A 126,130-nucleotide genomic window follows, 5' to 3' on the forward strand; every position below is an offset into this window, starting at 1 on the left:
AAAGTTATACAGGCCAAGCCTGCTAGAATGACCGGATGCATAAATTTATGTTGATGTCTTCCATAGTATCATAAACCATAATCAACATATTCCCTTTTATATTTCTTGATGCATTGTTTTCGATGTCACATAACAATTATTAAGAAAATGCTTTACGGTAGTGGATACGAATAGATGGTTTAGGATATTATTTAATCCATTCCATCTAATTTTTAGAAACAAATTTTAAGTTATCAAAGGTTTAATAAAAAAATAAATGCCTAAATTATACCTCAAAAAACGTTTTAGTGTCTAAAATTTTTTTCGATAAAATTGATACCTAACGTTTTTTTATTATACTTTTAGGTGTCTATCGTTTATTTTATTAATTTTCTATAATAAAAAATTATTTTCAATTAAAAAAAGAAAAAAATTTAATTTATTTATTAAAAAGGCTTAATACAAACTGAGTGCCTAAAGAATGCATCGAAAAATGTTTTAGTTCATAAAGAATTTTTCGTTAAGAATAGATGCTTACAGTTTTCTCCATTACATTTTAGGTGTCTATCGTTTAAAAAAACCGTTAAGTGACACGTGTCATGTTTATCAAAAATAAAATATTATTTAAAAATATTTTTTAAATATGCACGTAACACTTAACGGTTTTTTTAACAGTAGACACCTAAAAGTGTAACGAAGAAAACTTTAGACACCTATTTTTAGCGAAAAATTCTTTAGACACCAAAAATTAATTTTGACTATAGTTTAGGCACTTATTTTTATATTAAGCCATTAAAAATGTAATACCCCAAATTTTGGTTACTGATTAAAATGAAAGGTTTAAAAGTTTGGTGGTTAAAATATAAATATTGTAAAAGTTCAAGGAACAAAAAATGTAATTTTGAAATTTTATATATTTTAGTATGAAAATTAACAGTTTGGCCTAAAACAAGAATTTTCGTGGTAATCAAATTTTTGGTACGGGATTTGTGTTAAAAAATAAAAAACGATAAAGTTCGGTATAGAAATCGGATAGTCGGATCGAACCAAAATTTCATGAAAATTTGAAGGATGCTAGATAAAGTTTGGAAATATTATTCTCATAATTTATAACATTGAAATTTAACACGGATCAGTGGAATTAAGGTCGATTTTCCATGTTAATCCAAAATTGTGAATTTTAGTGACTAAATTGTAATTTTCAAAAAAATTGCAAGGGAAAAGGTGGAAATTGGATTTTTATTTGTTCATCTTTGACTTTGAAATATTAAAATGGAAGAAATTCCAATGACAAGTTGAAATTATCATGTTTCATTAAGGGCAAAATGATAATTTTACATCAATTGAATTTTAAATTCATTTATATTAGATAAAGCCAAGTGTAATATGATATTAATTGAAGAAAAAACAGAAATTTGTAGCATCTTCCAGCCCCAAACGTGAACCACCATAGCTAGGTAAGAAAAAAAATTGAATTCATTTTTAAGCTTATTCGATTTATTTTTTGATTAAGCTATTAAATAGAGAATTGATCTAGTTGAAATTCTCTATCATTTGGTATAAATAGTTCATGGAAAACATGTTTGGATGATGATGTTCATGATTAGGGTTCAAGAAGAACATGTTTGTTTTTGAAGAATTAAAGGATGATTTTTATGTTATTAGGGTTGTAGATTAATTTACAAGCCTTTGTGATAATTAAAATCAAGTAGAAATGCTTATAATCAATTTGATCAAGTTAGGGTTTATGGAAATTGGTTGAAATTGGATTTAATTTGATGTTATGATGATTGAAATTGCATGAATTTGATCATAGGAGATTGAATTAATGTTTGAAATTGAATGAAAATCAAGTCCTAGTATACTAATTATATTCTACCATAGAAGAATAAATTAGGGGAAAATGTTAACAAATTTTCAATGGTCTAGAATTGATATTAGAAGTGTTTTATATGATTCGAAGATAAATTTGGAAGCTTGGATAAGAAAAAGGGCTAGTTTACAAGTTTTGAGAATTGTGGAATATTATTGTATAAATGTGAGATTTGAAGTATTCAATGATGAATTTTAATAGGTAATGCTGGAATTTTAAGTTAAATAAGTAATTTGGGATCAAAGTGCAAATTTGGATAGATTTGGTGATGGAATTCAAATAGTCTCAAAAGTTGAGACTCAATTGTGAATTTTCAAATGTGATGGTATTATTTCAGTATGAAATTTCAATGCTGGAAATTTATATCAGCATGCTGATTTTTAAGTTTAAATATTGGATTTGGGATCGAATTGCAAGATTATTAAAGTGGGAGGTTGAATTAAAAAAGTATAAGGAAATAGAGGATGAAATTGTAAGTTTTTGAAGGTTAAAGTATTGAATTAAGCATATATTTAAGGTGCTGGAAATTTTAATAATTAATGTGCAATGATCATAATGGTGAAGGATTATTATGAATTTAATGGAAAAGTTAAGGTGGATTCTAGAAAGAGTTCATAATTAGTGGCTTGATTGTGCAATTGGCAAAAGTTGAAGAGTTAATGAAGGAAATAAATTTGTATGAAATCGAATGAGCATTTTTTAGAAGTTTGAAATTTTGATGGAAAATATGATTTAATTTTATATCGATTTAAGTATCGATTTTATTTCTATCGAATTTTATATTTAAGCTTAGATTATGTTAGTTCGATACTAACATATAGATTGAATATTTTATGTTATTTTACGGCGTCATCAGACCACGATAAATCTAGTGATTTAAGTAATTCGAAAGGGAAGGAAAGGTGCGGCATTGAGAATATTATCGTAGAGAAGAATCGACAGCGAGGCAAAGGTGAATGCATATTTAATTTATATTTATGTTATCGAACAAACATTGGCTTGCGATAAGCAAGTGATGGAGTTACTATGGTAAGAAGTGACTCCTAAATAATATGTGATTTGTGCATATATGTTCATTTTGTAAGCTAATAGAATTGTGGAATAAACTAAGGATGCTAATTAAGGAAAGTTGCATAGAAATTATGATTCGAACAATAAGTTTAGAAAATCATCATAAACTATACATAAGTGATTAAGGATGATCTCTATACCTTTGGATTCATATATCAGTTGAGTTTCGTTTAAAACAAACTGAAACTGATTTCGAGGAGTATACAAAAATATATGAATTTTTAATTGAGAATAGATCAGAAAACAGGGCATTTGAAAATTCACTTAAATTGTACAAGTTGAACTAGAAGGATTGCTTTATAAGGTTAGATTTGTATTCGAGTCTTGTTTCCATTGGTACAAGAAGAATAATTTAGTGAGGTAATACAATTTATTTGAAGGTAATACAAACTGCTAGAGTATGGAATTTCGATAAATTGTGTAGTTAAAACAATTGAAAGCAAATGAATAAATATAAAGTTTAGTGAGGTTTATATTTTGACTTATAAATAAAGTGTCAAATTTAGTGCAGTTTATTTATTTAGTTATTCTGATCGAGGACGACTTGTGATAAGTCAAACTCGTACTATTTAAAATATGTTTCTATTTTAAATACATATTATTTTCATAATGTTTATATAAAGTTTTATGAATGATTTAGGGTATGAACTTCCAAAGTTTATGTTTTATGATGATGAATTAAAAGTGATTTTGATTTTTATATGTTGATTATTAAATGATTACGATATAATTTAAAAGCTCATTGTATGTTGCATTGAGAGTCGTAAGTACATTTGACATGTCATTAATCTGAGTTCAGTCAAGTTAAATTATGGTATATTCGTGTACATTATGATCCGCACCGTTGGTGCATATGTTATGATTTGCACTTAGAGTGCATCTTATGATGATTATTACGATTGACACCATCAAGTGTCCAGTGCGCACCATATATTCAACTCACGTACCTTGTATTCTCTTACATATACATTGGGCGATAAAAGTAAATATGAAAGTTATGACAAGTATAGAAATAAAATAATATGAAAATGAAATGAAAGTTCTGAAGAATGTTTGAATAAAAAATGATTTGTTTATGATATTTGATGTTGATTTACATAATTTTTTTTTATAAAATCATGAGATAATGATTTTCAAGTTTTCAAGAGGAAAACGGTTTGAATATTTCGGTTTGAAAGTTTTAATGTTTTATTTAAATTACAGTTTTATGCTATAATACTTTATGAAATTTATGTTTTATATCACTTTAGCTATGCTACTACCTCACTAAGTTTTTCTTAGCGCATGATGATTTTCATGCGTAGGTACAGATAGAAAAAGGAACGTGAAGTGAGGAGCCTCTTTTTAAAAAATCATTCCTAATATTAGTATCAGTAAGACATCTTATCTTTGACTTATTTGTGGCACATATATTATATACGTGCGTTGCTTTATCGATTTTTTTTCAATGGTATGTAATAGTAAATTAGGGTCATTTTATTTTAGTTATTCTAATTATTTATGTATTTATGAATGAATAGTTTATATATAATTATGTGAGAACCGGTTTTCCTAATTAAGCAAGTTTTTAGAAAAGTTCATATAATTTATGAAACAACGTTAAACTGCCTAATTGTTGCTTAAAATTTTATTCGTTTTAAACGTTAAAATATTGTTATTTTATGATTATAGACAATTAATGAAATGGTTTTAAAGTTGATAACGAAATGTTTTAAAATGAAACAAATTTTAAGCGTTTATGATCAATGAATGTTTTTAATGTTGATGTAACATCTTTAACTCGTATTTCCAGAGTATCTGGGTTATGGATGTTACATTTATTGGTATCAAAGCTACATGTTTAGCAGATTCTCGGCTTAAACCGAGCCAATGTCATGTTAGAAATATGTGCATACCACTAGGATGTCAAAATTGTTGATCTGGTATGGTTTGATGATTTTATTTATGATGTTGCTCCTTACTAACGTAATTTTTAAGATGTCGAAAACTAAGGAAGGGTAATAAAGTTGAAAATGCTAAAAAGTTTTATGTCAAAGTATGAATTATAGTTATCGAAAGTTGTTTTCTTTGACTCTATGATTTTGGCAGAAGGAGTCAAAGTTGATTCCAAGAAAGTAAAAGCTATATGGAATGGAAAACTCCGAAATTTTTTTTGAAGTTCGTAGTTTATTGGAGTTAGCTGACTATTATTGGAAATTCCTGAAGAATTTCTCGATGATTGATTTTCCACTTATCAAGTTACTTAGAAAGGATGTGTCATTGTTATGGACCAAAAAGTGTTAAGAAAGCTAAGTTCTTAGTGATCCAGATGATAATTATGTTATCATTTGAAAATATTTAAAATGAGTTTGAATGAAAGTAGTAGTTGATCTGATTTTTTTTTTTTGAAAGGTTTCAAGATTATAGTAATTAGGACTATTTTATTTTGATTAGATTAGCTATATTCGTATTTATGAAGGAACCACTATTTATGTTATTATATTTTAAATGTTTTTAAAATTCAATGGTGATCAGAATTTATGAGACATCACTAAACTGCCTAATTATTATCTGAAAATTGATTTGTTTTCGATGTTTAAATATTAGTTTATGACTTTATTGATTAATAAAATAATTTATAAATTTAAATAGGAACGTTTTAAAATGAAACAAATTTTTAAGTAATTATATTCAATGAATGACTGTTAAGTTGATGTTACATCTTTAATTATTATTTCGAGACATACACGGGCTATTAGTGTTAAAAAACACAATTTTTTTACTGAAATTATAAAAACCTAAAAAAACTAAAATCTCTCATTTCAACCCTCATTACCAATAGTTACCGACCATCTCCAGCCACCATCGTCATCGTCGAACGGTTACCCACCTATCGCCACCCACCCATTGATCAATCGTTGTCCTTACCATCACCTAGAATCCCTAAATATAAAATCCCCAATATTAAAATTCATAATTCTTAATTTCAATTTCTTAACCCAAATGGTCGCCGGCTATATCCAACCATCGATCCAACCATCTTCGTCATCGTCGAACAATTGGATTTTAATTGGAATAGCATAGTGATTAGACTAGTGGCGACGTTGTGACTTATATACGTTGGAATCGGTCTAAATCGATGAAGAACGACAACAATGGCTTAAAATCCGACAAGCTTTTGAACGCTTCTCCACAGCAAACGGTAGTATATTACAACGAAAGGTCAACAAGGTTGATGACGTTTGACACATTATGCACCCATTTTTAGGGAAAAATTCTCTAGGCACTAAAATATTTTTTGAGACATAGTTCATACACTTATTTTTATATTAAGTCGTTATCAAATTAATAATTTTCAGTTAACTACAGTCAAATGTCATTTTAGTAATTACACATCAATATTACTACTATTTTAACATGTAAGAAAAGGATATGGGAGAGAAAAAGAAGAACTTGAATAAGGAATACTATTTTTTATCAAGGAATATAATATACATACATATATATTTGATGTCATATCATATTATAGTCTTAAATAAGTGAAAAGAAAAGATATAGTGTCTCAAAAACAAAATAAGATAATTATGATATTTGCCATCTTAATTTAACAGCTTTGTGATTTAATTAATTGGTGCTTAAACGATTTTCTTAGACACATAATTTAACCTGATATTTTTCATGAAATCTGTTGACTAGATTTGTAAATAAGATGAGACAAATCATGAGTTATTCGAGATTATTTTGATCAAAGCTTGATAAATACTCAATTCAAGCTCAAGCCCGACTCGAGTTCTTAACAAGTCAAAACGAGCTACTTGATATTTGACTTGAAAAGCTCGTGAGCAACTCAAAATATAATATATTAAGATTTTATTTTTTAAAATAAATTATCAATAATATTAGCATTTATGTGTTGATTTTTTTTAAAAAAAACACAATATAAGATTTTCATGTAATTAAAGTTCAGGTTCGAGTTTGAGAGTTTAATCGAGTTAAATTTAAGATTTTTTTCTCATTTCGAGCTTTTTCAAGTTTTTTCGAACTCTAATTCATGATTTCGTGTTCTATTCAAGCTTAAAAATTTTAAACTTGCAAGTTTTCAAGTCGAGTTGAGCTCAATAATACTCGAGCTTGACTTGAGTGGTTTACAACCGTACTGCTGACCCTGGACACACATCCCCAGTTCACCTCTACATCGTTCCTCTTCCAAAATCACCAGCCGCACACAATCTCAACAAGATCCATCATGTAGAAAGAGACGGCATGTATTTCGTGAAGCCGAATCGAGATCATCCAATTCCTGGCCTATCGTATGGGCTTTGATTTTCAGTGTAACGGGCTTGGGTATCAAAATCATACAGAAGAATCTTTTATGGAATTTGAATATAAATACAAACAACAACAACAAAACTCTATTCTCATATACAATGGGATAAGAGGAGGTAGATTAGTAGGCTGCCTCCAACACCAGGTTGAGAGTAGCTTCCGTGGAAGACCTCCAGCAGTCAGAAAATTAAAAATAAATATAAAATAAAATGCATGTATAAATAAATAAAGAAATACATAGTTGAGCAGTCTTCATATGCAGTCATTCATATGTGCGTCTGTAATGGGAAGTAATCACTGCCTAAAAATCTCTGCATATAGACATAAACGTAAGTCCCGACTAAATTTAAAAAGAGGAAACATGAAGAGAATGATACATATAAGTCAGCGATAGCAAGCTACGAGAAGGAATAAAGCCAAAACGGATTAAAACCTAAACTAAGACAACACTACTCCGCTACCCTAGGTCTAAGCCTTCATAAATTCCAATGACAGAAACGTATGAAAAGTAGAGGTCATGGAAATTACAACAAAGGCAATTAAAAAGAAGATAGAGATACTATACCCTATGGTTGTTGACCCACACTACTCGGCTACCCTGGTCTTAAGTCTCCATACTTTCCTATCAGAGGTCATGTCCTCGGAAAGTGATAAATCCTTCAAATTATATCTCAAACAGTCTACCCACTTCCTCCTTGGTCGTCCTCTCACTCTACCCTCCTGACCGCATTCGACAATTGTCGCCTAAGGACATGTCCAAACCACTGTATTATTCTCTCCCTCAATTTTTCGGATACAGACACCACCCTCAAGGACATCCTAATAGCAGAGTTTGATGTCATGTCCCATATAGTCCTACTACATGCCCATCGAAGCATTCTCATTTCTGCGGCCTCTATCCTCCTTAAGTGATCCTTCTTGATTGTCCAACATTTTGATCCATATAGCAGCGCTGGTCTTATTGTCATTCTATAAAATTTTCCCTTGAGTTTTAGAGGCACCTTCTTGTCACACAAAACTCCAGTAGCAGCCCTCCATTTTAGTCATTTCGCCTTTATGATAAAAATAAGAAAAAAGGGAAGAGAGAGAGACATTTATAAAGGACAAACGTTTGCAGTCAAGTTTAAATGGCTTTAAGGGCTTGTTTGGTTCAAGTCATCTAACATTGCCGAGATAATGAAATGTCATTTTTTCATTTGGTTAGCAAACATTCTCAACCTCTGATAATCTTTTATTCCCAACAGTAGTATTTTGGGGGTATATTATCGGGAATGTGATTATCCTTTTCCTTTGATATTGTTAGATTACCGGAGTTTTGGACTAAAATGCCCTTAATTTTTTTTCTCAAAAATATCCTTCTTCTGTCGTTAAATAAAAAAAATCTACGAAAGTTAAATTTCAAATTTATCCTTAAAGTATTTTAGATTACAAAAAATCCATAATTAAACTTTTATATAAAGTTCAGGGGTTAAAATAAAATTTTAGTCTCTTATTAAATTTATTTATCTTTTCATTTTTTTTAAAAAAAATATAAATTTTATGAATTTAAATTTTTTTAAAGAAAATATATAAATTAATTATAGTAAAATTATAATAGAATACAATTTATTAAAAAATACAAATATATAATAAGGATAATTTGATAAAATATATATTTCAATAATATTTTATTTCTTTAACCAAATACTGTAATCTTACATTATTGCTAAACGAACCAAACACAAAATACAACATTCCCAGTAATCTTATTCTCATCGATAATCTTATTCTCATTGATAATCTTATATTCCGTAAACCAAATGCAACTAAATGACCAAACTAAGTCATCTCTGCATTCGACAGAGAGCTTGCTAGTCAAGACAGAGAGATTTTAAGATCTCAAGAACACCCCTCAAAAAACCTCTTTTTTTGAACTCTTTCGGAAACGCTATGTCTGGTGGCATCGCACGTAGTCGTCTAATGGAGGAACGAAAAACCTGGCGCAAAAATCATCCTCATGTATCAACGTTCTTCTCCCCTTATAGTGTTGATGTTATTTATTTTATTTTATTTACTTTTCGTTTCTGATTTAAAGGGTTTTGTGGTTAACCCTGAGATAAAGCCAGACTGGTCTGTTAATTTGAAAGTTTGGCATTGCATTATCCCCGGTAAAATAGGGATCAGTCTTTACTTCTTGACACCGCCAAAGTATCTTTTTTTTTAATCAAAGCACCTTTGAAGTTTTTCTTTTGTTGGGTTTTGACGTTTTGTTCTATATTTGTAAGTCAGGGATTTATTTGTACATGTGTTTTAAAAAGCGCGCCTGAGGCGCTTTGAAGTGCTAGGAGAGGCGTTTAGAAGAAAGTCTCCGACCACCAAGGCGGCGGCGAGTATATGAGGCAGTGATTCAGTCGTCGGAGGCAGCGAGAGGCGACGAGGCGATGCTTTTAGCGATTTACGTACAATGACCCATTTCAGATGAATCGATCTAACGGTAGTACTATTAACTGCACAGCATGAGAAATTTGATAGAAAAAAAAATAAAAAAAGCAAGAAAACTTGTATGTTTCTCTTCCTTGTTTCTTTGCTGTTGCGATTGAGCTCTCTTTTTTTTTTGTCCGAAACTGAAAATAGCAACTTACTCGTCTTTTCTTAGTTTTTTTTCTCATTTTTTAATACAAGAGAGAAAGTTTTGGAGAGTGACACGTGCACTCCATTTGGATCTAACTGCTGCCACGCCTTGTTAACAGCGTGGATGACTTAATATCAGCCATTGGATTTCTCATCTGTGAACCACCCTCGATAAGATCATCCATTTAATCTTGGCAGATGGATAAAATTGTATTTATATTTAAATAAATTAAACCAATTCATATAAGATAAATAAAAAACTAAACTAAATCATAAAATTTTAGATTGCAATTTAACTCATAAATTTATGAAATTATTTTGTATATAGAGAGCTCCAGGTAAAAAAACACACACAGACGCATATATGCATATTATATATATCATACCTCACAAAATTATATCTTGATTTATTTTATATGTTAATAGCGGATTGGTGGTTTGCATATGGAGCCTCAGCACCAGAGTTACAGAAATTTGTAATCCGAGTTCTTAGCCTAACTTGTAGTGCTACGGGTTGCGAGAGGAACTGGAGCGTTTTTCAACAACTTTATTCAAAAAGGAGAAATAGATTGGCACAAAGTCGTTTAAATGATATGTTGTATGTCAAATTTAATCGTGCTTTGCGACGGAGATATCAAAGAAATGACACCACAGATCCTATTCTTTTGAAGGAAATAGATGAAAGCAACGAGTGATTGATGGGCCATATGGACGATAAAGATGGTGAGGAGGACGACTTTGTCTTTGACGGAGATGATTTAACATGGTCTGTTGTTGATAAAGCTTCCGGGGCATCTCAAGCTACTTATTCCACTAGAAGAACATCTACATCAAGTTCATCAAGAGATAGAGGAAAGGGTGTTGCCCAAACCTCCACTCGTAGAAGGCCCTCTACTAGACTAAATTTATTTGATGAAGACGATGAAGAGATATAATAGGATATTGGACTTTCCGAAGATGATGGGGAGGAGGAGGTGCTTGGGATTGATGTTGATGACGATGAGTTTTAGGCATTTTGATTATTGATGATGTTTTTTATTTATCTTTTTGAGATACAATATGACATATGTTACTTGGTGTTTTTGCTTATTAAGTTAATTATTAAGTTGTTTTGTGTTTGAGGTATGGTTATAAAATATTTACAAATGTTTTGTAAAATTAAGCGCCTCGCGTACGTGAATCCCTCGCCTCAAAGCGCCTCAAAAATTGAGGCTCTCGGGTAGCTAATCGCCTTGGAGCGCCTTGCGCCTTTTAAAACACAGATTTGTACTGGAATCTCTATGGTTGTTTATTAGTTAATCACTATGTTGAGATATTTAATTTGAGTCGAAGCTGTAAAGTCGAGTATAAATAGTTTCTGCCTTGTTTCATCTTAATTACAAACAAATTTGGCCTCTGTTTTTTGTTCTAATACTAATTACTTTGTTCATTTGATGTGCATTTAACATTGGAAGGCTAGAGTCTAGACAATGCCATTAGTTTCAGATACTGACGGCTCCATCTTAACTAAGAAAATATTTACTCAATGAGACTTTACGTGGTCACCCAAACAAAAGTATTAAAATGTTTGCACTTATATACTATGTCGTTGTGTGCTATAGTTTCTTTAACATGGTTATTATACGAGAAGATTGCATAAGTTTATTTTTATTTTTCCACCTGTGATGTTCTTTTTCCCATTTTCAGACTGACTGGGAAGGTGGCTACTATCCTCTTACTCTTATCTTCTGCGAGGACTACCCTAGCAGGTAGCAGCCCACCTACATGCAAGTTTCCAAATGGTTTCTTCCACCCCAATGTTTATTCTTCAGGAAATGTGTCTGTCTATCCTCAACATTGTAAGTACTTTTAGACCAGCCTTTGATTTAAATTCATATCATTTTGCCAAAGTAAACCCTGTTTCTCTCCAAGGGGTGGAGACCATCCATTACGGTAAAGCAAATCCTAATGGGCATTCAAGATTTTCTTCATCAACCCAATCCAAGCTCCCCTGCAAATCATGATGTATGTCGGCTTTATGTACAGGTAAATAGCATTACCCTTTAATAATTTGTATTGATATTAATAGTCTGTTATATGGTTTTATTTTCCTTGTACTTATATGCTATCTTGGCTAATACAGAACTCAAATGAATACTGGAAAATAGTTCAACAGCAAGCCAGGCAATATCGGCAGACTCTCTAGTCATATTCTTGGTCAACAGAAATGGTGTACCTATTAGATATGTCATTTAGATAATTGACCACATTTTGTTTAAAGCTCATACAAGGACATGTGAAATTCTAGTTGAGTAACTGAGGTCGGTTGTCAAAGATGCTTTTGTTACCTATGATTTTCTCTACTTGCTATGCCTTGATGGAACCAAAATACTAAATTTTCTCTCTTTTTTCTCCCATGTTTAAAATGTATGCATTGCATGATTGAACTGGAATCAGGGCTTGAAATTTAATAACACAGTGAGGAGGATAAGGGTTTAAATGAAACTGATAAACAGAAGAAATTCTGTCTTTGTATTTTATGTTGATAATATTCACCCTAAAATTTTATAAGATCATCATAAAATCCTACGTCAATGTCTGTAACAAACCATTGCACCGAAATTGAAGTTCGGACAAGTGATTGACATGTCTGCATTATATGACTAGAGGGATTGATTAGTTGGTTTTGGTTTCGGATGATAAGTCCTTTGTGGATATGACGAGGAGTGGAAGGGAGGCGGATTTGGGGACTGTTGTTGTAGGGATTTGGTGAGAAAGATTTGTGGGTGCCTTGGGTTGCGATGCCTAGTAGGAGCGAGGATGGTGGGTTGTTTTCGGTCTCGGTATTTGCAACTTTGCTGCTTGTTTGAATAAGAGAATTGTGGAATTTGCTCAATGTGGTTGCAAAGTGGGAATAGCCTCGCATTTTCTCCGAATAATTTGATCTGGGTATAGTTTAAATATTTTGCACCCCTATCATGAAATCCTGCCTTCCTCCCTGCACACAGTCATGGAAATCACTGTCTGTTTCATAAACAACTTGGTACGTGTATCCTGAACTTTGATCTGTGGATAGTTGCTGAGTAATTTTTTTTTATTTTAATTGAATTGTTTTGTTTATAAAAAGCTTTTGATTATCTAATGGCTTGTACAAGCAAAGCACATATTTGTTGTCACTTCATTGGTGCTTCTCGAGGTTATTTAGATTAAATTTCTGTTGCCTTGCTATGTTGAAATGCTATAACCGTTGTCTTTCACCTGAACGAAGTAGTTTAATTACTTTCATATGTGCAAATCTTTGTTTGGCTGATGGAAATGTTGGTGCAGTAACCTGAAGTTAAACTATAAATATCAAGAATCCTTAGCCTCAAGTTTGGTTAGATAGGAGAAGATGAACAAGGAATACAACTATTTGAAGGTGATTGAATTATCTCGTGCTTGTATCTATCTATTTTCATGCGCGAAAAGAGCCTGTGGACTACATTTGACGTGAAATTCATCTTACAAGAAGCAGCAAATGAGGAAAGGACAAGAGAATTAATGGGATGAAAAGTTTGAACTGTTCCAATAGGACTGGAAAAAGTATATTGCTCTTGTTAATTCCATTTGATGCACCAATTCCAGGAGTTGATGGACCCTCGCCGGCAGAGGTCCTTTTCATGCTCTGTACATCATATCATTTCAACCGTCCAAATGATGATGTTAAGGCCAGGTTCGATGGCTCACTCAACTTCCTCCAATCATAGGTTATGCAGGAGAACTTGATAGTTATTTTGTCGGACCAAGAAAATTAGGTCTATAGGGTGATAAGAATTAGGGTTAGGGTTGAAAATTGATAGTTAATTTGGGGAGTGTTCTATTTGAAGTTTGGTTGATGGATACCATGTCCTCAAGTTTCCGATATCCAGTATTTGATTTGACAGCCGTGTTATTGGCATAAACATGATTGACTGTTCCATGATGAATCTGCTTTGAAAGAGTAGCATGCTTGATAATATCATAGCAGTGACACATTGTCAACACCATCATGGAGTCTTCCCGCCCCTTTTTACCTGAGACGAGAGGGTTAGACCTCAGATTTCCACTAATGAAAACAGTCGACATCGTTTCTCTAGAAGCTATGTATTACAAAATTAATTTTACAAACAATTAGGCGGATAATATGGCAATCAAAAGGTAATAGTAACAAGTTTTAAGAAACTTATAATATACTGGGACATACCTAAACATACTGTTAGCTTGTCATTTCGAGTACACGATACTCATTATCTTCTTGTTTACTCCCATTAATATCAGGAATTAATTTTACAAACAATTAGGCGGATAATGGCAATCAAAAGGTAATAGTAACAAGTTTTAAGAAACTTATAATATACTGGGACATACCTAAACATACTGTTAGCTTGTCATTTCGAGTACACGATACTCATTATCTTCTTGTTTACTCCCATTAATATTCAGGTCATTGTGACTTATTTTCTCTTTAACAAGGTGGACCAACCCTCTGCCACAAATCAAAAAGAAATCGACAAGATAAGATAAGAGAAAAAGGAAGCATATCACATGTTTCTGTTGAACTGCAACAGAAAAAATTAGGTATTTAAATAGTTTGATGAGTAAACATATAGTAGAAGCATTCTGTTTCAGGGTGAAAGCACAAACAAAAACGAATGATGGTAACTTTTTGTTAAAACCATACAACTTTTTTCCACTTATAATTAAAGATTCTACAATCCAGGCTTCGGTAAAATCTACTTAAAAAGCATGCGGAAATGAGTCCTTCGAAGCTAACGATGCCTGCCTTGGCTACCTTTTTTTTTAATTTGGTATTTGGAGCCAAAATAGCTGATGCTTCCACTCTTTGTTTGTTTATATAAATATTTAACCTTTGTCTCGTAATATTTCAAATCGCTCCCGAACTGGCGTTAAATAGTTAAGAGATTTTTTTCTTATTAAAATAACCAGGGTTGGCTTGATAGTATGGTTTTCAGAATCGGACCGGTTAGCCAACCGGTTATGCTATCGGTTCACTGGTTCAATCGGTCGAACCGGTCCGACCGGTCGGAAGAACCGGTCGAAGTCATAATTATTTAAAAAATTAAATAAAAATACCAAAAATATTTAATAAAAAATAATTTTTTATATCACAAGTCATATTCAAAGCAAGTCATAACATATATAAGTTAAAAACCATAAAATCAAGTGAAACAAAATGATTCAAATTAACTACAACATAATATTTAAGGTAAAACATATTAAATAATAAATATAATTATATAACTATAATTAAAAAATAAATTTAAGGTTAAAAAAAGCATAACAAAATTATATGACTATAATTATATAACTATTCTTTCACTTCAATCAAGCTCGAATTTTAGGCTTCAATCGAGCTTCTAATTTTTTTTGAGTTCAAGCCTTTTTGAGTTCAAGTTTCAATATTATATTTCGAGTTTGAGTTGAACTTGATAATTTTTAGCTCGTGAGTTTGAGTTGAGTTGAGCTTACTTTTAAAGTTTTCAAGTTCAGGTCGAGTTCAGCAATACTCGAGTTCGACTTGGCTCGTTTAACAAACAATGTTGTTTGGTTTAATTTTTTTAAAAAAAAAACAAAAATCCCGGTTTTTTCCGGTTTTCTCGGTTTTTTCCGGTTTTCAGCCGGTCCGGTTCGAACAGTTCAGCGGTTCTGACCGGTTCACAAATAACGGTTCAACCGGTTTAGATTGAACCAGACTAAGCAACGATTTCCGATTAAACCGGTTGAACCGGCCGGTCCGGTCCGATTTTCAATACAGAGCTTGATAATCGACAATTAAAGTGCCTGTTTGTAATGTGAAAAGGTGATATTTTATATGGATTAGTTATTAGTTATAGTTACAAACTGTATTTTAAGTTAAATTTATATGTTCAAAAAAAATTCTTTAAAAATTGAAGTTTAGTATTTTATTCGCTACACTTTTAGTTGATCAATTTTTTTTGTTATACTTTTAGGTGTCTACGTAATAATGATTGTTAAAAAGAACCAACACGTGTTGTGTTTATATATATATATATATATATATATATATATTATGAAATTTTATTTTTTAAAATTAACTTAAATTATTATTATTATTTAAAAAATCAAATATTTCAAAAATATCAATTCAAAGATTTCTAAACCCAAATCATTCAATTCCTTTGTCAGTAATCATTGGCATTGTCGTCGTCGCCGACCATCATCGTCGTCCCTTCTCAATGAAATGGTGAGCTCTTTGTGTAACTCCTAAACTCGACCTAGAAGAATTTAGGTTGAATCTCTAGATAATCATGTTGAAACTTACCCCTCACAAAAACATAATTGATTATAAGTTTAAAATAATATATAATAAAGTGATATTTCTCAAGTTCAATAATTCATAATAATTTAAAATAAAATATCCGAAGAAAAATTCAATATAAATAATAGTTATTCCAAATCATGCAAAAACGGTTTGAAATATTGTAATGCCTAATGTCTCAAAATTTACAAATAAAATAATGAGCAAAAAAGTCTGACTAAATGTCATACTATAAAAATATTGAATATGAAATAATATTGAGAATCTAAAAAGGAAGAAACTAAGGGGGGTAAGGTATAAAACTTAGTGTGCAACTAAAGTATAAACTAACATAAGTCATAACATAAGTATTAATAATTTCTAACATATACTTATTAAAGTATCGATACCTTCAACATCTCCGGTAGCGCTTTACCGATTTTGTTATAATGAAACAAGTTTTGTCATATTTTTATCTGTTATATTGTTATGTATCGATACATGTTTATACAATATCGATACTTTATAGGCGCTATTATTGCTTTCTTTTAAATTCCAAAAGTATTGATACTTACTTGAATGATATCTATACCTTTCAACATATTTGGTAGCTCTTTACCGGTTTTGTCATATTTTTACATGTTATATTTGTTATGTATCGATACATATTTATAAATATCAATATTTTATAGGCGTTATTATTGATTTTCTTTTAAATTCCAAAAGTATCGATACTTATTTGAATGGTATCGATACCTTCAACATATTTGGTAGCGCTTTACTGGTTTTATCATATTGAACCCCTTTTTGTCATACTTTTACATGATATATTGTTATGTGTCGATACATGTTTATAAAATATTGATACTTTATAGCACTATTATTGCTTTTCTTTTAAATTCCAAAAGTATCGATGCTTATTTTAATGGTATCGATACCTTCAACATATCCAGTAGCGTTTTATCGGTTTTTTCATATTGAACCCGATTTTTTCATATTTTTAGTTAATATATTGTTATGTATCGACACGTATTTGAATGGTATCGATACCTACCGATAAGTTAAGTTTGTCGGTTGCCAATTTTTTTAATATTTATTTATGATGTCCACCTACAACATTATTATTATTCAACATTTCATGTAGCGCTAAACCGACTTTGTTAAGTATCTTATTATATTTACGATAACGTCGTATATTAGCCGCATATTAGTCCGTCTTTCCTGAGACAACTTCGGAAAATCAAATTTCTACCCCTTGGGTAATAAGTAACCAACTCAACCACTGACTATTTACTGATATAATTCTTACTTCAACTAATATTTATCTTATAATATAATGAAGGCTAAAACAATTAAAATAGAAGCAACACTAAAACGGCCCAAGTCAGGACAAACAATATATTTTAAAATATATTACTTTGAACATAAATATAATAAATATATTACTTTGAACATTTAAAATATAATAAAAATAGAAGCAACACTAAAACTACTTTATTCAAATAAATTTATATTTTAAAATATATTATTTATATTCAACTCGCCTCACTCAGAAAATATATTGTTTATATTCAACCTGCCTCGTCTTGATTCGAATAAATTAATATTTTAAAATACTTAAAATAACATTAGACTCGGATCAAGTTAAAATATTTTAAATAGTTGAAATAGTATTCAACCCAGATCGAGTTAAACTATTTTTAGATAGTTAAAATATTTTAAATAGTTGAAATAATATTATTGGCCTCTAAACTTTAGATCTTCCCCCAATTGTACAACTTAGATATTATCAATTCAAGCATTTATATATTCAAAATCACAAACCCCAACAATTTGTAAACTTTCATATAATTTTATTTGTAAACATCCATATATCTAAACCTTCATATATTCAAAATTATTTTTAGTCATTTTATTTGTTAATGCTTTTAGATATTTTTAATGGTTTTAAAAAGTGCAGTCAACGATTTTACTATCTTTTCGTTTTATTTTACCTATAAATAATAAGTTTCACAATATAGTTTTATATATTAAATTTCACATATTTTTATCTTTTTATTCAAATGTATAAATCTAAACACGAATCAAGTGATTCGGTGGTTAAGGGATTTCCTATTATTCCTTGATATCTATGGTTTAAGCATCACATATGTGAGGGCAAAACTCTTGAGATAATGTTCTCGAATTTTTTATTTCACAAGATAATGTACTCCCAAGATTAATTGTTAAAATAGGGCGAATTACACAGTGTTGGCCGTAGGTTGCCATGCCTTTCGGGCGACCTACGACGTGGTAGCTTCCCGACGAACTCACAAGAGAACGAACGTGTGCATGGGATATGCACAACCCAACCCATAGGTCGCCATGCCCTCCGGGCGACCTTGTAGGTCGCCATGCACTCCGGCGACCTTGTCTCCTTGTATGGCCATGTGATATTTCTGCACATCCCGCTCCCCGCTGGATGTCGTCCCCTCCTGCTCCCCACTGCATGCCGCTGCAGCTATCATAGCTGCAATTGCAGCGTGAAATCAGCTGCTTCATGCAGTAATTATTGATGCATGCATGTGAACCATTTCAGCCCGTGAATTGCACAATTATTGGTGAAATAATTGAGGCAGTCGATGTTATATATGTGAGGTGATTAACGTGAGAGAACAGAAAAAAGGAAGAAGATAGAAGGAGAAAGATTGTAGCGAAGAAAGAAGAAAGATAGGGCGAAACGAAGGAAGAAGAAGAAAGGGAGATAAGGCTCTTGTGAGGTAAATTTTTATTATTTAAATTAGTTATATTATAAATTTTTAGTTGTTAGTTTAGGGTTTAGGGTAAAATAAAAATCAGTTAATTAGTTTGTTAGTTTAGGGTATAATTGTTGGTTTAAGTTAAAGTTAAAAATAATTAATTAGTTTGTTTTGTCAGTCGTTAGTTATATAAAAAAATTATTAATTAGTTTGTGTTAGTTAAATAGTTAAGTTATTTGTTTGTTGAATTTATATTATATAAAAAATTAGTTAGTAAGTTTATTAGTAATATATTATAATGAAAAAATAGTTTATTAGTTTTAGTTATATAAAAGAATATTTTATTAGTTATTTAAAGGTTTAGCGTTTACGTTTAACTTATATTTTAAAAAGTTTAGTTTGTTAGTTTATTATATTAAATTTTTGTTGTTTTGTAAATTAGTTAGTTAGTTTATATTAGATTATATTAAATGATTTTTTAAATATTGTTGTTTAATTTTTTTTACAGATTCATTCCGATGTCTGACCAAATTCCACTACTGAGACTTGACAATGAACATATTTCAAGTCATTTGGGAATAATGGTGAATAAAATATTTGTTTAATGAATTATAATTAATAAATATTTGAATATTATTTTATGATTGTGATAAATTTTTTGAAATATTTAATTGCATGAGGACAAGCAGCAAGTCCTTCGTCTTCGGCTACATAAAGTGCCCAAGCCACACCTATTGATAGATGAAAACTTGCAAGAGGCTGGATTTTGGTATGTAACATTTGTACGAGATTACAAGTTGGTCCCAGGTTTGATCAGTGCGTTGATTGAACGTTGGAGACCAGAAACGCACACGTTTCATGTGCCGTGTGGCGAATGTACGATAACTCTGGAGGATGTGGCAATGCAACTCGGGGTCCAAACAAATGGGATGCCGGTGGTAATGTCACATGAGTTTAATAATGTGGCACAATTTTGTAGTTTGTTTCTTGGAAAAGCGCATGTACCACCAGAGTGTAGAGGGTGGCGTGTGAGGTTGTCATGGTTGAAGAATAAATTTCAGCTTCAACCAAATAGTATGGAGCACGAAATTATATATGCAACACGAGCATATATATTACAGTTGATTGGGGGAATTTTGATGCCTGATAAATCCGGTAGTTTTGTTCACACTCAATATATTCTTTTTTTAAGAAAATTTGAGAATAGTAGGCAATATAGCTGGGAATCGACGATATTGACGTTCTTGTATCGTGAGATATGCAAGACGTCATTAGTCGTGAATAATAATAATACAGCAAAAATCGGTGGATGTCTTTTAATGCTGCAATCATGGGCTTGGCCAGCAAAAATCGGTGGATGTCTTTTAATGCTGCAATCATGGGCTTGGCATAAACTTCCGTTTTTTACACCGATTAGTCGGACTGCGGTTGACTTTCCACTTGCCGGAAGGTAATATGAATCTTCTATTTTAATATAAAATATTAATTACAAAATATTTATTTTGATTAAAATTATTGAACAAAATGGTCATATTTTTGTTTTGATTGATATACAGATGGAGCATAAAATTGAAGGTACGGGGTTGGTGCACAACAACATTAAAGAGTTCAGGCTGAAAATCGATATTAAGGCCAAAAATGAGGTATGTATAATCTGTTATTTTTAATTATTATTTAAATTAACTATATTATTTGATTAAAATCAATTTTATTGTTTTTGTAATTTTACAGTTTAATTGGAGACCATAAATAAATGAAGACAGTTTTGCGTTGGTGTCGCACAATATTTTATATGTGTTTCAATATTGGTGTGTTGTTACACCATTGATAAATTTTGCTTTTGTTGAGATCCAATTTGGGGATAGAGTGCTGAGGCAATTCCACTTCCACCAACCTATTCCGCGGAGTCCATGGGATCATGACCTCCTTCAAAACTTAGATGGTCGTCGTCAGGTGAATTGGGTTGAGACGCATGACAACCTGCACAGATTTGATGGTCGCCGTAAAGAAAATGTTAATTGGGTTGAGAAGCATGCAACCTACATTAATGCTTGGAACAATAGGGCTTCATTCATGTCAACTCTTGACAACATTCAAGACGACGACTTTAATTTTGAGACTTCGGCTTACCTTGCTTATTTTTGGGATAATGGAAAGTCGTTCCTGACAACAATGGTAGAGAGACGACAATTTTTGAGGTTTAAGAAAAGATTTGGTAAAGCTGAATACTCACTACCAAGTGCGAGTTCATCTAAACAACCTGAAGCGAAAATGATTGATGTGGATAATAGCGCACCACAACCGTCCGACGATGCGGGATCGTTGCATCACACATTTGATGATTCTACTGTCCCGACATACATACCAGAGTTTGTGCAGCCTGAGGCACCCATCTACTCTCCTATGTTTTCGTCGACATATGACTTTGAACACATGGTAGTTCAAATGCCCCCAATGAAAGAGGAGGATGGGTACCATACTCCTGAGCAACCGCAACGGCCACAACGCATCAGACGTCCCCCCGACATTATCATTCAACAACACCCCGGAATCGACAACAATTATAAATTCATTTGCTATTTGTTATAAATTATATATTGAAATTAGAGTAGTTTTTTTAACCTTAACAAATCCGACATATTTATAATGATTTTTAGTATCAAATCATTATTATAATTTTATTACTAGTAATAATTAGTAAATCATTAATATGAAATAATTAAATATTAATAATAAATTATGAATAATAATAATTACTAAATCATTAGTATCAAATCATTAAATATTTAAAAATCATTAATAAATTCGACTATGTATAAATTTAAATTCGAGTAGTCCACACTTGTACACTATTTGTTATTATTCCATAATTATTAGTAATAATTATTAAATCATTAGTATTAAATCATTATTATAAAATCATTACTAAATCATTACTATTAAATCATTATTATAATGATTATTATTAAATCATTATTATCTTTATTATTAAATCATTATTATAATGATTATTACTAAATCATTATTATAAGATTATTATCAAATCATTACTAAATCATCAAATCATTAAATATTAAAATTATTATTAAATCATTATTATAATGATTATTACTAAATCATTATTATAATGATTATTATCAAATCATTACTAAATCATTAAATCATTAAATATTAAAATCATTATTAAATAATAATATTAAAATTATTACTAAATCATCAAATCATTAAATATTAAAATCATTAGTAAATCATCAAATAATTAAATATTAAAATCATTACTAAATCATCAAATCATTAAATATTAAAATAATGATTAAATCATCAAATCATTAAATATTAAAATTATTATTAAATCATTTTTATGGTTAATTGAAGCACAAGTCCATTCAAATCTGTTCAAGTCCTCGAATTATAAATGTCATATCAATTAGGTCCCTTTATTTAAAAACTCCACTCGAATAATTTATCGACAAAAATTACATAAATTCAACTTCAATGTGAAGATATAATAATTTATCACCCTATTAGTATCAAATTATTATTATAATTTCATTATTACTAATAATTACTAAATCATTATTATCAAATCATTAAATATTAATAATAATTTCTTTATTACTAATCATTACTATCAAATCATTAAATATTAATAATAATTTCATTATTACTAATCATTACTACCAAATCATTAAATATTAATAATAATTTCATTATTACTATTCATTACTATCAAATCATTAAATATTAATAATAATTTCATTATTACTAATCATTACTAAATAATTATTATAATTTTAAATATAAATTCATTATTAAATCATGATTATCAAATCATTACTAAATCAAATCATATCATTATTACAAATCAAACAAATGTTCCATGGATGAGTATTAGTTATGTAACGAAAATGACGTTAATTGAACCACACGTCCATTCAAATCTATTCAAGTCCTCGAATTATAAATCATTACAAAATTAAATTCGGATAAATACATAGAAATACATATATGATTACTAATGATGAGGCATATATCTTGGTAAATTAAGACAATTGTTTTTTTAATGGCCTTCACCCTACATAATTCGCATCTCTTTGCTTGACCTCTCTCTCTAGCATGGAAATCCATATTGGTATGAATAAGAGTGGACTCAGGTCGACCCTTTGGACTTCTGCGAAGCATTGGATTTGGCAGCCATTCATCATGATCCTTTTTGGGCCAATACGATTCATTCGGGATCTGTCTGAACGCATAGTTGTAGACATTTAATATCCTACGTAGGTGAAAGCATTCATCAATATAAGTGTATGCGCTTACACCAGCATACATACATGCAGCGACTGCATGAGCACATGGATATTTCCATGCCTGAAAACGACCACAATCACACCATTTGTGTCGTAAATCAACTCTAAATATTTGGTCTTCTCCTCTGACGTTACGACGTATGCACGACACGAAAAAAGTATGATCAACTTGGTCGAAATTATGAACAACCATTAATGTTTCCAACCGCTCATTTGCTTCAATTGATTCCACCACTGTAGGAGCCCAAGTTTTACCTCTATTTATGAGACTCTCAATTTCCTTGTCTTTATCCGACCAAACTTTAGCCAATCTAAAGTACGTTTCTTTCACCACACTCGCTATTGGGAGATGGCGTGTACCTTTTAGTATCGAATTAATGGCCTCAGCAAGGTTTGTGGTCATATGTCTATATCTCCGACCTTCATCGTATGCTTGCGACCATTTTTCCCGCGGTATTTTTGAAGCCTACTTCCAAACACGCTGATCATCGTAAAATACCTTCAAATTCTCCAATCTCTTGTCAAAATTTGGTCGACGTAGTTCGTATCCTGTTTCATAATATATTGTGTTAAACCGCAATTAAAAAAACCACGTAAAAATGCACAAATATTAAAAATAAAACTTACACATGCTTACTATCTCGCACGCTACGAATGTATGCGTTATGAAACTGATCGATACTATTCTTGCCAATATGACGGATACAAAATGTCGGATATGCATACAGAGGTATCCAACGACTTCTTGGTCGTTCAATTGCCGCCAAAATATATGTTGCTCTATCGGATATCAAGCAAACTCCATCTTCACGAATGACATATTGACGTAGATTGGTTAGAAAGAAATCCCAAGCCTCTGTTGTCTCTCCCTCAACAATGTCGAATGCAATTGGAAAGATATTTCGCTCACCATATTGAGCAACTGCCATCAAAAGTACATGCCTATATTGACCATACAGACACATACCATCTACTTAGATCATACGTTTGCAAAATGGAAATCCTTCAATACATGCCTTAAATGCCCAAAATAGTCTATGAAATATTTTCTTCCCTGGCAGATGTTGACCTTCTACATCATATGTGGGCATGGTTTAAGACTTTACTATGGTTCCTGGGATAAATCGCTTCATTGCTTGTAGCAAATGTGGTAGCTCATTGTACGATGTATCCCAATCTTCACACGTCAGCTTCATTGCATTCATCTTCGCATTCCACACCTTGCCATATTTTACTTGATATCCAAATTGGCTTCGAATAGATGCAACTAACACTGAACAAGATATCATTGGATCCTTTTCAACCATCGCCTTCACGTATTCGCATATTATATCGGAGTCCAATAGTCGGTGGTCTTGTTCGATGGAGTTTCGCAAACATGTGTGCGGACCATTGTACCTCGTGATAACCCAAACATCGTGCCTTTTATTTTTCGACACTCTGATCTTCCGCTTGCACTCTGGGCCATATTTTACATACTTCGCGTATAGGGTTTTCTGGTTGGACTCTGCAACATGGACATCATCATGGCATTTGATGTCGTACTCTTTAATCGCCAGCGTAACTTCATTTTTTCCTCTGAATTGCACCCCAACTGAAAATTCACCAGAATTATCGAATGAATCAGTCATTTGGTACAGAGGTAAATGTGGCATGTCTGGGAATTCAGGTGCCCTCATCGCATCATAGTCTATCTCGTACATGTGAGGAGTAGCTTCATACGGTGCCATAACTTAATCAATTGCACCTCCACCGAAAATATTTTCATCGTCGCCTAAAACGGGTTCTTTATCTTTGCTTGAATCATCATGAATTTCTCCTCATCGATTTTCAGCATCAATATCAACAGCCAATTCCGGTATGTTTCTCGTCTCATACTCTGCTGTTGCAGATGTCCCTCCGACTTCATTTACACTTTCCAATAGTTCTATAAAATTGTTCGGGAACCTGTATGTCGGCTCCTCAAACTGACTATATAAAGCCATTTTAGATGGATTTTGAGCCACATCTCTTGATGACCCAGGAACATCACATATGTTACGTACATCAACAAATAACTCAATAACTGCTATATTGGTTGACTCATGTAATCCAACCATGGTTCCAATATCATCATCTTCTTCAAGTGGAACTGCAACATATCTGACTGGGTTGGGGCATATCATAAACCTATACCTCAAACCATCAACTGCAACTTGAATTTTTCTTTCTATCTTATGCTTCATTTCTATAAATGTGATGTCTTTTTTTAACATCATATTTATTGGTTTTTCAGACTGAAAAACTACTTCGACCTCATTTTCCATAATATGTCCATTATAATGGACAGTCGTGAAAAAGTTGTTGCTCATTTTCTCTACAAATAAAAAAATAAATAAATTTAGATTAAAAAATTAGATAAGATGATTTCATAAATCATTAAATAATTAAATATAATATAATATACTATTATATTATATTAACGATCAAATAAAATTTGTTATTTAACTTAATTGATTGATTACTAATATTACTAATAATGATTTAATAATTATTATTAATATAATGATTTGATATTTAATGATTTAGTCATGATTACTAATAATTATTTATTATAAATATTTAATGATTTAGATTTGATACGAATTATTTAATAATGATTACTAATAATAATGATTAGTTTGATAATATTTTTTATTTTTTAAAATATCAAATAAATTTGTTAGGAAAAACTGTCGAGATAATGTTCTTGAAATAATTATTTCATGAGATAATGCGTTGGCCGGATTATTTCATTCAATTAATTTTTACTCATTACTAATTTACACATATAATATAAATTAAACAAAATATTTTTTTAAAACAACACTAAATATTTTTAAACACAATATTTTTTTATCTCGCGCAAATTAGTTTATATAATCTAATATAAACCTACTAACTAACTAATTTACACATACACAACAACAACAAAATGGACAACAAAAAATAATAAATTACCCGCGTATTTATGTCTTCTTCCTTTCCTTTCTTGTTTCTTTCTTCGAATCAATCTGTACGTGGACAAATGTTGTGGAATAATGCCCTGTATGTGTAAACAAAATATTTCTTTAAACAACAATAAATTAAACAAATTAATTTTATATAATCTAATATATTATAATATAACTTAAACTAATAAACTATTTCTTTATTATAATATAACTTAGTTAAAATAACAAACTAATTAAGCACTAATTAATTTTTTTATAATATATCTTCAACTTCAACAAACAACCTAATATACGTTTAAAGACACTAACAAATTAATTAATTATTTTTTATATTTAATAACTTAAACTAAGAAACTAATTAACTAATTTTTTATATAATATAATATATAACTTAAACTAACAAACTAATATAATATAACTTAAACTAACAAACTAATTAACTAAATTTTAGTTTTACCTTAAACCCTAAACTAACAAACTAATAATTTCATGTAATAAACTAAATTAAACAATAAAAAATTACCTCACGAACGATGTTTGAGCCGTTATCTTCTTTTCTTTCTCTCGGCAAAGTTTCTATATGTGCTTTTGTTTCTACCCTAAACCCCCATATCCTTTATATAAAGCAAATGAGCGTTGAATCGTGTAACTATTGAGCGTTGAAAAGTTGTAATTCAACGGCAATATTTGATGCATTTAACAGCTAAATTAACGCTATAATAATGCACCTATGGATGCATGAATCTCCCAATTATGGATGCAACGCATGCATGAGGGAGCAGAGGGTTAAAGCTTGGTCGCCGGGCAAGAATCTCCCAGCTATGACATGCAGGGCATCAGAGGGTTCAAGCTTGGTCGTCGGGCGTGCATATATAACTTAAACTAACAAACTAATATAATATAACTTAAACTAACAAACTAATAATTTATACTAACAAACTAATTAACTAAATTTTAGTTTTACCTTAAACCCTAAACTAACAAACTAATAATTTCATGTAATAAACTAAATTAAACAATAAACAATTACCTCACGAACGATGTTTGAGCCGTTATCTTCTTTTCTTCTTCTTCCTTTTCTTTCTCTCGGCAAAGTTTCTATATGTGCTTCTGTTTCTACCCTAAACCCCCATATCCTTTATATAAAGCAAATGAGCGTTGAATCGTGTAACTATTGAGCGTTGAAAAGTTGTAATTCAACAGCAATATTTGCTGCATTTAACAGCTAAATTAACGCTATAATAATGCACTTATGGATGCAGGAATCTCCCAACTATGGATGCAACGCATGCATGAGGGAGCAGAGGCTTAAAGCTTGGTCGCCGGGCATGAATCTCCCAGCTATGACATGCAGGGCATCAGAGGGTTCAAGCTTGGTCGTCAGGCGTGCATGGCGACCTACCATGTCGCCGGGACTGCTTGGCGACCTACACCAAGGAAATTCCACATGCATGTCCCATGCACAGCTCCCACATGCCCATGCACAGCTCCCACATGCGTCCCTTGGTCGCCCGGAGTGCATGACGACCTACAGCTTTACTGTAGGATTCATCCTATCTCAGCAAATAATATGTCCAAAGCATTATCTCGTGAAATAAAAAGTTTGAGAACATTATCTCATGGATTTTGCCCATATGTGAGGGGTATCTACAATCATTGTTAAATTATTATTGTTATACTTAAATAAATAATATCTTATATTTATCATAAATTTATAAAATATATATATAAATCTAAAATTATTTATATTAATTTTAAATAGCGGTATTTATCTTTTAATTACAATAATTAAAAGGAAAAGTATAATATAGTAATTCCTCATAATACAAAAGGATTTTATCTTTTATTTGTTATTTATTTCAAGGGTAAATTACATACTTACTCACTGAACTTTATTCACTCTCCTAATTCACTAACCGCACTTTCAATTTTTTTTAATTTTTTAATTTGCTTGTTGAAATTTTGACATTGATTTTTTTTGTCACCTTGCCATTAAACAATTAAAGGCATCAATGACGTGGTAAACTGCTAAAATATTAACCTTGCGAGAGTGGTGTGGCTAACTCTTTCTTATTATTCTTCAAGGATGGTTAACTATCTCTTTATTCTCTTTCTTGAAGGATGGTTCATACAACAAACCATGAATAAAAATGGAACAAAGAAACATATCAATTCACATAAGTCTGGTTTGGATTCCTGCGGTACCAAATTCATCATCACATCCAAAGTCATTGTCCCAACGCCATCAACTGTCCTGAGGTGACATCCACTGCATCGAACAACTCTTGATCCCCGATTCGTACAACAAGATTACAACAATCGTAGAACAGTGGAAGCCTCCGCCTAATGGATGTTAACTCTCCTTATTTCGAATGGTGGAAAATATACGAGACCAATCCTTTTCATCCCGTTGATAGACCAGATGGTGTTATTCAGATGGGGATAGCTGAGGGGCTATTGAAATTTCCATGGATTTTACAGCACAAGTTATTTTCTTTTCTTTGTAAGTATTCTATAATGGAAATATGTGTTGTTCTTGCTCTTTGAACTTCTATTTTTACTTTGAATTCATTGAAAAGTGTCTCATGAGACACTCGAAAGCTTCCCTATGTACTGCTGAAGGTGTAAACAAAATCAAGGAGGCAACACTTTTCCAAGATTATCATGGCTTGCCGAGTTCAGAAAAGTAGGCCATATTACACACACACACACACACATATGATCTTTTAATACCCCCAACTTCAGTTCTGTCCTCACTTATTCCCCAATATAATGCTTCAGACCTGCTAAAATCCCCCAAAGCAAAGTAAAAAGGTAAAAGAATTTCATTATAGTGAAAACACTTCCCCTCAAACACGTTTACACAGTACATGTTTCATCATATTTCTAGCATTCAAATGACTTGAAGAACAAACAAAGGGAATAAAAGAAAACCCAGAAAGTTGATCGAAAAGAGATCGAGCTCATCAGTTGTAAGATCCCTTTAAATGAAGTAATAAGCAAAGATTAAGTAAATGGAAGAGTCAAATATAAAAAGCTTTACCTTCATCAGCTGTTGCTTGAGAAACGACTAGAAGAAGAACAAAAACAGGAAGCCAAGCCATAGGTAAAAAGATTTAAAAAAACCCCTCGAATTTTTCTCACGAAACAAACAGAAGCCAGAGAGAAGAAAGTGAGCTGAGGAAACCAAAAACAGCTGGAAACGAGTAGAAAGGGAATTTGGGGCTAGGTTGAAAAGAAAATAAAAGAAAGGAGAGAGAAAGAAAAAATGACTGAGGGAGTGAACGTGGAAAAGAATGAAATAAATATATTAATATTTAAATCCTATATGTCAGATTATAACATTAAAATAAGCGACTTAATCACATTGTCAATGAGATAACAATTGAGTAATTAAAAAAAGTTTAATGTCTAAAATTTAATGTATAAATTGAAACAAAAATTAAAATATAATAAATGAAATAAGAGAAAGTAAATTTCAATGAGTAAGTCTGTAATTTTCTCTTATTTCAATTATCATTGTTAAAGTTCAGTTTTCATCTCTATATTAGATAGACTGCCGCACCATAAAACTTTCCTATTTCTTAAGGTATGTAGGGTTCGTAATATTGAAACTTAAAGAACTAATGAAGAGGTTACACGTGATGGATTAAACACTCTGAAAGTCAAAAAATAATTACAGTGATATCAACTTTTTAAAATAAATGACAAATTGAAAAATGGCATAATAAGATGATTAAGATTAAGGTGTTGCTTATTTACTTCAGAATGATTAAGCGCTGAATGATTTAGAGGTTCTGTATGAATTAGCTCTGAATGTGATATGTTGTTTGATAATGACTCTGAATTATTCTGAATTTACTTCTGTGCTTAATCAGTCAGCACTGTTTTGCTGAATCAATCAGCACTAAATCATTCAGAGGTGAGAAACAAACAGTCTGAATGTTGAACGGTTCAACATTCAGCGCTGAATGATTCCATTCAGAGCTGAATGGTTTCATTCATAGTCGAACAAACAACCCCTAAGATTTGACACAAAAAAGGACATGGTTTGAAGCGTAGTAATTAAACCAAGTTCGGTAACTCCACTATAAAATGATGCCCAAACGGAAACGATCGATGATCTTTATTGCGCGGACGGAAAATCACACCCCCCATTCCCTTCTCTTTCTCAACTTGGATCCCACTTGGCTTGCCGAACTAACCCATTATCAACAAAACAAACCAAAATATCCAGTTTTTATGTTACAACAATAAAAGAGCAAAATATCACCGAAAACTGTTGGTACTTATTTTTTTTGAGGTAAAAAATGAGAAAAATAAATAATTAAGAATTTCATTGAAAATTGTTGATATAACACTTGAATTAGAAGATTAAACGCGATTCATATAACGTTGTTGAGAGTCATTAATGATAATTTAGTTAGATTTTAGAACTCCAAGAGGGTTGGAACATAGTGGTGACTTATGTATAAAGGCCCGACTTTCTCTATGAGTAGAAAATGCTTTATGAATACCTTGTGAAATTAACCTAAAATTAACCATTAAGTACGTTTTTTCGGTTGAAGAATTTGCAAGTAGTTCAAATTAATTTATATGAGATGTCGACTTGTTATGAATGGTTGTTAAATAAAGAATTAACAGAATGGTTGAAGTTGAATGAAAAAAGGACAACTAAATAAAAGGCTAAACATAGAAATAAGCAAGGAGGTTAGCGTGCTACGAGTACAACCACGTCGGCTGGTCACACGCCTACGATTTCAAGCCGATAACCGCGAGAAATCATACATAAATTTTATAGGCTTTTTAGAAAGAGAAAAGGAGTATTGGAGGTGATGGATTATGTCGGCCCAATTTGGGTTTATCTAAAGGTGATGGATTTTGGCGGCCGTGCCCAGTCGACAGACTAGCGGCCGAGTGGAAAACTTTTCTCTCTCTCTCTCCTCCCATCCTTTGCTCATATGTCATGTATATTTATTACACATCCTTTTCTACTTATATATATTCAATACAGAATAGCTTTTGAAGTAAAGGGTGTTCTTTGATTAAACGTAGCTAGAATCTGTTACCTTTTTCTTCTTCTTGTTATGGCTTACAAGTTTTAGTCTCCAGAACAAGTGGGGAAAAATAATTCCATTTAGTTTTAGGAATCTTTTGTGATGGAGTTGAGTGATTGTTGTTTAACTTCGAGTTCAACAAAGGGAGAGAAGCGAAAGTTGCGTAGGCAACAGCAGCAGGAGAAACCATTCAGAGGGATAAGGATGAGGAAGTGGGGGAAGTGGGTTGCAGAAATCAGGGAACCCAACAAGAGGTCTAGGATTTGGCTCGGTTCTTATACCACCCCCATAGCCGCTGCTCGTGCTTACGACACCGCCGTTTTCTACTTGCGTGGTCCTTCCGCTAGGCTACTTCCCTGACCTCGTTTTACAAGAAGACCACCTCAGGGATATCTCCGCCGCTTCCATACGCAAGAAAGCAACCGAGGTGGGGGCTAAAGTCGACGCTTTGGAAACTTCGCTTCATCATGCTTCTGCTTCATCTTCGGAATCATCCATCCCTTCTCTAGTTTTCCGGAAACCTGATTTGAACAAGTATCCCGAAACTTCTGATGAGGATTGAAACTAATAACCACTAAGCCTTCAACTGTTTATAGTCGCCACGTTTTTTTATTCACTTGTGTCTTTTGATTCTCTCATGAAATAGAAAGTGCCCGAGGAATAGAATCAATAAGGAAAATGGATTGATTCTCTGTTTGTAAGGTTATGAATGTTTTGCTTCGGGAATCCAAGTTTAGTTTATGACATGTTGAGTTCTTGATCAGCTGTGCTTTTTGTTTAGGTTATATATTACAGTCTAGTATTTACGTCAATATATTTGCAGGGAAAATCACAAAGAGATGGTGGATCCATGGTACACGAGATTGTTAGAGGATAGGTACGGAAAAGAAAAACAAGGGCGATGGCCTGCCAGATTGTGTGTCCATATATTTTGTTTAGCTGATAAAACCAAACAAAGTAGATAAGAAGATAAGGGCGAGACGTGAGAAAGAGTCATACAGAGACATGAGAGAACCTAGTTCTTATGACCTTGCTTATGGTCACCAGAAAAAAAACACAGCCAGATAGACGAGCAGAGGAGGGAGGGTCATGTCAACGTCATCGATGGTGGTGGCTTTTACGAAAGGGATTGTTAGTTGGAAGTTGATAGGTGATGAAAGAGAGGCGGTGAGTGGGGTTTTCTTTTTTATATACTACTTGATTAACTTTAGTTGATGCTGGCTTATTTAGGGCTTGATTAGTTTTCTTTTAATCTTATTTTGTTTGTTTGTTAAGTGCGTATTAAATGAAGGCATTAATGGGACCTGGATTTTGATTTGTATTAATGAGGACCAAACATGTAACTTGCTAGGCTGTTGGCTTGGACCACATCCTTCCATTTTTCTTTTCTTTAGATGGACGGTTGATTTTCTATATTTTTTGTAGCTATGAAAACCTGCCCCTGCCACTCCCGTTTGTTCTACCTTCCATCCAATCATGATTTTGACTTTGCAATGAGATAAGAAAGGATACCGAACCCGACCCGAATAGGCCAGTCAAAGGAGGTCCTTGCTGGACTGAAATTTCAGTTTTTTATATTTAATGATGCGTAGTTTTGATTGAGAGACGGTTGAATGCAAGTTATACAAGGAGCCCCGAAATGAACCAATAAGAACACAAAATAAAACAAAATCGTATTTGTTATTAAACTATTCCATGCCAGATTGTCTGACCGACCTCGCCTGCATATATTAATCTGTGGCTTGTTGCTAGCGAATGGGAAGATGTCCTTAAACTGAAAGGCAGACAGTGCAAGAAGTAAACACGTGAGAGTACCATAATCAGATTGTCATCCTCGTACGAAGAGACTGAAGATCCCATTTTTCTCAAAATTATTCACCAAAACGCAGTTAGTGCATCCCCCACCAATCAAAATTATTTCACACCTGTATCGTATAATGCGGTACTTTCTCGTGCATATGGTGGTGTTCGCTTCAAAATTCAACCATATCTTTTGGCCTTGGAAGCAGAATTCAGAAAATAGTTTATTCAGAAAGTAAAATGCTATCCACGGAGAGAGATTAACATGTCGAACCAATGACATTGCACATATTAACTGGTATGATATCAGAACGGTAACACCCCAATACGGGTTAATAGTTTCGGGTTTACTCGAGAAGTAAGTGGACTTTGTGAAATTTATAAATTAAGTTGTTGGGCTTAATTGGGTTGGATTTGGGGTCCAAATAGTCACAAAAATGATAATTTTAATTAAGGGACAAAATATGAAGGACCTAAAGTATAATTAAAGGGGTTTCAGCGTGGGTTTCCTTCCCACTTCTCATCTCTTCATTCTTCTTCCTTCATCTCCTTCAAGTGACTATAGCTTCAATGTAAGATCTTGTACCTTTTTCTTGCTTGATCTCATCCTAATAAACCCCTAGCAACCTTTTTTTTTTAAAAGAAGATTCAAGCTTTGGGTTTTGTTTGTATGAAAAAGAGGGGTTTTCTCCATCCAAGCCTTGAAGAGGTTGATTTCTAGCTAAAGGAGGTTCATTTCGGGATTCAAACATCAAGGTTGCGCATTTCTAATCATTTGGAGTATTAAGGTTTCATAAATCCATGGTTTTTACTAAGATTTGATGATTTGAGCATTTTAGGGTTCATATTTGATTTTCTCAACCAAATCACATTTTAGATGTTAATAACATGTTTTAATGATGCCTAATGACCCTAAATAACTTAATAAAACTTTAGAATAAGTTTAGAAACCAACCTATGTCGTTTAGGATGATTTTTGAGTGATTCTCGAGCTTAAGCAAGTCATTCCCAGAAAAAGGATTTATCCCAAACCTTCTGTCTAGCTAAGGATCGATCCTTCAGGAGAAAGGATCGATCCCTTTTCAAAAGGATCGGTCCCTTGGAGAAAAGGATCGATCCCTTCTTTGTTTTGCTCGATGAAAAATGATAGATTTACATTCATTAAAGGTCCTAAGTGTTGTTGAATGTTCCTTTGACCGTTTAAAGTTCGTAAGATCTAAGGACAATCTGTAATAGTAAGACCTAGTCCGTGAGGGACATAAATGACCCAACATACCTAAAAACACTCGTAGTAGTAGGTTACACCGAGTGTAACCATATTAAGCATAATACACTAGAGTATCTTCAATCGAGGACGAATACGAATGGTTGGGATTGAGAATCAATGCATGAGATACCCGATACGTGATACGATAAATATGTTAGATTCATTATCGACGAAAAGAATGTTAGGAGTGTTGTTCCAAAAATGGATAAGTCATTCCACTACTTCAAGGGGTATTGAGAGAAGTACGATAAGAATGTTAGGAGTGTTGTTACCTAGTAACGAGCCCGAGTCATATATCTGGCTAACCAGTGGATCAGTGAGTTTACTGTAAACACTATAATCATCGAGAAATTGTGAAACACTTAAAGACCTCTCCAGAGGTAGAAATGAGTAAAATACCCTATACGTATTAATAACCCTCCCATCACGGCCTAGGCGAGAGGACGAGCAGGATAGTCTCAGATGAAAGGGATATGACCTCACCTGACTTCAATAAGTTCAGTAACGAGTGATCGAGCTACTTCACCTACTGTATTGTGGCATCAATTAACGTGTGTTAAGGCGTAGCTCTAGATGAGAGCCTTATAATAAAAATGAGATAATAACATTAATTGTGTGATAATCATAAAAGCCTTATGAGGTAAGATTTCATAAGACTTATGCCCTTTTATGTCGCTCGGGAAACAATGATGAGACCCAAGTAACTTTAGCAGTAGGACGATTGTCTTGAGTGCATAGGATATTCGGATATATCCAAGTCAGTGCAAGATGCACTTTAGTCGCTAGTTGAACGCGGTACTGATGGTATGTGACCTGGACACGTTTCAGAGTACTCAAGAGGAGTAGACTAGCCAGGCAAGGTGTCGATGTTGTGTGACCGGGACCTAGCCTAAGGTATTGGGAGGTGTCGATGCTATGTGACTCGGACCTCGCCTAAGATACTTGGCAGGTGCCGATGCTATGTGACCCAAACCTCACCTGAGATACTTGGGAGATGTTGATGTTGTGTAAACCATGTCTACCCAATGTACCTCTATTAAGCAAGAAGAGGTATGAGTTTCGTGATGCTATGTGACCCCAAGCTACACTACGATGCTTACTTATTGTTGAGTGATAGTACCAGCATCTCTACGATATCGGATACCGTCATTGTGTTTGGCATGGTGATGCATTATAGGATGATAATGAGGTTAGAGACTTAGTACTTGTATACTCATGGCGGGACCCTTAGCGAAGACTAAGGGAATCATGAAGCATAGATTCGAGAGATAGAACTTAAGGACCTTACGTATGTAGCACTGATTGGAATAATGCTTGTACCTATTGCTTAGTATCATGTCTTCAACATGCTTGTGTTTATGAAATTCTTATGTTTCTCTAGATTAACGATTTTACTGCTGGACTTTGTAAGTTCAGCCTCCATATATTTTCCGTTCATAGGTCCGTAGCTTGAGCAGTTCGTAGAGCATCGTCGCACATGACTTCCAGCATCTCTGACATAGTATTGTACTATAGCTTTAGTGGACATGTGTATCATAGAACCTTACTTATGCATTTGAGTTATAAAGTTCAAGATATATTATTTTTGATTTAAATCATGCGTCACGGAGCTCCGATTTTTTTTTAAATGTTTTTATAACAGTTGTTTATGTTTTTTATGATACCATTCAGTATATTTGAAAAGAAAATAAATAGGCTTTGAGGATCAGTGGTTGCCTTGGCAGTCCAATGTGGCAGTTTAGGCCCAATCGGTTTTAGGGCGTTACAGGAACAATTATCGGCAAACACATAAACACGATAAAAAAAATAACACCAAAATTTACGTAGAAAATCCAAAAGGAAAATATCACGAGAAGATAAGAATTTCTAAGGAAGAAAATACAAGAAGATCTTCAAGAAAGAAAAACCTGATATCAAATCTTTTACTCGTAGCATCTATTTATAGCGATATATACTTGATTATAAAGGAAAACTAAATAAAGTAAAAATTTATTTGAATAAAGTTATCTACTTTTAATCAAACTAGGATTCTTACTTTTCTAATTAAATATTATTTAATTTGTGTCACTTTGAATTCGAGTCAAACTCTAACAAACCTCCACCTTGATGCGAATTCTGAAAGCGCGAAGGTTTCGAGACAAAACACCCAAATTCGACGAGGCACCCAAACTCAACAAAAAACAATTCTTCACTTCAACGAATAAGTTTTTCACCTCTTCCACAACACACCTCCAAGGGGTAATCTTCAGTAATGAACATTGTCTAAATCCAAGCTTTTTTTAAACTTAGATTTAGTCTTCACATTGACATAGTTATCATAAGTGCTTTGCTCAAAATGTATCACCACGAGCAATATCATGCACAACACAATCCCGAACATCAATGATAATTCTATCTTCAAATTCGTTATGCCCACGAAATTGAAATCTTTTATGCTTTACATAACCGTTCTGCTCACGGTTATGTTTTCACAAAAAAAAAAAACTTCTTTTGCTTAATTTAATCAAGACGTTTTTATCAGTAACAACATTATTTGACACATGGAAGAAAATATCAGTTGCATTATCTAAAATTGTTGAACCTTATATAACATAAAATTTGACAGTCTTTCTTTGTCCTTTAATCACAACAAGGGAGCCCTTGCAAATTTTCATAGTTACACATTCACTGAAGATTTGTATCCTTTTGAATCTAGGGTACCTAACAAAATTAGATTTCTGCTTAAATCTGGAATATGTCTCACATTACCAAGTATCCGAACAATCCCATCAAACATCTTAATATTGATTGTGCTAATACTTGTGAATTTTCAAGAGATATCATTTTCCAAAAATACATTACTTGTAGATACATCTTTATACGTTGCAAACCAGTCACGATTGAGACCCAAATAAATATTGCTACCACAGTCAAGTATCCACGCATCACTTGTTAAAAAGTTACTGTCAATTGTAGCTAGGAGTTCTCCATCATCGCACTCCTCTACTACACCGGTCTCACCAAATTTTCTAGAGTTATGCCCTTCAACTTCTCCTTTGATTTTATTATGTAACTTGTAACAACCCGATTTAACGTGATCTTTCTTTTTACAAAAGTGGCAAGTTTTACCTTGATTGGATAATTTTGATTTGCTCATTCCTTTACTACCAGAAGAACGCTCATTTTTTCTTTCATGGTATAAGCTTGTCGATCCATGCACCACGAGACCCATTGCCTAAGGCTTGGAATTAGATACAAGATAATCCATCTTGTCAAATAAGTGCAGGCCATTGTACATTTCTTCGAGAGTAAGTGTTTTGCGACTATACAATATTATGTCTCTGAAAGATGAGTAGGAGCGAACATCAGAGGATCAATCCTAAGTCTTCTTGGTCATGTTTCACTTCTAAAGTCTCTAGATCAGAGACGGTTTCCTTGAATACGGTCAGGTGCTCTTCATCAAATGAAGCTTCCGCTAACTTGAGCAAATAAAGACGTTGCTTTAAGTGCAACTTGTTGGTCAACGATTTTCATATGCATAGTTGTTATAATTTTGTCGACAAAGAAGCGACTGCTTTTTCTTTCAACACATCCTTCAAAATTTGATTTGATAAGTGTAAATGAATTTGAGAAAAGGGTTTACAATCCTTATGGTTTTCTTTGCTTGTCCAATCTAATGGTGTCTTCTTATCAAACTCTTACAATGTATCATCTAAGTTTAATTGTGCATGGACGTCTTGAATCTTCATCTGCCATAGCGAGAACATGGTGTTTCGATCCAATTGCAAAATATCATACTTCATTGTTGCCATAATCTTGAACCCGAAGTTCTAATACCAATTTGTTATAATATCGGAACGATTATCAATAAACAAATAAACACGATCAAAAAACAAAGAACACCAAGATTTACGTGGGAAATCCAAAAGGGAAAAATCACAGGCAGCATAGAAGAATTTCACTAATATGAAAGAAGAAAATATAAGAAGATTTTGGAGAAAGAAAAACTTTACATCTAATTCTTTTACTCTCAATATTTATTTATAGAGATATATACTTTGATTACAAATGAAAACTAAATAAAGTAGAAATAAACTTTAATAAAGTTTTCTATTTTTAATCTAACTAGGATTATGATTTTCTCAATTAAATATTAACTAATTTGTGTCACTTCGCATTCAAGTCAAACTCTAACATTAACTAAGTATTGAATTCAATAGTTTTACATGGAAAAAGAAAGAAACCAAGAATTTAATGTCTGTTCATTTTCAACATGGAAAAAGAAGCCGACATCTTCCAACTCTTTCCCCCTTTTCCATAAACACAATGACATAGCTAAGGGTAGAGAGATGTGTAACATTTTCCATCTTGGTTAACTCAGAAATCTAATAAAAAGAACGACCTGCAATGCATGTGATTATTTGTTTTGCTGTTAAAAAATGGAAAATCATGCCCGACAAAAAGGCAAAATAGAATCATTAACAAACTATACAAGTGGGTTGGCGTTCTATAAACATCATCACTCTAATGTGAATCCACGGTCTTTCATCTCAAATAATGGTATAAAAGCAAACACCAATCTCAGACTTTGAAAAGCTCTTAGGTACCAAAATGATAATCTGAAAGAGGAAAAGGACAGGATATAACAAGGTTCCACTTGTGTTTGAAAAGTATAATCCACTGTCAAAATATGTGAGGTGAAGAATACAAGTATAGATAAACCATCAAGAGTAGTTATCTTAACCAAATCTCATCATATCTTTCAAATAGGGGAGGTGAATTTAAGGGACACCTTATCAAGCTGAAACCATGTGTAAGATAAGCCGACAGATTGGGAAAAGCATTTCTCCGTACTAGCTTTCCTACATTGTCATGATCAGAGAAAGACTGTTTATAAAGTCCATAAGTAGGTCCCAATCAAGATCTACCATGGCCATATCAAGACCACATGCTGGACACATACATTCTAAACATATAATTGTTTTCCTCAATTCCTCATCCATCCAACCGAGGTGTATGCTTATGGTCCACTGACCACACTATCATACTACACTATAAAATAAACATACTATCACAAAACATACTAATTAGTAATGATAATTATAAAATAATAAAAGTAAAAAAGTAAAAGTTAAATATAAGCATGTTGTGGTAGATCATCGCTTTAAAAATAAATTCACCCTCATCACTATAATCAGAAACATACATCATCCCTCAAGATTAATACAATATTTTCTACTTCATATACTCGAAAACTAAAATTGGAACTCAATTTCAAAATCGTATGAATGACCCCAACTATAACCTTAATATCTAGTGTGAGTATGCACCCAAAGCTGTGTCTAAACCATCATACTAAAGTACTAAAGTATAGCATTTAGCAGTCGTCATTATTTGTCCAATCATCTTCACCACCTTCACCTAAAACTTCAACAAATCATCTACACTAAGTATTACTTAATAATCAGACAAAGAAAACGAGTCCACATACAAATGTTAGATAGACACCTAGACGAGTCCATTAGCAAACAACATATTTATTTAACGTTTCCGACATATCGTTTTGAGCATTTTGTTATTAGAATTATGGGTTTTCAGTGCTTGATTGTGGCGTCACCTTTTATTCTAATAAAGTTTCAATTATAAAAGAAAATTAAACATAATTTCACCCCCACACCTGCAACCAAACAAATTTATTTTCTTTCTGAGAAACGTAAATTAAAAGTTTTAAATTTTAAGAGGATGTCAACATAAGAAGGAAAACAGCAAAGCATAAAATCTACAACAATTGAAAAGACCCATTATCGTCCTTTATATACAAGCAATGATCGAATACGAAATTACTTAAATAAATCCACCAAATGCAGTCATTAAAAAAGAATTAAAATTGTGTTCATTTAAATTATGTAATATATTTTTAGGGTAATTTACACAATCTTTATTTTTTTTCAAAACCGAGTCTATTTAGATTAGGTTTCAGTTTGATATCACATTGTTAAAAAATTAATATAATTGATTATATGACATTTTTTTAGTTGTTCCAATGATGACATGACATTAGCTTATGGTGAGACATTAACATCACCGTTAATTTTTTAACTGCGTTTAATACACCAAAATTTTGGTTAGGGACTAAAATGAATAGATTGAAAGTTTAGTGACCAAAATATAAATTTAGAAAAATTTTACGGACCAAAATGGTAATTTTCCCAAATAGGTATTATTATCCCGTAAATGAATAGTTCCTAAAGAGTTTTGTTTTAGTGCTAGAATTTTTGGTATGATATTCGTGTTAAAGGCTATAAAGTCGTAAATTTCGAGAAAATTTCGGATAATTGGATTGAATCGAAAATCTGATATATTTTTTTAGATGATAGAGAAGGGGGAAGTGTCATTTTCATGCTTTAAATGATAAGATTTAATATGAATCATTCAATTTAAGTTGAATTTTCATGTTAAATCTTAATCATTGGATGAAAAATGACAAGATTGCAATCATGAAGTTTTACAAGGAAAAGTTGATAACTACTAACTCCATGGATTAATATTAACCCTTAGATGAAGATTTTGACATGTGCATAATGGTGGGCATTGGATTTTAAGGGTAAATGGTCATTTTATAATAAATTGAATTTTAAATTTATTTTATTTAAAAGATGTCAATTGGCTTTATTAATTATTTTGGAAATTTCAAAACTTTCTTCATCTTTTCTCTTCATTGTCACGAGTTGTTAAGGTAAGTGGCAAAACACTTTCAATTTATTTTCAAGCATTTTGGTTAAGATTTAAGGTGAAGCCATGAAATACAATTTTGTTATTCTTTGAATTCTGTTTAATTTGGTACCATTAATTCATTAGGGGGAAATTATTCAAGCTTGTTTTAATGTTTATCATGGAGGATTAGTTGCTTATATAGCTTTTATTTTCATGGATAAGTGTGAACACACCATGATATATTTGGATATTAAGGTTTTCAATTAGGGTTTTAGGGTTTTGATGAAATTGAACTGTTCATGTTGTTTACCATCATCTAAGTTTCATTTTGATGGTAAAGTTATTGAATTAGGAAATGGAATGTGAAAACCCCTAATTTGGTCATTGAAACTCTAAGATAGAAAAAAAATGAGGTTTTAGTTAAATTTTGGTATTTAACATTAATTTGAAGTGTATGAAGTGTAATTAGTTTTGATTAAGCATTGAAAGAATTTTTATAAAATTATTTATATTTTCACGCATGATTAGAATGGATTCTAACATATGTCTTTGATTTTAGTTGCTTTGTAATTGTTGTATGAACCATCCAAGTTCAATTGAGGTGAATTCATTAATAAAGAAAGAACGAGAGCACTTATAAAGCTTTTGAGAAGATTACGTTATGATTGATGTTTAAAGTACAGAGGCGAGAGTGCATTTGTGGTGTACTTATGTTAAATGTAAATATTGGCTTGCAATGAGTCAATGACTGAGTTATTATGGTAAGAAGTGACTCTTGAATATTATGTAACTTTGTGATTCATGCATTTAGGTTAAATTTTTATTTAGAAGATTAATAAAATTAGTTAATAAGCTAAAGATGAAAAATAATGAAATCTGCCTAGATTTTATGATCTTGACAATATATCTGGAAAATAATCATTGATTTTATAAAAATGATTAGAAGGTGATTCTGTAACATCCTCAATACCGGGTTAGTGATTAAAATGTAAGATTTTAAAATTCAATGACCATATTAAATAAATTGAAAAGTGAAGGAATTAATTAAAAGATGTCGGTGTAGGATGAATTAATAAGTGAATGAGAAGTAAAAGGGTAAAAGGGTCATTGAACAAATAAAATAATAAAATAATGATTAGTGGGTATTATAATACCCATGTTAATCATAATTGAGGAGATAAGTTTCCAGCTTATCTTCTTCAATTTCTTCTCTTCTTTCAACCGTGAAGCCTCATAGCCAAGGTGAGTTTGATTTCTTTTGGTTAATTCTTAAAATTTAATTATGGTTTTGGTTAAGGGAGACTTAGGAAACATGATGGAGATGAAAAATGCCATAGAAACTCAAAGATTTGTAAGTTATGAAGAATTAAAGATAAGAAGAGGATAAGTGAAATTTTGAATAAAGGTGTATAAATAAATTTAGAAGTTAAATTTGACTTGTCATAGGTGTGAGTAATAAACTATAAGTGTTATAAATAAGCTTGGATTACATGGGAAATTTAGTATGATTCTTGAATTCCATGTAGAGGATGGTAATTTGAGGTTAGATAAGTGTTGAAGGAGTATTAATTGTTTTAAGTAGGTGTATGTAAGTTAAGGATATGAAAGGGGTTGAAATATGAAACAATTGAGCTAAAAGGAAGTGATTTTCATGCTCAAAATATAATTCTAGGCTAGAGTGTATCGGTACACATTCAATATGTACCGATACATCAAAGGGAAATTTCCAGAAATTATTCAGTGTGTATCAATGCACATGAAGTGTATCGTTGCACCCCTTAAAATGAAAACATCAAATGTTAATATGGAAATGAAACATGTGTCTCTATGAGTATGGGGAAGTAAGTGATGTGCTTACATGATTACAAGATAGGAAATAGGACATGAGATATATGAAGAAAAAGTATATGTGATGTATATGTGAATATTTGTGAACAATATATGACATAGTAGTTACATGAATATCTGTGAAATAATAAAAACTATAAGAGCTATAGGTATAGTTGACATGCCAAGAGTCGATGATTACCTATGTCTTTCGGGACATATGGACATGATTACCTATGTCTTGCGGGACATATGGACATGATTACCTATGTCTTTCGGGACATATGGACAAAATTACCTATGTCTTTCGGGACATATGGACAGTTACCTATGTTCTTAGGAACATATGGATAGGTCCTTCGGGACACAGATTTCATATGTCACTTAGTGGATTTTATATAAGATGTGGTGACAACATAAGTGTACATAACCTCATAGTACTCATGCACCTTGAGTTCTCAATAGTGTGCATGGGATTATAAAAGATGTAAGGAGTGTGTACAGGTTTGCATGATAAAATATTATTATTGTTTATATTGATTCCTATATGACAGTATGGATTTATAATGTAATATGTATAATTTTTATTAGATACTTGATTAAATGTTTATAATTATAGAAATTCTTTATTATATGTTTATGCCTCACTAAGTCTATGACTTAACGTGTAAGTGTTTTACACGTAGGTACCGAAAAGCAGAGAGATTCGTTATAAGCTCAGTAGAACAACATATCTCCACTTGAAGTTCATATCAGAAGTAGATTAAAGAGTATGTATTACTATGTGTTAAATAAGTTGGCATGTAAAAAGTCTTTAAATTAAGTATTTATGCTCTGATAAAGTTTTGTAATGTTTTAAATGTATTTATGTAAATGTATGGTAATGAACGGTTAATTTTTACGAGTTTTATGTACATTCGTCACTGTAGCAGTGCATCGATGCACAATTTGCATTCGAAATTTTTATGCATCGGTGCACTATAGCAGTGTTCACGGTATTGTTCATATCGTATTTTACTGTTCATAAATACATTTTTGCCTTAAATTTTTATAATGAAGTATAATTCAATAATATATCATCGTATTTTCTTAAAATGAGTTCAAATATTTGGTTATTTTGGAAGAACATCGTTTTAAAAAGTCAATGTGACATCTCGGACTCATATTCGGGTCGGGTACATGTTGGGGTGTTACATATTCTTATATCGTTAGATTCATATGTCAATCTAGTTTCATATAAAACAAATAGAGACTGATTTTGAAGTGTAAACTAGAAGATATGAATTTTTGATCAATAATAGGTCAGAAAACAGGATAGCAAACTTTGCTCGAAACTGATTCCGTAAGCTGGATTAAAAAAATTCACCATAAATTGTACAAGTCGAACTAGAAAGAGTTCTTTATATGGTTAGATTCCTATTTGAATCTAGTTTTTAATAGAACAAATTTATTAGAATTATAATATGTAGATTAATACAAAATAATAAATCTTTAGGGTAGCACAAGTTACCATAATAGAAAGATGAGTGGTGAATCATGCATTTTATGTTACTTTTATGTTATATATCATTGTAGAGGCTTAACAGGGACCAACTCTATTATATTGGTATGGTACTTATGATATTTATCATATCATTGACATGTCAAAAAGGTAAGTTATCAATGATATTTTTATGATATATTCATGTTATGTGGAAATGAGATATTTAGGATATGAACTGCCTATTGAGCTATTATATGAAATGTTTGATATATTGTTATCTTTGATAATTGATTAACAAGTGATAATTAATGGAAATGCCCATAGTATGTACATTGAAAGTCCTTCGTATAGTTGGCATGCCATAAAGGTAGAGTATTAACAACTGCATTATGTACAGAGTAATGTGATTTAGGTACTATTGTACGAGCTACATTGAGTACATGGTAATGTGATTTTGGTACTATTTTGCTCTTGGGAATACAATACATAGTAAAGTGATATTAGTATTTTGATATTCTTGATTATTGGTACATTGATACATTATTTATGGTATATTTCCATCTATCTGGCACTATAAGTGCATACTTATGCCCGTCTGACTCACATACCTTGCATTCTCATTTATATACCTTGGGCTATGACATAAAGAAAATTTGAAAAGTATGAATTATGACAGATAAATGAGAAAGTTAAACTTTCCATTTATTATAAGTTATTTAACATAAAATGTTTTACATATGACTTGATGATTTCAAGTATCTTTGAATTGAAAATAACTTGTTGTAAGTTTGTTTTATATGTTCATATATTATCATATGATATGTTTTGTATTATTATTAATATGTTTCTATTTTGTGTTATTGATTATGCCTCACTAAGTGTGTACTTAGCGTGTGATGATCTTCACACGTAGAGAAAGAGCAAAGATCGGAGTAGTGAGTGACGAGCATCTTATCTATCAAGAAGCACACCTACAGTTTCAATAATGACATCCATCTTATTTATTTGATTTTACTAATTGGCATATATATGTTATTAGTATTTGGTATAAACTTTGCTCAAGCATATGTTATAATAAGTTATAAGCTAGCTTACATTGGTAATAATAGTATTAGAGAAATCAATATTTATTGGTTTTCTATAAGGAAAGTTTTGTAAGTTTCATGTGACATCTCTGACTCGTGTTCGGTGAAGGAAGCGGGAAGGGGTGTTACACTGCGAGTACTAAAATAAAACAAAAAAATAGTTTAAATATTAAGCATGTTATTTATTTTATTTTTAATAGATAAATTACAGAATAATATGTTGATAAACTATCCAAAATCATTAGAAAACTATACATGTCATTGTCTTATTTGTAAAACTAAAGAATATAGGAATAGCAATAAGATAATCAAACATGGTACAAGTGATAGGGAATGCCTAACTAGGGTGCTTATCAAGCGAGTTGATTGTGAGTTGGGCAATGCCCAACTCATGCTTGTCAAAAAAAATATTGCTCAACTCGATTCATTACTCGTTAAGCTTGTTAAAATTTTGCTTGACTCGAGCTTATTAAAAAAATTGTTACTCGACTCGATTTGCTCCTCATTAAGCTCACTGCAATTTTTGCCTTGTTTTTTTAACTATATGTAAAATCTAACAATACTATATTGATTAGTAATTTATCATTTTTATTTTATTATTAATAAATTAGTATTTTTAAATGAAATAATTTTTTAATATAACTAGTTAACTACTAAAAATTGTTAAAAAAATTAACGAGCTAATCGTGAACTTATCGCTTCGAGTTGGACTTTGATCGACTCAACTCGTTAAGGTCTTGAGTTGGGTTGAGTCAATCCGAGTCGAGCTTTAATTGAATTTTGATCGAGTTGAGTTCAAGTTGCTCAGGAACTGCTCAACTCATTAATCACCCCTATACCTAACCACTAAGGGCGAGTTTGATATAACTTTTGAAAAGTGACTTTTGAAAGTGTTACAGAAACAAACTTTTAAAAGTGATATACAAAAGTGCATTTTAAAATTTAATTGTTTGGGATCGCGGTTAAAAAATGAGTTTGAAAAAAATAAAATATCTAACATAGATATTATGTAGTAAATTAAAAATATAGCATTTAAATGATATTTACACTTATATATGACTCATATCAATTTAACAATAATAAATTCAAAAAAATTATTATTATATATGAATTATATCAATTTAAAATATTACAAAAATATAAAAAAAATACAAATATAATATAATATTATAATAAAATATATTTTATATAATTAAATATTAATATTTTAATATATAAATCATAAAATGTATTTATATTTAAATAATTTAAAATAAAATATTAAATCTAATAAATTATTTGTTAAGGATGTTAGTATTAATTTATTAAAATAAAATGTAAATACATAATTGAGTGGAACCCATGTATTAGTAAGAATAAAATTAAAATTTGATTCCAAACCCAAAATTGAACATGAAAAAGCTATAAATCATAGCTTTTATGATTGGTTTGAAACTACCGTTTTCACCATTATTTTTTTATTTTTTTATCGATTTGACATTGTCTTTCGATCAAAACAGACTTTTTAACTAAGAATGCTTTTAGAAAGATTTATAGAACAGACCCTAAATTAGGTCCAATATTTAGTTAATAATTAACAACATTTTATATATAAATTAAATTATATTTTATTGATAAATCAAGTAAATAAGAATGAAATCAAACAAACTCAAACCTAAGAATTAAGGAAAGGTTTGTCTAACAATTAAGTTAAGTCAAATATTCGATTAATAATTGATAATGATATATTATTAAAATATTATATATGGAAAGAGAGTTGTTTTGGACATTTTCGAGGTTATAAGTGAAACTAAAAAAATAGACACGTATAGAACGAAAGTATATTCAATTAATTAATAATTAGTTTAATATTATATTAATAAATATTAGAAAATGATTAAAATAGGGACGTAAATTATAAAAATTAAAAGTGAAATTTGAAAAAAATAAATAAATTAGGGTCCTTTAATCATTCGTGTTATATGTTTAAAATTGTAATTAATGTATGGTTCTTAAAAAAATTAATGTATGATATTTTTAAGACAAAAATGAATTTAATGAAATTTGAATTTAAGACCTAGGTGAACATAGATACAACACTTAATCAGTGAGATAAATTAAATATTTTTTTATAATTAATAAAAAATATATTCATATTAAATTGTTTTTGGAGCATGTTTTTTTAAGACCTAGGTGAACATAGATACAACACTTAATCAGTGAGATAAATTAAATATTTTTTTATAATTAATAAAAAATATATTCATATTAAATTGTTTTTGGAGCAATGTTTTTATTTTTATAATTACATGTATTAAATAGATTTTTTTTCTTCATTTGCAGTAGGCAAACTGAAATCATAATGGTTATTTGATCGTGAAATTATGCTTTCGTCGCTAATTTTGTTGAATCATTGAGACGACCCAACTCTCCTGTTACTGGTAGCTATTTGGTAGTACCCCTCCATGTGCTTAACTACACTCTACAATTTCACTATAAACTCATGTATTTCACCGTGAATGATTCTTACACGCTCTACGAGCGACACTCACAATAAGATTTGATAAATTAATTTATAAAATTTTAAAATTTTAAAGGACTCAACGTATAATTATAAATTACTTAAAAATTTAAAGGTAAATTATATTAGTAACCATCAAACTATTGCCCTTTATATTTTAACCATCATTTTTGAAATTTTATAAATCATATCACTCAAGTACTATTTAAATGCATTCAATAAAACCACTTGTTATTATTTAACAGAAAAGCTAATATGGAAATTCAAATATTTGGTATAACATTTAATCAATGTTACTTATATGTTTTATCAATTTGTTCGTAATTTTAATAAATTAAAATAAATTTAACCCTCAAATATGACAAAGTAATTAATTGGAGAGAAATCCAATTTAATGTCAGTCAATACAATTTTTCTCTTCTCTTTATCGGCTTTTATTATTTCTAATAATAAAGTAAAATAAACATGTCAATGTTTTTGTGATGAGACGTGCCAACATTTCTCCATGTTCTTATATTTTTAGCTTAAAATACTATATTTTACATTGATACACACAAGATAATTAGTGTGACAAATTCATGTGTTTAAATTATATCTTTCAATGACTTTAGAAGTTTAAACTAAATGTTTTGTTTTATTTTATAATTACTTTTAGACCGTTTGTTAAAAATATTTATTTTTTATTACTCAGCTATTCAAGTATTATAAATTTACTTTTACTTAATATTTCACATTATAAGTAAAATATAATTGTTTTAGATTAATTTTAAAGAGTTTAAATTTTGATTTTTCTTAATATAGATGTACTTTTGAAATCAAATTGTTTCATATTTAATATTTTTTTAATTTCTCAAAAATGAAATCAAATTTTTTTGTAAGTTCTTTTCTTTTCTTCTTGTTTGTTTTCCTACAAATTGAAAGAATAAGATGAATAAAGACTACTTTGAGACCATTTGATTTGAGGGTTAAGTTTATTTTAATTTATTAAAATTACGAGCAAATTGATAGAATATATAAGTAATATGGACCAAATATATAATAATATCAAATATTTTAACTGCCACATCGGTTTTTCCGTTAAATATTAATGGCAAGTGGCTTAATTGAATGCATTTAAATAGTTAAGTGACCTGATTAACAAAATTTCAAATTGGTGGTCAAAATAAAAAGGGGTAATTTTTAGATGGTCATTGGTATAGTTTACATTTTATTTTAAATATTTTACCTTTAAATTTTCAACTAATTTATAATTATACGTTGAACCCTTTAAAATTTTAATTTTTTATAAATTAAATTAATAGTGTTTATCGTTTGTGATGCCCGTCGATACTAGTCGAGCGTGATAAAATTTTACTTTCACCATTTAGCGTAATTGATTGATCATGTATGTTTAATTATGCTTGGATAATATTTTTAAATATAATATAAACAGTTTTACTTAATTAATAGAAAAATAGAAATAAAATGACGAAATACTCGTATTGAAATCCGCTAACCAAAAGAGGATGTAAACGGCAAACAAGAATTAGGAAAATGTAAGATAATGAGGTTGACATGCATTTGAATTATAATTGTAAAATAAAATAAGATTAGGTACATAATTATGGCTGCCTATGTAACTAGAGGTGGTAACGATTAATGCAGTTAAAGAAAGAAAATATTTGGGTAAACTACACGCTTACTCAATAAACTTTACACTCTCCTATTTCACACACCGTACTTTCATTTTTTTCAATTTACTCACTAAACTTTAGACATTGAACTTTTTTTGTCAGTCGGCCATTTACTCAGTAACGGGGTGCTCATGTGGCTTATTTTAATAATAAAACATGCCACATAGGACTTATAATTCAAAAGATAAATTACATGTTTACTCACTGAATTTTACTCTCTCTCCTATTTTACTCACTATACTTTTAATTTTTTCAATTAATATAGCACCTTCATAACGCCGTTAGAAATTTAACGGTGGGGTAACAAAAAGTTCAATGTCTAAAGTTCAGTGAGCAAATTGAAAAAATCAAAAGTATGATGAGTGAAATAGGAGAGAAGTAAAGTTCAATGAGTAAGCGGGTAATTTACCCAAAATCTATTAATGTGTTTTCGTGATTGAAGGAAATGGTGTGATTAGCTGTAGGGATGAAGGTTACGTGAGGCTAAAAAAATGCATTATGGAGATCCACTCATCATCTAAGATGTCAACAGTGATACGATGATCCCACCCATTGTCGTCAAGCTTGAAATGACCGCTTGGCCAATGGTGATTATCCTCGAAATCCATCACCTTTTCCAAGAAATCTCGTCTCTTTCCAGGCAAATAGAAAGGCATATGTAATATATATCTACCAGGCATCTTGTTATTGGACTCAATGTGGTGAAAATCCATGTGAAGAGCTCAGGATGAAAATGAGCTGCTTAGCAAAAGCAACATTTTTCAAAGAGTGTATTGGCAAGTTTCTCTTGGCAGTGCATGGCTAAGTCCAAGGTCGGGAGGGAAAGGCCAGATCTGCGCCCGGCAACAAAATCCCAAAAGTTGAATCCTTGATTGTAGAGAGGATAGCTATGGCAGTAGATAAGCATACAAATGCAATACAGCAAAATTTGTTAGAATTTTGGGATACATTTCACATTTTGGAAGTTTCACCTCTTCTCTATTTCAGGAATATGACGTTTCAAATCCATTTGGCTCTTTTTTTCTCCCTTTCCCACTAAAGTTAACCTTATTTTTTTCAGACATATATATTTTAAGGGTATATTTCTTCAAATATATAATGTCCAACAATGGTTTGATATTTATTTTGTAATATTTTATACAAAAATATTCATGGTTTAATAATGTCCAACAAGTTTGTTTCATAAAATTATGCTCAAACAGGCAAAAAAAAATTGGTTAAAGAAAAGCAAAAATTATATTGTAGAAAGGGAGAGAGTGACCAATAACTACTGATGGCTCCGTGTCCTTCTATTATGGGTATTGAACCCTTCGACTGCATATATAATTGAAGCAAATGTGTACACTAGCGGATGAATGTTGAAGCCAGGGTGAGTACAAGCCCATCGTGGAACATGAATTTTTTTTTTATGTTATTTGTTTATTTTTTAAAGTGTTCATTCTTATATTTTATTTGTGTTTGTTGGTAAAATCGACTGCAAAACTACACCATTAGCACTGACTGGAAATATAAACAGTAATTAAAAGGAACATATTCGTAAACCGTGTTGTGGTATAACCATTGCCTTAGAAACAAATTTACCCCGATGTGTGTAAGCGCTGCAGTAGGCGGACCGTCCCCTGAGGTTAACACGGTCGCTCTGAATTCCGTACACCCGAAATCGGAGTGGACTGCTGGTGGTATTGCTCTTCTTATCGGAAAGCACACAGAGAGAATATTTAGAAAACACTTGGAGAGTGAATTCTGAATGTTGAGACTGAGTTGAGAAGCTGAATATAGCTCTCTATTTATAGGCTAGAAATAGGGTTAAAATATTCCATAAAATTTCATGATTAAATCTCTTCTTTGTAACAGCTGAAACGTCTAGATGAACCTGACTCAGAAATAGTCCAGTTCATAGGAAAAACTGTTTAATTTCTGATAACTCTCATAACCCAGCTGTTATCATTTGAATTTAAACAGTCCTCAGCAGCCTATAAATATCAGTTGAAATCTTTCACATTTTTCCATTTGTTTCTTTCAAAGAGAAATTCCTCAAGAATTTTCTCTAAAAAGATAGTATTCGCGCGGACGTGTCGAAGACACGTATTAGCAAGACCACGACCACGACCACGAGTCAAGCCGTGCCGTGCCGTGCCGAGCCGAGCCGAGATAGACGACGGCGGCGGCGGTGCGCGAGAGTCCCCCCTTGTTCTCTTTCACTCAACAAGGAAGTGGGAAATTCAAACTATAATTACCCATTCCCAATAGTATTTCCAATACTATGTGGGATTGAGCATTACCAACATTTACCCACTAATGTGAAAGAATTCTTCTGAAACTCGAAAACAAACTTTCCAGAAGAGCAATATCGAACGTATCTGGAACTAGTACATAGTGATAATGAGCAATCCTTCTCTTAGATAAGTGAAACTAGTCTGGAACTTTCTAAGATGGGGGTAAACTCATAACACACAACTAACCCCTTCATCCACCTGAGTCCTCGATGTGTAAGATATATATATATATATATATATATATATATATATATATATATATATATATATATATATTTGGCCATCTTACCTCAGGATTCTAGTAAGTGTGCTAGAAAAATGGCCCAACATTTTTCATAGAAGGCGGCTAACCCTTCTCACTTACAAAGGTTATTTCATCAAGTTTATTTCGATATAAACCACCCTTAACAGGGATATGAAATAATTAAGAGCTTTTATAAAAGCTCAACCTCACAAAGAGTATGGTGACTTTCTTCAAGTTCATTATAGATGAACCACCCAAACTCTGGGCTAAGAAGTCATTAAGAATAAATATCCAACCTCATTTATCGGTAAATTCAATAAGTCCTTCTCACTAGAACCATCCAAATACTTGGATTTGAATTTATTAAGAGTTTAACAAAACTCAACCTTTCTGTTGGTAAGTTCATTATTTCTTTCTCACTTAGGAATACCCACTCAAATTGGGTTATGAACTTAATAAGAATAGATATTCAGCCAAAATCGGTAAATTCATCAAGTCTTTCTCACTAAGACCACCCAAAGCTTGGGCTATGAATTTATTAAGAGCACTTAAGCTCATCCTGGGCATGCACATTATTCGTCATAGGGATAGGAAGTAGGAATGTGCACTATGAGTCTTTCCATGGTTTCGTTTGACCACATGAAAATTAGATAACTAAGTTGGATATCCACCATGAATTCCTCAACCAATGGGCTTGAAACCCATCCCCCTCGACGAATCTAGGACCAGCTTCCGACTTAACCCTTTGGTAAGCGGATCTGCTAGGTTCCTTTTCGACTTCACATACTCTAAAGAGAGCACTCCATTCTTTATTAAGTGTCTAACTGATTCATGTCTTATGCAAATGTGTCTTTTCTTACCATTGTAAGCTTGGTTCTTAGCCACACATATCGCAGCTTGTGAATCACACAACAATGAAACTGGAGGAGTCGGTCTTCCCCACAACGAAATATTTACTAACAAGCTTCTGAGCCACTCGGCTTCTTGCCCAGCTAGGTCAAGAGCTATAAACTCTGACTCCATGGTAGAACGAGCAATACAAGTCTGCTTTGATGATTTCCATGAGATTGCTGCTCCACCCAAAGTAAAAACATACCCGCTCGTAGAGTTTACCTCATCATTATCAGAAACCCAGTTGGCATCACAATATCCTTCTAGTACCGCAGAAAAGCCAACAAACTCAACTTTCCAATCCAAAGTACCCTTAAGATACTTCAGTAAGCGTTTAAGAGCAATCAGTGCTCACCACTCGGATTATGAGTATATCTACTCAGTCTACTCACAGCATAAGCAATATCAGGCCGAGTATAGTTCATTAAGAACATTAAGCTCCCAATTAATTTAGCATATTCAATTTGGGAAACGCTACTTCCTTTATTCTTAACTAGATGTATGCTAGGGTCATAAGGAGTTCTAACAGGGACGACATCAAAACTGTCAAATTTCTTTAGTATTTTCTCTATATAATGTGCTTAACATAAATAAAATCCCTTCTCAGTTTTGGTAACTTTGACTCCTAAGATTACATCTACTTCTCCCAAATCTGTCATCTCAAACTTAGTGGACAAGAAATTTTTAACTTTGTTAATGGACTCAATATTAGAACTGAAAATCAACATGTCATCAACATAAAGACTTATGATAACACATTCAGTGTCAAACATCTTCGAATACATACAAGCATCTGAACCATTCATAACAAAACCAAAACTAAGAATAGTTTTATGAAATTTCTCATACCACTGTTTAGGAGCCTGCTTAAGTTCATAGAGTGACTTTTTGAGTCTACAGACTTTGCCTTTCATATCAGGTGCTTCAAAACCTAGTGGTTGCTCCATGTAAATCTCCATTCAATAAAGCAGTCTTAACATACATTTGATGTACATGCAACTTATGAATAGAGGCTAGTGCAAATAATTCACGAATCATTGAGATTTTTGTAACGGGAGAGTATGTATCAAAGCAGTCTAAACCAAACCTTTGAGTGAACCCTTTGACAACTAACCTTGCCTTGTACCGCTGAATCGAACCATCTGGCCTTAGTTTCTTCCGGAAGACCCATTTGTTGGAGATTGGTTTGAATCCCTTAGGCAAGTCAACTAATTCCCAAGTATGATTAGACATTATCGATTCTAGTTCATCATTAACAGCGCTTTTCCAAAAACTAGGATCGATAGATCTTATAGCTTCTTCAAAAGTTTTAGGATCCTCATCTAACAAAACAATTTGATCTATAGGATCCGAAATGGAGTCTAAATCATTTATTTCAGAAATAAAGGAAGTAATAAAGTCTGGTCCAAAAGAGGTTTCTACTCTTTACCTTTTACTTATTCTAGGCTCAAAAATCAATTTGTTCAGAAGACCTAGCGGGATTACTAAAAGAAGTTAATGGAATATATTTTATTTATGTTTCAATATTTATTCTCGGTTCCTTTAAAGGAAAAGTATTTTCAAAGAAAACAGCATCCCTTGATTCATAAATAGAATAATCTTGTAAAAGCATGAATCTGTATGCAGCACTATTCGTAGCATACCCTATAAACACTGCATCAACAGTTTTCGGTCCGTTGGTGGACTTCTTAAAGTCTGGCAAACCCACTTTAGCCAGACACCCCCACACTTTCAGGTATTGTAAATTAGGAGCGTATCCTTTCCACAATTCATATGGGGTAGAATCTAATTTCTTATGAGGAACTCGATTCAAGATATGAGTTGACGATAGAATGGCTTCCCCCATATGTTATCAGATAACCCTGAACTTATTAATAAAGAATTCATCATCTCTTTTAAAGTTCTATTTTTCCTTTCGGCTACACCATTCTGTTGAGGAAAATAGGGGGCTGAAGTTTCATGAATTATGTCATTCTTTTCACAAATATCTTTTAAGAAATTAGATCCATATTCACCACCTCTATCAGATCTAACCCGTTTGATTCTCCTATTTAATTGGTTTTCAACTTCTGTCTTATAAATAAGAAAGAAGTTTTCAACTTCATCTTTAGTCCTTAGGAGATAAACTTTTGTATATCTTGAATAATCATCTACAAAAGTTATGTAGTAGTGTTTTCCTCTTTTACTTTCAGTGTTTCTAAAATATGCTAGATCAGTATGAATAAGTTCTAACAACTCAGTATTTCTATTAGAAACAGTCTTAAAGTGAGGTCTAGTATGCTTAGCTTCTACACAAATCTCACATTTGTTAAAAGCTAGTTGTGTCTAGTTTAGGCAGAACATTCATATTTATTAATTTCTTTAAAGAATGAATATTCACGTGTCCTAATCTAGCATGCCACATATAAATGGATTCAACAATATAAGCAGAAGTTGTAGTTTTATTTTCATTATATTGAGTTTCTATGACAAATAAACCATTGTTTAAAAACCCTTTCCCAATATAATCATCATTTTGGGAAAGTACAAGTCTATCTGCCTCAAAAACTAACTTAATGCCTGCCTTATTCAGAAGCCCACCACTTATCAAATTTCTACGCAAGGCAGGTACATACAAAACATTATTTAAAGCCAGAGTTTTACCAGAGGTCAGCTTGAGTAAAACCTTATCTTTGCCTAGCACTTCAGAGCTGCTAGAGTTCCCCATGTACACACATTCACCTACGTTCCCATCCTCGAATTCGGTGAAAAACTCATTCCTTGCGCAGAAATGCTTTGAAGCGCCAGTGTCAACAACCCATTCCAAACTGTTTTCCACCAGATTAACTTCTGAGACCACCGCAGCAATGATCTCATCATCTTCTTCTACAACGTGCATCTGTGGCTTGTTTTTATTCTGGCAGTCTGAGCGGTGTTGGTATTGGTAAGCTTTGTGGCCGGGTAAACCGCAGACATAGCATTTGAGCGCCTTTCCTTCAAGTTTGGCCTTTCCTGACTTCTTGAAGCTGGTAGCCTTCTGAGGTTTTGTCTTATTGTCTTGATTCCCACGTTTCTTGATCTTCTTAAATTTAGACTCAACCAAGTTAGCTCTAAAAGATAAATTACTCATAGAATTAGTAAGCTTATCTTTTAAACGGTTGACTTCTTCAATCTTCATATGGCCCACGAGCTCTTCAAGCGAAATTTCTCTCTTCTTACGCTTAATAGAGTTGCGGTAGTCAGACCAGGACTTAGGGAGCTTCTCAATGAGAACATTGGCTTGCAGCACCTCGCACATTTGCATCCCTTCGGCGATGATGTCAGCAACTAGGTTCTCATAGTCATGGGGCTTGATCCATTATCGGCTTGTCATCAATCATCTGGAATTTGAGCCATTCTCTGACAACGTACTTCTTGATGCCAGCATCGTCCACACCATACTTTTTTTTAGAGTATCCCATATTGCCTTGGCACTCCTTTATCTAAGGAACATATCAAATAATTTATTTGACATGTGACTGAGCAGATGTCCTCGCACCATTTTGTTGTCTTTCTCGTATGTAGCGAGCGCAACAGTGGCAGTTGCTAGGGCATCATCATTGAGGACCGCATCAGCATAATTACTGGTAGCTGGGGTTGACGGCATAGTAGGTGGTGGCTTGAGCAACACGTAGTCAAAATCAAGTTGCTCGAAGAATATCAGGATTCTTTGGGACCACCTTCTATAATTCTTTCCATCAAGTGCATCGAGCTTGGAAAGATCAGGTATCAGTTTGCTCAAAGGTGTTGACATGATTGCAGTATATAGAATTCGTTTCTAATTTGTTGGTAAAATAGAATGCAAAACTACACCGTTAGCACTGACTGGAAATATAAACAGTAATTAAAAGGAACAGATTCGTAAACCGTGTTGTGGTATAACCACTGCCTTAGAAACGAATTCGCCCTGATGTGTGTAATCGCTGCAGTAGGCGGACCGTCCCCCGAGGTTAACACGGTCGCTCCGAATTCCGTACACTCGAAATCGGAGTGGACTGCCGGTGGTATTGCTCTTCTTATCGGAAAGCACACAGAGAGAATATTTAGAAAACACTTGGAGAGTGAATTCTGAATGTTGAGACTGAGTTGAGAAGTTGAATATAGCTCTCAGAAATAGTTCAGGTTCATTGCATCATTATTCAGCTATTATAACTCCCGAAATTATATCATGTAACCCCTGGAATTAAATCAAATAACTCCTGATATTAACAGCTTGTCTCCTCTGTACAAAGCTGGAAATCAGTCCAGATACATCTTAACGTTTTTTGATTTAATTTAGGAAAAGCTGTTTAATTTCTTATAACTCTCATAAACCAGCTGTTATCATTTGAATTTAAATAGTCCTCAGCAGCCTATAAATATCAGTTGAAATCTTTCACATTTTTCCATTTGTGGACGTGTCGAAGACACGTATTACCACGACCACGAGCCGACCACGAGCCGAGCCGTGCCGAGCCGAGACAAGACAGACGGCGGCGGCGGTGCGCGAGAGTCTCCCTTGTTCTCTTTCACTCAACAAGGAAGTGGGAAATCCAAACCATAAATACTCATTCCCAATAGTATTTTCAATACTATGTGGGATTGAGCATTACCAACAGTGTCTACCTGAAATTTGAATTTATTTATATTAGTTATTTATTTTTTAAAAATATTCATCTTAAAATTTTATTTATTACTAGAGATGTTCATCTTAAAATTTTATTTATATCTATATTGTACGAAATTTTTTAATTATTAATATATATATTTATCTTAAAAAATATTTTTAGATATATCATATGGGTGTGTAAACTGTAGTTGGCGTCACACGTGTTGAGCCCTATCGATTGCACTCCAAACTTTCCTTTGTGGCTGGTCAAAAAAACTCAGTTCTTTGTTCAAACCTCATCATACGAAGTGGAACATGCATTTATTATTTACCACACTGTTTTGTTATACGTGCAAAACATGATCCATCACTACTGCCAAAAGTTATCCTCTCTCAATGGTCTTGGTCGATTATAATATATATAGGTTTATTTTATCATTTATGTTTTAAATTTATAGTTACAAGTTAAAAGGTACTGTTTATCGCAAATAATATATTTTAATTAAAATAATTAATTATTTGGACGATTAACAATATTATAAAAATAGAGAGATTAATTTATATCATTAAAATATAATAAATAATATGAAATGGTTAAAAAATATCTTTAAATGGATATTGTATTATACTCACCTTATATTAAAAAAATCATTGTTTAAGGTGTTTAAACAGATAAATTAAGGGCACTCATAAATCACATAAAAATAATTAAAATTTAATGAAATTAATGTACGAAACATAATTAACGTTGTATTTTAATATGTAATAAAGCTATATATGCAGTTGGATTTCTTTAACGTACTAAGAATTGCATGGTGCATGTCAGGTACTAGACCCAAGAGATTTTGCCCAAGAATGTATATTAAAAAGTGGGGTTTGTAAGTATTTGAAGATTAGAATATTGAATTTGGGAAAATGAGAGCAACAGTTCCCAAAGCAGGGTTGTTTTCGTGGAACACAAAAATAGATGTATAGGATTAATTTAGTTGGTTTGGTAATTTCAACATTCTATGGCTGTGAAAGAGGACGGCCTTCACCCCCTTCTCTTTCTTTGTGTATCGCCATATTCGTATCTTGCAAAGTGAAAGAGTTACATTTTCAAGTTTCGGGGTTGGAGGAATCTTTTGATGAGGAAAAGTAAAGTTTAGGAGGGAAGTAAAAAACAATAGACCACCGAAAAGCAAGAGCGGCCAACCCACACGCTCGTACTCTCTATACCCTTCTCTTTTGTGTTGTGTGCCCTTTATTCCCCTATTTCAACACTTCCCAGTCCTTTTTGTTTCTTTTCGTATTTTTTAAATATGAGGTTAATCATAAGTCAACCTCTCCTCATCGTTTGGTGTTTGCACTTGAAAGCACCACATCATTTCCCACTCTTATTTTTTTTTTCTTTTGGGATTCCTCTCAATATTCTATATAATTCACCATTCTCTCCATCATTCACTCCTTCGCCATGGGAAACATGAAGGTGCATCAGCTGGGACGTGGATTCGGGGAGCACGAACCATCTCTCTCCCTTGGCTGTAAGCGCTTACGCCCTCTCGCTCCCAAGCTCCACCACCAGGCCTCTTCCCCTGATACCATATCCTCTTTAGACCTCAAGAGACCAGAAAGTGGCCCCAGAAGGCTTGTCCCCTCTGACCAGAAGCGCCATTCTCCTCAGGTACCCTCCTTTGTTGATTAATTTCCTCTACCTTCACTCTCATCCTATCTTGTCTTACTTCACTTTTGTCAACTTGGCTGTATGTGGCACTAACATCCCTTGCGGTAGTTTGGTTTCCGTCTTACTGCCTTATTTGTCCTAGCCAATCTATGGCTACACCACCTTGTCAGTGACCTACATCTGAGTTGGTAAAAATATATGTACAATTATGAAAATGGTACGACGATTCCCTTTTTTTCTCTCATTTCCAATTAGAGGAGAAGGATGTGTTTTTTCTTTTAAGATGTGACGTTATTTATGAGTTTAATTTGTTAATGGAAACTTAATCAAGTAAAGAATATCGATATTTGGAAAGTTCTATGAACCAAAAACTTTATCAAGTAGGTGGAAACACATGCTGGAGGTACGAGGTGGAATCCAACGCAAGAACAGATAGGGATTCTGGAGATGCTGTATAGAGGTGGGATACGAACTCCAAATGCACAACAAATAGAACAAATCACTGCGCAACTAGGAAAGTATGGGAAGATCGAAGGCAAGAACGTTTTCTACTGGTTTCAGAACCACAAAGCACGGGAGAGGCAAAAGCTGAAGCGTAGCAGCCTTGGCTTTACCAATTCTACCAGGAACTCAGCTCGCATAACTTTGGATACTAGGGTAATCCCCTTGGTTTAATTGTAGTATGAGTATCTGGTTTAGTTTCCCTTGTAAACATTAGGTGTACCGTTTACCAAATAATCATGCATTATCTTATAGGTCGAAATAATGGAAAGATCCGATGAGGATGGTCCATATAAGAGGATGTGCAAGAGTTGGTCATTTGAGTACTTGGAAGAAAACAGCGGATCGTCATGTAAAGAGGGGGAAAACAGAACCCTGGAGCTATTCCCGTTGCACCCTGAGTGTTTGAAAGTAGGAAAAAGAGCTGGAAACCCAAAAGACAAATAAAAACTGGTAGAAAATCAAAACTCCGTTCCCATTATGATATTCTTTGAAAAAGATGATGATGAAATGTGGTAGCTTTTTATTTCTTTTGTTTCGGGAAAGAAGAAAGACAAAGTTGTCTCTCCTTAACTCTTCTGCTTACTTATTCCTGACTTAAAAGCAAAGCAGATTTATGTCACTCTTTATTCGATCTTTCTTCCAGCTGGTGAATTGATTTTGGTTTCCTTTCTTTTTGGGCGTGTCATCGCTTCGACCACTTGGGGAGAAACCCGTCGAGATGAAGCTTTTAGGTTAAAAGCAGTCCTCCATAGAAACTGAAGTCCACGTACCTACTTTGCATCATTCATCCCCTTAAGCTAGCTCATACCAATATTTGGTTTTATTATTATAAAAAAATGAGAAAAACAAAAGTAGATCAATGGTGTGTGTCCTTGAAAAAATAAATTAAGATGCATGATCTATAATCTTTATGATACGATTCTGTAAAGTTGCTACTATATATCCATCTACTTCGCCACTGGCCAGTTAACTGATGTGTATTTGACTATTTATATAGGCATTTAAAATCAGAAGTTAACAATATTCAGTGGGACAGATATGAAATTCATGGCAGAAGAATATATTTTCAAATGGAGATGGGGGGGGGGGGTTTCTGTCGGTAACCGAGAGTGAATCACTGATTACCATTCAAAAAAAGTCTGAAATCTAAAGAAAAGTGGATTTCCTTTTCCCGCTTTGTCGCAAACAACTTGGTTTATAGGAATAAGAGATGCTAAATTATGCAAGTCAAATTCACTACGAAGGAAATACCCCCGGATGCAAGCTATCTATCCCATGGACACCCCAAAATAGTACTATGTAAAAAAAAAAAAGAAGAAGGAAGAAAGTTTTTTGTTTGACTTTTGTTATACCCTTCTTTCATTTTAGTACAGTAAACATACTTATAGATTAATGTTTCTGGAAGACTTTGGAGGCATGCATGACCATAGGGTATACTTCGGAGTTACAAGACACATCCGCAAAGAAACATTTTAATATGGCAATGTCTATTATAATTTGTCTAACAAATAAATGATTAAATTTAGTTTTAAATATCAAGTCGTTTCATATTATAATATGAAGCACACCATAAATTTAAAATTTCTTTTATTTATCACATGATATTTCAAAACATGACATATTTGAGATATATAACATTATTTGAGATATTTCAAAACATGATTTAATTTACATTAAAAAAATTTAAGTTCACTCCTAATATATTTTAAATCTTTCATTAGATTTATATTTATTCAAGACATGATATCTTGTGATTAACCGGTGATGTATGAAAATCATGTGCCAAATATTATCATTCTATTAATGCTAAAAAGTTTTTGTTTTTTTTGGGAGGGTGTAATTGTAACACCCCCAACCCGTATCCGACCCGGATACGAGTCCGAAGTGTCACATTGACTTTTCAAACATTTATTCGTATAAAATAGTGAGTAATTTAAAAACTTTTATAACATTTAACTTATTCAAAATGTTTACAAAATATATCAGAGTTCATACAATTTATATCTTTAGACTACATGCCAACTACACTCTATATACAGTACATATATTTTCTGATCTGACATTTGGTAAGGAGAACTGACCTGTCTTGCTCCGCATTACTCTTTACTCTTCTCGAAACCTACGTGTGAAACAATCACACGCTAAGTCATTGACTTAGTGAGGCAATAAATGAATATGCAACAATAAACTTATGAATGTTCATACTTACCATTGGATCATGACATAAGATGCATGTATCTATCACACGATAACATATATAATCATATAATGCACATACGAAACTTACCTTCTTGGATCACTTTCACTTTAAATTGGTATTTCAATTGCATTGCCCATGTGTATTATTGAGATTGTGCAGGTATTTCAATATGCAGGTATGTGAGTGCATTGAGGTTGTGCACTAATGTTGTCACCACAGCTCGTATCAATTCCCTCATGGGGCACCGAACCTTAGTTCAGTATTCGTCCCGTAGGACCACGATCCAGAGGTCACAATATAAACTGTTCATATGTGCCTTTAAACATATGTAAACTGTTCATATGTGCCTTTAAACATATATAAACTATTCATATGTGCCTTTAAACATATGTAAATTGTTTATATGTGCCTTTAAACATATGTAAACTGTTCATATGTGCCTTTAAACATATGTAAACTGTTCATATATGCCTTTAAACATATGTAAACTGTTCATATATGCCTTTAAACATATGTAAACCCTCGACTCTTGGCATGCCAACTACACCTATAGTTCTCATATTGTATACTATGGGCATTATTCTTATACCTTTCATATCACTTGTTATTTCTCTTCTGTCACATACCACATGTATGTGTAATTATATATTTCATATCATATCACATGTATCACAAGTTCATACATTCACGTAGATCATGTAGCTCATATCACTTAATTCATATCATGTTCTCATATCACATATCATATCACCATAATTATCATGTATGCATGTTCACAATCATTGTATTATAAAAATCAACATAAGGATTAGACTTATCACAAGTCTTATTCCATTATACTATACATATAGTATGCATTTACCTTAGCTTTGCTTTGATTCGATTCTAATCCTTTGATCGTTCCGGAATAAGCTTACTTTTAGTATCTACATAATCACACATGGATCTATCAGTATTAACTAATATACTCTAATGGTTCACTCTTTAGACTAAGAGAAAAGTCAATTTCATCTTTTAATGAAGGTATGCATCGATGCACTACTGATGCATCGGTGCATAAAAGGTATTCGATGTAGTAATATTACTGGGATGCATCGATGCACTCCTTATGCATCGATGCACCAATTGCATTCGATGTTTCATTATTAATGGGATGCATCGATGCACTACTTATGCATCGATGCATGAATTGCATTCGATGTCTTTATTTTAAAAGAGTGCATCGATGCACTACCAATGCATTGGTGCACATTCAAACAATTTCTGGGTTTTAACCTTGATGCATCGATGCAACATGAATGTGCATCGGTGCACTCTGCCCAGAATCCTCTTTTTGAACCCGAAAGTTCATTCATTTGGATTAAATCCTTCATGTTTAATCCCCTTTTTCATTCTTAACTCTAGTACACATCCTTAAACAAATTTATACTCATTTATTTCATCTTAAACCTCAAAATCCTATCTTTCATATGTAATTCAATAATTACATCAATTTTGCAACATGTTTCAAATCCAATTCTATTACTTCATATCTCTTTCTTAGATTGATAACAAGTCAAATCCAACTTTCAATTCTTGTTATGAACTCTATTCCAATATTTCATTCAAGAACCTCTAATCTTTAATCTTATCTATCTGCTTTATCTTTTGATCTTAAGATAACTTAAGCTTTCTTTAAGCTTAGTTATCATCTAATGATCAAAACCCAATCTTAAACTTAATAAATAATTAACTAAGTAGAAGACTCACCTTTGAGCTTGGAGATACGGGAGGAGAGGAAGAAGAAGAAGAAGAAAATAGAGTTTCTGGAGAAATCTCTCAATCTTATCCCATATATATCATTATCTTATCCTTTCCAAGTCAAATGACCACTTTGCCCTTAAAATCCTTTAATAATTACAAACAACTTTTAGGATTTATTTTCAGATAAATCATTAAACTAATCCATTCTTCTACTTTAATCACCAAATTTCTGAAACTTTACCATTTAGTCACTAACCCATAGTTTGGGATGTTACAGTAATCCATTTAATCAAAGGGCAAGCTAAAAAAAGGGAATATTTTAGGAGCCCAAATGAGCCAACAGACCCAATACTGATCAGATAATAGTTTTTTACCCAATACCCCAAGCGGATCAATTATTTGGGATATTGATCTACCTAGAACTTATTTTGGAGAATACGATATTTTTTACAGTGTAATCGGAACTCCTCATTTCGATGTGATGACTTTTCTCGGATATTATTTTTAATTGGTCTCCGCGTACACGTGAGCCATTATTTTATTGGCATTGTAAAGACTCGTCATGCCGAGGTGACGAGTCCATTAAAAATATATTTTTTTAAAAATAAAATTAAAAATAAAATTTATAAATTTTAAAAAATTAGAGCGAACTCGTCATATCGAGGTGACGAGTTCGTTAAAATTAAAAAAAACTAGTCGTTTTCTAACCGTTGGTCAAAGGGCAGACGGGCATCAACGATCACTTGGAACTCGTCATCTCGAGGTGAGGAGTTCGGTCGGGGATTTTAAGTTTCTATTCGTTTATAGCTGTTGAGAGTGAAACTATAAATAGGGATTTAGGGTTTTAGTTTTTACCAAACCGTGAATTCGGAGAAATTAAAAAAAATCATACGTTGTGCGAAAATCCCCAAAAAATGACAACCCAATAATATATGTTGCGCCTGGATAACGCACATGTTTTGTCGATCCAATGCGGTCTGGACGTCGATGAATGGAATATTCGTAGTCGGGGAATGACAACCATAGAGCCGCATCGGCGGATGACGACATATATGCATCAATCCAGTCTATTTCCGACCATATTCTTACTTGGCTTCAAGTTGTACCCGATGTTGATTAAGGCTCTGATCAAACGTTAGTGGCCATAGACGCACATGTCCCATTTTTCAGAGTGGTTAAGCGATGATTACTTTGGAAGACGTTTCTTACTAACTTTATGTTCCTGTTAATGGAACCCTCGTGGTGAGACCCCACATTTATGACCCAACGACGTTGATTTACCAAGTTTTGGGAAAATGACCACCATTCGACGTCAATAGGGGCTATCGGGTAATGATAAAATTGGTTGGAGTTCGAATTCCAAGTCATGTACGAGTCTACCGAAGCGGAAGTAGTTTTCACGTCCTAAGCATTTCTTCTCTAAGTGATCGAAGGGATATTATTACCGGACAACTCCGGTAATTTGGTGCACACACAATATCTGCAATATTTGGAAGACTTTGCTATGTGTCGTAATACCAGTTGGGGCTCGACGATTCTAGCATTTTTGTACCGGGAGCTTTGCAAGAATGCAATTGTCAAACCGAGTCAAAAAACTGATGTAGCAGGTTATCTGATAATGCTACAGTCCTGGGCTTGGTATCGCTTCCTGTTTTTTACGCGAATTACATCAGCCCCGGTCGAGTTTCCACTGGCTGCAATGTAATTGTTTAACTTCATTTATTTAAACTTTTTTTAATTTCATAAATTTAATTATTTTTTTATAATATTTTTATTTTTAAATATTTTAGATGGCGTCATAAAATCTCCGAGACGAAGTTGGCGGGTGCCACTATACGAGATATATTGATAAGGATCGACATCGCCAGTCGAAATGTTGTATGACACACAATATTTGTATTATTATTTTTTAATTTTTTTAACTTTATATATATTAACTTTGATATTTAACATTTACAATTTTCTTCGCTTCCATATGTTGACGAGGAGATCAACCAGTTATTGTCGGCATGAATTTTTAGGGGTCTCACTTACGGTGTGATGTGATGTCATTATTGCATTATGCAATTGTTTAGTGGCATGTCGTTGATAGAGTGATGCGACAGTTTACATCGCACCAGTCGATTCCTACGCGTATGGTTGAAAATTGACGTGCTCTATACAATCGATATGTGCTGGATAATATTGAAAATTGGCCGGTGAAGCACGCTTTCTATATCGAGCAATGAAATCAGTGTGACTAATCACTCCCCTACGTCAGGACATCACACCGCTGGACCTCGATTTCGACTATTCTCCCTATCTCCAAAATTACGAATAAAATAGAAAATCATATCTGACGACACCATAAGAGAGGAGAAATGGCAAAATCATCGGGCCAAATGCACCAAGTCCAAGTCGAAGTTCAAGAAGATAGCATCATCGTCTGATTCTTCTGCTTCAACATTTGTCACTTAAGAGTACTAGTATGCATCTCAGGCTAGTTTCGGTTTCTATCCTCTATTTCATACTTCAGTTGAGACTCAACCGAATTGGGTTAGAGGTTCATGAGAAGCACCGCAATACACTCAATGATCTTCCACGGAACATGCGGTTGTGGGTGAGTGGGATCATATCCTATATGGTCTCCAAAGTAGCAGCGAAGTCGAAGCAGTTACGACAATGATAGCGTCAAATGTTATAAATCCATCACCATCCACAGGCCCAATACCCCAAATAATTGATCCGCTTGGGGTATTGGGCCAAAAAACCCAGATAATAAGCTAAGGTATAGCCAGACCTTGTTAAATGGACTGAGATAGAAGGTTGGGCCGTTTCTTAGGTCAGTAATCCACATCCGACCGCACACCCGCTTTTGAGTGTTTGACCAACTTTCTATTTTTAACTTTTTCTGCTGACTTAGGCAAACCTATTTTTGCGGCTTTCAACGTAATCCCTTGTATAAACACTTCGGAATGCAGCTAAAACATACACCAAAACACATTAAAAGCTATTGAGTTAGGGGATGCAACCGCTGTTTACTGATATTACCACGTGTCATCTAACTGCCCAATTATCACGCGGGGGCCTGATTTTTGCCTCCACAATCAGGCCGTTGATCTTTATTCCATTGAAAGATCTGACGGTAAATATTAGCTTACCGAAACCAAGTAGGGTTTCCTCAAACCTATAAAGAAGACACAGTTGCTTCTTTACCAGGTGCGGCGCAGTTCGATCTGCCCTCCCCGTTTTGTCACTTTTTAGAAAATCCAAAAAAGAGAGAAAATTTAAACTCCTCTTTTGTTCGCCGTCGTCATCTAACGTTCCGTTCAACTCCGGATCTCTGACGATTTTATCCCCGTTTACGCCTCTCCCTCCTTTTCTATCCGAAATACCAGAAAAATTATTTAGTTTTAGAATCTGTTTTAATTTTTTTTCTCGATAGTTTTTTATTGAATAACAGGAGTTGAGGGGGGAAACTAGAAAAAAGAAGAAAAAAAAGAGAGCGATCTAGAAGAGTTAGCGTTACAGTTTTTTATGGCACAGATTCAGGTCCAGTATCAGGCGCCGGTTACCGGACCAAACGGCGTTGCCCCCGTAATTGGTGGTCCGCAGTTTATGCTGACATCGCTCTATGTTGGGGATCTTGATGTAACTGTTACCGATGAGCAGCTCTACCAAACGTTTAGCCAGGTGGCTCAGGTCGCTTCAGTAAGAGTCTGTCGGGACTTGGCAACTGGCCGGTCTCTCGGTTATGGCTATGTCAACTATAACAATTCTCGTGATGGTTAGATTTTTACTCAAATTTTTTTAAAACAAAATAAAATTTCGTTCAGTAATTTAATAATTTAACGCTGTTTGTTGGTTAGATTGACTGTGAATTCTTTTGGAATGTGAATGTGGACTATTGATTATTGTGAAATTTTGTTTGTGGTGATTTGAAAATTTTGAGATATAAATGTAAATGTAGATTTTATTGGAATTACTTTAATTGTTAATTGGGTATATAATTCAAGCTAGTTAACTATTGATCCAATTTAACTGCAAAGTTTAAGTGTATAATAGCATCAATGTCATTTTCGTTGATAGTTAATTCTCAATGTTTTTTTTAAGTTTAGATATCGTCAATCCCTATGTTTTGCTTTTAAACTTCCATAATGTATTCTTTAGAATGAGAATGTAAAAATATTTGAAAAATAGCGTCAATCCCTATCTTTGCAAAATATTTGAAAAGCTTTTCAATTCCTATGTTTTGCTTTGAGAGTTTTCTTAATGTATTATTTATGTTTGCAAAATATTTGACACGGCTTTACCCAATGTGCCTCCTATTGTATTCCCAAGAGTGGAATGGATTTTTGTGTAAGAAATTAACTTTAAAAAATGAGGCTATATTATTCATTTCTTTGAAGTTCTTGTTTTAATCAATTATAATTTGGGAGAATGAATTTTTTCCATTGAATTGTGCAGTTAATTAATGTTGCCTTTTTATTATTCTTGTCTACAGCTGCTAGGGCATTGGATCTACTGAATTTCACTCCACTGAATAACAAGCCCATTCGCATCATGTATTCTCAGCGAGACCCTAGTCTTCGTAAGAGTGGTACTGCAAACATATTTATCAAGGTATTAATCTCATTTAGGTCTTTCTTTATTTATTCCCCCCATTTCATCCTCTCATGGCTATTTTTCCATCTGAAATATCAAATAGTAATTCTGATTTGAATTTCTAAGACCTTTTATTACCTTGTTCTTGCCTGTTCAAATCTGACCCCACACACTCCATATTCATCCAAATATATATGCAAAATATCCAATCTTAGACTTCCATCTTTCTATTTGTTGTAATCATTCACATGTAAAGTTGTAAGCATGTTTTCTTCATGTGATATGGATGGCTTCCAAATTCCAATCTTTACCGAACGCTTTGAATTTTGTTTTGATTGCAGAACTTGGACAAGTCTATTGACCACAAAGCTTTACATGATACATTTTCTTCATTTGGCAATATTCTTTCTTGCAAGATAGCTACTGATGGTCTAGGACAGTCTAAAGGCTATGGTTTTGTACAATTTGAAAACGAAGAATCTGCCCAGAATGCAATTGATAAATTAAATGGCATGTTAATTAATGACAAGCAGGTCTTTGTTGGACCTTTTCTTCGCAAGCAGGAAAGAGACAGTGCTTCAGATAAGACCAAGTTCAATAATGTTTATGTGAAAAATCTTTCCGAGTCTACAACAGATGAAGACATAAAAACAATTTTTGGTGAGTATGGTGAAATTACTAGTGCTGTAGTTATGAGGGATCCAGATGGGAAGTCAAAGGGTTTCGGATTTGTCAACTTCGAAAATGCTGATGCTGCTGCTAAAGCTGTTGAAGCTCTTAATGGAAAGAAGTTCAATGAAAAAGAGATATATGTTGGAAAAGCCTTGAAAAAGTCTGAAAGGGAGAATGAGCGGAAGGCCCGATATGAGCAGACGTTAAAAGAAGCTGCTGATAAATTCAAAGGTTTGAATTTATACGTTAAAAACTTAGATGATAGCGTTGGTGATGAAGCATTGAAGGAACTGTTTTCAGAGTTTGGTACCATTACATCGTGCAAGGTTTGTGAAATGATTCTTGGTTGGGTAATTGTTGATAACTAATCTTGTTCTCTTGATATCAATGTTATTGCTCTTACCTCTTTGAAAACTTTGCAGGTTATGCGTGATCCTAGTGGAATTAGTAAGGGCTCTGGGTTTGTCGCCTTTTCAACCCCTGAAGAAGCATCTCGAGCTGTAAGTTTGAATTTGTTTTTCTTTGGGTGTTCATCAAAATATAACGTTACAATCTAGTTAGTAAATTTGTTATGCATCTACAGCTTGCTGAGATGAATGGTAAAATGGTTGCTAGCAAACCACTTTATGTTGCACTTGCGCAAAGGAAAGAAGAGAGAAGAGCAAGGCTTCAGGTAAACTATAAGTATTTATTTGTTGGGCATCTAGTTCTTTTCTATATTGATTATTGTTTTTCAGAGTTTCCTTTGATAGTGTATTGTTTGTATGGTAAAAGGAAATGTGCTTTGTACTTCTGAATTTCATGGGTTAATGTTCTTAATCATTTGGGATTCAAGTGTATTTATGCTGTGTTGCTCCATTTCTTTTTCCTTTCTTGGAGCATCATTGCCAATGAATTTATGCATTGTTTTACATGGTTAGGTTATATGATCTTCTAAGGGCTCTCTTCAAATACATGAAACTCTTTGTAAATTTGAATATAAATCTCAAAACTGTATGATGATTAATTGGTTCTAACAGTTATGTGATTCATAGTGTATTTCAATTAGTTTAATCCCTTTTATATTTTTCGTTTTGTTCAGGCTCAGTTTTCACAAATGAGGCCACTTGCTGTGTCCCCTGTTAGTCCTCGTCTTCCAATGTATCCTTCTGGTGCTCCAGGTCTTGGTCAACAGTTTCTATATGGACAAGCACCTCCGGCTATTATTCCCCCACAAGTAATATATATCTTTACTCTGCATCATCTTAATTTTACATGCTCTGCATAAATTTTTTTTACTCTTTCATCCCCCCTGTAAGCACTTATCTGTTTGGATGTTTGGAGGACTTATTTTTGCTGGACTTCTGAGATATGAACATGATTGTTTCCTTATGTCATATATTCCAGGCTGGTTTTGGCTATCAGCAACAGCTGGTTCCTGGAATGAGGCCTGGTGGCCCTCCTGTGCAAAATTTTTTTGTTCCCATGGTACAGCAAGGTCAGCAGGGGCAGCGACCAGGAGGGCGCCGGGGAGCAGGTCCGGTGCAACAGACTCAGCAACCTGTGCCGTTGATGCAACAGCAGGTAAGCTATATGCATATGTGTGGGAACCTGTTTTTTATGCTTATTCCAACTCATCCTCCTTGTTCCAGATGCTGCCCAGGGGACGTGTCTATCGTTATCCCCCAGGTCGTATGATGCCTGAAGTTCCAATATCAAATGTTCCTGGAGGAATGTTTTCTGCTCCATACGACATGGGTGGAATGCCATTGCGTGATGCTGGTGTTGGGCAGCCTATGCCAGTACCAGCATTGGCTACTGCTCTTGCAAATGCAACACCTGAACATCAAAGGACGGTAAGTCCTTTTGTTGATTTCTTTTACAGTTTGCGGGTTTCTTTTGTTGTTTATATAGTTTCGTGATCTTCATATTTTCATTGCAACTGATGACCAGATGCTTGGTGAAAGCTTATACCCCCTTGTGGAAAGGCTGGAGCGTGATTCTGCAGCCAAGATTACTGGCATGCTTTTGGAAATGGACCAAACTGAGGTTTTGCATCTACTAGAGTCACCAGAAGCTTTGAAGGCTAAGATTGCCGAGGCCATGGAGGTATTGCAGAGTGTCGCTGCTCAGCAACAAGCCAACAGTCCAGCTGACAGATTGGCTTCACTATCGCTGAATGATAACCTTGTTCCTCGAGTCTAAAATGACTGGAATTTTGGTATAGGCATCCTGGCCGATACTTTGATGGACCCTTTATCAACACTGGGACTATATTAGTAGTTTATGAGGGTTGAAGTTTGGAACTATGCTTATGCTTTTGGATAGTGTTTTATTATTAATAGACATGCTAGAACATGGTTTGTTTTTTTTGCGTGGCTTCTCTAGTTTTTATTTACCGGCTTGTTGATATCCGTAGTTTGTTTTATTTCATTGAACCTTGCTTTATATCAATTTATTTTGGTTCTCAATACATCTTTGAAATGCTTTTAAATATTTATGTAAGGTTCAGGTAATAATTTTATGTAAAATTCTGCTTATGGAATGGCGTTGTAGCAAGTCGGCGATGAGGAAGCATCGCAAGCACTATAAAATTTTTACTAGAAAGGCGAACGTTTCATCGTGTGCCACTTTCTAAATAGGTGTTTATGTTGTTTTTACTAGCCACGTAATCAGGGAGGGACGAGTACTCGCTTTTCTGTATTTAGCCACGTGTTCAATTGGTGCATCTCTACCTATCTGAGTAAAAACGTAGGTCTTATCGAGGCTGCATCCAACAAATGTCATCGTAATTTTTCCCGTTCAGCCGTCACTGATTTAACGCATGTCAACCAATGAAAATGCTCCACGTCTCATAATATGCCTTAATTTTCACACAAAAAAATTAAACTGCAAAAACGATAATTATTTGTCGAGAACAGATTTAAATATATTCTTTAACTAAACAAATATAGATTTAAAATAGTAAGAACAAGGATTGAGCGCAGGTTCAAGAGAACAAATCATTGTGGAGGAATACGTACACGTGAATAAGATACTAACACGCACGCTTACCTGAAGGGAGGCTCCATTCAGGTGCACGCTTTCATTTTTATTTTTTTTTATTGTAGATAGGGATGAATGTTTGATTGAATCGAGCGGAGTTAAAAAAATTTGAGTTATTTATGTTGATGAGTCATATTTTATAACTCGGAGTTAACATAAAAAAATTTCGAGTCAAACTTATAAAATTCGAGTTGAATTGAGTTGAGTCTAATCGAATTTTTGAATTTATGTTTAAATATGATTATAAATATTTATAATATAATAATATTGTTTGATTTTAATTTAAATTATTTTTATGATCATATATATATATATATATATAATTTTTCGAAATTTTGTTTAGGAAAAACCCTAAACCGAACCAAATCCAAGTCCCTTCTCGTGTTTTCTTGTTCTGTACAATAGAATTAGGAAAAATCGTTTCCGATTCGGAAAAAAAGGCGGCATTCCCAAAATTTCAAGTTTCCCTTGATAGATGTAGGAGGAGGTTCATCCACAACAAGTTCGTTATTTCTTCTTCCACCTGGTTGTCGATTTTACCCTTCTGACCAGGAGCTTCTAAAACATTATCTGACCGGGAAAAACAGGTGCCTCGCCGCCGACCCTGCTGATGCATACGGATACGATTTGATCAGGAAACTCAATTTGTATGATTACGAACCATCTTATTTGCCGGAAATAGTAAAGGAGGGAGGAGAAGGAGAAGGGTAAAGGGAGGGTTTTGGTGGGAAATAGGAAAATTTAGGGATGTGTTTGATGGAGGAAATGTAGCATTGGGGACTAGAACTAAATTTGTATTTTATGAGATTAATTCAGTCAAGGCTGCTGTTAGGACTCCTTGGATTATGTATGAATATGAACTTCTTCACCATCCCAAGGTAAATTCTTCCACTGTATCAGAGTTTTTATTTGGTAATATGTTGAGGAATTACTTTTTGCTATTGGTGTTTGGTAGGTAGTGATAAATTGTAGCTTACAAGTTTTGTATCTATTGCAGATTTAATTGTCCTCTCCATCCTCCAAAAAAATCATCCCCTTTTTGTTGTTTTAGTTTGTATTTTATTGCATATCACTTAAGTGCTCTAAAGCGCATAGCCCGCCCCCAACCCTTTTTTGATTCTTAAATTGTCTGTGACTTCTTTCACCAGACACTTGCTGTGGGACAAAAGGAATTTTTAAACTAACTTCATGTTTTCCAAAATTTCAGTATGTTAATTGTGCTCCCACTTGGTTGTACGTGGCTCACCATGGTTCAGTAGGTTAATTGTTCATTGTAGTAATCACTTGGGAGTTAGGTCGTATGTTCTGTTGGTGAGTCAAATATTTGCAACAGGATTTGGTTTCTAAAGAGCCACATAAAAATTATTTCATTGTTGTTTTTCTTTGTCAATTGTAGTAGAACCGACCCGTGTAGATTGGAATATTCCGGGCCCTCAATAAAGTAACTTTCTACAAATGTTGTAGTGAAATCTTAGTAAGTTCTTGCTTGTGTATATAGTTTTTCGAAAATATGAGCTTTTCCATAATTTAATAAGCTTGTCTGTGAGATATACTGTGCGGAACATGTGAACTTATGTTTAGATTGGTTTCATTGGTGGGGAGGGTCTGGGACTGTTACCTCCTTGAAAGTGATGTCTCTATCATCTGCAGGCTTCTTTTTGTACTATGCCGAGTATTCTTCAAATCTCGTGCTAGAAATAGTGTATCAGAGAATGTTTTAAGTTGTGCAGAAGATACTGTTTCTGCCATACCTCACATCGGTAATCAGCATGATGGATTTCTTCGGCCTGATACTCTTGAAGTTGAAATCAATGATGATAACTTCAATAAAGAGCTAGACAATCCAATAGCAAGTACACCTGTTTCTGTTGCAAGTTTTAAGTTTCCTTCAAGCATCCCACCAGACCCGCCCAATGATTTGGTAATCTAGATTGAGCATGTTTCTTTCTTTTGTCATGTAAGTTACATTACGGCCAATTTCTTTTTCCATTTAGTACATACTTTTATTGGTGATACCAGACATGGCTTTTGTGTTTTTCCTTTTCTAACAAAGCTTGCATGTATTTCAAATAACTTCAATTTTTCTAATGTATGTACCAATAAGCCCTCAGTTCTTTTCATAACAATAAAATTGCAAAACTTTATATGATGTAAGCCTTTTCGATCTGTTCTGCCAATGGTAATACATATTCATGATTATAGAGTGATTGTTGTCAACACACTTGTTTATTTCTTTAATTCATGTTCGAGCATTAAAAAGAATGTTACTCGTCCAACTTTTGAGTTCTTCTCATTACAAAATGTATAATCCCTGTTCTGCTCATATTTTCTTCTTGTACATGTATAATAAAGTTTTCACCATGTGAAGCCTTTTAACTCCACAAATGTTAAGCATGTCTAAACGTTGATCATATGAAGCATTTATATGTATTCTTTCTAAAGTTTGAACTAATGCTTTTGTGCAATGGCTTTTATACAGGTGGGGTCTTGGGTAACTACTGATGAGTTACTGTCGATTATAGAAGAAGATTTTATAGAGTTGGAAGATCTCAGTTGATGATTGTACATCATATGTACCATAAGGAAAATAGGAGCATTTTACCTTCAGAAATAGCAAGAGAATGATTTATATATTGAAGAATCTAATCGGAAACAATAAATGTTCTTCAAATCTGATGGCAGGTTCACTCACCTCATAAGGTCATTTCTGTTCTCTTTTATCTCAAATCCTTGGATCAATAACATTCATGAACGTTTTAGTAAATATGAGTTGGCTCACCGTGGCCAGTAATTTTACTTCAGAAGAATTTAAGTTATCAAGAAACTATGTATCAGAAGAATCAAATAATCAGGAAATTTTCCTTAAGAAGAATTAATCGTGTGGCACATTTGACGAGTCGGACAAATCAGGTGCTTCCACCTGGCTTCAATATTCTTTCTGTTTCTCTTGTGATGGTGTTTTGCCCACTCACTTCACAGATGCCTTCATGTTGCAATGTTTTTTCTTTTCCTAGCCTGTTCTGTATTGTGTTTCTGAGCTTTCACATTGATGGAGTCCACAAAACTGTATAACAATGCGGATTTCCTTAAAAACATCCGTAAGGCCACCCCTGGGAAAGCCATTCTATCTTTAAACAGTTCGTAACCTACTTTGAAACCTGCTGCTGTGGTAGATAAATTGAACGATTCAATCTAAATAAATTAGGATGAATCTGTTTTGATTTGCCGTACAGCTTTGATAAAATGCTGCTGCTACTGTCATGTGGTCTTCGGGATTGGCATTTGCAAGTTGGAAATCACTGCATTCAAGACATCCACCACCTCTCCCGTATGCTAATGCCTGCTCCTAGGGGAGGGTCACTTGGTCCTTTGTGTAATTTCTAGGTCCAAATAAAAAAAAAGGAAAATAGGAATACAATTGGGTCATAATAGTTCATAAGCTTTACTGATTTTCAATCAGTTGTTGGTTGAATCATTCATTCCCACCACCCACCATTCTGAAACAGTCAAACAGGCTTTAAAGATGAAAAAATGTTATAGGGTTTCAATCTCACATGATTACTAACACCTACACCAATCCTTAACTGGCTTCAGTAGCGGAGCCGCGGTTTGTTCTGAGTGGGCTCATGCCTATCTTAAAATATAAATTTTCCTCGATTAGGTACTTATTTTATTGATGGTGTTAATCTTGAATTTTTTTACCCACCATAAAATGTAAGGTTTTTTAATAGTTATTTATTTTACGGACGGTGCCTACCTTGAAATTTTATTTGTACTCGTTCTATTTAAAATTTTTATGTTATTAATACATGTGTTCACACCCTAAAAAGTATTTCTGGATCCGTCACCGACTGGCTTTACCTTTCCTTCAAAAAAAATTATTACCATCTCATTATTGTAATTACAGTGAAAAAAAAATAAGAATGGCTAACTTATCGCGTAAACACTCACGAAAGAGACAAATGATGAACATACATATATACTCCTAGGTCTAATTCCAATCCCAACTCACAAGCATGTCTCTTTAATAAAAAGTCAAATCTCCTTGCCCTCATTTTATATCTCACGCCCTGTGTTTGTTTCATTTTTCCTTATTGGAATTAGTGCATAATGTCCAATCTCATGGTCATGATTATTCCTAAATATTCGGAGCGTTTACATCATATGCAAGGTGGTAGCTTTTCTCTCTCTCTCTCTCTAGCAAATGCCACGTTTATAATATTCTCTTTGAAAAATGAAGAATAATCAATTCTTATCTAATTGATTAAAAATTCCACTGAAAAATTACAGAATGTGGTTGTATAAGCTGAACCCATATGTCCAAATGGACACATTTGGTAAAATAAAAGTACAAAAATATCGAAGTGAACCAAAGCAATTACCTTTGAATGGTTGGAAAAAATCAAATAAAAAAGGTAGGCAAGCAGTAGACGGTAAGAGGAAAGAGCCCCCCATGATTGAAAGGCGAGGGACGAAATAATAAAAGAAGTTTGAAATGGAGGGATCAAGAAACCTGCATAACTACTTATTGGTAGGGACAGGGAGAGAACTTTTGGGGTCATTGTACTCGCACCTCTTTTAAGCTAAGCAATTATGTTTGCTGTGCATTCACTGCATTTCTCCATTTGATACATTCCACCTACAACTACAGGACACATAATTCAAGTTCTTACCCACATCACAACGTACTGCATAATTTTCTTTCTTCTTCCCAAATCCGACCTACAGTTTTTTTTCTTTAAAAAAGAAAAAGAACTCCATTTGAAAAAAGGCAAAAATAAATAAAGTTATTCAAGTGGGGACAGTTCTCTATAAATACTATATACCAAAGCCACGTTTATATTTAGAATAGTAACACTTTTACCTGTCATGTTAATGTATTAGGAAAAAGCATTACTCTTTTTAATCGGAATATTATTGGGTAAAAAAAGAAAGGTGGACAAGGCTGGCTCCTCATAAAAGGAAAGGGGAGAAAGAGAAATTGCATGTGGAGGATTTAAAGAGTTAAAAAGAACTGCAAAGGAAGGGGCCTAAGGGAGGGGAAGACAGGGCAGCCAGGTACTCGGCGTGAACGAGATTGTAACAAAACAAACAGAGAGGGTAGGGGTGTTCAAATAACCGAACTAATTTGGTTAACCGACCGAACCGAATTAATTTGGTTAATTCGGTTCGGTTACCGAATTAATTCGGTCGGTTAACGGTTAAAAAAAATTTTAGAATTCGGTTAACGGTTAATTCGGTTCGAATTCGGTTAATTAACCGAAATTAAATTTTAAATATTAAATATATTATATATAACATATGGGCTCAGCCCAAACCATTTAAAACAATTAATAATTTAAGATCCAATAACTTTTAAACCTAAATCAATACTAATTATTAAAAAAATTATATAATTTTTTTTATATATATATATATTTAAATTAATTGTAAACTGTTTTTTTAATTAAAAATATTAAAAATATTATATATAACATTTGGGCTAAGCCCAAACAATTTAAAACTCAATTAATAATTTAAGATCCAATAATTTTTAAATCTAAATCAATATTAATTAATTAAAAAATTATCTGAAATTTTATTTTATAATATATATTATAATTAATTATAAACTTTTTTTGAATTAAAAACATTTAATTTTTATATAAATTAGAAAATTTTTAAAAAAAAATCGGTTAATTCGAAAATTAACCGAAATTAATTCGGTTCGGTTAATGTTTGAAAAAAAGTTCGGTTCGGTTAACGGTTAAAGAAAAAAAAAAGTTCGGTTAATTCGATTAAGGGTAGTTCGGTTCGGTCGACCACCGTTTTTAACCGAATGAACACCCCTAAGAGAGGGTTTAGTGTTTGTGGGGCTTTGCTACGGACCGCATTGCAATGGGAGACGTGTCTTAATTACATTATTATTTAAAGAAAAAATAATATCAGTGACAAAAAATACCATATAATATACGATTTTAATTAATTTTTTGGATTTACCAAAATAACCAACTAAATCGCAATGCGATCGATAATTCGCAACGCGATCTCCGGTATCGCAAATCAGTTTCCAGATTCGCAACTCGAACTTCGACTATCGCATTGCGATTTACATATTTGCATTGCGATAGTCGAAGTTCGCGTTGCGATTTTGGACTATCGCAATGCGAATATGTAAATCGCAATGTGAATATGTAAATCGCAATGCGATAATCGGCTATCGCAATGCGAATATGTAAATCGCAATGCGATAGTCGAAGTTCGCATTGCGATAGTCGACTATCGCATTGCGATTTACATATTCGTATTGCGATTTACATATTCGCATTGCGATAGTCCAAGTTCGCATTGTGATAGTCCAATTTCGCATTGCGATAGTCGAAGTTCGCGTTGCGAATCTGGAAACTGATTTGCGATACGGATTGCGTTGAATTATCGATCGCATTACGATTTAGTTGGTCATTTGTGAGGTGAAAAGGGTTGCTTTTTTATTTATTTTTTCATCTAGAGAGAATGGGAAAGAGGGGGGAAAAAAGATATTTTCAAGGTAAAGAGAGATCAAAGATGAAGACATGAAAGCTATTCGGTGAGCGGCCCAACAGAACAGCTTTGCATAGTTATTGTTGTTGTTTGTTTAAGCATGTGTTTTTGCTTTTTGATATTCAATTCATTGTTTGGAAACTGCCCTTATGACTATTACTCCATTTTCTTTCTTATCTGTCTCTCTCTTTCTGCAGGGTTATTTGGTAAATTACAGGTTAATCTATCTCTTTGTTTCTTGTTTTGAGTATTTCGTTTTATCTTTCATAGGTCCTCTCTCTTCCTCCCATTGCTCAAGTTGGGGGTTTCCCTTTGTTTTATTCTTCCTCTCTTTCCTTTCTTGAGAAGGGAGAGGAGAATAGCTTTAAGATAGCCTTTTTTTTATCCTCCTCCCTCTCATCTTTGGTTTTCTTGTTTAGATTATTTTAGATCGAGCAAGGCCTTTCATTCCTACACGTTAGGTAAGCTCTTTGGTTGTATTTTCCATGTTCTTTATCCTTCTGCTCGATCGGTTGATGATCAGATGAGATATGGTATCTGGGTTTTTTTCCTGTTCAATTCATTGGTCTTGGCTTAAATGGTGCCTTTTCCCCCAAAGTTTTTATTTTTATGCCTTCGTTTTTTCATCTTTCAAAATCTGCATATATTAAGGTCTTACCTGTTTAAAGTCTAGCCTGTTGCTGTTTTTTGTAATGGATTTCTTTATTATCGTGGCCGTCTCTCGTAATAGCTGATTGTAGAGAGATGGTGCTTATAGTAGCCATCTTTGACCTTAGGTTCTCTATTGTATTTTGCGGTATTGTTAGATTTTGTTGTTTTCTGTCTTTCTTCTTTGCTTTCTGTTGTATGGTGGCTCTGGGTTGTGGTAAGAAAGGGTGGGGTGCTGACTGCTGAGGGGAAACTATAGAGAAATAACTACAGCTGGAATGCCTCTTGTTAATGCGTTCAGTTTAGGTTTCTCTGTATGTTCTTGCCTCTCTTTTTTTTTTTATGGTGAAGCCTGGATATATGCTGCTAGTGGATGCCCATTATCGTTTGATTTTAGCTCCCTTTTGAGTGCTTTATAATTTCCAGATTTAGTTACTTGGTGCCCTTTTGTGGTTCGTTGTTTTGTTGGCCAAGTCTAGGATGGTGGTATCTAACTTTTGTGATCAATAGAAATGTCTAGGTATCCTGTGTTGATTAAATCTGGGATCACGTCAGATTATGATTCGTTTGATTATGTTACTTTGCTTCTGCTAGCGGCAAATTTGGTGATCTTTGTTGATGCTATTCCGCACCAGACCTATCTGTCTCTTTGTTGATTTAGTTGCATTTTCATTACCATATACTACTGGTTGCAGGTTGAGAGAGCGCTTGGCTTAAGTATTTAGTTCTTGTTGTTCTCCCTATTACTGCATTTGCTTGTAACTTCTGGTATCTGATTTACTTCTGTGGCGTCATAGCGTCCTATTATTTCTATTAGATATTAGATGAAGCTGCTTGCCTTTGATGTTTTCTGTTTGTGTTATTTGTTTCTTCTGTGTTTTTGGGAAGCATGCTTATACTTTTGAACCTTGCATGGTTGAAGATTTCAAGCAATATTTCATTGACATTGCTAAGTCTGGTGAATAAATTTATCTGCAACAATTGGTTTCCTGATGTATGAAGTGGAAAATGTCAGTATAAGGCAGCCTAATTCGTACATTGCTAAGTCTGGTGAATAAATTTATCTGCAACAATTGGTTTCCTGATGTATGAAGTGGAAAATGTCAGTATAAGGCAGCCTAATTCGTGCCTGTCTTACACTTGGTGTTAGTGAATCTGGGAAGATTGAAACTTATTTATATTACTTTGCTGTGTATTTTTATTACTAAGTGCTCTCTCTAAATCATGTTCAATGCCTGCTTGTCTATCTATTGATGGCTTGAAATTTGTATTTTAATTTGTTCAGGATTTCACAATAATTTACTCGGAAGTCCATACAAGGCCTAATGCAGGGCCAAAAGGGTACTGTTGGTTCCTTGCAGGAGACCTTATTAGACCATGGGTCTTCATCAAGTAATGCTGCAATAGAACAGCAAGTATGCTGGAATAATATCCAACATCCCATTGAAAGCAGATTGTCTGATTGTTTGCTTTCAACTAATGACATAAATATTGGACATGGGAACCCTATTGCTCGAGAGCAGGAGCTGGGTCGATGGAACTTGGGAGAGTCTAGCTCAAGTGGTGCACAGAGTGAGGTAAGCCATAATGAGCAGAAAACAAACCATGGGTGGTCATCTTCCATAAGTGCTTTTGCAAGTGCTGGTCATAGGTTAGAAGAGCATCAGTATGAACGAAACCCGCTTTTTGGCCAAAGTTCCAGTTCTAGTACAATTCCCCAGGATATCAACTTAAATGCGAGCTTAATGGATAATGATGATGATAGCTGTCAAGTTATAGAACAGTCTAATCTATATAAGCCTGGTGGATCTGAAAATGAGCAGATGTCATCTATTTCCGGTCCCCAATCTTTTCTACATTCTTCTGGAAGTGATGGGTATATTGTGGGTGATAATGATACCGGACCCGGTTGCCCGTATGAGGGCCGTCGTCCGCCCTGCAAAAGAAAGGCTCTTGAAGGGAATGTTGGCCAGTCTTCATCAAGCAGAAGTTCTAACAACTTCCATCAAAGTAGTGCATGTCATGGAGGTCCTTCTAGCTATAGTGTTGGAAGCAGTGTGAATATATCTGCCCCTTCAGGACAGGTGCACCATAGACTTGGATTGGATGTAAGAGGATCAGCTTATGGAAGCATTAATGAACCAATTGTTTTACCAACAGCAGAGGGTGCTCACAGGAATTTTCGCCGTAGAATAAATTCTTCAAGTATGCAAGAACCTGTTGCTACCCCGATGTTTTCTACAGGTGATGCAGCGAGGCAGTCTTTTGTTTTGTCTTCTCAGCAGCCATCAAGACTTATTCCAACTGATCATTCTTTGGATTTGATGTCTGCACCAGTGGCAGATAATGCAAGTGCACAAAACCCGAATGGTGTAAATCATGATCCAAATTTTTCGCTAAATGTGCAACCATTTAGGTGGAATGGAGGTTCTGGTTCAAGAATTGGTGGTTCATCAAATTATAACTTATCTGGGGATAGAGATGCTGTACCATGTGAAGGACATCAGTCCAGAAGCATGGCTAGAAACTTATTAGAACATCCTATGATTGTTCGTTCACCGGAATTGAGAACTATGATTAGAAACCCAACAGATCGAGGTTTAGGCTCTGGAAATACAAGTGCTCCTGGAAATGTTGCTTCTCCATATCTCAGTGGCTCAAGCTCTGGTACCAATGCATCATCTGCTCCTCCATGGATTCCTCATCCCAACCCCTCATCCCAACAATACCCACGAAGATTGTCAGAACTTGTTCGTCGGTCATTGATGTCTTCCAATGGTGCTGAGCCTGGAGGCCATGCCAATCATTCTCGTCTTGCGTCAAGACTTCCTACTTCTAGACAAGAGATGCTGCTTTCGTCTGGTGTTGCTAATCAGGGCCACCATCGGCAATACCCTAGGCCACTGTCATGGTTGGGAAGACAAGATGCTGGTTTGGTCGGAATCCCCCATTCACTGCCAACTTTAGCTGCTGCAACTGAAGGAAGAAGCAGGCTTCTTGTGTCTGAGGTCTGCCCTGTTACTGCATTTTTATTTATTGTGTTAGTTTTTGCCTTTTCCTTAAAGTGGGAACCTCAAGTTGTATTTCCTTAACATTATTAGTACTTGATTTGCATCCATTCTAACTTTTGTGGAATAGCTAATAACTGTTATGGTTGAAGGAGAAACATTTTTTTCTTGCATTATAATGCAATGCTAGTTGTGGAAAATATGTGTATACTGTTTTTTTTTCCATAGTTGCTTTTTGCTTTCACCATTACAAGTACTATGAATCACTCGTTCATTTGTGTCACTTCGGTCATTTTGATCACACAAAAGTAAATGTTTACCTTGTAAAGTCTTTGTTTTAGCTGTGCTCAACATATTAACATTAAATGCTCTTCTATAAAATAAGGTCTCAACTGGATTTAACAGTTTGTTACGGTGCAGATTCGCCATGTCTTGGATCTCATGCGTAGGGGTGAGAACTTGCGTTTAGAGGTAATGTTTCTGATATTTATGTAGTATGGTGTACTTTCTTCACCAATTGAATTGTGGAAGCATGAAAAAAAATTCCTTCTCCTTTTATTGTTCCTGGTCACCATCGTTAAATAGTTAGCTATTTTTCAAATTTGAGCTGTTATGAGCAGAGATTGGTCATGTAATGTTGGACAACTGTTGTTTATGGATTGGAATTTACTTCTGACCTAACAGCGGCATATTCTTTCTAATACTACTTGTATGGCAGGATGTTATGATCCTCGATCAATCTGTATTTTTTGGCATAGCTGATATTCACGACCGGCATAGGGATATGCGGCTTGATGTTGATAACATGTCATATGAGGTAACATCTATATATCTATTTATATCCTTGGCATCTAATATGCTTTCCAGGTTTGAAAATTCTCATGTTAGAATTGTTTTGGGTAATAGGAGTTGTTGGCTCTTGAAGAGCGCATTGGTAATGTAAGCACGGGGTTGACTGAAGAAGCTATATTTAACCGTCTGAAGCAACGAAAGTACTCTAGTACGTCCGGAGCTCAGCTAGAGGCAGAACCATGTTGTATTTGTCAGGTAATGAATTTCCTCATGTGGTTTCTTTTCTGTTTCAATGAACCCCCTTAAATTATTGTTTCCGAATATGCAGGAAGAATATAATGATGGAGAAAATCTTGGGACACTGGAATGTGGCCACAACTTCCATGCTGCTGATTGCATTAAACAGTGGTTGATGCAAAAGAACTTGTGCCCCATTTGTAAAACAACTGGTCTTACTAAATGAGACAGTGGGTTGTTTTAGGGCAACTAGTTCCTCCTCGGGGAAAAAATCAATGTTGAGGTTTGTGGCTTTGCATCTGGAATTCCTTGAAATGTTGCCATAATGCAGCCTTAAAGAGTCTCCACTCCGAGAAAATCCATGGCAATTCTAATTCAATTGCCAGAGGCATTAGTACCACCAATTATGTTAGAGCGATCTTCTGGGTGGATGGGCACTTGTTTGAAGCACTGGGAACTGAGCTCATTTCACATTTTTCATTCCATCATTTGCACTTGCACTAATAGTTTTTATGTATGAATCTTCAGCCCAATGGCGACATAGATTATTGATTATCTTGATGTTTTTATGCCCTTTTCGTTTTTTCTCTTTTCAATGTTTGGGGGGGGGGGAAACAGAGGTTTGGTCTCGTTGGGAATCATTCTGTCAGTATCTCATTGGGTTGTTCAGTGGATCCTCGAGATCTAACCCTCAATTATCAAGGGTTTGAAATGTCTAAAAATCGATAAGCTCAATTTCTAGTATGTTTCGGTCTGGTTGGTCCATTTACTTGCGCAAATTGAGGTGGGGGAAGCTTGTCAGAGAAGGTGATGATTTTGACACCAACCCTCAACTTGAAGGGAAAAAAAAGTAATGCTTCAACATTAAAGCAGGGTTTGATAGCAACCTCCACGATTAACATAGCCTTTCAAACAAGCTACAGCCCATACCCTTGATAGCGTTGTTAAAACATCATAGCATAGCTGACTTCAACAATATGTTTAGCTGTTGACGTCTATATGCTTGATCGGAGTTTTTTCTTTTACTACTCTATTAAAACCGTAGGTCGGGCACATAAAAATTCCATCTCGTGACTTGTGAATATGATACCACTTGAGCCAAAGCCGAAAAGCCCTACTGATTTCACCGGCAGGACATATCATACAGTAACCAAATTAAGGAGTCCTCGATTAAGATGGATAAACTCTGAACATGAAAAGGAACTTGAAAATCCCATGGTCGTTTGGTGACAGATCTGCTTGTTTTCTACACGCAACTGACAATAATGCCTAGGGAATTGCAGTATCGGGTAAGTCCCTTTTAATTAATGTTATTTTCAGCCTAAGCTGACGTCTTCGGTTGGATAAGACAGTAAAGGCTGAAAATTTTGGGGTAGTCTCTAGTGTAGCATCTTAATATATGGCAAGTAAATGCATTATGATTTCGTTATTATTTTTTAATAAAATTAATAAAAAATTATCAAAAAAATTATTATTTTTATTATTTTTATTGTTATGGGATGTTTTATCGAGTTTAATAATATATCCGATAGAAAAAATAATATTTTAGGTAGTATTTTATCGGACACATTAATAAATTTGGTAAAACGTCAAATAATAACAAAACTAATAAAAATTTTAAATAATTTTTTATCGATTTTATTAAAAAATAAAATAAAATCAATAACATACTTTCTTAATAATATATTAAGACTGGTGTACAATATAATTATTCAAACCTTTGTCTCTTTGACTTTTTCTTCTCTTCTACCATTATTACCTTAATAACACCCGCGTCCTTTGAATGTTTCACAATATCATTCCCATCCCTCGAAGTTTTATGATAACTTAAAAAAAAATTGTTTTATTGTTTAGAAACAATATTATTAATCTTAATTTTGCTTAAATATTATTTTATTTGCCGGTATTGTAAGTTCTATTTATTTGAAGGAATATTTTTTCCTTCTTTTAAGGAAATGTTTTTCATATAATTGTTTCATGTTTTGCAATCCGTTGAGCATTGAAAAACAATTACGAAGCTTATTGGATCTTTGTCTTAATGTGTATATTTAATGGAATTCAGAGGTACAAATGATTAGTTCTTGTAAAATAATCAACTTATGGCACGTGATTTGTTTTTCTTTAAATATAAGACAACATTTTAGTGCTTAAACAATGAATCTTGCTGTCATAAGATCCTAGGAATTTAAGAGTCTAACTTATCATTTCTGGATAAACACTAATAATTAATTCAAACAATTTAAATTTAATTTATTAAATTGATTTCATTATAATATTTTAATATATTTAAATGTATAACATTATCTGTTTTAAAATTTTAAAATATTATATAAAAATAATTTATTTACAATATATAAAAACTCATAATTTAGTTAAGAATGAGATAAAATAAAGAATCAATATTACGATTTAATTAAAAAAGTTTAAAGGTTCGATCCTCTTTTGCATTTGTGAAGGGGTAAAACGTAAATTTGAAATTTGTAAAATGTTGGATGCTATTAGGTGGAAAATTAGAAATAAATATAAAAAGAAGGGGATCCTAAAAGAAAATAATAAAAATACTGGGCGGTGCATTTTAATTAGGGCGGGAGATTAATCAAAATTTGATTATGCGATGTAACTTTAGCTTCATACTCTGCTATTTCAGTAATCATCTTCAGACATATAAATTTCTTTTTTTTACAGCCTAAAAGATCCAAACAAAATCAGCACAGAAAAAGACAGACAGATAAAGAAAATAAGGGAGGGAAAGGAAAAGGAAAAGGAAAAGGAAGAACTAAGTTGATCTAGAAATTTAAGAAGTATAGTTTAAAATTTTTATTTTTGGAAAATAATGGATAAACAAAAAAAAATTAACACCTTTAAGTTAAATTTATTCATTTGAGTGCATCTGCCCCTGAGTGGATCAGAAACGTTTTCTCTTTTTATGTTTGCGACTCGATTATATTTAATTTCTTCTCCGGCTTATTTTCATGGAGGATCCGTACGGTGACGCGCCATATTCGAATCCGGAACCCGAAGAAATATCCACTTTCCTTAACCAACTCCTCCACAATCCTTCTTGGTCATCTTCATCTTCCCGCATGCAATTCAAGGGCAAGAACATTAACTGTCTTCCGTCACAAGTGCCAGGAATTCCTACGCTGGCATCTACCTCGGGTGTTGGGATGCCGATTCCGGTTGTGGATCGGTACCGGCTCGGCGGATTGGCTATTGGATCCGAATCAGAGCCTCGAGTCAATTTCTCTGATCCTGACACATATTTTGGAACCAACGTTAAAGAAAACGCCGACAATGCGTTATCTTCCGCCGGCGATTTCAGTTATGACAGCGAGGTAAAAGAATTTTGAAATAATATTGTTAACGTTTCAAAGATCTTTTCCATTTGATAAAAAAAGAAAAGAAAAAGGGTGAAAATTTTAGATTTTTTTCTCCCATTGAGATATCTTAGATTAAGATTACCATTTAATCTAGAAGGTTCCGGATGCATCGGAGGTTCTATCAAATCAAGAACGGCCACGGAGTTCATCGAAGCGAAGCAGAGCAGCCGAAGTTCATAATTTGTCAGAAAAGGTTTGACTTTCTTTACTTTTTTATATTTTTAGTAGAAGAATCTATAAGAAATTTGATATATTTTTGTTTGGCAGAGGAGGAGGAGTCGGATTAATGAGAAAATGAAAGCACTACAGAATCTAATCCCAAACTCTAACAAGGTATCTAAAATCATCCATAATCAAAATAACCTTTTTTTCTTCTAGTAAACTATTTTTGTGTGTGATAGACGGATAAGGCTTCGATGCTTGACGAGGCGATCGAGTATTTAAAACAGCTTCAGCTTCAAGTGCAGGTGAGTATTCTCTTCTGCTTCCGCCATATCTGTTTGTGTTCTCTTACAATGTTCCCAACTTTTAGTGCTAATTATCTCGGGTTAGATTTTTGTTGTTTATTACTCAAATACTACGACAACCCAGTAGAGCTGAGCTGCCCAATGTTTTTTAAAGACGGGAATTTTAAATAACTATGCCTTTCCGGATTTATAAACGGTAGGAGTTGTCCATATCAACTACATCGATTCCCTTTAATTTTCTACTATTACGTATTTGTACGCAGAATGTGATAATGTTGTATTATGTTCTTAACCTTAAATCCTTAAATATTTGAATACTATAGAAAAGAACACAGGCCAACATCAGACAGGGAACAAGCAGATCTATATTTTATAACTTTTATTTAAGATATATAGTAAACTCTATATTACAAAAAATGCAAACATATATGTATTATGCTTTACTTCACTCAAGCTATGCCCTTGACAACATTGTTTGTATCCATGAAACTTCATACCTATTTTAATAACATTGTTAATGAAAAAATTCTTTGACGGCTTAGTCAACGTTGACGTGTCATTAACAATATTGTTTGAATCCAAATTGAAGGCTGCAATCAAGTCCTCGTCAACATTGTTAATGGCACATCATCTTTGACCAAACCGTCACATGCCATGCCTTCAATTCGGATGGTTTTCGTTAACTCCATTGCCACTTTTACTAATTTGCTTCTATTTTAATAATAGGACTTGATTGCTCCCTTTTTACGTAGGACTTGTTTTAAAAATAGGGAGTGTTAGGGTACTATCCCAGTTCACTTTGGTTACTATGAAGGTCCTTCACTAACAAGTCTATAGGGTTGTAGGATACATTCCTATAGCTAACATGACATGCTCGACTTTCTTGGTACCAGCCTATTGAATTTTTTCGTTGCAAAAACTTTGCTGTTTGGCTTGACAGCTATAGCATGACTAAACCAAATGGTACACGTACAAGTTTCCTGAAGCACTGAAAATTTTTGTTAAAGATCCTGCAATCTTGGCATTTAACAATATCGACATAATCCAAAGAGAAAGGGATTTTTTTTGTATATTTATAATCTGTCTCGAGGATAAGATCATTTGTTTTATTTGTTGCACATGATAACATTGGAATTTCTTAAACCCCAATTGTAGATGAAATGATAAAATAGTGGACTTTTTTGTTTAAATTTTTAGTTTCATTGCCGTTGCAGATGTTGTCAATGAGAAATGGATTGAGTTTGTACCCTATGCCCTTACCCGGAGCACCACAGCCAATGCAAATGCCTCCCACAGGCATGGGCTACGCCAATGGACATGGATCCTTCAATCCCAACATAGGAGCAGGCACATTTTCTTCAAATGAAGAAGGCACGATGAATACACCGTTTGATCTATCCGGTCCGTCCACTGTCTCACATCTGCCTGTTGTTCAACCTTCTGCGGCTAATATGACTAATTTGGAAGCTTCAATTGGTTTTGAATCATCTGCTGGGGCACACTATGGTTCCTTCGCCCACTCATCAATATCTTCCAAGGTAATTTTAGCATTCACATGTAATGAATCGGTCAGAGAACTCTCTGAATTAATGCAAATCATTTATTTATTTTCTTTCCTTTTTGCGTGTGAAGGAAATATGCAAGGAAGGCAGGTCACAGCTGGAGTTAGAGATGAATCATGCTGGGAATAGCTCTTCATCAGGTGTATCTTAGCCAAGCAGAAGCAGGATGTTTAACAAAACTGAGACCAAACTCTTCCTCTGGTTAAGACACAATAGAAACTATAAACTACATTGAAACTGATAACATTTCATACTTGTTCAGGTTATTTTGTTTTATAAATTGTAACAGGTTGGCTGAAGGGGATTGATACCTCGTTCCCCCTTTTGCATAAAGTGGTGACTTTATTTGCTATTTCAAAGGATCTTCTTTTCTGCTCTCTGTTCTATTCCAGTGTTGAAAAATGATTCACATTGGGCTTTTCTCTTGGTAGAGGAAAATAACATTCATCTTTACCTCTCCATGTGGGTTTGACATGAAAAAAAAACGAAAAGCCCATTCATTTTACTTTATCTGGCTAATTCTTGTCCATGTTCAGAAAACCCAAATTCCACGATCTCTAGGAACAATATTTTAGCTTTTCCTTTACATGAAAATGCATGTTGCAGCTTTTTCATGCTTCTCTGTACATTAAACTTTATGTTCGACTTGAAAAATCGATTTTTACTCGATTTAACTTGAAAAAATTTGACTTGAATTGACTGAGTTGTAATCTTATGTACTCGACTCAACTCGAAAAAATTTCAAGTTTAAGTCGAGTGTAATTACAACTCGATTAACTCAAATTTTTTAGTAATTAGTGAATTCATATTTAAGTTTGAGTCAGTTACTTGACCCTATATGATATATGTATATTATATATGAAACAAATACGAAGAAATATAAGTATTGTATATGGTTATAAAAAGTCATTTAAATTATAATAAAATAATATCGTAATATTATTAATATTTACAATTAAATTTAGGCTTAATGCCCAAGTAAGTACCCAAATTATATCTTTTGTACCAAATAAGTGTTTACATTTTTTTGGTCCATTCGGGTGCCTAAAGTTACAAAAGTTAGCACTTTAGGTGCCCAGGCCGTCAACGACTTTACTTTTTCCGTTAACTGACATGTGTCATAACCTGGTAATTTAGAAAATTATTTTTTAAAAAATATTAAAAATATTATTATATTTCTAAAAAAATCTAACTTTTCTTACATTATAAAACAGTCCCAAAATCCCAAGTCCTAACCTTAATCTGCCGCCGCCATCCTTTCCGGCCATGACCACCACCGTCGATGTAGTCCTTGTCATCATCCTAGTTATATGCAGTTGTAGTTATTGCTGATTCACCATCAGAATCGCATGGGATCACAATTTTTATCCTAGTGTTTGTGGGATTTAAAACGTCGATTTATCGTTGATTGGTTGTCAATCGGTCACAATTGCATAGGGGTTTTGGTCGTCGGGGAGAGGGGAGGTCGGGTGGAGCTTTTTTGACGGAAAATGGCGATGGTCGACGTGGGTTTAGGGGTTAAAATGAAGGTTTTCAAAGTTTAGGGGATATTTTGGAATTTACGTGTTATATTTTTAAAAATATATAATTTTATTTTTTTATTTTATATAAAATTTTTAAAATTATCAGGTTGTGGTACGTGTCACTTAACGGGAAAAACTAACGTCGTTGACGGCCCAGACACCTAAAATACTAACATTTGTAACGTTAGGCACTCAGATGAGCCAAAAAAATGTAGGCACTTATTAGCACCAAAGGCATGGTTTGGGCATTAAGCTTTAAATTTAAACAAAAACTCAAAAATTCAATTAACTTGAATTTTATAAACTCGATTCGACTTAAAAAATTTTAAGTCAACTTTTATTTGTAAAATATGATTCATCAACTTGAATAACTCTAATTTTTTTTATTTGATTAGATCAAATGTTCACTCCTAATTCCACATTTGCAGTCACCTAGTTGTCTAGACCATGTATCCAAGAAATAAATATATGTACAAAGATGATTAGCTTCATCCAATAACATGGGAATGATAGTTTGATTATTGTTCAATATTTTTTTTGGTTTAATACAAAAAATATATAAATTTTACATATTTTTTTATTTTAGTATTTAATTTTTTTAAAATATATAGTTTACGTTATAAATCTTACTCTCTGTCTCATTAAATATATCCACTGTTAACTTTTTTTAATCAAACTTTTTTGACTCATTATTATTTAAAATTTATTATTGAAAAAATATTTTTAAAAACCTTAAATCAAATAGTTTTCAAATATATATTTATAAAATTTAATTATTTAAAATAATCGTGGTTAAAGTTTAAATTTTCACTTCATAAAATCAATAATAATGAACATATTTAGTGAGATAGAAGAAGTATAATTTTAAATGCCTTAATGACACTAAAGAAATTGTTAAGCGATAACGTCGCGTTTATAATTTTTTTAGATTTAAAATATAAGATATTATTATTTTTAAAAATCTTAATTTTTTAAATTAAAAAAATCCAAAGTTTGCAACTTTCTTCAAGCATTGGCCGTCTATCTTCTCCGACATCAGCAGAGGGATCGTCGTTTGTCTGGTGCAGTACCCAAAAATTTCTGGTAGATTTGGACGTGTTCTCTGAAGAATTGTGTAACATCCCAAAACTCGGGTCAATGACAAAAATAGATTTTTGGTAATTTAATGACCAATCTCAGAAGTGATTGAAAGTTTAGGGATTTAAATGAAAAGTATTGATGTTGGATTTAAATAACAAATTTTGAAGTAACAAGGGTATTATGGTCATTTTTCAGGAAAGATTTTTATTTCCCTTTATAAAGGGTAATAAGCACGTGGGAAGGAGATAATTTCTCCAGAGCATTCTTCAGTCTTCTTCTTCTTCCTCCCGTATCTCCAAGCTTAAAGGTGAGTTTCTTTGCTTGTGGATTAATTATTGATTTTAAGGTTGGGTTATGATCATTAGAGGATAATTAAGCTTAAGGAAAGCTTAATTTGTTCTAAAACAACAAGATGAAAGATATAGAAGAGATTAAAGAAAATGAGTTTTTAAGTGAATTTTTGAAATAGGAGTTAATAGATTTTGAAGTTGAATTTGACTTGTCAAGGGTTAAATTAAGAGATGTGAAGTGATAGAATGAGTTTTAAAACATGTTGAAAATCTGGTATGATTCTTGAAGTTAATGAAGAGGAGAGGATATTAAGGTTAAAGATGATATAAATGAATATAAATGAGTTTAAACATGTATATGTAAGTTAAGAATAAGAAAGGGGATGATATATGAAGTAATTAAGCTGAAAAGAGTGGATTTTCAGGTATAAATTGAAATTATGGGCTATGTGCATCGATGCACATTCAATGTGCACCGATGCATCAAGGGTAAATCCCATAAATTGTTCAAGGTGTATCGATGCACCTTAAGTGCATCGCACCTTAAGTGCATCGATGCACTCTTCTAAAATACGAACATCGAATGCCATCAGTGCATCGATGCACAAGTAGTGCATCGATACACCCCCTTAAATGTAAACATCGAATATGATTTATGCATCGATGCAGGGTGTGGTGCATCGATGCATACCTTCATTAAAAGATGAAAACGACTCTTCTTTTAGCCCAAGAAATGATAGTTTAGAATATATTAATTAATATACTGATTAGTATTAATGAATTACTATGTAGATTCAGAGCCTAAACAAGTTCCGGAACTTGGCAAATAAGATCGATCAAGGAAAAGATAACATATTGATATTGACTAGTGAGACCAGGTGAGTACATGATGTTTATGGAATTAAGACTTGCGATGAGTCTAATTCCGATAATAGATGACATGAGTACAATAATATAAGTATAGTATGATATGATGTTTAAGAGTACCTGAGCATGATCCTGTAATAATATGGTGCTAGAAGTATATGAGTAAATGCATAGATTTAATTGTCGAATGTATCTTTATATGTGAACCTTGTGAATGCATGTATGTGTGATAATAGGTTATATGATCATAAGAGATAAGATATATGATGATAAAATATATGTGAAAGTGATATGACTCATATGTGTTTCTGTGAGAACGTTACACGATATGCTATGTATGTTATATGAGTGATGTGAATATATGTTATGAGATAAGAATCATAATTATGAGCTATGTGAAAAAAAAGAATACAAGTTCAAGTGGAAAGTTATGTGATACGTGAATGTGAATTTCATGGAAAAATGTTACGTGAAAGTAAACTACGTGACTATGTGATATGAATATGTGAATGAATGTGTAATGAGGTAAAAGATAATGCCCATGTCATGTGTTATGAGAGCTATATGTATAGTTGGTATGCCAAGAGTCGAGGGTCTACGCGGTCCTTTGGGACATAGTGGTCCTTCGGGACATATGTGTTATAAGTGGTCATTCGGGACATCTACGTGGTCCTTCGGGACAAATTCTATGCGCCCCTAGTGGGAATTATACGAGTTGTGGTGACAGCATAGTGCACAACCTCTATGTACTCATATACCTTAAGTTCTCAGTAGTGTGCATGGGCTAACCAAAAAGATAACGATAAAATGTGAGTTGCAATGAGAAATGTGTTACATGTTTTATATGATGATATATGTGAATGTGTGTATATGTTACAGGAAAAAATGTGTGTTATGGGTTATGGCATTTGTTATGGGATGTACATGAATATATGTTAAGGTATATATATGAATGAATATCAAGGACTCATATGATGATGTAAGAACATGTTATAAGATATAGAATATGAAAATAAGAGATCATATGAACAAGAGATAAGAGATAGAAAGGATAATCATTTATGAGCATGCGAAAATATAAATGATGACATGCATGTGTGTAATAATTGTTACATGAAAAAGTATGTATACCAGTATGACGTTGTATTACATGATATGTACATGCATTTGATAATTTACATATGTATTTATATGTCTCACTAAGTCTATGACTTAGCGTGTGAGTGTTTCACACGTAGGTTCAAGAAATCAGGAAGAGAAGCTAAGAGGAGCAAGACATGTTAGTTTCTCCTTACCGAATGTCAGATCAGAACCTAAACGAATAACATATATTTTGTTATATATAGAATTTAGTTGGCATATAATTAAAAGATTTGTATTAGATATGCTCTGATCAGTTTTGTAAAAGCATATGTTTTATATCATAGAAAATATATGGTTTTATTAGAAATATCAAACTGAATCTTGGGTATTTTGTAAAAGTAAATGTTTTGAGTAGTCAATATGACACTTCAGACTCGTATCCGGGTCGGGTACGGGTTGGGGGTGTTACAAATTGGGTGAGGTTTGGCATCTGTTATACTAAAATTCAAAATCCTCTACCTTTCCACTCCATTTTCCTATTACCCAAACTCAGTCTGTTTCGATATCCCAAGCAAATCCTTTTTCCTCTAATTCATTTTCCAATCATTGAATATCAAGCACACTACAAACGTGTACAGAACTGATATGCTAGCTTTGAAAAGCAATATTTCTTTTCTCTCCAGCCATTAGCTCCTGTAAGAGACAAGGGAGGTAGCGCATGAATATTATTTAACTGATAATTTTTTACAACAATCAGCTTTAATGAATAAATGGAGATTTTGATCTAACAAGTTGACTTGCACAGAATGCAAAAGAGCTGAACTTCTTTTGTTCTCGTGAGGAAGAGAGTGAGAAGTAAATAGATTTTTGGGTAAATTATGCCGGCAGTACCCTTTGTTTTCGGTCTGATAGATTTTGATCATTAGTTTTTTAATTAAGTGCGCTTGATCCTTACGTTATCGATCCGTCCAGTTCAATCTCTCGATCGGTAACTTCCGTTAACTCATATAGAATTACGTGGCAATTTTAAAATAATAAAAAAAATCTACCCAACTCTTCTTCTTTCTCTCCTTTCACTTCTCCTTCATCCATTTCTTCTTCTTCTTCTTCCTCGGCCAAATGCCTCGATCATTTCTCTATAAGTAATCAAATCTGGTTCAATTCCACTATAGCCCATTTCTCTAAAAAAACAATAAGCACATATCCAACCTCCCAACCTTCCTCAAGTTGTTCAGTAACGTATTATAAGTAATCAAATCCGGAACAAAGCCAACTCTATCTGCCTACATTTACCAAAGGCAAAGATGATCCGATTCATAACAATCGTGTTATCCGGGAAAGCTAACTCCGATACTCGCTTCACATATCTAATTAATGCTGTACAGTCATTAGTATTATCACATGACCTTGCAAGGTTAAGATAATAAGCTGAGTTCAAATGTCTATAAAACACCAATAAATCATCGAATATCTGAAATGAAAGATCAATCTGATTTCTTTCAGCAACAGCAGCCAAAAGTGTATTATATGCAATGGGGATGAATATATTTCTATCACGCAAAGAACGCAGTAATCTAATAGCCATAGAAAGATTCCCTGCTTTGCAGAGCTTATGAATGTAAGCATTACACCTTTCCTGGCTCGGATTCGGCGTGTGTCGATATGTATCGAGGATTTGATTCAAGAGTTCATCTGTCATTCTCTCATCATCTAGAGCAGGCTGAGTTGTGAGCGAGTTTTCCGACGATTTTACTTTCACGGGTACCCAGACCACGAACCAAACTGGAACTGAAATTGAAAGTGCCTTTGTATCGAAGGAGAATCTTGAAGCACCCTGAAGCAGCAGCCATTGAAGATTTGAAATTTAGGAGAAACCCCATAAATAAATTTTAGTCAGTTTTGCTTCCTATTTGGAGAAAATGGAGTTGAAGAGGGTATTAAGGCGATAATGAGAATTAAAGGTAGGGTTTTAAGAGTGGGTGGAAGAGTGCAGATCGCAAGGTTTTGTGATACAGCTAGGTAATATTACCGAGGAAATCCAGGTTTTACGAATTGTTAATTTTCTCTGTTGTCAATTTTTATGAGCCAGTGAGGGAAAGAAAGGGAGGAGCGGTTGCAGAGTGAAAGAGGAGGCGCGTGGGTGCACGTGATTTTTTTTAATTGAGCTGCTCTGCGATTTTCATTAATGGGTTAATGAAATTTAATTGTCGAGAGACTTAAACCAGACAGATCGATAATATAAAGGATTAAGTGTACTTAATTAAAAAATTAATGATCAAAATTGGTCGGACCGAAAACAAAGGGAACTAACGACATAGTTTACCTTTTAAACTGTCATTAGTTCCCTTTGTTTCTAGTCTAACCGACATTGGTCACCAGTTCTCTAATTGAGTACGCTTGGTCTCTTACATTATCGATTTATTCGATTTAAATCCCTTCGCCGTTAATTTTCATTAACCCTTAACAAAATATTACGTGACAAGTAAAATATTTTAAAAAAAGTCACGTCCCACTTCAACTCTTTTTTTTTCTTCATCTTTCCTTCTAATTTCTTTTTCTTCTTTCATTCTCTCTCAAGTAAATCTTGCTCCATTTGTCTCAAGAGAATTCTAAAATTCCATATCCCAAAATTTAGACTAATGACTGAAATGTAAAAAATTGAAAATTTAGAGATTAAAGTGTAAAGTTATAAAAGTTTAGGGATTAAAAATATAAATTTTCAAAAGTTATATTTTGGGTATTTAAATAAGTAGTTCGGCTCTAGACAATTATTGTAGTGGGTTTCATATTTTTATCAAGAATTTGCATAAAAATTTATTAAATGACAAAGATCGGAAGGATAGTCAGATTGAATCGGAAGTCTACTAAAATTTGAAGGATAGTAATTTTGGGGTAAAAAATTATATGAATATTTTTAATTAGTGGAATTTAAATTGGATTGGTGGAATTTGGTGAGAATTGCACTATAGACTATGATAGTGCAATTTAATGACTACAATGAAATTTTGAAAAATTAGAGGGTCAAAACGAAAAATTGAGAGAAGAGATTTTTATAGCTATTTAAAAATATTAAAATAGAAATGAAGGAGTGACATGGAGGTAAAAATAAGGATTTATTAAGGACAATTTAGACTTTTGGATTAAATTAAATTAAAAATTCATTTTAATTAACTTCTAAAAGTCAAATTGGGAGATATTTTTGTAGAAGTTTCAAGAAATCAGCGTTTTGAAAATCGGATCGGACCGGTCGATTCAATCGGTTTAATTGAGAATCGTTGCTTAGTTTGGTTCAATCTAAACCGGTTGAACCGCTATTAGTGAACCGGCCAGAACCGCTGAACCGTTCGAACCGGACCGGCTTAAAACCGGAAAAACTCAGGATTTTTGTTTTTTTTAAAAAAAAATTAAACCAAACAATGTCGTTTGTTAAACGAGCCAAGTCGAACTCGAGTATTGCTGAGCTCGACTCGAACTGAGCTCGACTCAAACTGAGCTCGACTCGAACTTGAAAACTTTAAAAGTAAGCTCAACTCAACTCAAACTCACAAGCTAAAAATTATCAAGTTCAACTCAAACTCGAAATATAATATTGAAACTTGAACTCAAAAAGGCTTGAACTCAAAAAAAAAAATTAGAAGCTCGATTGAAGCCTAAAATTCGAGCTTGATTGAAGTGAAAGAATAGTTATATAATTTTGTTATGGTTTTTTTTAACCCCAAATTTATTTTTAATTATAGTTATATAATTATATTTATTATTTAATATGTTTTACCTTAAATATTATGTTGTAGTTAATTTGAATCATTTTGTTTCACTTGATTTTATGGTTTTTAACTTATATATGTTATGACCTGCTTTGAATATGACTTGTGATATAAAAAATTATTTTTTATTAAATATTTTTGGTATTTTTATTTAATTTTTTAAATAATTATGATGTCGTCCGGTTCTTCCGACCGGTCGGACCGTTTCGACCGGTTGAATCAGTGAACCGATAGCATGACCGGTTTGCTAACCGGTCCGATTCTGAAAACCATGGAAATCAGCTCCCCTTCTCCAGCAAACTGGCGCACCTCCATAACCAAAGGTGAGTTTGCTTTTTTTTTTCCTCCCAATTTTTGGTCCATTTTAATTAGATTTTGGACTAAAGTGTGAAATAAGAAAATAACCTACATTAGTTTCTCTACGATTTGGTGTAATTATTTCATTGTTTCATGCTTGATTTGTGAAAGTCGTGAAGGGGAAATGAGAATTCAAATAAATAACGTTGGGTTTTGGTTCTAGGAGTGTAATTTATAGAGGGACTTGTTTAGTGATTTGGCCATAATGAAATTCATAAAGAAAATGTTATTTTTGGTTGTTTTGACGTGGGATTGATGGAATCAATTGAGATTCCTTGAGCTAAAGTAATGGGTTTTTATTTATGTTGCTCAATTACATACGTTTGCAATGGTTATTTCGATTTGTATATTTTAGCTTTTGTGATTGGAAAAAAAAAAATGCAAGGGTTGGGGAAGCTGTTAGGGCGCACCACTTGTTGCAATGATGAAACAATTATTAACATACTAATATTGATCACAAACGAGAATCATTAATTGATTGGGTAAGTTTGAGTAGATTGGTGATAAACTGATAATGTTTAGTGGTAGAAGCGTTGGTGTTTGTGGGATTGAGCTTTTTGTATTCGAGTGTTGTGTGACTAAGATTGTTGCTGTTGGGTTTAAGTGAGAATATGCTCATAACAAGGAATTTACGTTTGGTAAGCACATCTTTGTTGTTATTGAGGCGAGTTTGTTGATTAAATTGATGAAGTCCAAGTTAGCTTTTAATTGGGTGATAGAATAAGTATCGAATATGATGGTATTTTTGGAATTTTATTCGGATTCGAATCTATTATATTAGTTCAAGTACTAATTTATATTCAAAATTGTTTATGTAGGGAAATCATTGTCGTGTAGATTGCAATTGAAAACCAATACAAAACGAACTAAAGGAAAATGATTAAATTTGAGAGTACATCGAAAATATCATTAAAGCGTAGTGAGACAAGTGAGTGCAACTAACTTTTTATCAAAGTAATACAAGGAAGACTTGTGATTAGTCAACCTTGATCGTTTTTATTTAAAATATTTTTTTAATGTAGTTATTGAACATAGATTTTATCAAATTATTTTATTTTATAGTGTATAATTATTTTGGGTATAAATTGCCCAATACAGTGTTTACGAGATTTTATTCGAATTGAATATAATTAAATTACACGTAAAATAACATATGATTTTTAGTAAGCCCATTGTATGTAAGTGATAGTTAATGATACAACTGGCATGCCAAGAGATGGAGTGAACAAGTAGAAGCTTACGAGCTGCACCAATATAAATTGCTCATATGACTCGTGTACCTTAGTAGTGTCGAGGTGGAGTGATCGGGTGAAATCTACAAGCATTTTATATGTTATATGATACGACATTGTTACTCATATGACTCAGCTGTCTTAATTACACACGAGGTGGAGTAACCTAATGCATTTTACACGTATTACTAGTAGTAGTTTCGACTGCATAGTGGGTCCTCACTCATATGACTCACGTACTATAGATTTGTCATGATAGTTCAGTGGGCAACGATACAAATTAAAAATAAAAAATTACAAATTTAATATATGGTTTAAAGTAAAAGATTTTAATAATTGTTTTTATTTTATGCATGATTTATTTAAATAATGTTTTTATATGTTATTTATGTCATAAGTTATCTCACTAAGTGAATACTTAGCATGTGATTAGTTCACACGTAGTGAAACTGATGTCAGCAAAGTATGGAGCTAAGCAGGACATCTTACATTTTAGAAGAACAGTTCAGACATCTAGAATTAATATAATATCTTTCTGATTTTTTTATATTCATTGTTGGCATCTATATATTTTTATTTTGATGCTCTTATTTGAAAATGTTTAAACTCTTTTTTATCATATAGTGAATGAATAGTATTTTGAATATTTTATATTATAATTTTTTTACGTAGTTATTATTTTAAATGAAGCAAAATTTTATTGACTTTTAAACAATATATGTTTTATACTATAGATGTGACACTTCTATCTCGTATATGAAATTGTATACAGGATAAAGGTGTTACAGGTCATCCGCATTAGGCGCTGCCGACAACCATTCGCCACCACCCTCCACGTGCTCTTCTTCTTCTTCTTCACATTAAACCACACATAACCATTCCACCGCTTTCCACCCACGCTCTCCATCACCATATCCATCGAACGACGTACGTCAGTCACCTCGTGGCTAACCGAACAACCGACAAAAGGATACCTTCGCCAAGCTTGGTGACTTGGACGACCATGGTTGGTTTAAAATGGGAAAATCATGAGAAAATCAATATTTTTGAAACCAAAGCACTTGAAAAGCATATAAGAAAGTGATTGAAACGTGAGGGCCTGTTTTTTTACCTTGATTTTATTTGTGATAGTGCATCTACATCGAACTCCGGCGTCTATTCGGTGACATTCTTGAGCTCAATCGGACCCGTTTTCAGCAGCCGAAGACCCATTTGATTCGTGTTGCCGAATACCATCAAAAGCAACTTATCCACTATCTTCACAGGGAACCATTTGAGAAGTGCCATGGCTATACCTAATGTCGAGAATTTGAACATCTCCCTCGACAATACATGCACCTGAAAATCAATCGAATAATAACATGAGCAACACCGAAAACAATCCGAAATGTATAAGTTGGAGAATGATGAAGTTACTGTGTTTCGACCAACCGATAAGCTGTTGTTATCATAAACTGAAACCTTGAGATCTTCAAGGCTTGATTTTTGGTCTGGGAAAATCATGGTTTTTGAAACCAAAATCACTGATATAGCTGAAGAATAAGAAGAAGATTGCATGGTTTTTTTTTGGAAGACCAAGTCATATAGTGAGGAGAGAAACAAGTATACCCTTTCTGCTCCAGTATTTGAGCAGTTAAACTTGAAACAAAGTGAATCACTGTCGGTAGGTTTTCAGTGAGAGTTGCTGCCGGATAAATGAAGAGGAAAGAGAGAGAGAGAGAGTGAGAAGAATAAGAAGAAAAAGGTGGATATTTGTTAAAGAGTGGTTTAAAACTATATATATGTTTGTGTGATTAAATGCAGCTTCATGAGATTGGAGTTATAGCAGAACCGATGAAATAATTTATGGAAGAAGAAGAAGAAACACGTGGGTTGGGTTTTTTTTATTTATTTTTTATTTTTTAATTGTCAATTTAAATTTCTGTGTTATCTTAGATGACCGATAACGTTGAGATAAAACGTAGTCAATTAGAGAATCGGTGTCAATCAGACCGAAAACATAAAGGACAAATGACATGGTTTACCCTAGATTTTTTTTACCTCTTACAAATTTGAATTTTTTACTTGTATTTTTAAGTAAAAATTAACTTTAATTAATGTGTTTTTGGTTAAAAAGTATTTAACCATATTACAATTACACAACTCGCTCCAATATTCGCAAGAAAATAACACAACATTTCTAATATGCTAATCTGATTGATAAAGCCTCTTTGTGTTTTGCGAGTTAGTCTACTACCCTCGTCCTTGACCCATTTTCTGCAGGATCCGCAGAATAAGGTTTTTCTTTAGAGTTGCTTTAATTTACTTTCGTATGTCTAAATTAGAGTTTCAATTATAAAGGTAGAAAGTAAGATTGAAATAAATTAGGGTCTCAATTATAAATGTAAAATGTGAGATTAAAAAAATTAGAAACCTCAATAATAAATATAAAAAATGAGATTAAAAAATTAAGAGGGTCAATTGTAAAGATAAAAATTGAGATGATAAAAACTAGGGTTTTCGATTATAAAAAAATAAATTATAAATTAAATATATCAACAATAAAATAAAAGGTGTGATTAAAAAATTAGGGGCTCAAAAAAATTGGAGACCATCAGCAATCGCTCACCCTACCACCTCTAAAGGCGGCTCTGTGATCCAGGTCCGTGTAAGTATGCACCAGATTTCACTTGTAACTATTACGGCATGTAATTTTCCATTAGGCTTGGCAAAACGTAGAGGTAGAGGTAGAGTTAATTGAATATGAAGACCTTGGTGCTTGCTCTCCATGACACAACTTAGCTACTTTTAAAGACAGCTTACCATTGAAATTCGAGACGCCGTAAATAAATAGTCGGTGCAGAAATTGCGCACTTCAATAGCCTGCTCTCTAACAGAATCTGTAATTGCCTGACAGCGTGGGGTTGTGTTTGTTTTTGTTGGATTAGGCCAGTGGAACGTTTGAACAATTTCCCTAGGCACTGTCGGTGGAGGACACATTTAAGCTAGCTGCAGCGGACATCAACTGCTGGCTCTCGTCATGTTTAAATACTAATATTAACACACAAAGCCTTGGCCACTACTTTCCACTACAGTACATAGGGTGGTTGTGTTGAATTACTCTGGGATCCCCCGTAGGTGAGGCAGTTCCATTGCTGTTTGGTGACAAAACGTTTTCAAGCAATATAGAGTTTTAGTTGATCAAATACTATATGGCTGCCTTATTTTTTTGCCCCTTCCATTCTTCTGATCTATTCGTGGGCTGCAACTGGAGCATGGCCCCCTTTCATCTCGGTGCACAATAACGCATATGCCAAATACCGCCACAAAGGCACAGTTATCGGCTCTCTTCGCATTAACTGCTATACCTAACAGTATAGGCGTTGAAATCATGAGACGAACGCTATTAGTGACAGTTGAGGATGACCCCAAAATCGTGGTTTTAATTATTATGGAGTCGTTGTGGCCGTCGTCAGGGATGATTCGCTGTCGAGTGGGGAACCAGACGGACCCTTTAATCATCCTTTCGCTTGCACCATAATTATGGCATTGTTTACTTTTGCATGTCGAAAGGCTATATGAGCAAACCAAATTGTGACTGCTCTCCCCCTGTGACCAATCGGACCGACATCTCAACATCTCAAAGGGAAAAGCCGAGGATCGCCTAGCGCTTTTTGCTTTTTTATAAATGTGATAATATTGACAGTTCATGCACATACGATACAATTCTCCCAAACTGCCAAGTTTTACGTTGTCTTACGTTCTTGTAGGATGACATAGTAATCCTAAGCTATATATGATTAGAGTTTTCTAATGCATCAATTTGGGATACACTATAAAAGTACAATGCAAACTAGCTCTATCTATGTGGTTAACATCAAGTTGGGATCATTTTTGTATACACGGTCTGAAATAAAAAAACAGGGTAAAGAACAATTTAATATAAAATTGAATTAGTATTTTTTTATAGAAGTAATTTCTATCTCAATCGTAATTTAAGCACATAATTAGACAAATTTCCTATAATTATTGAAACAAAAATAGTAACTTAAGATCACTTAAGGACCATACAAAGGAAATATTAAATCTAACCAAGAAATTCGAACAAAGATAGATACAAACTGATCTGATCACATCGGCAAACGAACCACAAAAGGAATCAAACTATTGAAAGATCACCGATAAATCACAAATCAAACTCGAGCGGCGTGAAAAACTATCTACGAACGCAAATCGGGTATCCAAATCCAATCCAAGGGTCTAAAGTAGGGAATATCAACAAGATATCAGATAAGCGTTATCTTGATCAGTCGTGGCGATGTCAAATCAACATTTAGGAAAAAAGATAAAAGAAAAAACAACTAAATAACAAAAAACATGTCAAAAAAATATAAGAAAAAAGTTATAAAAGCATATGAAAACGTGCAACATATGCAGACTTATTAAAAATCAAAAGACAAAATAAAATAAAGATATAATATAGAGAAGAAAAAACAATATTAAATACTGACGATCAACAATTAATATTAAAATTAGTGTCGTCGTCGATCAACAGAGATAAAAAAAGAAAGAGATGAGTAGTACATCAATAAAAAAACTAATTTTTTTTGTAAGAGACATAAAATCAAATTAGTATTTTTAATGATAGAGAGATTAGAATCAAGAAATAAGTGGATACCCATATTATGAATAATATTATGTTCTAATAAGTTCGCACCTTAAACAACTATTGCACGTATCTACCAAAGCAATAGGAGAGAAATTTTAATAATACAAAATCCAGATTATAGGAAACCTGGGCTGATTACCTCAAGACAAGACAATCAATATTTAATTTTAGAAGGGAGCATAATTAAAGGAATGGGGCCACCGAACCAAAGTCAAAAGAGTCTCACCTGCTTGATACATAAAATTTCTATTACATTTATTTAAACCCTAAATACATTAAACTAAATAATTATCCTTCCTCAACCACTTTTTAACTTTAGGTGTTTGTCCATGTCACGTGGATTTCCCCAAACATCCAAAACCATCACCTCTCCTCTGATATATTAATTTAAATATGAAATCCTTAATTATTATGTTAAATCTTGATCCACTGACAAATAATAGCACACCATGAATATGTGCTTGACAATGATGAGATTAAGATTAAGATCTTTAAATTAGGCACTAATTCCTCAAGGAGAGCAGCAACAATAACTTGAGTGGAGGGTTTGTGCCTATTAAAATTCTAGAAGTCGCATCATGCCAGCTGCTAAGGCTCACTTAACTCTCTTCTAAAATCTCTCGCGCTTTGACTCTCACTGTTCCTTTGCACTGATCCCTCTCTCTCTCTCTCTCTGCCTTTCATGACCTCATATATCACCATTTCCTTCGGTACTTCCTCCCCTTCACCTCACGTTCTGTCTTTCTCTCCTTCGTTTCTGACGGGAAAGGAAGGAAAATTACTTTTTAATTTGACAGTTTCTTGTAGATGCTAAAGGAACGAAACCCAAGTAACCAGTGAGAAGAAAAAAAAAAAGAAGACAAGGGAAATGATGTCTGATCATTCCTTCTTAAACGATCAGCTCTCGAAACGCACCTCAATTTTTGGTTTGCATTTGTGGGTTGTTCTTGGAATCTGCGTTGGAGCTGTTATCGTCATTGTTCTCTTCCTTATCTCCCTTTGGTTCACTTCTAAACGCCAAAAGAAAACCACCGGTAGCAGCCACAACAGCAGCTTTAAGCCCATTCATAACTCTATTATCCCCAGTGTTTCCAAAGAGATTCAGGAAATACGGGTCGACCCATCTCGTTATTCTAATTCCGACGCTAAGCTTCACCAAGCTTCAAACCCCGACCCACTTCCAGAATCGGAGCATGTATTGGTTCTTCATTCAGAAGAAGACAACAGCACCGTCTCCGGGCGCAACAGGATTCACATTGAGATTGGGAAGGATCATCGGATTGCATATCCCGAACGTGGGGCCGCGTCAGGCCATGGATTGGGTGAGTCCCGGTCTGGTGATCAGAGGATGGCGATTATGGCGGTTCCGGAAGTTTCCCACTTGGGGTGGGGACATTGGTATACTTTGAGAGAGCTTGAGGAGGCTACTAATGATTTTGCTCCTGAGAATGTGATTGGGGAAGGCGGTTATGGTATTGTTTACCGTGGCGTTTTGGAAGACAATACTAATGTTGCTGTGAAGAATCTACTAAATAATAGGTAAAAAAAAGTATATTTTTTGTCAAATTGCAGGTCTATGGGGAGTTTTTATGCATTTGTTGGATTAGGAGTGACTCTCTCAGAACTGATAGGAAGGTTTACTGAATGGAGTTTTCTGTTGATAAATTTGAGTTTTAATGTCCTTTTCTTTAGGGGTCAAGCTGAAAAGGAGTTTAAGGTTGAAGTGGAAGCCATTGGACGCGTAAGACACAAGAATTTGGTGAGGTTACTTGGTTATTGTGCGGAAGGAGCTCATAGGTACTTTTTCCGACTCGATCTCTGTTTTTTGTTGCATTTGGATGTTGAGTTGCAGCATTTGAAGTTTTGATTTTATATTAATGCTTTCAAGGTTTTCGAATTGCAAAATCTGAGTATCATTCTAACCTTTGCTGACATACCGAATCGATGGCTATAGGATGCTTGTTTATGAGAACGTTGACAACGGGAATTTAGAACAATGGCTTCATGGAGATGTTGGGCCTTGCAGTCCTCTTACATGGGATCCGTATGAATATAGTGCTTGGAACTGCGAAAGGGTAAACATTTTTGATTGACTGGAAATGGTAACACAGCTTGTATCGTCCTCCATTTGCTTACAATGTTGTTTGTCAAATTTGAGTTTTGATTTAGATTGACATATCTGCATGAGGGACTTGAACCTAAGGTTGTTCATCGTGATATCAAGTCGAGCAATATTTTGCTTGATAGACAGTGGAATCCAAAAGTATCCGACTTTGGCCTAGCAAAGCTCTTGGGTTCGGAGAGGAGCTATGTGACAACCCGCGTAATGGGAACATTTGGGTAAGGTTTTTTTTTTTTTGATGAACATTTGGGTAAGTAGAACTTCTCTTTGGGGAAATCCTTTTGGTTATCTAATGATTTGATATGATCAGTTGGTCATGGCTGATCCATTTGTATTGGCTCTGTTTGGTAGATATGTGGCTCCTGAATATGCTAGCACTGGCATGTTAAATGAGAGAAGTGATGTATACGGCTTTGGCATTCTTCTTATGGAAATTATTTCAGGAAGAAATCCAGTGGATTACAGCCGGCCTCAAGGAGAGGTTTGCAGATATTGATTTAAGTTGGTTAATAATGTTTTCCTATGATCATTTCTAGATGACTTTTCTTAGTCTTTTTTAAATTTTGTTTTCAATGTATGATAACTGCGTTGACTTCTTAGGTAAATCTGGTCGAATGGCTTAAAACAATGGTCAGCAACCGGAATGCGGAGGGTGTTTTGGATCCAAGTTTACCGGAAAAACCTTCTTCCAGAGCACTGAAACGAGCCCTTTTAGTCGCTTTACGCTGTGTAGACCCGAATGCTCAAAAAAGGCCTAAGATGGGGCATGTGATTCATATGCTTGAGGCTGATGAGTTCCCATTTAGAGATGTAAGTTTAATCATGACCTCCAATATTCATATTTTTGTTTTACACTTACTATCGGCGAGTTCTAACCGTATCTATCTATATGCTCGTGGTTGTTAAAATTTAATGGAGGAGCACATGCATTACATAGACAAACAAGATTATCATTGATTGTCTTGCAATTTTTGCTTCCATATTTTCCCTACTTTTTTCATTTCTGAGATAATGTGTCTTGAACCAATTTAATACAAAAAATCTCATTTTAGAATTGCTTAGGTAAAAGAGTGTATAAGTATCGTGCATGCTCTGTTTTTCATTATTGCCCCTTTTTTATGAGAAAATCAGGACAAGATTAGCCACTTTCAATGATGCTTGATTTTAATTGGGAAATGGAAAAATAAAGTACCCATGTGCCTCTAGGATCTATTGAATGATATTTTAGTCCAACCTTGTCAAGATAATCCTTTTGCAAAATCTCATATCTTGAACATATAAATCTGGCTAAAGTGTGTTGGTGTTATTCTGCCACATGATATTTTTATTTACAGAATATTCTGTTTCATCTGTATTTTCTTGCTGCATTTAAATTTCAGGACCGCAAAGCTGGACGGGGTAACATGCGCTCTGCACGAGATGGCATGAAGGATAAATTGACAGATAAACCCATGAATGAATCAGGTGACAGTAGTGGATATGAAAGTGGTGCCCAAACTAATAGATCATTATGGAGAAAACCAGAATCCGAAGAGCAATAGCTTCACAAGCTCAAAGTAGCTGATTATGATCTTCCAGAGCCAGCTCAGGCAAACACTACTTTCCCTTCTCTGTATATGTATAAATACGATTTATGTTGTCTTTTAATGCAATTGTTTCTCTTTTGTTTTTGTTTTTTGTCTCGAAGATTATGCAGGCATTTCATGCAATTTAGATGCATGTAATATTGTTTCTTCATGTATGGTTTCATCTCGTGTAGTAACTTCACTAAGTTATTGGCTTATGATATGTAGTAGTGAGATTTTGCTGTGATGTGATGCTCTGTAGGCCATGAATACCATTTTACTATTTTTAATGCTAAATACCAACTAGTATTTGTTTACTTCATTGGCTGTTAGTTACTCGTAGATGATTATGGTGTCAGCTTATCTGATTGTTCCTTATTAATACTTTGATCACTGAATTATCAGGATCAAAGTAGGAACAAATGCAAAATCCAATTTTGTAATGCTTTCTTTGTGACTCAACTCGACAGACAAGGGAATACATCGATAGATTGATATTTGTTACAAAAGATTCAAGTGTTCAAATGGTGACAAACTCCCTTAGATTAAAAATGGTTAAATAACAAAATACCTTTTGTACCAAGTCAGGTAGGGATGTGGTATTTTCATTATATTCAAAATCCAAGGTTCAAGATAAAGGATAAAGATAAGGTCACAAGGTTCCTGACCAAGGGGTTTTTAGTGGTTGCGAGAGACAAGCCTCTCTTGTTGGGACACAGTTTGACACAAAAGATCAGAAAAGGAGATGCTCATACTTTTTATAGTTGGCAACATTGATAAAGAATTTAGCTCATTATTTCTATCCTATGCTGTTCCCTCCCTGAGCTTCCCACAATCTCCTTGAACACTTCATTAACTTTGACATCTCCATGTATATTTTTTTGTTCTTGGGCAGGTTTAGCTTATTTAATCTTCAAACGAGCACTTCTGCATAAATCTGATCTCATTGAACAAGATGAAATATTTGGGTCTTACAAGTCACTTGCATCCCCAATGAGTTGCCCTCCGAGCTTTGAAGGGAGGGTGGGCTTTGATTACGGCGTGAGAAAAACCTTGACAGCTCAAGGTCTAGAAATGGGCTTGCTATCATTTCTCATTTTGTGTGTTTTTTAAACTTTTTACGAGGGGGGCCTTCTCTCTTTTCTCATTAAGCCTTTTGTCCCCCACGATAAAGACTTGTTTCCTGTTTTGGAGGCTTTAAATTTTCCGAGACCTCTTTTCTTTTTCCAAATTTTGACTCGCTCTCCCGTGGAATAACTTTATACGAGATTTCGCTTGTCATCTGTTGATCAAGAAACTCTGTAACAACATAAAAGCTCAATTGCACATAACATTTTACCTACATTCCAGGTTTCGAAAATATTATAAGCTGATTTTGGACCCCAATAATTGAATAAAGTTCGCTTTTGTTGCTGCCATTAATGCACACAAACTTGTATATGTATATATATTTGCTATGTTGTTTCTTCCACGTTTCTTTGGCACCGAGTTTTGCATAATTAAGAACAATTTTATCTTGGGGGGGGGTGGGGATTAAAAAGTAACAACATTCTTACAGGCAATAGAGAAATATTGCAAAAATGAAATACGACATCTGAAGTCAATCAGCTAAGGAAAATAATTTCGTTAGAAAAAAACAAATTTGATTAAAAGTACTAATTTGGATAGCTTCCTGCTCCGATTTGTAGAATTTTTCTCGTGTTGGGAAAAAACCTTACATGCTGGAATCTGAAAATAACTAATAAATTTGTGAAGGGAAGTTCATATTCTTTTTTGTCTTTGCTTTTTCGTTTTTCTATTTGAATATGAAATGTTTGGGTTCATAACATGAAATTGGTTTGTCAAAGGAGTTAAGTTGTTGATATTATATGCAGTGGTCATCGTAGCTGATCAGATGGCTGCCGAACTCCACTCAGGGTGATGAGCTTTCAACAAAGCTGCCATTGATGCCTGAGCATAAAGCAAACAGAGTATGTCACATAGTTCCCTGTTTTGGTGTAAGCCCTTCGTAGCGAGTAGCGAGTAGCTTGCCAAATGACTAATGATATGTAGCAAAATGATCCGAAGATTTCTCAAGTTCAGATAGCTTAGAGGAAGTGAGCCGCACAGAAGCCATGAATGACTTGGTCGTAAGAGTGGAGCAACATGCCTTCATCATTAACAGGGTCGGGCAATGATCTAAGAATAGAATCGACCAGTGCCATAACACGTGGGTTGAGAAAGAATCAGGTTTATGTGAATGGTCCTTCTGGACTATGTCTTGTATACTTCAGGTTCTGACGTTATGGCATTGCATTGTTGATTTCAAGAGACACAACAAAAGTAGCTACAAGATAACAGAGAGTAACTGTAAAAACTTATCCTTCTACTCAATGCTTCACAGAGCAAATACTGGATCAGGAATCTTTGGTGATAGCTTTTATTAGGCAGTTATACTGCGACTATGGCAATGATCTTCACAGATAGATCTTTTTTGTTCAATAATCTTCAAGGCTTTTTTTTGTCCTGTAGCAAAAATAATCTATAGCCAGTCCAATAACTATGTTGTTCGAAACAGGTTTGAAGAAACACATCCTTGTTCGTTTTGTTTCCCTCTAGAACGATTTCCAGAATGATTCTACTTCAATACATCTCGTTGTGATGAATAAGAGATTTCGAAATTCCAATTCAAATTTGCCTGCACATACAGAATTAAGGAACTGAAAAATTATTTGTTTCTACAGTGAACATTATTACCACATGAACATGTGGAGGACTGATCTATCATAAACCTTTAAATATTCAAGATAAGCAGTCACATCATTTATTGATTGATATTATGCTAAGAGTGTTAGCAATTCAAGACCACCACAGGCTTGCAACAATGTGGCCATTTTGATCAACCCACTTTAGATAACCGTAGGCCACCGGAGGAGCTTCCCGTCATCTGTACGCTGACAGCATACTTTTGCTTTTGATATTTATTTGTGAAAGTTAGAGTGGTAGGTTCTCTGATTGTCATTCCATGGGTTGTTTCTACAATCGCCTGGTAAACAGATTGCTCATCTCCTACGTTGGTCACAATCCTGGGGAAATCTTTACATTTGGAGAGCCTGCACTAAACATTGCAGCAAAGATGGGTAGTTTAAGTCAGTTCCCTCTTGACTGCAGTTCCATGGCTTTGTCTGAGAATAGCTTTCATCTCAGTGTCATTGTAGCCTAGGCCGCATAAGAAATCAACGTAACCTTGCCAATATGTCATAGATGAGTCCGGGATCCATGGCTTTGTTGGATTGATATGACCCGCCTCATAATCTAGAGGTGTTCCGGGAAGTTTACTGACTTGGATTTTCAAAGTTGTTCCATTGTTCTCAATGGTATATGCAGTGGCATCAAGGCTGAACGGATAGCTGCCGGGCTCCATTCAGGATGAACAGCTTTAAGCAAAGCGTCACCCAGCAACATGAGGTGTTGACATTGATGTGCCTGATAATAAAGCGTAATCTGAAGCCAAATCATGTTTTCCAATTGTTGAACTGGAATTGTTGGTGGGAATGCAGCCAACACTTAACCCTGGTGCAATAATATCTGGCTTTAGAATTTGGGTTAATGGGGTCTGGCCCTCTCGAAGAAAAGTCCACTTGTGGTGCTGGCTTTGTGCCGAAACTTGTGTGCAAAATCTCATGATTTTTATTCTTGCATCGTCATGCCTCTGTAGCATTTTTTTTATCAAAGCACCAGAAGAAGATGGTAAAATTAGGCTTGGGGCTGAGATAACCGATATCAGGAGGGGTCCAGTGTGAGATAAGTATTCTGCCTCTGCTTTAACTCTAACAAGCCGTCCGCTTGCTCAAAATGCCAATACTGTTGTTTTATCACAAAAGACTACCTTACCTAGGACTTCAGTCTCTTCAATGCTTTATATGCATATGTTTTTGTTGGAATCACCTTTTGCAAATACAATGTGTATCTAACTAAAACACGGTTTGGGAACTGATATATTCCTTCAAATGCTTGATTATTTCCTATAGTCCACTGTTGCCGTGAAACTTCGATCCAGTGTCCCAGCCCAACAGTTGTAATCCTTGGTGCTGCATTGTGTATTAGGTGTTCCATGATTCCCAGCAGCGCAAATGACGGCAATCCCCTTCTGTACCGCTGAAAGAGAAGCAATGGCTATAACATCTTGGAAATAGGGTGCTGCTTAAAACCTAGAGATAGTGACATGACGTCAACACTATTTGCAATTGCTTGATCCATAGCAGAAAGATATCCACTTTCTACTTAAGTTCTCCAGTTGATACTTTGTACATAGCAACATTGCATCGAAGTGACTTGCACCATTTGCAAATCCTAATTGACTTGCACCTGGTACATGGTTACCTGCGGCTGTTGATGATGTGTGTTCCATGTCCATCGAAGTCTTGGTGAATCGTTCTGACGAGTCTCATTCACCAGCAGCCGAATTCTTTGACAAACACTTGCGCACCAATGAGTTTCTATTGCAAGGAAAAGGATTAATTGTACTATTCTGGCACTTGCCCTTCCACCTCGTACGAACCGGTGGCATTCCTTTTTCGTTGAAACTTCACTCTCGGGCCAAACTCCTGAATCAATCACTCCTATAATCACACCTTCACCATAAGATGATGCATTCCACAATCCAGAAGAATGGGTTAGCCTCATGAACTGGGGGGGGGGGGTGTGTGGTAAACGGTTTGCCAGATATCTCCTCGTGTACTGCAATATGAGCTGGAGATTTCTTGATTTCTGATACTTGCGATGGTGTCAAACTGTCACTGAATCCATGAATGACATGGTTGTAAGAGTAAAGTAAATGTCTTTGTTTAAGAACCGGTTTTGATTACGAAAGTAGGATGGCTCGGTGCCAAGTTTCATGGGTCAAAAGGATGAAGGTTTTAAGTGAATGGTCATATGGACTATGTATGTCTTGTTCATCAGGTTCCAACGTTGCATTGTGATCCCAAGCAACAAAACCAGTAAAAAAGAGGGCTGAAAAGATAGTAGTTGCGGAAAGTCATCTTTCTAGCCTGCATATAGGCAATAGCTAGATAGGAGATCTACATTGATGATATCTATCATTATATATATATATATGCTTTTTCATAAATGAAACATAGAGAACAAAACTGCATAACGTTGAATCCAACTAGGTTTTGGCTCCATGTTTTTTTAAGCGTTGATTTTCTCCTAGGTTCTGCTCATCAATGTTAGCTTCAGTCGGCGGAATCTTTGTTTGATGCTCATGTAGCTTTCAAATGAGGATATACATATATTTCAAGGTTCTAGAGAACAAAGCGTCACTTTTCAAATGCATTACTCGGCCCTTAGCTAGATGACATGGTGGGTGATGGACATGCCTGAAAATTATATATATACTTAGTTGTATTAAACTTCTTGTTGAATGTATTTTTGTTTATTCATTTTGATCCTTTGTTAACATCAATCCGCTCTGCTGCCCGTGCAACAAGTAAAGAGTCACTAGTAGCGTTGACTGGTCATTAATCCCTATGTTGCACCGATACGGGTACGGATATGGAGATGAGAAATGTATATTCTAAAATTGTAGGGTACGAATACAATAATACAAAATAATTTTAAATTTTAAAAGACATAAGAAGATTATAAATATTCATCAAAGTTATAGTGACTAGAATTCTTTGATAAAAAATAGAGATTGTAACGAAATAATTAAAATCATATTCTAGTTTATGTCTATTCTTATATTATTTAAATCTTAAAAATAATTTTGAATATGTGAAGATCAAATATCATCTTCTTAAACATAGAACCGTCGATATGTACCTAGATTGTATCCATCGTGTAGACCTATTAAAGACGTATCGAATACTTAGTACGGCACTGAATTGTGTATGCATGCTACGTAGATTAATCCTTACCATATGTCTAACATTGTTGTGGTGTATTATCGTCTTCGAAAAATATATCGTGAATCCCAGGTGAAAATACCTGGAGGTCCTGTATTGAAATGATACCTCTAAAAATAGCTAAGAAATTTAGTCTCATACTTGGAAAGGGAACAAAAAAGGGACAATGAAGACAAGGTTATCTATTTCCACAAATACATATAACAAGTTTCAACTTACGATGGATTATTTTAAAAAAATAATTACATAATATTAAAAAAACTAATTGTAAAACAAACTAAAAAGCCAACGAGATAAATTAAAAACAAAAAAAAGGAAAATTTTCACAAAAAATAACATTTCCAAAAAAGTTATTAAAATAGAAAATAAAAGATCTAAAATTAATACTTTTAAATTTTCATAGAAATACATACTTGTTTAATTTAGAACATTATTCTTAATTTATTTTAGTATTTGAAATTATATAATTTTTAGAAATCTCTCTTAATATTTTTTTATTTGAACTTCAAAAATTTGATTGAGTTTTCTGAATTCCTAGTAAAGTTTTAAGTTTTTTTTTGGAAAGTTTCAGAACTCATGTTTAATTAAATAATGTTTTTAAAATTTTTGGATTTTATATATATTATATAAAAAATAATTTTAAAAATCCAACCGATCGAATCAGATAGGTGTCAGCATTAATAGAAATAATTAATACAATAATAATATTTTATTTTCTTAGGAATAATCAAGGGGCTAAACTGTTTTGTTTCTTTATAGAAGGTTCAATCCGTTCACTTTGAATAATAAAGGGACCCACAGTCACATGTATCCCTTTACTTTTAGGCTTTCGAAGAATGGAACCTATGGGGATAGTCTTTTAACCAGTTACATTGTATGGCAAATCCATGTCGATAATGCATTTTTTGGGGTACTGTAATTAAAATAACATATAGCTGTTAACGTTAAGTTTACTTTTGTCATCAAATCACAACATGCAATTCTGAGGAACAAATTCAACTTAATCTGCAAATTCTTCTCAGCTTCATGAAATGCATGGAACTTACATTTTATGTGCTTTGTTCTACCATGTTGAACTAGATTTTCAGCAATTGCTGTAGCGACTTGTTGTCACAAAATAGAACAGTGAGACTAGTATCGATACTATCCCAATAGTATCGAAACTTTACCTGCAGAAATCATAACACATACTAAATGCTATAATTCAATCTCAAAGACTTTAGTGAGGTCCCCAAACATGCTTAAATTTTATTTGATCAACAAGGGTCATAATGGAGGCTTTAAACACATTATAACTCTAAACAAGAATTTTACAATGAAATGCTTATCATGCTCAACTCAACCATTAAACTATTTTTGAACTTCTAATGACTCATAAGAATATAGAAGAGTTGTAAAGGTGTTACCTTGCTTCTTGGATGGCTAGAAACTTTCTCAACTCACTCAAGATTCAACTTTTCTTTTTCTTTAACTCTTGAGCTTTTTCCTATCTCCTTCACTAAACAAATGAGAAAATGAATTATCAATCCATGTAAGGGTTGAATAACATCTAATCAAACTCCCTATAACTCAAAACTTAGCTAGAATCTATAGTCCCACAAAATCTCAAGACCCTTTTTGGTTATATGGATAAAAAACTAGTGAAAGAGAGCTCAAAATGAAGCTAGAAGGATGAGGTTAATAATCTTACCTTGGATGGATCCAACTAGGCTTGAATTTCTTTGAGACTCTTAAAGAAAAAGAGAGAAAGATAAGATAGGAAGAGTGTTTGGTGGGTTGTAAGGGTTGTTCATGGTTAAAACGTAATATAAGGATGGATTTTCAACTTCCAAAATAGCTATGGGTAAGATACACTTTTAGTCCCTTTACTTTTATTATCATGAATTACTCATCTCCTTTCATTAACTCTCTTGTATTACTCATCTCCTTTCATTAACTCTCTTGTGTCCTAACTCAAGCCCACTAACAACTTGGTTCAACTAATATAATAAGATCCAATGGCTCAATTTGGTTTCGGGTTGACTAGAACTACTAACCAGGATTCAGGGTGTTACATGAATTAATGTCAAATTTGGGGATAAAATTAGAATATTAAAAAAATTAAAAATTAATTCAGAGTGAGATATAGTCTGAAGATGAAATTAAAATATTTAAAAAATAATAATTAATTTAAAATAGGAATCATATCAATAACATATAATATAATTAACTCTATATTTTGAAATTTAAAAAAAAAAGTAAAAAAAAAAGTGAGTGAGTATTTTAAAAGTGGGCCAACAAATTTTGAAAAACGGTCACGGACAAGATGGTTTGTAAGGGTGGACTAGCATTACGGGTCGAATGGCCCATCAGCTGAACCATAAATGGATATGTTTGTGCTATAAACTTGACAAAGAATTGCTGGAACTTGCTTGTTTTGCATTTAAAAGGAACAATAATAGTTTGGCGGTGCGATGGCAACAATCAAGAAAGAGCTGCCATGTGCCAGCTGTAGTATGGGTGTCCGTAATGACTATGGTTCCTGGTTGCTTCCTCCGCCTAACTCGAAACGCACTCAATAACTACTTTTGCCTTTTGGCAAACTCTCCCACGTTTGTTGTATTAAGGCAGATTAAAATTATATTCCTCCCGTTTTACAGATTTACACGCTTTGTATTTACTTATTTCTTCGATTTCCCTCTCTTTCACACTCTCTCAGCTGACAAACAAACTCCATAAATTCATCACCAAACGCTCACGCAAATCCAACAATAAAACATACTTGGCCCTGCTATAAAACTGTTGCAAAAAAGATATATATATATATATATATTTAGTGTTGGGTGAGGCGCCGACGATGCAACGCCAAGACAGACTCAGATGTAACCAGCATCGCCCATCATCGCCAACGAGATCACCGCGGCGTCCAGTTTACTACGTGCAGAGCCTTCTCGTGATTCTCACGATGGAGAAAAGACCACAACGTCCTTCCAATCCACGCCAGTGCTCAGCCCCATGGGGTCACCACCGCACTCCACGCATCCGTAGACCACCACTCACGCGAGTCCTCATCGAGTCGGTTTTCAGGGTCGCTGAAACCCGGATCCCGTAAGGTGTTGCCTAACGACGGGTCGTCTAGGGGAACCCATAGGAAGGGGCATAAGCAGGGGAAAGAATGGATGTGATTGAAGAAGAAGGCTCCTCGATGATGGAGAACGTGAGAAGGGACTTCCGCGGCGCTGTTACTTTTTAGCCTTTGTTCTTGGCTTTCATTTTTTTCTCCATGTTTCTTTGATTCTCTGGGGAGCTAGCAGAGCACAAAAGCCCAGGATTACAATGAAGTAATCTGCTGCTGCTCTCGGTCGTTTCTTTCGAGCTTTTTAGGTTGCTGGGTTATGATCGATTTGCTTGATTTCATCTTTGCAGAATATAAAATTTGAGCAGTTCAAGATCCAAGCTGGTTCGGATTCTACAGGGTGGCAACAGATATGATCACCATGAACTCCACAGTGAAAATGATTATCGAAACACTGGAACGTTTTTGGTGTCCATGTCACCTCGACTCCTCTTGATCTCTCATATTCACAAATCACCATTGCTTCAGGAACCGTAAGTCCAGCTCCATAAACACACAACATTTTCATTGTATTAAAATGTTAAGCCATTTTTTATGTATTGGATCTCGGTGTTTCAGATGAAGAAATTTTATCAATCGAGGAAGAGCCAAAGGTCTGTAACTGTAACCGTTATGGGAAACAAGGTTCCTTTGTACGGAAGTGGAGCAAGTTTGAGCAGTTCAACAGGAACGACAGCGCATCCAGTTTCGCTGAAACTGAGCTTCGTTGTCCGATCAAGAGCTTATGTGCTGGGGAAACTGGTGAAGCCAAAGTTCAACAAGAAAATTGAATGCGACATAACTTACGATCCCAAGAAACCCAATGCTCCCATTTCAATCAAGAAATCTTGCACATACGATTCATAAAAAGTTCGGATCGCATGGAGAGCACGTTGAAGATTCTTTCTTTCTTTTTTTGATTTGTTGTCCTTGTCGGAAAGTGGAAATGAGCGAGAAATACAGCTACGAGGGCAGGTTTAGAGATTCTAGACAGCGAGAGGACGCGGCTGTGGACTTGTTGAGGCTGCCCATGTGCCCATCCACTCGGAAACAGCTAGCACATCATTTCATTTGAATTCGGTGGTGACTTCTGAGTAATATAATCTTCTATTACCTATGTTTCTAAAATGAGATTCTTAATGTAATAAAATATATAATTCTTGTTTTATTAATTATGAGTCACGTTTATCATAACTATTTTAAATATGTTTGATTGATAAAAGAATAATTGGATATCTCAATTCCATTAAATTTAATACTAATAAATTAAATAATCTAAGAGACTGTAACGCGTTTTTAAATTTTTTTAGTTTATTGATGACGTACATACAATCGATAGACATAACTTCTTATTTTAGGTGAAACACATTTTATTTATCACTAAAATTGTTTAACTGCTTTAATTTTTTTTAAAGAGTATAATGGTAAAAAAGAAATAAAATGAAATTAAAGAATTCTGTAAAGTTTTGGGGGGGGGGAATCAACTTCTAATTTTTCCTTTTATTATTGCTGATATAAAATGGTTAGGTGAAGAAGCTGTGATGTTTATGTTGCAATAGATTGAAAGCTCTACCAGGCCGTTAAATTACAAAAGAGTGGTCTAACATAACATAATTAGAGATACCTGAGATTAAGACATTCGGGTTTTTGTTTGCAGTATGTAAACTCTTAGGCATGTGGTAAATTAAATAATCTAAGACGACTGTAACGCGTTTATAATTTTTTTAGTTTATTGATGACGTACATACAATCGATAGACATAACTTCTTATTTTAGGTGAAACAACATTTTATTTTATCACTAAAATTGTTTAATCTGCTTTAATTTTTTTTAAAGAGTATAATGGTAAAAAAGAAATAAAATGAAATTAAAGAATTCTGTAAAGTTTTGGGGGGGGGAATCAACTTCTAATTTTTCCTTTTATTATTGCTGATATAAAATGGTTAGGTGAAGAAGCTGTGATGTTTATTTTATGTTGCAATAGATTGAAAGCTCTACCAGGCCGTTAATCAATATATACAAAAGAGTGGTCTAACATAACATAATTAGAGATACCTGAGATTAAGACATTCGGGTTTTTGTTGCAGTATGTAAAACTCTTAGGCATGTGGTGTGCTGGGAAGTCTAATGTATATTTCCCATGTTCTTTGGTGCAACTAAGGGGGCAATCAAACTGGGGAAATTCTACATCCAGTATTAATATATGTAAAATAGATTGAATACATCCAACGAGCAGTTCGTAAATGTTCGTTTTTAATGACATACTACAAAACCATAATTTTATAATTCAAACCCTTAAGAATGACAATATGAAGAGGACATACTACCAACCAATTTAATTGATCTTAAAATCAAGAGGAATTTAAACTCAAATTGTTGTAAATTGTATTTAAAATCAACCTCGTAGTTAAATGACATTATAAAAGAAGATACTGATTTTGTAGAAAATTCCTCCCTATTTTTATTAAAAAAAGTTATTTTCAAGATATCATGAAGTTTGAGTCACTATCCATTTGACACGTATTGTATGATTCAATTGTATTAATCCTCGCTGGGGATTTTCTTAGTAGGACAACAAACCTTTTAATCATATCCAATATATGTGAAAGACTCCAAAAGACTTAACTGTATGGTTTTTAGAACCGGATCGGTTAGCGAACCGGTCATGCTATCGGTTCACTGGTTCAACTGGTCGAATCGGTCCGAAAAACCGGATAACATCATAATTATTTAAAAAATTAAATAAAAATCAAAATATTTAATAAAAATAATTTTTTTATATCACATTCATATTCAAAGCAAGTCATAACATATATAAGTTAAAAATCATAAAATCAAGTGAAACAAAATGATTCAAATACTACAATAATATTTAAGGTAAAACATATTAAATAATAATATAATTATATAACTATAATTAAAAATAAATTGGGACTAAAAAATCATAACAAAATGATATTGTTTGGTTTAATATTTTTTAAAAACAATCCCACATGACTAAGAAACATAGAAGATCATCTCAACTAACTTATATAAATAATAGAGGTAATTTGGCATTCAAAATCATGGAGCCTTTTGATAAGCATTGAGTGAATTATTCTTTCACTTCAATCAAGCTCGAAATTTAGGCTTCAATCGAGCTTCTAATTTTTTTTGAGTTCAAGCCTTTTCGAGTTCAAGTTTCAATATCATATTTCGAGTTTGAGTTAAACTTCATAATTTTTAGCTCGTGAGTTTGAATCGAGTTGAGCTTACTTTTACATTTTTCAAGTTCGAGTCGAGCTCAGCAATACTCGAGTTCAACTTGGCTCGTTTAACAAACAACGTCGTTTGGTTTAATTTAAAAAAAAAACAAAATTGGCGGGTTTTTTTTTCCGATTTTTTCTGATTTTTCAACCGGTCCGGTTTGAACGTTCAGCGGTTCTGCCGGTTCACTAGTAACGGTTCAACCGGTCTAGATTGAACCGACTAAAACAACGATTTCCGATTGAACCGTTAACCGACCGATCCGATTTTCAAAACATGGCTTAATTGGTTAGTATCAACATCAACAGAATATTGTTTCACAAGGTAAACATGGTTTTCCTCAATTTCATATATATATATATATATATATATATATATATATACTAGGAATATATAAAACTTTTTAATTTTACACAGATTTATGATGTAATTAGTGAAATTAGAGGACTGAGATTAAAAGAGGAAAATAAGAAAAATAACAAGAAATTAATCTTAGTTTTTTATTTTTCACGATTCTAAATATATGTAAAATTAAAAAGTTTATCCTATTTAAAATATAATGAATATATTTAAAGTCCTCGAAATCACACACATTAATATTTAACTTCTATTTGTTTCAAAAAAAATTCACTTTAGACCTTCCTTATCTTCTAATTAGCCTACATAAGAAACACAAGGAGGAGTCTTTCTGAAAAGCTTGAAGAAATACGGCGCGAATAGCAAAATAAATAATATTTAGGCCAAGATAGAAATAAAAAGAATATTCTCCATCCACACCCACCCACGCCTTCTTCTCTCTCTATATGACAGGAATTTTAGTCTCCCAATTCTCTCTATAGGGGGGGGGATTCACCCTCCCAAAAATGGCTTTCCCTCAGCAACAGTTTCAACAACACTACCAACCTCAACAACAACAGCAGCAATCCAAAAGTTTCAGGTAATCCCCCAAAAGAGAAAAAAGATCGATCTTTTAATTACTAAAAAATCAATTTTGATTTTATGCTAAAGAGCAACAAAACCCTAAAAAGTTATTTGAAGATGTTTTTTCCAATATGTTTGGCCTCAGGACTTGTACGCAATCGACACTCAGATTTCGCCGCCTCCTTCTTATTACAGTACGCCTAATTTACAAGATTCGTCTCAGCATCCTCCGTATATCCCTCCCTGTAATCCTCTCTTAAAAAACTTGTGTTCTTTGTTTTATTTTAATCGATGAATTATATGAAATAAGTTAAAAACTCAATGTCTTTAGCTAGGTGAACTTACAACATTGTTATATCTTTCCTTTTACTTTTACTCAATTCGGACCTTTGTTGTTTAATGTCTCTGGGATTCAGTTGCATTATTTGAAAACGGCCTGATAGCAACTGGTGTGTTGGGTTTCATTTATTTACTTATTTATTCATTCGTTGCTTTATTGGTTCAGTTCATGTTGTTGGGTTTGCACCCTGTCCGATTCCGGTGGCAGATTGGAGTGATGGAGGAGATGAGATGCAATGGAACAATAGGGGATGAGCCTAAAAGGAAAAACAAAGGAACAAGACTTTTTGGAGAACAATTCACAGATATCTTCTGTTGACTTTTTTCAAGCGCGGTCAGTCTCGACAGGGTTAGGTTTGTCACTTAATAATATAATCGGATGGCTTCTTCGGTGATTCAACTTTGTGGTCATTAATTGGTGATGACATAAATAGAATTTCAGCGACCAGGATTCAGAGATTGATAGGTTCCTCAAAGTGCAGGTCTGTCTTTGTGTCTTTAGCATCTTTTCTGGATGTACGTAATTGAAAATAACATGTTTCATTAGCTTCCATTGTTGCTGTAAGGTTTTGAATTATTATTTCAGGACGCCATTTACACCATATGCGGATAGATGATTAGATATGGATTTTACAATCATTTAATGCTTGTACATTATCACGCCTTTATGCTAAAATTTTCTGTTAACGTTTGTTTTGCATTTTCCTTGTAGCTTCTTGATGTGGTTAATGATTCTTTGCGCTGGATAAGGGTTATTTCATATTTACGCATTTGATTGTGATTGTAGTTACCTAACTGTATGGTGGTTTTATTGATGACTTGAGCATTTGCATGTCGGGGATATGTTCATTATATTTCCCTTCAACATTTAACTTTTACTATTGAACTTTTGTGATACAATGTTCTTCCCCGACCCCATTCTGTTGTAATTTTTTTGTAGAAGTGATTGCAATTGAAATATGTCTTAAACCGTCTGTATTTTCACCTTGTCACTGATTATGGATTTCTTCATCATGAGCTTTGTTTTACAATTGTTTTGTCAAAATAACTATTTATTTATAGAAATGAAGGTATTATATCTGTCTTAGATAGTCAGAAATGTTTTTTGTCCTTCGCAGAAACATTACTAACTTCAATTCATCAACTTTGATGAACCTATCATGCTCAGTTCTTCTATAACCAGTGGATTTTACTGTTCTCCGCGCACTTGAATTAAATCTTAATTGAAGATTTATATGGATCACCCCCCTTTTTTTCCCTCTCTCTTTTACAGTTCTGAGTTAGTTGTGTCTTGTGTGTGTATTATTAGTAATGGTTGTAAGTGAAAGCGGTGAGAGGTTCATGGTGATGAATGTTAGTTGTGTCTTGTGTGTGTATTATTAGTTAATGGTTGTAAGTGAAAGCGGTGAGAGGTTCATGGTGATGAAACCTACTTTTAGTTTTTTATTTTGGCATTAACTTCCTATTCTTGTCACACTATAGATATATACATATATTTACGACAATCTGTATTGGAGAAGAGAGGGTTTTTCAGAAACTTCGTGAAAAAGAAGCAGAAGTGGAGAATATAAACAAAAAAAAACATGGAACTTGAAGAGCGAATGGAGCAATTGACTTTGGAAGCTGGTGCATGGCAGCAGCGTGCCAGATACAATGAGAAGATGATTACTGCTCTCAAGTTTAATCTTCAGCAAGTTCATGCTCAAAGTAGAGATAGTAAGGAAGGCTGTGGTGATGAGGTTGATGACAGCTTCATGTTGCAATGGCCGGGCCATTGATTTCCACCTGCTATGCAAGGAGAATAACAACGAGGAGTTAATGACTTGTAAATTTTGTGCAGTGAATGAAGCCTGTATGCTCTTGCTACCTTGTAAGCATCTCTGCCTTTGTAAAAGTTGTGAAAGTAAGCTTACTTTTTGCCCCCTATGTCAGTCATCTAAGTTCATTGGTATGGAGGTTTTCATGTAATGATATATGTATCAAAGCTTTAATATTATACTGAAGTTATATCCAGTATTCTTGTGAAACTGGTGGTAGCTAGTTGTTTGTTAGTTAGCTGTTCAAAGGCTCATTTCAGCATCTGTTTTAAAAGAAATGTCTTGCATTGCATATTAAGGATTCAACACCTTAGATATCTTAAGGTGTTGAATCAGTGTTTGCTGTTATTCTCTTATTCTTTGTTCTGTTCAAGGTAGTTTTATGTTTGCCTTGCATATGCTACCAGTTTTATGTATTTAAAGAAGCGGTTTGTTTTTTCGGGAGACCATGATATGTGATCTATGAGAATGTTATTGAAGTGAGGGATTTCTTTAAAATGATTTGAGAAGTTTTAGAACACGGCAATATCATATACATAATTAAGGTTTGTGGATCCTGTCTAGTAGATGGTCATATAGAAGCTGAAACATGCAGTGTAGGAGTTTAGAAAGTAAGTGTAGGTGGAGGTGAATCCCGGGATTGTACACAATGCTTCAAAGATAGTGAGGTGGAGCCTTTCTTTGGAAACGTTCCTTATTTGATCTCTGTATACTAAGGTAAAGGGGGAAAGCAATTAGCGAATCTATGTTTGAAACTCGTAGGCTTTAGTGACATGGGCCTATGATCCAGTTCTTTAAGAATAGGTAGCCTTTGGCTGTTCACTGTTTCGAGGAATATGGACTGCTTCCTAGTTTTCAGAAACTATTGAAGGCAACTGAGATCAAAAAGTGAGAGCGGAAGGCCCATGCACAATGCACACATTATGAAGAAAGAGATATCAGTGCCAAGGGAATATTAATTGCAGTTTCTGACTGTTACTCAGAAACCAACTATTCAGCTTTATGATTTGTGTCAAAATATGCGGTACCTACTGAGCAAATTCATATAAACTACTCTTCAAGTGGTTGATCTGCCTTTACCAAGCCCATTTCAAGATTTAAAGAGCCCTATCAAGCTAGATATCAAATTCCAAGGTACATATACAATACAAATTACATCTTAAAAAGAATAATAATTGGAAACCCCATGCTTTTTGCTCCACTGATATTCTAATCAGTATATATGTACGGGTCTATAGGTAACAAGTTTTAATTATTTGGTTTTAGAATTGAAAAAAAAGGTAGGGGGTGAAAGGAAAAGAAAGTGCTTTTCTTAAAATAAAATAAAAAATCTTTAATGTGGGGAGGAAAGGTTGATAAACTTTTATCTAATCAGGCCTTGGAAAGTGATGACAAAGAAGAAAATGAATGTGGTTGTCCCCATGATTATAAACTATCCATTATTGCTGCTATTATTATTCCATCTTCCCACTTACGACACCCCTCGCCTCGTCGCCATCCCCAGCCGATCTCAGTCTTGTCATTTCCCTCCCCCCATTTGCCTGTTTTTTCTATCCCTTTCAAATTAATGAATTTCTGGTTCAATCATCCAACATCCTTCCCAATAAAGCTTTCTTTCTTTTCCCAACTCTTTTTAACTATCTCTGATAGGAATAAAGATCAATTAACATACATTAATACAGTTGATTGAATATTCATAGTATTTTATCAATATTAAGATTCAAATTTCATTAATAATTTCATTTGATGGTTTGTCCATAAATATTGCTTTCATTCCTCTATAAAAGTTTAAACATTTCTGACCTTTGACTAATGTAACATCCAATCACATATTCTTTTTACGGGAAAACTAGTAATGGAGACTTACCTCCAGTTTGTTTGTTTTTTCTCTCTCTCCTTTTTTTCTTCTCACCGTGAGTATTATATATGTATATCAGATGTTGTACATCTGTGAATATTATAAATTGAGGGCGGGGTGAAAGGGGGGGGGGAGTCCAATGTGATATTGGACCGTCATCTTGAAACTGAAAATGTATGTTATGATACCAACAGCGTCAGCCTGGGGTTCGCCATATCTTTGGTCCCAGATGTAAAAGGAATATTTGGTTTTGCATAGTTTTAAGTGTTGTCTTTCCTCGTTTCTCGTAAAATATTATGCATTGTTTTCGTATTATGTGCAAACTCTTTACACCCACCTCCCCCATGTTATAATCAGTTTTGTTTATTACTCTTATCATTTCCTCCTCTAATATTATATATCAGTTCATGCAAAAGCTATCATTGGAAAGATGAAGTCTTTCATTTTCAATCAAAAAAAAAAGATGAAGTTTCTCCTGTTAAAAACATCCCGTTAGAATTAAAAGTTAAAAAAAAAATTTTATCTTATTAGCTCCACCATTCAAAACCCTACTTCCAGTAAAAGATTGTATATATCGTATATTCGTATTATAATCGTACGTATATAATACGGCAAATGGGATTCTTGGTTCCTTACATGAATTGAAACCAAAAAAAAAGCAGTGTCGTATCCCCATCTCAATTGCTTGTTGCCTTCACTTTTGGCAACAGTGGTCCTATGTAGAAATTCACGACCATGTCCTACTCTCTTCATTGGATGGAATTCTATTAATAATATCTTTTTTTTAGTTTCCTTAATCTCACGCGCAGGGTCACTAGCCCTTGAATTGCATCTTCTAATAATGACTAGCAATATGTAAAGACCTTAAACCGGGTCTAGTGGGAAATGGAGTTACATCATTTTCATCCATGGACGGTCATTTTCGAGGAAATGAACCAAGGCCAGGGGTGGCTTGCAAGCTTTTTGGTGGACATAATTGGCCCGGTTTAGTGGATAATTAGGTGGCAATGATATTCGTAAAAGCACAATAATATATAGAAAAAAAGGTTGAGGGGAATGATTCGAGGGCTAACTGCATTTCCCAGAGCATGTATTATATCGATCAAATTACAATAATTCGAATCAAATTTCGATGAGGGCAGGAATCTAGAACTTGCCATGTTTTAAATATCCTAATTATTGGCAGTTTGAACAAAAAAGAAATGATGACTTCTAAGCATATGGTTTTGGCAAAGAGCAAAATATAAAGTGAGGTGGGGAGCTTTCATATACTGCTGCGTTATATACGTAAGAAATGATGGTGAAGATGATGGGGGGACCCAGGATTTGGGTTTTATCAACACAAAGAATCCCTTGGATTGAGGAGGATGAAGAGCAGCCTTGAATCGTGGGACCTTTGTTTTTTAAATCACCCTTTTCCCTTTAACGTTCATGAGCCACAGTATAAAAAGAAGAGCAGAGGAAGAAGAGAAAAAAGAATGTGATGTGCATGTGATCCAACAGCCTTTATGTTCCCCTCTTCTATCCGATCCCATATCCACTAAAAGCCCACCATTCCCCTTCCAACTCCCTTTTTGACATTCGGTTGCTAACTACTTTTTTGGTTATAAACCATGTTTAGCTCATAAAACATCGCATATATCACATGTATACGTTAATGATGTTTTGGTTTTTGGACATGCAAGGTCGGCCATGTTTTCATGCACTGATTAAAAGCAATTGGCTTTGTTTCATTAGTGGATTTCAGAGGCCACCACCCACGACCTTATCACATCTTCTTTCTTTTTTTTTGTGGGGGGAAAGTACCTTCTTTTGCAATTCTGATCTTCATATTCATTTGTACGTAGAATATACTTACACATATCCATTGTCCTTTGTACATGGCAAAGTTTCACACTT

General features: G+C 33.8%; 5 protein-coding genes and 6 pseudogenes across 10 annotated transcripts; 10 read left to right on the top strand and 1 right to left on the bottom strand.

Moving 5' to 3' along the window:
* Nucleotides 1–9,157: 9,157 nt before the first annotated feature.
* Nucleotides 9,158–12,023, top strand: LOC120194092 (annotated as a pseudogene).
* A 19,015-nt stretch (nucleotides 12,024–31,038) lies between these two features.
* On the top strand, nucleotides 31,039–32,533 carry LOC120194127 (annotated as a pseudogene).
* Nucleotides 32,534–49,216: 16,683 nt separating this feature from the next.
* On the top strand, nucleotides 49,217–71,255 carry LOC120194159 (polyadenylate-binding protein 2-like). Its single transcript, XM_039196552.1, has 11 exons — nucleotides 49,217–49,228; nucleotides 50,264–50,268; nucleotides 67,095–67,410; nucleotides 68,128–68,246; nucleotides 68,570–69,226; nucleotides 69,323–69,400; nucleotides 69,484–69,573; nucleotides 69,982–70,116; nucleotides 70,287–70,463; nucleotides 70,532–70,735; nucleotides 70,833–71,255. Exons 3-11 carry the CDS (start codon nucleotides 67,161–67,163, stop codon nucleotides 71,082–71,084), a joined length of 1,962 nt encoding a protein of 653 aa, XP_039052483.1. The 5' UTR covers nucleotides 49,217–49,228; nucleotides 50,264–50,268; nucleotides 67,095–67,160; the 3' UTR covers nucleotides 71,085–71,255.
* Nucleotides 58,944–60,592, top strand: LOC120194163 (WUSCHEL-related homeobox 4-like). Its single transcript, XM_039196557.1, has 3 exons — nucleotides 58,944–59,197; nucleotides 59,582–59,854; nucleotides 59,954–60,592. The coding sequence occupies exons 1-3, from the start codon at nucleotides 58,988–58,990 to the stop codon at nucleotides 60,143–60,145; spliced, it is 675 nt and encodes a 224-aa protein (XP_039052488.1). The 5' UTR covers nucleotides 58,944–58,987; the 3' UTR covers nucleotides 60,146–60,592.
* Nucleotides 71,256–72,280: 1,025 nt separating the features above from the next.
* LOC120194162 lies at nucleotides 72,281–74,555 on the top strand. 2 transcript variants are annotated; one of them, XM_039196556.1, is made up of 3 exons: nucleotides 72,281–72,802; nucleotides 73,575–73,845; nucleotides 74,404–74,555. In XM_039196556.1, the coding sequence occupies exons 1-3, from the start codon at nucleotides 72,726–72,728 to the stop codon at nucleotides 74,479–74,481; spliced, it is 426 nt and encodes a 141-aa protein (XP_039052487.1). In that variant the 5' UTR covers nucleotides 72,281–72,725; the 3' UTR covers nucleotides 74,482–74,555. The 2 variants fall into 2 exon arrangements, 1 of the variants encoding a protein (XP_039052487.1); XR_005522949.1 differs by lacking the exon at nucleotides 74,404–74,555 and having other exon boundaries at nucleotides 72,922–74,067.
* A 3,833-nt stretch (nucleotides 74,556–78,388) lies between these two features.
* Nucleotides 78,389–83,701, top strand: LOC120194157 (probable E3 ubiquitin-protein ligase RHG1A). 4 transcript variants are annotated; one of them, XM_039196551.1, is made up of 6 exons: nucleotides 78,389–78,489; nucleotides 80,377–82,099; nucleotides 82,520–82,570; nucleotides 82,818–82,916; nucleotides 83,006–83,146; nucleotides 83,220–83,701. In XM_039196551.1, exons 2-6 carry the CDS (start codon nucleotides 80,417–80,419, stop codon nucleotides 83,352–83,354), a joined length of 2,109 nt encoding a protein of 702 aa, XP_039052482.1. In that variant the 5' UTR covers nucleotides 78,389–78,489; nucleotides 80,377–80,416; the 3' UTR covers nucleotides 83,355–83,701. The 4 variants fall into 4 exon arrangements, with proteins under 4 accessions (XP_039052482.1, XP_039052481.1, XP_039052479.1 ...); XM_039196550.1 differs by lacking the exon at nucleotides 78,389–78,489 and adding an exon at nucleotides 78,526–78,660; XM_039196548.1 differs by lacking the exon at nucleotides 78,389–78,489 and adding an exon at nucleotides 78,542–78,912 and having other exon boundaries at nucleotides 80,361–82,099.
* Nucleotides 83,702–86,042: 2,341 nt separating this feature from the next.
* Nucleotides 86,043–88,882, top strand: LOC120194161 (transcription factor PIF3-like). 2 transcript variants are annotated; one of them, XM_039196554.1, is made up of 6 exons: nucleotides 86,043–86,463; nucleotides 86,603–86,701; nucleotides 86,776–86,841; nucleotides 86,910–86,975; nucleotides 88,190–88,513; nucleotides 88,608–88,882. In XM_039196554.1, the coding sequence occupies exons 1-6, from the start codon at nucleotides 86,101–86,103 to the stop codon at nucleotides 88,686–88,688; spliced, it is 999 nt and encodes a 332-aa protein (XP_039052485.1). In that variant the 5' UTR covers nucleotides 86,043–86,100; the 3' UTR covers nucleotides 88,689–88,882. The 2 variants fall into 2 exon arrangements, with proteins under 2 accessions (XP_039052485.1, XP_039052486.1); XM_039196555.1 differs by having other exon boundaries at nucleotides 86,045–86,463; nucleotides 86,606–86,701; nucleotides 88,608–88,879.
* A 5,582-nt stretch (nucleotides 88,883–94,464) lies between these two features.
* On the bottom strand, nucleotides 94,465–95,399 carry LOC120194514 (annotated as a pseudogene).
* Nucleotides 95,400–100,463: 5,064 nt separating this feature from the next.
* LOC120194160 lies at nucleotides 100,464–107,292 on the top strand (annotated as a pseudogene).
* Nucleotides 107,293–115,792: 8,500 nt separating this feature from the next.
* LOC120194515 lies at nucleotides 115,793–117,218 on the top strand (annotated as a pseudogene).
* A 2,941-nt stretch (nucleotides 117,219–120,159) lies between these two features.
* Nucleotides 120,160–122,607, top strand: LOC120194516 (annotated as a pseudogene).
* The last annotated feature ends 3,523 nt before the right edge of the window (nucleotides 122,608–126,130 follow it).

The sequence above is a fragment of the Hibiscus syriacus genome, unplaced genomic scaffold, assembly GCF_006381635.1.
Source record: "Hibiscus syriacus cultivar Baekdansim isolate YM2019G1 unplaced genomic scaffold, ASM638163v2 tig00116997_pilon, whole genome shotgun sequence".
Classification (NCBI taxonomy): domain Eukaryota; kingdom Viridiplantae; phylum Streptophyta; class Magnoliopsida; order Malvales; family Malvaceae; genus Hibiscus; species Hibiscus syriacus.

Coding starts and splice junctions, on each gene's coding strand:
- LOC120194161 (XM_039196554.1), top strand. CDS start 86,101: ATGGAGGATCCGTACGGTGACGCGCCATATTCGAATCCGGAACCCGAA. Junction 86,702..86,775: donor TTCATAATTTGTCAGAAAAG/GTTTGACTTTCT, acceptor TTTGTTTGGCAG/AGGAGGAGGAGTCGGATTAA. Junction 88,514..88,607: donor ACTCATCAATATCTTCCAAG/GTAATTTTAGCA, acceptor TTGCGTGTGAAG/GAAATATGCAAGGAAGGCAG.
- LOC120194162 (XM_039196556.1), top strand. CDS start 72,726: ATGAGATTAATTCAGTCAAGGCTGCTGTTAGGACTCCTTGGATTATGT. Junction 72,803..73,574: donor AACTTCTTCACCATCCCAAG/GTAAATTCTTCC, acceptor TATCATCTGCAG/GCTTCTTTTTGTACTATGCC. Junction 73,846..74,403: donor CAGACCCGCCCAATGATTTG/GTAATCTAGATT, acceptor GCTTTTATACAG/GTGGGGTCTTGGGTAACTAC.
- LOC120194157 (XM_039196551.1), top strand. CDS start 80,417: ATGCAGGGCCAAAAGGGTACTGTTGGTTCCTTGCAGGAGACCTTATTA. Junction 82,917..83,005: donor TTGATAACATGTCATATGAG/GTAACATCTATA, acceptor TTTGGGTAATAG/GAGTTGTTGGCTCTTGAAGA. Junction 83,147..83,219: donor AACCATGTTGTATTTGTCAG/GTAATGAATTTC, acceptor CCGAATATGCAG/GAAGAATATAATGATGGAGA.
- LOC120194163 (XM_039196557.1), top strand. CDS start 58,988: ATGGGAAACATGAAGGTGCATCAGCTGGGACGTGGATTCGGGGAGCAC. Junction 59,198..59,581: donor AGAAGCGCCATTCTCCTCAG/GTACCCTCCTTT, acceptor TTTATCAAGTAG/GTGGAAACACATGCTGGAGG. Junction 59,855..59,953: donor GCATAACTTTGGATACTAGG/GTAATCCCCTTG, acceptor ATTATCTTATAG/GTCGAAATAATGGAAAGATC.
- LOC120194159 (XM_039196552.1), top strand. CDS start 67,161: ATGGCACAGATTCAGGTCCAGTATCAGGCGCCGGTTACCGGACCAAAC. Junction 69,401..69,483: donor CTGAAGAAGCATCTCGAGCT/GTAAGTTTGAAT, acceptor ATGCATCTACAG/CTTGCTGAGATGAATGGTAA. Junction 70,117..70,286: donor CGGCTATTATTCCCCCACAA/GTAATATATATC, acceptor CATATATTCCAG/GCTGGTTTTGGCTATCAGCA.